This window comes from Styela clava, chromosome 7 (assembly GCF_964204865.1).
Source record: "Styela clava chromosome 7, kaStyClav1.hap1.2, whole genome shotgun sequence".
NCBI lineage: Eukaryota > Metazoa > Chordata > Ascidiacea > Stolidobranchia > Styelidae > Styela > Styela clava.
In genome coordinates, this window is record NC_135256.1 from 10,800,746 (window position 1) to 10,944,924 (window position 144,179).

At 34.5% G+C, this 144,179-nt stretch overlaps 5 protein-coding genes and 2 long non-coding RNA genes across 15 annotated transcripts in view; 3 read left to right on the forward strand and 4 right to left on the reverse strand.

Annotated features, from left to right (window-relative positions):
* Positions 1 to 9,706: 9,706 nt before the first annotated feature.
* On the reverse strand, positions 9,707 to 43,163 carry LOC120328340 (uncharacterized). Its single transcript, XM_078114554.1, has 54 exons — positions 42,313 to 43,163; positions 41,717 to 41,874; positions 41,139 to 41,248; positions 40,546 to 40,697; positions 40,309 to 40,387; positions 39,957 to 40,098; positions 39,491 to 39,629; positions 39,083 to 39,148; positions 38,307 to 38,442; positions 37,941 to 38,127; positions 36,919 to 37,054; positions 36,281 to 36,445; positions 35,699 to 35,781; positions 35,581 to 35,622; positions 35,127 to 35,223; positions 33,436 to 33,588; positions 33,179 to 33,360; positions 32,335 to 32,512; positions 30,377 to 30,508; positions 30,128 to 30,281; positions 29,776 to 29,918; positions 28,957 to 29,103; positions 28,605 to 28,713; positions 27,674 to 27,855; positions 27,428 to 27,568; positions 27,184 to 27,347; positions 26,655 to 26,805; positions 25,412 to 25,560; positions 25,195 to 25,337; positions 24,720 to 24,811; positions 23,721 to 23,911; positions 23,449 to 23,641; positions 23,180 to 23,294; positions 21,983 to 22,137; positions 21,770 to 21,904; positions 21,362 to 21,498; positions 20,736 to 20,860; positions 20,018 to 20,192; positions 19,081 to 19,260; positions 18,924 to 19,001; positions 18,709 to 18,820; positions 17,890 to 18,051; positions 17,466 to 17,654; positions 17,273 to 17,398; positions 17,001 to 17,191; positions 16,708 to 16,902; positions 15,882 to 16,074; positions 15,456 to 15,567; positions 15,191 to 15,339; positions 14,686 to 14,856; positions 11,616 to 11,675; positions 11,095 to 11,217; positions 10,344 to 10,399; positions 9,707 to 9,758 (listed from the first exon to the last, which is right to left on the reverse strand). Exons 1-54 carry the CDS (start codon positions 42,359 to 42,361, stop codon positions 9,729 to 9,731), a joined length of 7,314 nt encoding a protein of 2,437 aa, XP_077970680.1. The 5' UTR covers positions 42,362 to 43,163; the 3' UTR covers positions 9,707 to 9,728.
* Positions 43,164 to 44,127: 964 nt separating this feature from the next.
* LOC144425162 (uncharacterized) lies at positions 44,128 to 77,444 on the reverse strand. Its single transcript, XM_078114553.1, has 54 exons — positions 77,317 to 77,444; positions 76,879 to 77,036; positions 71,297 to 71,406; positions 71,032 to 71,183; positions 70,495 to 70,573; positions 69,771 to 69,912; positions 67,778 to 67,919; positions 67,307 to 67,372; positions 66,803 to 66,938; positions 66,447 to 66,633; positions 66,129 to 66,264; positions 65,357 to 65,521; positions 64,920 to 65,002; positions 64,804 to 64,845; positions 63,596 to 63,692; positions 63,121 to 63,270; positions 62,597 to 62,787; positions 61,411 to 61,588; positions 61,194 to 61,325; positions 60,683 to 60,836; positions 59,856 to 59,998; positions 59,309 to 59,452; positions 58,979 to 59,087; positions 58,134 to 58,315; positions 57,254 to 57,394; positions 56,571 to 56,734; positions 56,022 to 56,172; positions 55,435 to 55,583; positions 55,183 to 55,325; positions 54,753 to 54,844; positions 54,414 to 54,604; positions 54,117 to 54,309; positions 53,453 to 53,567; positions 52,752 to 52,906; positions 51,942 to 52,076; positions 51,601 to 51,737; positions 51,125 to 51,249; positions 50,307 to 50,481; positions 49,960 to 50,139; positions 49,655 to 49,732; positions 49,299 to 49,410; positions 48,992 to 49,153; positions 48,468 to 48,656; positions 47,936 to 48,061; positions 47,647 to 47,837; positions 47,077 to 47,271; positions 46,213 to 46,405; positions 45,988 to 46,099; positions 45,719 to 45,867; positions 45,477 to 45,647; positions 45,335 to 45,397; positions 45,050 to 45,166; positions 44,768 to 44,826; positions 44,128 to 44,685 (listed from the first exon to the last, which is right to left on the reverse strand). The coding sequence occupies exons 1-54, from the start codon at positions 77,375 to 77,377 to the stop codon at positions 44,656 to 44,658; spliced, it is 7,332 nt and encodes a 2,443-aa protein (XP_077970679.1). The 5' UTR covers positions 77,378 to 77,444; the 3' UTR covers positions 44,128 to 44,655.
* Positions 77,445 to 83,268: 5,824 nt separating this feature from the next.
* Positions 83,269 to 87,411, reverse strand: LOC120328901 (beta-2 adrenergic receptor-like). 2 transcript variants are annotated; one of them, XM_039395466.2, is made up of 3 exons: positions 87,283 to 87,411; positions 86,291 to 86,717; positions 83,269 to 85,940 (listed from the first exon to the last, which is right to left on the reverse strand). In XM_039395466.2, exons 2-3 carry the CDS (start codon positions 86,602 to 86,604, stop codon positions 84,443 to 84,445), a joined length of 1,812 nt encoding a protein of 603 aa, XP_039251400.2. In that variant the 5' UTR covers positions 86,605 to 86,717; positions 87,283 to 87,411; the 3' UTR covers positions 83,269 to 84,442. The 2 variants fall into 2 exon arrangements, with proteins under 2 accessions (XP_039251400.2, XP_039251399.2); XM_039395465.2 differs by lacking the exon at positions 87,283 to 87,411 and having other exon boundaries at positions 86,291 to 87,148.
* Positions 87,412 to 98,785: 11,374 nt separating this feature from the next.
* Positions 98,786 to 115,035, forward strand: LOC120327652 (plastin-2-like). Its single transcript, XM_039393983.2, has 16 exons — positions 98,786 to 98,938; positions 100,496 to 100,578; positions 100,848 to 100,916; positions 101,485 to 101,646; positions 103,692 to 103,789; positions 104,568 to 104,661; positions 106,367 to 106,532; positions 106,808 to 106,883; positions 107,465 to 107,648; positions 108,441 to 108,639; positions 109,410 to 109,488; positions 109,722 to 109,819; positions 110,323 to 110,470; positions 111,435 to 111,561; positions 112,392 to 112,513; positions 113,439 to 115,035. The coding sequence occupies exons 1-16, from the start codon at positions 98,836 to 98,838 to the stop codon at positions 113,587 to 113,589; spliced, it is 1,959 nt and encodes a 652-aa protein (XP_039249917.2). The 5' UTR covers positions 98,786 to 98,835; the 3' UTR covers positions 113,590 to 115,035.
* Positions 115,036 to 116,435: 1,400 nt separating this feature from the next.
* LOC120327787 (tyrosine-protein phosphatase non-receptor type 11-like) lies at positions 116,436 to 133,483 on the forward strand. Its single transcript, XM_039394146.2, has 15 exons — positions 116,436 to 116,662; positions 119,574 to 119,682; positions 121,034 to 121,156; positions 122,217 to 122,411; positions 123,021 to 123,183; positions 123,666 to 123,896; positions 124,395 to 124,491; positions 124,681 to 124,760; positions 124,918 to 125,073; positions 125,485 to 125,616; positions 127,282 to 127,395; positions 128,303 to 128,411; positions 129,160 to 129,311; positions 130,047 to 130,195; positions 130,515 to 133,483. The coding sequence occupies exons 2-15, from the start codon at positions 119,663 to 119,665 to the stop codon at positions 130,624 to 130,626; spliced, it is 1,833 nt and encodes a 610-aa protein (XP_039250080.2). The 5' UTR covers positions 116,436 to 116,662; positions 119,574 to 119,662; the 3' UTR covers positions 130,627 to 133,483.
* Positions 133,484 to 135,498: 2,015 nt separating this feature from the next.
* LOC120328143 (uncharacterized) lies at positions 135,499 to 141,082 on the forward strand. 7 transcript variants are annotated; one of them, XR_013477286.1, is made up of 8 exons: positions 135,499 to 135,692; positions 135,757 to 135,860; positions 135,971 to 136,608; positions 137,329 to 137,392; positions 137,734 to 137,809; positions 138,113 to 138,155; positions 138,998 to 139,051; positions 140,838 to 141,082. It is a non-coding gene; the product is annotated as an uncharacterized LOC120328143 (long non-coding RNA). The 7 variants fall into 7 exon arrangements; XR_013477287.1 differs by having other exon boundaries at positions 135,499 to 135,882; XR_005567614.2 differs by lacking the exon at positions 138,998 to 139,051 and having other exon boundaries at positions 135,499 to 135,860.
* A 1,695-nt stretch (positions 141,083 to 142,777) lies between these two features.
* The window catches only part of LOC120328311 (uncharacterized), a 3,040-nt gene continuing 1,638 nt past the window's right edge, over positions 142,778 to 144,179 (reverse strand). For both annotated transcript variants that reach the window (XR_013477339.1, XR_013477340.1), the window contains exon 3: positions 142,778 to 143,343. This is a non-coding gene — a long non-coding RNA (uncharacterized LOC120328311). The remainder of the gene's footprint in view (positions 143,344 to 144,179) is intronic.

The following is a 144,179-nucleotide window of genomic DNA, read 5'->3' on the forward strand; positions in this document are numbered from 1 at the left end:
TCACGGTTCATAAGGGTGATAGGGTACCGTACCATACCGGTAAAAGTTACATATTTATCCCTGGACACCGTAGGTACCGGTAACGACAGAACGAGATGAGGTCCGGTACCGTACTTGGTCTTTTGGCATTTTTTTGTTAAACTTTCTTAGGTTGCCATCTCTCATTTACCAGTATTCGTTATCGAGTACCGGTACCTATGGTACATACGGTACCGGTAAAAGTTACATATTCATCCCTGGACACCGTAGGTACCGGTAACGACAGAACGAGATGAGGTACCGTACGTTACCGTACTTGGTCTTTTGGCATTTTTTTGTTAAACTCTCTGAGGTTGCCATCTCTTATTTACCAGTATTCGTAATCGAGTACCGGTACCGATACCGGTATTGTTCCTTCATCCCTGGATATGATTTTTTATATTTACTTTATTTGTCTAAGTGCAAACATTTCCGCAGCCCAAATCCAACCCATTGAACGACTTAATCCAGTAATCTGAATAGTTGTACATTTGTGAACCTTCTGTCTGATGAATTTCAACAAATCTAAATACAGATCTCAATTGGCTGAAATCTAAAATATGTTTTAACAATTGCCACAATCAAACTGAAACTAAAATTTGATGTTTTTGGGTAAAAAATAGCTCAAGGATTATTGTTTTCCCTTTTTGTTTTTGTAACACTTTAAATAAAATTTTGTTTCTAAAGTATAACTTTTTACGCCACACATGCGAAATGCGACATGGCCCGCCAGTCTAGGTGCGCAAAATTTTTGCACGTGGTCTGAGAACTTTGCCCAACCCTGCTCTAGTTCATATTTTCAGCTTTGTTGAGAAAAAATTACTGATTTTTGAATAATATCTATTTTGTTTTAAAATTCAATAGAATTATATTGGGTAATCATATATATTAATATGATTTATTTTCAGTATGTATGCTATGTAAGCTTACCCAACCAACCTTAATTAAGTGTTATTATATTTTGAAGTGAATTGGAAAGTAGACCGCTAGCAAATAAGATTGGGGGGAAGCCCATCTCTGTACAATAACTGCCAAATGTGCATGCAACTGTGCAATGCCCAGCGACTCTAAAAACATGAAGTATTGTACGACACATCCTTTACAAATATTTGGACATATTCTGTGTAATATCCATTTTTTTCCGGTTATTCTAAATAATTATTACCGATTAGATATTCTGTCAAGTGTCAATATTACCATTGTAAGTTTAATGATATATACCATTTTTATAATAGGCCCTATGACAATGGACTGGAAAATTCACCTGCTTCAATTCCCTCTTTCACGCAATCATATACTGTGTCATTTCAAGCATCTCAATGTTTCAATGCGGACAATGCCCAAAACAGGTGTTTTTGTTTTATAGTTTGATAGTAGCTCCTTGCATATCTGTGCCATAAAATATTGCACAATAGCTAGCTATATCGGTTGAATAATTGCCTAGTACAACATCATGTGGTTAATACCGTATTTTCCGGCGAATAAGTCGCTTTTCTAGACCCGAATTTTTGGCCTGATTTTTTGGGGGGGGGGTCGTGGGTCGTCTTATTAGGCGAGTATGATCATTTTCATTTTTTTGTCGCCTTATTATTGAATCCGGACAATAAAATACGTTCGCCGATAGCATCCCCCACGTCCTCATGAGGTTAGTTTAAATATATCGACATTCTTGTGCTGTGAATCTGAAATTTCAATGCTGTGATTATTATATTTGCATTATCATATATGGACTGAATATTACGCTACAAAAAAAAGTCATAGGCTATTTTAACCAATGCGCAAACGCGGCGACCGCTCGAAAGGCATTGCATGGTAATTTGAGATTCCCGACGTTGATGCGATTTTACTACCCCGACTTATCGGCCGGTTATATGCAAAAACCCATTTTTTCAGGCTTAAAAACAGGCCTCGTCTTATTCGCCGGGTAGACTTATTCACCAGAAAATACGGTAATTAATATTAATGAAAAATTTATATTCTGGTAATTAGTATAGGCCATTCGTTCACGTTTATCATCTGAAAGACAATCATGTACTATATATTTCGTAACACTAACTTGATTTTCAGAGAACAAGCCATGCTCCAATCCAGTCCATGGAAAATTTGTTGGGACAGGCGGTAGAAACTCTTATGCTACAAGCTACGGCATCTGCAACTTTCCACTGATTATAGTGTGGACTCGGACATACAGGAATTGATGAAATTCATTGTCTGATTACATTTTGATCCAGAATACATTCAAGGATGAAAATATGGCTCGTAAGTTGAATACTTTTATAGGCTGATTAAATACACTTTACGGCGGTGGTTCCCAAACATTTTTTTCCGCGACCCCAATTTTTGTAAAATCACAGACTGCAGATACTTGCGACCCCACAACGAGAAAACATTAAAAATCAATTTATTCTATTTAATCATTTTAATGAAAATCGACTGTAAGTTTGCGGGGCGTTGGTGTAACGTGGTTGTACTTAACTGTTTAATTCAGTAGTTCCCAACCTTTTTATCCCTGCGGCCAGCGGGTAAGCAAAATTAATTTAAAAGAGTTCGCTGACCGGTAACACATGCCATCGTATGAAGACCACGATGTAAAAATCTCTGAGATTCAGAATATTTGTTTAGTTTTAGTACAATGTTAAAATATTGCAGATTACTCCATAATTAATTGGAAAGCTAAACAGAATATGAAAGTAAAATAGGTGAAAATACCTTTGCTGGGTCTCATCTTATTGAGTGCCTTTTATTTTTTGTCGTTTTGTTTTTGACTGCATGAAGCGCTTCGAATTTATGTATGAAATACATTATGCCCCATATTTTCACATCGTGTTCAAGGAAGATTATTATAAAGGTCTAAATACGATCCGATTGCAATATTAAAATTGTTCACTTTTATACGAATGGGATGTGGACAAAACGCATATGTGTATATTTTAGAGTAGATACTCGCGATAATTATTAACATAGAGCTTTTGCAACGGATGGAAACCTTATTAGATGTATTCTTATAATTGTGCTTATTTACTCATTCCAGATAAGATATTTGTCAAGTCTCGGAGGTTGCTCCAAGAAAGATTGGATTGGGCAATCATGAGCTCAGTTATAACAAATTTACTCGCCTGGTCTTTCAACTGTGCAGGACGCGGTGGATAAGAAGGAGTGAGTGGGACGCCCTTAGTTTCTGCTATTAAAGGTACCGGTATGTAATATGTTTATCATATTGTACCACCATCTTTCTCTGCTCTACCCTCTTCTATTTTATAAGTATAAGATTAGTTTGACTCCAAATCAGCTTAAGATAATTCATAAGGGAAATGAACAAAAATTGATTAAATAGAATCTGACAATCTGGAGTGAAAACAAAACCTTAATTAAGATTGAAGCGTAAAGAATATAAGGTTTTGCCAAAAAGATGCCTATCGTGTTCATGAATTAAATTAAGTTACACACACAAAACAACAACAGAGATATAATAAAATAAAAACAGGCGAGAAAATTTAGATAAGTTTGGTAGTAAACAAAATGTACTTGCCAGTTGCCACACCATTCATTTTTATCATTATGATTGTCAAATTGAATAATGATTTTGTAAACAACTGTGAACAGTAAAGAAATTGAATGTAGATTTTGTATACAAAAGTGAACAGTATAGAAAAATATTTATTAAGGAGATATCGCCAAGCTGATTATGGTTAGAGTCAAGTGCCAAATTGCCAATCCAATGTTGCCAGAGTTTGGTGCATAATGGCGAACAGTGGTTTTCGAACTTATTTGTATCATCGCTCCCTTACAGTACCCCCCCTAGCACAACAGCAAATGATGAAGTTACAAATAAATTTATTGTAAATCAATTAAACAAATAGACTAATCATGGTGCATGATGTTTCTAATAAGATAAATGAATTTCAACAAGGAATATTTGAAGACATTTTAGTCAGATAAAATCTCAAATCATCATTATTCCCTCCTACAAATATTCCCCTCAAAACACTGTCTACGCCCCCCCTTGTGGAATCAAGAATTTCTGTATTTCTCGATTATTATTGTCTTGTCAATGTAAGCTTCACTCACACATTTGCGACTGCAGAAACTTGGCTTAAGATTCCTACTCTGAAAATTTGTTGGGATGCAGTCACTCAGACTAGGCTTTGAACTCTGGTGCTGTAATTTGCTAATACTGCAATTTAACACAGAATTTTTATATTTTTCAGCTCTGGATGATCTGGCAACGAACTCCGATTAATTTTATTACATGTATACATATTTGTAAAATAAAGACATTTTGTTATCTTTTGTTTTTTATTATATAAATAATGTTAGATTAGTGGGAAATTTCTATGTAGTATAGATCCATACCCTGTCTGTACAACACATCGCCTAACTTGGCCCGACCATGTGCCACGATTGTATTACAACGTGTCACCTACGTAGGCCCGGCCATATGTCACGATTGTGTTACAACGTATCGCCCACGTTGGACCGCCATATTTCACGATTGTGTTACAACGTATCGCCTACGTTGGCCCGACCGTTTGCCACGGTTGCATTACAGCGAAAGGACCGACGTTGGCTCAGCGGCCAAATCTTCGCTGGAACATGGTTGTTCGCCATTATTAGGCCGGTGGTTCGAACAACGTTCGGCCATGGTTGTTCCCACGTAGTTGTGCTATCACTCTGTACCAATTGGCAATTGACAAAAAGAAATTAATTATATTAGGTGATATTAATATTAACTTGTTAAGCTCCTCAACATTTACAAGAAGTTTTCTTGAAATGTTGATGTCTCACGCCACAATTCCAGTAATAACCCAACCGACTCGAGTAACCAGTTCAACCGCTACTTTAATAGATCATATTTATTGCAATATATCTGAAAAATGTGTTTCCTCTATTGTTTGGCAAAATTGCATGACAGACCATTACCCTATTTTTTGTCAGATTCAACTTAGTCATGCATCTTCCCACTCCCACCAAAAAATGAAACGTGACATGAGAAACTTTGTTGATGTTAACTTTATTCAAGACGCCCAAAATCTTTTTAACTCCAATCCATTTTCTAATGTTAATGCTGATAATTTCAATTCATGTTTTAACGATTTTATTTCTAAAGTCCTAAACGTGTGTGATAAGCATGCACCATTAAGAAAACTTACTAGAAAAGAACGTAATCTAGAGAAAAAACCTTGGATAACAAGTGGCATTATGCGTTCGACTAAAGTTAGAGACAAATTGCATAAGACTCATTTTATTAACGGATCATCTGAACAAAAACTGCACTATAAGAAATACGCCAACAAATTGTGCCACTTGAAAAAGAAAGCTAGGGAGATATATTTTGCAAAGCGCTTTGAAAATGATATAAATGATCCAAAAAAGACTTGGAGCACAATAAATTCTAAATCAAGCAATAACGTTCCTCAAAAACTAATTGATCAGCATTCAGGGGAGGTAGTTCATGAAAGTGGCATAATATCAAGAATGTTCAATAGGTATTTTTCACAGATTGGGCAAACGTTGTCTTTGGCTTTTCACGATGTGAGCGATAATGAGCATCTAAAATTCATGAGCGCTCCAAACAAATTGTCTATGTTTATGGAAGATGCTTCATTGAATGAAGTAGTGAATATAATTAATTCTTTAAGAACTAACAAAGCAACCGGGTATGACCATATTCCAGCTTATCTCCTGAAACTTCTGTGCAGTACAATTAGTCCAGTTCTCTGCAAACTCTTCAATTACTCTGTTTCTTTTGGTATATTTCCAGATCATCTTAAGGTTGCCAGAGTTGTTCCCGTTTATAAATCTGGAAAAAAAAATAATGTATCCAATTATCGACCCATCTCTATACTTTCATGCCTCTCTATTGTTTTTGAAAAGTTGATGCTTAGTCGCCTCCAAAATTTCCTTAATAAACACTCTATTATTAATAGCGATCAATTTGGCTTTCGAAATCATCACTCGACTACATATGCAATTTTAGATATAATTAGTAAATATTATGAAATCGTTGATAAGGGTTTGGTTGGCTGTAGTATATTTTTGGATTTAAAAAAGGCGTTCGACACAGTTGATCACAAAATACTTATAAGCAAATTGAAACATTATGGGATCCGCGGTACTGTGAGTAAACTATTTTTCTAGTTACCTGCACGGTCGAAATCAATTTGTCACTGTTTCTGCCAATGAATCACCTCATGAACTTGTTTCTGTTGGCGTGCCCCAGGGCTCAGTTCCCGGCCCAACCCTTTTTCTTGTTTATATAAATGATGTAGTTAACTGTAGTTCAGAAATATTCAAACTTTTCGCTGATGAAACAAGCATAACGTCAATATCTTCCAGTATCTTTGATTTGTCCAATCTAGTCAAAATAAACTTACAAAATATTTCTAATTGGATGAAATCTAATAAGTTAACTATAAATCCTGAGAAAACACAGGTACTACTAATAAATCAGTCCTATAATAAAAATATCAAGTATCCACATTGTCCTGATTTTACTCTAAGTGGTGTTAGACTAAAAGTGCATGACGCAGTTAAATACCTTGGAATATTCATAGATAACAAGCTTAAATGGGACCAACACATCAACTCCCTTAAATTGAAACTATCTAGGTCTGTAGGAATAATGAGGATAAAAAATTTGATTCCTAAAAAAATCATGCGAACTGTTTACTTTTCTCTCTTTTATTCGCACTTACAGTATGGAATTGTTGCATGGGGTTCCGTTGATAAAACTAGACTTAATGCTATAACTGTATTACAAAATAGAGCTCTTCGGGTTATGACCAATACTCCTTTGCATCATAGTATGAGCCCCATTTACAAGCGTATGAACCTCCTAAAATTAAATGTTTATATCTATGAAATTGCTAAATTAATGTTTCAAGTCAGGCATAGTATGTTGCCAGAGGCCTTTGACTTGTATTTTAATGAATGTAGTTCTGTGCATTCTTATGGCACTCGATCCGCTTCTAAGGGAGCATTTTTTATTTCACGAACAAATTCAAAATTTGCTCAAAATTCTATCAAATTCATAGGCCCTAAAATTTGGAATGATATCCCAGACATTCTCAAAACATTCTCGTACAAAAAATTTAAATTTGAGTTCATGAAATACATCATATCCAAATATTAACTGCAAAGCTTAAGTTCTCCAATATCAATGGGATACTGATGTGGACATGTGTCTAATATGTTCTCCATGTATTGGTTTAGTGGATTTACACATATGACTAGTGCCTGATAGTTCATAGTTATTAATTTAATAACCGTATACCTACTTTTGGGCCACCCTGTATGTGTCATGGTATAGTCCAACTACTAACAAATTGCAAGTCAATATGTTTTGAAACCTAGCTAGATCTTGGAATTATGTGAGATACATTTTTGTAGCATTTTGTGATATTTATTCACTCTATTCTTCTTTCCAAACCAAGGTTCAAGATTTATCAATACTTGCTACATGCTCTTCATGTATGGCATCATATATATTTACATAGTGTCTTAGACATTCCTTAGATGTACACATACATGTGCAAATTTCAAATATGTGGTTATTATGCTTTTCTGTAGTTAATGACCTGGACTAACTGGGTAAATCTGAAGGTGAGAACCTAAATGAATTTCAATATACAATCCAGTATTCTTAATTCATTTTAATAATTAGATGTGTAGTGTAATCAGAATTTCATATTGTGAATTTCATATTAAATCTCATATGTTATAGTTAACAAAGCATGCACTGTTGAATGTGAATCACAATACCATTTCATTATAACAACCAGTTAACTTTTGAGGATTCAAGAATTTATGGTTTGTCTCCTATAAAATTGATATACATAACTTGTTTAATTGTATTAATATAATTGTTATATAAATTTTTTATTCTTTAATCATAAAACTCACTTGCTACATTCTAATATATTCCTCCACTCCTTAATTGCGGTTCATGCTACAATGGCTGGAAACTGGCCTCTTTTGGCCCTACAATTAGATTATAGTGTACTTGTGTATATTATTCTTGGTCTATCCTGCCAAATTAATCCGCCGTTTTATGTATATTTCATGTCCTGTCATTTATTATTCTGCAAACAATTCTAATCATTTTCTGATATCCCACCTATGCACAACATTAGGTTGATATTATATAATTACTGTTTCAATTACCATTATGTGGTTGTTATGGTTCATTTAATCAACTGTGAGTGTGATTAACATTTATCGATATTGCAATAAATTAATAAATTTGGCAATTTTTGATACTCCTACCACCAAAGTTTACGTTTGGGGGATACCAAATTAATCCACTGTTTTATATATATCTCATGTATTATCATTTATCATTCTGCAAACATTTCCATTCATTTTCTGCTATCCTATCTATGCACAACATTAGGTCTGGTGTTATACCACCCTAGTAACCCAAAACTGCTCCGCTAAGTGACTTCTGAAATTCATATGATGCTCCTTAATATAATTACATTTTCAATTACTGTTAAGCGGTTGTTATGGATTATTGAATTAGCTGTGAGTGTGATTAAAATTTATCGATATGCGATATCTTGATAGATTTGACAATTTTTTTATCCTACTACTACTACCAAAGTTTACGTTTGGGGTAGACTATGAATTATTGCAAGAATTGAAATGGTTTCTGGACTATTGTAACTGTCTCATCTTTGTCTTTAATAAATCATATCTGCTTAAATTTGCATATGTCTATTTATGTACTATTGTAGTATTATTTTTTTATTTTATTCTTTCATAGTGTTAAAATGATGTACTAATTGATTCTCATATATAGGCTCATTTAGAATTAAGTATCTATTTCGGAAACGCACTCCTCTCTTTCTACCATTAAATTAATTTGAAACGGAAACCACATTATGTGTTATGAATGTGTCATTTTTCACAATAAATTCCCAACCCTGATTAGATGAATCCAAAATTTATCCTCGTTTTAATCAGATTTATCCTCGTTTTGTAAATAGTTCTCTATAAATTGAGAGTTAAATAAAAAAGAACCTGTGTCAATTTATGTATTTATTCATGTGTTGTATTGGGTGGTAACTGACTCAGATGACCGTTACTGGTCGTATCGTTACCTCCCAGTCATACCGAAAACTTTTGTTTCACTTATTTTGTTATTATTATATTTTATATTATGTGTTTTCTGGTTGACGAAATAATAAATTCTCTCTCTCTAGTCATTAGAACAGCAAATAGCGCATCGCGATTGTATACCTATAACCGCCATATCTTGATCAGGAAAATAATTGCATGGGAATCTCGTTTTGTCAGACGCACCAAAATTAGACTCATGTATTGTCTGCCATTGTACATCTCAAGTTGTTTATTTGCAATCAATCACATATTTATTTACAATTTAGAATCAAAACAAAGCACGTTGAAATGGAATTTTAAAATACAGTACTTATAAATACCAATTGGTGCATAGACGAAGACAAATGCATAGTTCAAGTAGAATATTATATCACTTGGTCGTAAATACGTAATGATAATTATAATAGCATCAAGTAGCGTTTTTACCATTGCATAGTTCAAAATAAATAATCATAAAAATATTTAACATGAAAGAAATATTTACAAGTTGATTTCAATTTAATGCACAATATAACAACGAAATACGTGATAATATTCAGAACAGGAATAGATGCGTTTTTACAATTCATTCAGACACTGACTTGTCCAAATCAGGCATCAGTTGCACCGGATACTTCCAGCTGTAAAATGAAATAATAATATGATATGATTTACATATTTATCCCGGGGGAGAGGAAAGCCGATAAGACGACTTATCCATATAGCGAACCACGGCCTCTCGTCCGGTTACCATTCCAAGTCGGGTATGGGATTAGTTATATTGTTTGTTTTCGGAAGCATGGACTTGGTGGTGGAGGAAGCCGTAACCGACCAGCGGTTACGTGAACCACCCATCATAATAAAGTTAGTAGTGTCTCATAAGAGTCATTCGGATGAAGTATCCAACATTTGTAAGAGGACAATGCCATATTTTTAGAAAATAAAGATAGCTAAGGTCAAAGATATAATACATCATAGTTGGTTTTTCCTGCATCTCTACAAACTCCCCTACTACATTATCTTACGACTTACACAATCAACTGGTCGATCCATATCAAGTCGGTGTGTATTACTAACCTTGAAATTTACATAAAGTTTCCCATATCTGTTGATAATTAAGGTACTAAATATATAACAGTACTCATTGTCAGACCCAACACCACTGTTGTAATTTTAGAATTGGATAAGCAATCACAGGCAAGATGATAAAAAAGTACTTTACATACCGTTTTGTCATTTCCATGAACACTGTATTGAGGATTATCGAAACTTGTTGCCAATTCTAAAGCGATAAAGCATGACATTATAAAAATGATTATCCAGTATCTCAGTAGTTGAATTCTCTATAAAAATTTTATAATTCTGAATTTGTTCAAATATGAAACTAATGCCAAATAAAATACTCTTGACACAATGCTTATGGATGGGGTTCTGCGGAACTAACTACTTTATCACTCCTTCTCATATTTTTCAGCTTATGCAACATATATAATATATTACAAGGCTGTTGCAACAGCAAAATTAGCCATTGTGAGTGATTCAAAAGTATTGATGGAGGCTATAGCAAAAGTAATTCCGTTTAGACAAAACGTTACCGAAATACATCAGTGTTAGTGTGCATAAAGACTCCAAAATCATATAGAATAATTTCAGAAAATTCATTTATTACATAGAAATAGAATGTTTTTTTATTTTTTATTTTTTTTATTTTTTGTAAATGCCACATATCCTATTTTACTAAAACATAATTAACAAGAATATAGTTTACAACATGTAAGCAAATATTTACATTGCAGGCAAATTTAATCAACAGCAAATAATGTTAATAAAATGGTTTCAAACCTAATAAATGGCAGACAGTTATTCCTAAACTAGATCCTATTATTATTATCTGTTTCGATTTGCTAATGATCGCTATTTTGCAGTAGAAAAACATTTATTCTCTGTCTTTTTTATTGAAGGGCACTTTTGACATACCTTCTTTCAATTTCGTTGATCTGAATCCATCGTTTCTGTAATAATAATATCCAATGCCAGTAACTAGGAGAATTGCAACAATCACTGCTATTGTTACACCGACAATAAGACCAGCATTTGGCCCTGTTAAAAATAAAAAAAAATTGTCACAGTTAATAGTATTGTTATACCACAAACAAAATATGCGATGATTACTTGAAATAATGTAATGCAACCTGTTTTAAAACTAAACTAAAGCTTTTAAACAAAGTCACCCATATTTAGTGCACCATAGGTTAAAATGGCAATATCGATATATATCCAGTAGTGTACGCAGAATTCCCTGTCTGGGGGGTCGAAGGGAATTTAAAAACTAAAACTGAAGATGAGTAATGTCGTAATACGTATTTTACGCAATGGAGAAAGCTCAATATGACATCATACTGGATTTGGATTTTCATTTTAAATGCATTGCGAAGTCATAATGAATATTTTTCCTTACTTCTGTGAAATGTAGTTACGATACAACATATATTAGATACCTGATAATGGTTCTGGTGTTTGGAAATGAATTATGTTCCCATCACTGTCTGTTCCAATGACTGAAAATATTTTATGTAATGAATTATTAAAATATACTATAAAAAAATCTAGGCAATTGCAGTTGGATCAAAATTCACTTTGGAGTGGCGATGCATACATGTTTTAAGTTATCTTAAGGTCTGGAAATAATGATATACCATATGTAAATAATTTTTTATTGCAGAATATATTCTCAGAAATATGATTTAAACTGTTATAATGCTGAATTGTGGGTAATGAAATTTGGTAAATGGAACCTATCATATTGGAGAAAAGTTGACGAATGTTATAATTTTAATGCGATTACAAGAAATTTCACTAAATGAGAGTTTTCAAAAAAATCTGAATTTGCAACCTCTAGTTCAGGGGTCACCAACCTTTTCGAGGCCGAGGCTACTTTCTGGGTACAGATTAAGCTGCGGGCTACCAGTTCAATGTACCATTCTAAAAAAGCCAGTTTGCTGGATTAAACTTCAATTAATTACTGGTATTTAGTCAAGTAGAGACACTGATAGGATTAGTTCAGAGGTCTCAAACTCAATTTACTTGGGGCCGCTAGGGCAGAGTCTGGATGAGTCCGGGCCGCATCAGGTTTTCCACAATAAAAGCTTAGCAATTCGTTTAAATTGTATTCCTTGTGCACTGCATCTTTAACTGTGCAGATAAAACATGTCGGGATGCTTCTATGCTCAACAAAGAAATATTGCATTTCCCAGTTTTTTGAAATTGTCTGTGCTCATCACCAACCTTTCTGTTTACTGAAACTTCACTTCCAACGACACGTTTAGGGATGTGCGAAATTATAAAATTCCACTTTGTAATAACTGTTGCGCTGATGTTTCAATCAAGCATTTAGCCGATGGACAGTGATGTTTCGCCACATGGGAAACATGGTTACAATGTATCAAGATAAATCTAAGCGTTAGTGATTGTGACGTCAAAAATCATGGAACATTGTTTTTAAATTATTTCAGGCGGTCCCGCGATCAAATATCAGGCCTACAGGTATGGTACTGGTAGGTTACCGCACCGCGTATTCCTTTCAGGGAACAGATGATAAAATATTTTGTTTTGCACTACGTGAGAGTTTCCCTTTTTCGGCCACGCAACACTTACACTTTTTATATCTCCTCGCGGAACATCAAAAAATGAAAGGGTGAAGTTGATAAAGAAAAACGGTGCAATGTAGCGGTTCCCAATGGTTTCGCCGTGGCGAGTTGCAAATGCGCGAAAAACTTTCAGCATTTCAAAGTAAAACCAGGAAGAGATGGAGGAAGAACGTTGACCTTTTGCCTTTGTTTGTCTTTAACAAAGTCAATAGTTAACAGTCAAAAAGCTAACCGACGGTTAACGAAAATGTCACTACCCTAACTTAGTTAGTCCACTTTAGGCCGACGGTGACTCAGTTGGGCAACAACTTCATGATTCTCAGATCGTCATGGCGACCAATTTAGATGTATTTTTGATTTCTTTTCCACGCAACACTCGGGAGATGCTCGCGGAACATTAGTTTTCCGCGGAACTCAGTTTGGGAAACGCTGTTATATTAAAAGCATTAATCATGCTAACTGAGCTAAGTGACTTGGGGGCCACAAACTATCATCCCGCGGGCCGCAATTGGCCCGCGGGCCGCGAGTTTGAGACCCCTGCGATTAGTGGATCCTTCAGAAAGTCAAACGATTCTCACAACGTAGCAAATTAATTCCTATCAATGACACTTGCATTCAAAACTTCGACGTGTAACTTGACACTGTAACTCTGAGCAAGTCTTGTACATTTTCATTAGTGAGGCGTGTTCAGTGTTTGTTCTTGGTGGAGTGAGTCGCGGCGGTGTGGCCCATCGTGCTAAGCGCTAGGTTCGCAGGTTAGAATCACATGCGGGGATAGTTAAGTGCGAGAGGATTGCTGGACGCCTCGCCGCCATTGGGTGCTTCACGTAACCGCCGGTCACGGCTTCCTTCGCCATCAAGTCCATGCTTCCGAAAGCAATAACTAACTAATCCCATACCCGACATGGAATGGTAACCGGACGAGAGGCCGTGGTTCGCCATATGGTTAAGTCGTCATATCGGCTATCTTCTCCCCTGGGATAAATATGTAAATCCCATCCTATCCTGAGTTTATGTCAAAAATGTTGATTCGCAAAGATAGGTTGAACCAAACAATGGTCTCGTAAAATAGAATTGCTGTATGATTTGAATCGCGAGCTTTTATGGTGGTAAAAATTTATCCACCTCCCATTCATCGTGAAAATGGTGGGTTTTTCATCGTTTCCTGCCATTTTTCTTTGGAATCTATAATTGTATTACTGCTACTCCACAAACTAGCGGACAAGAAAAAGCGCGGGTTCGTGGAAAGTGATATCAGTGTGATGTCATAATTGGATGGGTGTTAACTGACCTGTCGGGTGTTAACTGACCCGTCACATTACTGAGGTCAAATAAAAATCAGATTGATGGTTACTTACAATAAATAATATAGTGTCATTCTCAGTTCCATATAAGTGTGATTTATACAAGAATAGCAGGACAAAATTTACTTGATGTAGCTTACTTATAAGCGCCGTTATTAAGCTTAGTTTGGAACATGCCTGCGGGCGACTTGTATGATCTTCGCGGGCGACTTGGTGCCCGCGGGCAACGCGTTGGTGACCCCTGCTCTAGTTAAATCTTCTCAACACTCTTGAATGGCAGATGATTCAGATTAGTCAAATGATTAATATACAAAAAATGTGATAGACTGAAAGTGAGTAAGCCAACAAACTCTAACCAAATTATATTAGAGACATGCAGTTACATTCCAAGTATTCTAGAAAAAAAAACAGACATTTCTGAAATTAGAATAATAAATGCCTGTAGCAAAAACAGCATTGTCATTCATTACTACTACTGTCAATTTAACCTAATTCATCAACTCTAGCAATTTTTAATAGGTTTGTGACCCATCTGATATATTTTTTCATGGTGAATAAATGTTTGAGAAAAGTTTGCAATAAACTAATTATATTAACAGGATATTCTGGTCACATACTTTTAGGCACTTTGCACATGAATCCTTGTTCTTTTGTACACTCGTTATCATTCCATTTTCCATCTGGATAAATTTCTACACAATCTTCACCATATTCACCAACATTGTTTGGTTCGCCAGAATTCCAGTTTGTATATGAAACAGGTCTGTTATCTGTCCATGACCAACCACCTACGTGAAAAGAATAAGTATTTAATATCTAAAAACATACCTTTATCACATTATCCAATTCACCAGTAACTCCAATTATAAAAAAAAAACGATCATCTACTGATTTATCACCTACCTATAATAGGTACGACTTTCAGTTAAATTAAAATAAAAAAATCAGCATAAAAATAACATTTACGTGCATGGTATTGACATATACTACCAGAGAACTATCAATTGCAAATAAATTCTCGGAAAATTGTGTTTTAATGAAGTGTAAACTATAAGAATAACACATCACATTTAATGAACTATATTTCATTATTAAGCATTACATTCACTTATTTTCATTTACCTTGACCATTATCTCTCAATCCAATCCATAATGATTCTGATGTATTTGACCAAGAATTTAACCATTCTGTTTGTGTTCTTGATCCAATACTGACAAGATGCCCAGACATTTCATTACATTTTGCTTCTGCATCAGCCCAATTGGACATTCTAAAAAAAGTTTTAGTGATCATATTTTAGTTTCTTGTAAATTGTTCATAAAAAGAAATCGTTGTAAAAAATACTCAATATATAAAAATTCTCAATATTGAAATTAATACTGATACCTCATAGGATCGCCCATTGATGGAAAAGCTTTGTAACAAAAACCACCATATTGTTGCCACGAGTCATCTATGCATGTTCCTTCTACTTCGCCAGGTGTGGGCGGGATATTTTCTATAAATATGATTGTAATGAGCATCCAAAAAAATTGTTTAGTGTATAGTAACATCGGTACTGATTGAAAGACGAAATATGAAAAATTTTTGCAATATATTTATTGTTGCATTCAAGTAGACACAGGTAGCTGATGTGATTTCAGAAGTTATCAATATAAGAGGAACTCTACCGGAAATGAGTAAATTGTCATAATGAGCAAATTTATAGTAATATTTTTATGAAAAATCATTTCCATTTTAATCCTAGTGTGGCATAAAGGGACGACGAATGTGGTAAGGGAAAACATTTTTGAGCTACCAGGATTTATTTACCTGTGGTCCATCTACATACAGAAGGATACAAAGCATCACAACTTTCTGTGATCCATTCTGATCCCAAAATAGAATCCTTGTTCAACACACAAAGTTTGTTAAGATCAGATCCTGGTTCATATTCACCCCAATTTGAAATCCATACTGGCCAATCGTCAACCCATTTCCATTGATTTGAATCTTCATCACCATCCTATATAAAAACGAACATCCCTTTTGCATTTCATTTTATTTTTATTTTCTTTTTTGATCACAACACATTAACAAAAAGGGCAAGTTTCTGATAATGAAGACCCTTATACCTAACTCCATAAATAGTTTGGGGAATAAACAAATTATAGATGTTGTTATACATGAGAATGAATAAATTAAAGGCAAGTAAAGGAATATGTTTGTATCAAAGCGCTAAATCAATCAATGAGCATATTGGCAGAACAGATCAGTCAACCATTGCTGACTCACCATCACCACAATCAGTCCCACAAGAACACATAATGTAAGCTGTTACTGAAATAAAAGCACATTAAAAAAACACTTGAATAACGCAAACTCTACAGCTTGGATCTGTAGCACCCCTACAACGTGTTGCTTGCCCCTATGGCCCTCTCCTAGGCTCTACCCGGCATACATTGCAAGGCCAGGTTTACCGGTATGTATATAAATATGTTGTGGAAATATTTAGGCGTGATATGATCTGTCAATGCTCATAATGTGTTACCTAATATTAGAATTTGCTTTTTGCTTGTAAAAAACAACTCACAAACGAATGAAATCTACGTAATTTTTACTAATAATGGAAGTGTTCTAATATAATGATCAAACATACCATATCATATCTCATCCCAATCCACGCTGTTGTATCTCGAATATAACTTGTAACAAAATGTTGTTCATACATCGTCTGATAACTGGCCAAGTTTGCACCAGATTTCATTTTTCGGCAGTTTGCTATTGCGTCATCAAATGAACGTTCCATCATTTCCAGATAATAGCAAATATAGTTACCATTGATGGTATCATACTGTACATTGTAATTGAAATAAATTAGTGAGATTACGTTTTGGTATTATAAAATAAATTCCCTGATTCTGTAATCGTAATATATCTATCGATACTTACTTGCAACCATCCCTTGGGACATTTATTATTATTATTAATCTGTAATCCTTCTGATATGGTTGGATCCTTCTTCATTTGGCAAACATATGAAACAGCGTTGTCACATCGGATGTCATTCCATCTTCCAACAACATCTTCTCTATGATGCATTTCAACACAGCGTTCTTCATTATTCCAATGATTTGGTTCACCTTCAGAATACAAATAGTAAATATACAAGCTTGTGGATGTCAGTTTTATGAAAGACAACAAACTATATTTCTAGCATTTACCTGTGTACCAATTAGTATATGTGACTTGTTCTCCAGTTGACCATGTATATTGATCATACCAATGCTCATCGTTCATTCCTATCCAAACATTTGTTGGAACCCTCATTATTTGAGCAGAAACAAAAGCTGAAAAAAAGTACAAAATTTAGTTATGCCATGGCATAATGTTTAGTCTGCTCAATATCGATCTTACCATTTTCATATTTGTTATGAATTGTGACCAAATCACCACCAATATCTCGGCATTTATCACGAGCTTCGTACCATCCCGCACGACATTCTCCATCACTCCAATCTGTCGAGTCTGTTGCACAAACTGTGTATTCTCCATGAACTTGGTAACAGTAATTATCATACATCAACCATTCAGATGGACATCCACCTGAAACCAGAAAACCATAATTCCAATTGAAATACTGTATATGCCAAATGTTTCAAAACAAGCAATCATTGCACCCTGTATTGCATTGGATCATTAGTTTTGATTATATATCCTTATTCCATTAGGTTCATTATTTAAAATTTCCAATATGAAGGAAACAACCACAACATATATTAATCTCACAATAAATGAGAAGTCATTCTGTTAACATGGATATCCATATTTGCATCTGTACCTGGCCATTGTTCTGTTGGTTGGGGTGGATTTGGAGGATCTCCGAGTCTTTTTTTACATATGTAACCGGCGATTTCAAGTGCACAATTTCCATCATTCCATTTACCATTCCTTTGCAATATTTCAACACACTGTTCACTACCTTTGTAATCATTTGGTTCACCTGAAATTACAAAATATGAGAACAATTTGCCAGGCAACCTCATAGGAGTTGAGCAAGTGGAAAAGGATTATATTTGAAGCATGGCTCTTCAAACTGGGGGTCCTGAGGTGGGTCACAAAAGTGCTTAAGGGGCCGCAGTAAAATCTTCTTTGACACTAACTTACGTTAAAACAAAATATTGATCAAATTTGAAGGATTGAAACCAGTACTTAGACCCACCCAACATCAACAAAATTGAGCCAAGATTCGATATTTTGTGCGAGAATATGAAAGCACATTTGTTTCATTGATGGTATTGACAATTTTATTATTTTTTAAATATCTTCGAAAACATTGAATTTTATTTTAGTTCCTGTGGGTTGCAAAAAAATTTGGCTGTACCAAGTTTGTTGTGATGAAAAAAGTTTGAAGAAAACTGTTTTAGAAGATTACTGGTCTCTTCGCAGTCAACAGGCTATTCATAAAACATAACTCAGCTATGTTACTTGCATGCTATGAACTCTTATGTCCATTTGAAACTGATTATCTAATCAAATTCAGGAAAAGCCTCGATTTTTTTATATCATCGAGTTGTCCTTTCAGCTTTCATCTTTCACTTTATAAATATGAATTTTTTATACCGTATATGGCTTCACTTCTTGAAGTAAAAAAACATACCAGGATTCCAGTTGACAAAATCAATTGGAGTTCCATCCAGCCATACAAATTCGCCATCAACCCCACCAAATTCTTGCATTCCAATCCAAAATCTTATTGTACGATTGAATGTCTATTGTAGGAATGAAAAAAAATAAACTTTATGTGAATTATTGTACTACCGGTATTTGTTGTTTTCCCATGTATTATTGGTCTCAAAACAAAATTAACTATACCTTTAATTGTCCTGTCACAAACGATTGTTCATTATGACTATGTAGTGATATTAGATGTCCACCATTTGTCATACATGTCTGCAAACATCAAATCAATAATTCAAAAAAAAGGTGCCACACCAACATTTATGTGTTTTATAATACCACAAATTCTTACGTCTTCAGCAGCATGGAAATTTGTCATTTCAAAATCATTAAATAGATAACACCATCCATCATATTCAATCCAAGTTCCATCATCAGCAGATCCACATTGTGGATTTGGATTTCCTGCTGGTGGTTCCGTTGGAGAAACAACGTCTATTCCTTTCTTCAACTTACAGATCCAATCACGTTGCTAAATAGATTAAAGATATTAATATGCTGCTGAAATATTCCTGTTGTCTGCTTCATATAAAAGATAAATATTTTACATAATATGACTCTCTTGCTTCATGTGCATGTTAATTGTAACTTTGATCTTTTCCATATCACATTACGTCATATTTCAGTCCTACTTGTTGGCAAATTTGTGTCCAAATTGAAACTCTACATCAAATATATTTGGTATAGTTGCTTCAAACAAATCAATTAATCTTCCCAACACTTGGGATAAAAACATTCCATAAACTGACTATTTTACATATTACTGATATACTAAATTTTTCTATCTATCAGTTTCTACTTGTGCAATTTATTGTTTTACATAGAAGTATACAGTACAGTACAATACTACTATAATATTCAGGATAATATTACTATATTTATCCCGTCAGAGAGGAAAGTGAATGAGACGGCTAAATCATATGGCGAACCACGCCATCTTGTCCAGTTACCAATCCATGACAAGTATGGAGTTAGTTAGCAAATTATATGGCCAAGCATGACAGGTACATTTCGCACTACTGTTGTCTTAGGCTAACAATGTGTTCTCTACTATTACCGTATTTTACGGACCGCAAAGCGCACCTCAGATCTGATATATGCTCTGAATCAGAATGCTTCCAATTAACATGTTGAGATCATTAAACTATGAAATCTCTCTCAAAAAATGAATAAGAAGAAGTTTTCAATATTGGGATATGTATTTTGATATCTATAATCCTCAAACATACTTGATTGCAATCAATATTTCTCCAGGCACCAAGTCCAAGATCTCCTTCATATCTCAATTCAACACAACTTCTTTCACGAAGATTATCAGGATATCCAGGTGACCAGCTTAAATAATTTACAGCAGATCCATCTGTCCATTCCCAGCCACTTTCAATAATTTCTGATGTAGTTGCCCTGTAAACGAGAATTGTAACATCAATGATATGTTGTAATCTGTGTTATTGTTTGCAAATGCTGTATCATACGTCTAGTGTTTGGCCCAAAAAAAAGCTTTCAAATCATATAGGTTGCAAGACGTTAAGTAAATTATAGATTCTAGTTTTTCAAATCGAATATTTCTCTATATCAATAAAATGGAAAAACGTGTAATATTACATTAATTTAATTTGTTGTAATTTCATAACTTCCATTAGATTTAGATTACCATTAAATAGGAATATAATTTATATTTTTGCCTCAACCCATTATAAAATGTTTCATTGGTACCGGTATGTATTCTTTGACCATCCAGTACATCAGCTTAATCATATAAAGACCCACAGACACTCATGTATCAAAATAAGTGAGTTAATTGTTCCAAATGAATGGGATTGGGTAGTGGAGGAGCCAACTGACAATTAGACAAACTATCTCGCAATTGCCAAAAGTCCAGCAATCCATTCCACATTAAAATCCTGTGAAAACTAAAATGTACCATAAAATTTTTGTAAAATTTACTTGCTGTTTAAACCAATCCAAAATCCATAGGATTCTCCACCCAAGGTGTTTTTCAACAAAGTTAAAAGGAATGTGTCTTCCTCCACAGAGTGTATTGAAACCAGATCACCTCCTGTTGCCAGACACTTGAAATCACCAGTATAAATATTGTTAACCGTAAGGCTATTCAGCTATGTATAATGTACATTCTATCTTATATGATATATACTGACTAAACAGCAAGTTTTTACAGCAAATCCACAAAAGGACAATGATATGCTAATTAATATCGGACTATGGATAGTATTTACAAATTTATCCCGAAGGAGAGCAAAAACATTGAGACGGCTTAATCATATGATGAACCATGGACTTTCGTCAGGTTATCAGTCCATGTCATTATGGGAATAGTTAATCAAATATTTGTTTCAGTTGCGTGGATTTGGTAGTAGATGAAGTCGTAAGTCGTAACCAACCAGCGTTGACGCAAACTACCCTACAGCTTCGAGGAGTCTGGCAATACTCTCACACATAATTACACATTCTCTCTTTTTTAAGATACTAAATAAAGGTTATTCCAGGTTTAAGTTACCATCATTTCTGTACATATAATTTTTGTTTCATTTAATCAGGAAATATTCACAAACCTGATGATAAGCGTTATTCCAAGACACTGGAACATCCCAGGCATTTCCTTCAGGCATGTAGGCTCTATAACAAAACCCACTGTTTTCATCAGGAGTCCACCAATCACCAGGACAGCCACCAGAGGGTGGAGGCGTTGCTGTTAGAATAAATGTGGTCTTAGTAAGCTATAAGTTAATCAATCAGCAAAACTTTTAAGAAAGACAGCCAGAAAGGTGCAAAGGAAGAGTTGTGATGACATAGCAGTCTTCAGCAGTTGACATAAGCTATTATTATTCTGGGATTGTTCACAACCTATCATTTACCAGATGATTTGATAAAGGAATTAGTTGCTGAAAAAAATTTGAGACACTCGGAAACGCAGAAAATACTTCCACCAAATTAACATAAAATGCTCATATTTCACTTACTTTTAGGCGGTGGAGTGTAACCTACACGTTGGCTTTGACAAATAGAAAAAGCATGATTTTCACATCTGTAGCTGTACCACATACCAGAACCAATTTGTCCTCCATAAAATACTGCACATTCTCCGTTAGTTATATCTGAACAACAAATTTAAAACTATTCCAAATATCTTAATTAGTTTGTGGGTTTCTCTATTATACTAAATGAATATTTACCTGGGTTTCCAAAACCCCAATTGTCATACGCATTAAGTGGATACCCATTCTCCCAAGTCCATGATGATCCACCAATTATGGGAGTTCCTGTCAATCCTAACCACCATCTGAAATCTTCAGCACCAATTATGGTGTGAAGGAAACTCTGTGTATATCTGGTAATGAATTAAAATACTAGTTTAGGATGGGATTTAAATATTAATCCGAGAGAAGAGGAAAGTCGATAAGATGGATTAGTCATATGGCAAACCACTGCCTCTTGTCCAGTCAACAGTCCATGTTGCGTATGGGATTAGTTAGCCAGCTTTTTGTTCCAGATGCATAGACACGATGCGCTACACTGCCTAGCCAGTATAGTATACGATTTTGGCAATGGTAAAAATATAATGTGTGTCTACCACTCTCTCAAGTTACAGGAACTTAGCATTTTATTATTTTTTTTCTTCAAATTTCAATTATACATTGGAGCAAAGCTAATAATATATTTTGCTAGGGTACCGTAAATCTCATCAAATGATAAAGATGCTCAATCAATTTATTAAACAAAAAATATTTAAGCTTCTCTGAGAAATATGTAAACAGTGTTTGGTACATAAATTCAGCTTTTGCAATATACAGAGCTTAAACGTGCATATACATTGTTTGTGAGATGAGGATATATCATTTCACGATAGAATTTACATATTTATCCTGGAGGAGAGGAAAGCGGACCGAGAAGAAAGATGGCTTAATCATGTGGAGAACCACGACCTCTCGCCTGCTTACCAAACCATGTCCAGTTAGTTGTTTCATGCATGGACGTGATGGTGGAGGAAGCCGTAACTGACCAGCGATGAACCACCCTATGGTGGTAAAGAGTCCAGACACCTTCTCACACATAATTAGCTTCATAGGATTCGAACCTGAGAACCCATGCAGAGTTATCAGAGGTGGTGCGGTGGTGAGCATATTCCCTATTGTTTAGCACGATTTGCCACATTGCTAAGCAAGGCAATAAAATTTTAGTCGAGCTGCTTCTCCACATGATTAACCATATATTATAATTTTTACAGTAAAAACTTCAAGAGCATTGGAAATTTGAAATATTGTAGAAATATATACCGGTATTCTATAATGTGATACAGAAATGAGATGTCATAAATAAGAGATAAAAAATCGTTATCACATCTGGATTAAATTTCTATTTGCAGAACATACTTATCGAGAATGGCAACAGGTTCCCCACCATTGTCAGTACAAAATTGCTTTGAATCTTGATAAGTGAACGGTTGTCTATCAAATAAGTAACAGAGCCCATGATATGGAACCCAACCTGAAAGAGAGAGTTCAAGACAAACAATATTATACTGATACCACAGTAAACCTTCTCCGCTAGATACCATAACATTAATAAATATTTATGTAACAGAGTCTATCATTCATTTTCAAAACGTTTTCGAAATTTTCACTGAGAATGTGGTCTCTACCTTCATCACAGCCTGGTGGCACAGTAGGTTCTGATCCAGGATCATGTGTATAATATCCTTTCGACATTTTGCACATAAAGGGTCGAAGGAGTTCACAAATATCATCATCCCATTTTCCAGTTTCAACAGACAAATGGGCACAACTTTGAACACTTCTGTCTGGTTGTCGGACGTCCCATTCAGTATATATAACCTAGAAAAGCATAAAACAGCATCCAGTTACTATAAACAGATGTAATAAAATGTCATTGATATTCATTCTTATTTCTTACCAAGGTTCCATCTGTCCATTGATATTCATTGGCTGAAATAACACTGCTAAGACCGATCCACAAATCTGTTTGTCCACTCAGTGTCATTACTTGCCAAACAAAATCTTGCTCAGCAGGATTTTTAATCGAAACAAGATTTGCATTCATCAGTTGACAAGCAACCTCACCACTTTGCCACGGCACTTCATCAGCTGAAAAACATTTATGAATACAGATAAATATGTTATCATTAGGGTAGTTCACATACCCGCTGGTCAGTTACGGCTTCCTCCTCTATAAAGTCCATGCATCCGAAACAAATAAATAGCTAACTAATCCCATACCCAATACGGATTGGAAACCTGACAAGAGGCCGTAGTTTGCAATATGATTACGACATCTTATCGGCTTCTATCTCTCCTGGGATAAATATGTAAATTTCGAATCCTATAATAATAGCACAGTAATAATTTGAAGGAATTTGGGCAACTATGTGTATAATTATTTTTTCGGTACCGTAATTCAAGCTCAAAAAATTCATTTTAAATTTATATTCAGGATAAAATTTTTTATTTCTTTTTCAAAAAGTAGGCTAACCAAAGTATTTCATTATCATGGCAATCAACAGTTTCTCGACAGGTTACTAGCCCAGGTCAGACGTGTGATTAGTTGTTTATATTCAAGTCCGTGCATCTGAAACAAATAACTCACTACCTAACCCCATACACGATTGGTGGACTGGAAATCAGATGCGTTACCATGGTTCGCCAAATGATTAAGCCATTTTATCGGCTTACCTTCCCCCCCTGAACTAAATCTTATCTTATGATATGAACACTTTGCTCTGTGCATTTCCAATACTCATAACAATGTGGCAATTGTGGTGCCGAGTTCAGAATTTGCTATCAGATCAGAAACAGATATCTTAATCTTCTTACTTATTTATATTTGAAGCCAATTAAAACCTCAATATTAGGCTATTATGCTATTATCGGTATACAATAATTCAAAATTACTTACAAATGATCATATAACAAAATTGATCATAAGGTAACCATCCTGTTGGGCAATTCATTTCTGCATTTGTAAAAGAAAAGGCGAGTGGTGTATATCTGGAAATTAAAAAAATGGTAACCAGTTATTATACTACGGAGAGAATGGCAAAGCAAAAAGTATAAAACAGGATTTCCCAAACTGGAGGTCGCGACCCCACAGGGGGGCATGCGACAAATTTTAGTGGCCACAAAGAGTACACCAATTTCACAGAAAGTTCGGGAAGGACTGGTTTAAAGGATACACAGGATTAGATAGCATTGAACATATATCTCGAAAAAGATATACCGATATGCCAACAAACAACCAAATCTTGTGATAAGCGATAGTTTCATGTCCAGTTTTACACTGGGTTGGGCATAAGTATTGATTACCATACCAATACTACTGATCCTTATATGTGTTTGGTTTGTCGACTCAGTCTGAAACCTGAAAATTTCACCTGTCCAAATCTTGTGAATGTACTCCATGCCTTTCTGTTCCTTTGTATGAACTGAGACCCAGTTCTGCTTTCAAAGTAACAGCACCACCAAGTCGATCTAATAATACTCCAGCATGAATTGCAGCACTACAAACTTGTGAATTCTGTCAAATTATTGAGAGAAACAATAAAAAATTGCAATGCATTTTCAATATAAGCTATACTATTAATTCCTTACCCCAGAATATACTAGATCACCATAAATGTCATATTGATATGCAAGAATTTCAGTACAATAAGATGGACAATCTACTTCTCTTGTTGTTTCTGTATCTGCATCTCCAGATACAAATATTTCATCACCAATTGTATTGCATGTTATTTCCTCTGCAACATATGAGTTTGCATATAAATGTGTGTGAAATAAAATTGCCTACTTTAATAGGCTGAAGTTTGTTAAATCTGTGGAGATTTACATGAGTATTTATTTAAATGATTATATGACTAAAAAACTAAAAATAATTAATGAATTTTCAAATTATTCAGACCAGGGTTGTGCGACCAATTTTGAATGCTGTGCACTGTGTGACCCGGCTCACGGAGAGTTTTTACATTTGTTTAATCAGGTATTGCGAGTAATTCCAATCCCTTTGTGTTGCGAAACCTATACCTGAGTCTAATTTAGTATCTATGCTCATGACGATACAATGCCGAACATCAAGATTGTGCGAAGCAAACAGCGCATGTCATCAATAACTAAATTTTTTTTGCTTGCAACTACTAGAATGTTAAATAAGGTGTGGCCCACTGTTTCACACAGTTATTGTATTTGTCCCTCCTGTATTAAAGGTTGCACACCTCTGATTTAGACAATTTACTATTCACTCACTAAAGCAGTACATTGGTCTTGCAGTTGTTAAAATAGAGACTACAATCAGGTAAATAAATGTCTTATAACGGACCTCATGTACTTGGTTGGGCGGTTATTAACATAATCACTTAGGATAGGATAGGATAGGATTTACATATTTCTCCCGGGGGAGAGGAAAGCCGATAAGACGGCTTATCCATATGGCGAACCACGGCCTCTCGTCCGGTTACCATTCCAAGTCGGGTATGGGATTAGATTTTACTGTATTGTTTGTTTTCGGAAGCATGGACTTGGTGGTGGAGGAAGCCGTAACCGACCAGCGGTTACGTGAACCACCCAACGACGGCGAGGAGTCCAGCAATCCTCTCGCACATAACCATCCCTGCATGGGATTCGAACCTGCGAACCCACGCAGAGTAGTTAGAGGTGCGGTGGCGAGCGTATTCCTAACGCTTAGCCCGTTGAGCCACACCGCCGCACTTGCCTTTGATTATCATGAATTGAGAAAATGAATAAAAATGACTAGGTAGGTAGTATACTTAAATACAAACAACCTAATATACTAAACATTGTCCCAAATTCAGAAAGAAGAAATTGATAATAAACTCACGGAACGGATTACATCCCATTATATCCATTCTCATTCCAATTGTATTACCATTCCATGTTACAGGATATAAACGTATGCCAGTTGTATAAACTCTTTCAGCCAGTAATACAGTATTTACTGTGTTTTTATCACTGCTGCCAGTAAATACTTCCTGTTGAAATTAATTAGATATTTTAGTTCTGTGAATAAAATATTTTAAGTTATAATTTCGGGCAAAGAAATTAATTGAAACACAAATAAAATACAATATGGATTTCTGAGTAGTAAGAGTTTTCAAACTCCAACTACCATATAGGACAAAACTTTATATTTTTCTACATGAAGAAGAAAGACAAATAGTTACCACTCGGGTATGGGAGTAGTTCCCACCAGATATACATACTAAATAATTGAACTTGGGATGTTGACGAAATTATACCAAACCAGCTGCTAACATGAAAGCCATTCTGAAGAGCTGAAAAGTTCTGAAATTACTGCTTTTAACCCTCGACCTTAAAATTATTATGAAATACTGAAACCAAATACACACCACAATATTGTCATAATTTTCATATTCTATCCATTCCATGTTAGATGCATCTTTAGCATATGAAATCTTGAATGTTGTAACCCATCTATCAGCGTCGTTTGCACCTTGTATCTTTATTCCAGAAACTTTTTGATGCTTAGGTAATAAAACTTGTATCCAAGCACCTAATAAAAATATAATTTGATATTAATAAAGGGAATATTAGAAAATTATTTCAATCAGCATTGCAATATAACATACGCACCTTCTCCTTCATTAGTTGCCCAAGATCTTGCGCTATTCAATCTTCCATTTTTTCCAGAGTGACTGCTATCGATAGATGATGATTCCGATATCATACTATCAGAAATTGTTCCATTTTCCATACCTAGTTGTTCCAAGCATGCTATAAAATAAATATAATATTTTTAATAAATGTTGTTAAAATCTACAAAAAGCAATTTTCACAAATTTAAATCATATCGATCTGAAGATTTTAAGCTGTTCTTACTATTTGTTTCACAGCTGTAAATAACGTTCAGATATTTGTACGTTCCAGCACATGGGTCTCCAAAGTTTTCATTTGTTGCAGATAGCTGACAACTGGATCTACCATTACATTGTTGTGATACCAGCTCAAATGAGCTTGATGTATGACATCCGCCTGATGGAACAGCATCACCTCCACCACACCTGAATCAATAGTTTGTAAATATTTTTTTTCTCGGTCAGATAAAAGTGACACCTGTTGATAAACTAAATAGTTATATCGGAATCTTCATCTTATAATGAGTATGATCTATTGTGACAGTAATCCAAATATTGATACAGTAAACAATGCAATTCACATATTTAATCCATTCTGGTCACATCAATGTTTCCAGTAAAATAAACCAATTGATAATAAATAAGAGAACAAGGTTTAGATATTGCATAAAGAGCAAATTTAACACTACTTAAAGAGCCAATATGAAATTAAAAATAAACAAATATTAGAAAAAGCCTTTTAATAGACAATTATCAATAATATAACTACTGGCACTAACATTTGAAAGGTATTGATTGGTTCAGCAGTTGGAAAGAAACAATTTTCTAAAACAACCCATGATGTCCATAATATTAAAAATTTTCAAACAACCTATGACATATTTTAAGATTGCCAAAAATAACCAAGTGGGCAACATGGATACATTGGTATGGTATAGGTAGGTATATTATAAAAGATTTTGGAAAAATATTGCAGTACATCCTATGTGACTAGATTTCTCAGCTTAGTCTGATAACAATATGTTGATGCATAAGAATTCATAGCAATCAGAATACCACTGTGATTTCAAGAGGATATTGATATTTTCCAATGAATGGCAAATCAATTAAAATATTTATATTTTTACATCATTTCACACTACCAGAAACATTTCATAGGCTTATAGAATTTTTACGTTAATGGATTATTCCTTCCATATGAAGCATGATGAACAAGAATAACCAAATTTCCACCACAAAACAGAGTTCCAGTTTCTCCTTCACAAATGTTTTCAACATAGTTACCTGAATATTGTCAGAAAAGTGCTGTATAATACATTAATTATATTGATGTATTGACAACGGATTACATTAATTACAAAATCTCATGAAAATACATTTATAAGTGTTAAAAATATGTCAGAAAGAGCAACACTTGTATATGTGAAAGATAAAAAACAAACATTATTCCATGAAAAGTAAAATATAAACCATTTAGTTTTTGTTCCATCAGTTGACCAGGCCAACGAAAAAGACCACTTTACTCACCATCATCATCTTGTGAAATTGGAAAATTATTGCTTTGTTTTTTGCAAGCAATGCCACGTTGATAAAAACAAGGATTATCATTCCATGTTCCATCATATGTATACATCTCAACACAATCTTCTTCACCTGTCCAGTTGTTTGGCTCTCCTATAAAAATAAAGTCACTGGTATTGAAGGAATAAATGAGACCATGACAATAATGGAAACTCCAAGTAATAATATAATGCAAACACATCAATAACATTTTATAATCACGTTTATATGCCCGGTGGTAGGAATAAAGCGCACCGTCAATAAATTGACTAGTTTTTTTTTCCATACATAAGGCGACACGGACTACAAGATGCAATGGTTTTTAAGGAGTATCGGGTTACCGTACAAAGCTCATTAACCAAAAACACTCAATTTTTTTTTATGGTTAATGTATTTTAATCAAAGATATTATAAATTAATTATAAAATAATATAAAGCACTAGCTGACTCATACATTAGACGCGCCAGCTTATATAGGGCACAATCGGTTTTTGAAAGAAAAAAAGATTTGAAGTGCGCCTAAATACGATAAATACCTGTGAATATTGTAAAATAAGGTTTGAAAAGCAATTTATTGATGATTGCAATAAGCTAGTAATGATAAATTGGAAATTCTCTTTTTTTTATTGGGTTTGTGAGTCATACATTTTGGATACAAAATATTGATACCTGCTGATCTAGAAATTGGTTTTTCGTTGCGTGTGTATTTTTTATTTATCCTAGAAGTGGTACATATACATACAAACAATAATATAATGTAGAAAATATAAGCCCATAAAAATATACCGCTACGCCAATATTTGTAATTGAATGGTCCACCATCTGTCCATTTCCACCCTGCACTTTTGTCCAGCTGGTTTGCACCAATCCAGAGAGCAGATGCTGACACAAGTCCAGTTACATGAGCAGTAACATAATATTGCTCATGCCTGAATTAGAGAAACAATGAAAAAATATTCAAATATTTTCAGTCTCTAAACACCCATTCTTATCACTACCTACTGAATATTTTTTTTATGCACATATTTGAGAAATTGAGTATTTCTTGAGTACAAAGGCCAATATTTCAAAAGATTGATACTTGTATTGAATAAATCATGTATTAATATAAGAGAAAATACATAAGCGGCGTACTAACATTGAATTAATGCTGAGTAAATCTCCTCCAAGATTGTAGCAATGAAGTTGAGCATCTTGCCAGTCTCTTATTTTATAAGGATTAAAATGATAACAAAAGAATTGACCACCAGGATCGTAAATCCAATCTTTGCCACATCGGGGATCATAATCATCTGAAATACCGAATACAAAAATCAAAATTTTTTCCAGAAAATTATAAAAATTTTGAATGAGAAATAAAAAATACTTTCATCATATGTGACATTACCTTGTTTGTAAAAACACCAAATAGTATCAGGAACACCATTATCCCAACAGCATCCTCTATTTCTACATTCCGTTGCTGTGACTCCAGGATATCCACAATCTAATCGGTCCTGATAACTGACGCTGGTGCATTCTAATAAATGTAGATGCCAAATTTCAGATAAAATCAACATAAATAAAAGTTTATGGTATTAGTATGACACGAGAATCAAGATCAAAAACTTGATATGTTCACAATCAAAATGTTTTGTATTTATTTAGTTTAAATTTGCTCTTCAGTTCTTTGTACAGTGTTTAAAATAATATACAGTATTTCCCGGCGAATAAGTCGCTTTTCTAGACCCAAATTTTTGGCCTGATTGGGCGACGAGGATAATTTTCATTTTTTCGGGGGGGGGGGAGCTTATTATTCAATTTGGACCATAAAATATCTTCTGCGATAGCATCCCTATAATGTCCCCATCAGGCCAGTGTAAAGGGATTGGCCTTCTCGCGCTGTAAATTTGGAATTTCAACGCTGTGAATATCATATTTAAAGTTGTTGTTGTTGTTGTTAACACTCTTCGTCCATCTGTGCTTGAAGACCTAGGAACACAGCGGCTTGATCGGCTTCTCCCATAGATCTCTTGTTGTTAAGTGTGTTGGTTTGGCTGGACAGATGAATAAATGTGGGACATCATGTGGGCGGATTTCACATTTGGGGCAGATATCTCTTATCCCTGGATCATTGCGTATTATTTGATTATTTGAAGTTGCCGCATTTGTGTGTGCATCACGAGTGAACAGCTATTACTGATACACGTGGGATTGCAATTTGTGAAAGTTGTCAATTGTTTTTGTCAGCATGATCTCTTATTAGAGCCGTAAATATCTTTTATGTCAGCATTTATTCTCGCTAAATCACAAATTTTCCTGAACATATGTTTGTGCAACAAGGACACGATAATTACTTGTGAGAAACAAGTTATTACATGATCATGTGTGATAAGATGCCAAGATAAATAAAGAAGTGAATACGTGACTCAGATTTTCTTGATTGAAAAGCGGCATTATAAAATACTAAAAAAAGAAAAACACCATTTAAGTTTCATTTTGGGATGGCCCGTGACAAATTATAATATGTATAATAATTAATGTAAAGTGTATTTAATTTATTTTTTGAAATAAATTTACTCTGTGGGATATTATCGCTGACTTAAGGTTTTTCTTACCATGGTATCCTTAAAATAATGAGTGACAGCATTGTGATGGAGCAGAATAAGTGTTGCTGCAACAGCTCAGATATGTTTTTTAATTTGCAAAAATACGAATCATATAATCGTAAATGTTTATGTCCACGGATTGCGTTGGTATTTTGCAGCAGAGATAATATTTATACTGTCGCAATCACAGATTAAATTTATCACTATTAAATTAATGAAGCAACCCATTTCATTTCTGGAGATCTGGGAAATATGGTAGGTAATCTGTAAGTCTATATGAATAAATCATTTTTATATAGTGGTAAAAGCTGATGCAATATCTTTTTAGGATTTGCCCTGAGAAACACAACTAAGTGCATGAGAATTGAAATTTCATATTTATCTTGAAGAGAGGGAAGGAGATGAGACACCCAATCATCTTGAGAACCACGGACACTTGTCCGATTACTAGACTGTTTGGGTATGGGATTAGCCAGTTAATAGTTTCTGATGATGGATGAAGCCATAACACTCTAGCGGTTACGTGATCGAACCTATAGCGGAGAGGATTCCAGCAATTCTCCTATTTTTCTAAAGTTCCCCAACTAGACTTAAACCTGCGAAACACTCAGGGTAACCACATTCATGCTGATGGCAAGTGTAAAATGAACAATTAGCACAATGCGCTCTCGGCTGTGTCAGTATAACATTGTTGATGTTATTAAATGATTATATATTTGCTACCTACTATTTCTAATCAGTTGCAAAAAAATGTTACCTGTTTGTGGTGATATAGTTGGTAAATCATCACCATCGTCTTGACATCCAAGTAATTCAACTCTCATTGACATATGTCCAAAGTAGGTCATTGGCCATATTCTAATATATTTTGTTACAATCGGATCTGGCAATTTATTAGTGACTTTTGAATTCATGTCAGTATTACCAACATAGATCTAAAATAATAGTAATGTATGTATAACAAGTGCTATAAACAAAACATTATTTTAAGATATTAAAATAACACAATTCTTCGAAAAGTAAAATTTACATGAATATCATTTTTTTCTCACATGAAAAACATGTCAAACAGATTAGAATATATTTTAGCTAAATCTTTGATACGATAGCATATATCGTTCGTATAACCTCAACTCAGTGTGGCGCATTGTGCTAAGTGTTGGAAATACGCTCGCCACTGCACCTCTGATTACCCTGTGTAGGTTCGCAGGTTCAAATCCCATTTGAGGATAGTTATGTGTGAGAGAATTGCTGGACTCCTTGCCGCTGTAGAGCAGTTCACAAAACCGCTGGACAATTAAGTTCGTTCACCATCGATTCCATGCTCCCGAAAACAAATAACTGGCTAACTAGATCGATACCCCACATTGACTGGTGACCAGACCAGAGGCCATGGTTTGCCAATACGATTAAGCCATGGTATTGGCTTTCCTCTCCCCGGGTTTAATTATGTAAATCCCATTCTATATTTTTTGCATTATTGCTTGCACCAAAATTGATTCCAATTTCTTAGTTATTCTCAGTCTAAAAACTGGCACTGGTAATATTAATTTACACTTATTTGTTGTTTTCTCTAGCATGACACATCTCGCATCATTTACCTTGTCAGTGCCAGTTTTATCTTTTATAAAAGTCCAACTATTTCCATCATCTGAATAAGAAACTTTGTATGACTTGACATACTGATCATGATCTCTAGGACGACCTTGAGTTGTGATACCAAACACGGTTCGTTGAGGAACAAGTTGTACTTGAAACCATGCAACATCAGGCTGTTGTGTGTCTGTGTGCAAAAATACAATGGAGATTTTATATTTGCCATGCACTTTGACTTACTACAACAAGATCAATGGCTTACCGCCACCACAAGCCCAGGCACCAGTATTGCCTCCATCTGGATAATTATTGAGTCTTCCAAGATGAGCTGCGTGATTTGCGTTCCAGTCTGAAGATGATGTTATTTGAGCATCTAAAATTCTTCTGTCTTCCATTCCGAGAGGTTCCCAACAGTCTGGAAATGAAAAATTCATATAATGAAAGACTTACCATATATCTCTGCACATACGCCATGTTTGTAACTTAAACAAAGTTCCCAAACTAATGGGCAGCTTATGTGTGCAAACTCTGAATGCACTAAAAATTTGGCTTATACACGCATAACTCTGATCAAACTAAAGGGTCGCTTATCGCATTCAAACAAAATATTATTATTCCTAATTATTTCCAACAGCTACAACTCAAACCATGCTTAGTTCTCATGATAAGAGCAAGCACTCACACACGCAAAGCAGCTTTTGGTACACTATGACAGAGATAACAGCCTGGGATTGATCGTCATACATGTGATCGTTCGCATGTTTACGCTATGACAGCAATAACAGGCATGTTACCATATATACTCACATATAAGCCGAGTAGAAAACTAAAAAAAAGTGCCAAACTAAGGGGTTGGCTTATACGCAGATAACTCTGATTGCAATAAAAATTCGGCCTTTTATGCACATACCTCTGATCGCGCATAAACTAAATATGATTTCATAAATTGATACCACAAACTAAAACTGAATGATATTATCATCAACGACGCCAAGCTAACAAATAACATTCGCGATAGGTACCAAATAATACCTAAGAGCTATTTTATAGGCTGGAAATGCAAAAATATTTTGTTAAGCTAGGACACTATCGATTAAAACAATTAATTACGACACAACTTGCTTTTAGATTTATTGCCGTGGTTGCTCAGGATATCTTGACTGTGTTAAAATAAAATATTAATTGTAAAATATTTTCAATCAAAAACATCCTCGATGTGTTACATGTACTTCAAGTCGGTGCTGATTCAAATCCTTTCATGTCGGCAGTAATTTAGTTGAGGGGAAATGGGCTGTCGTCGATTACGATAAAACATAAAAAATGATAACCGAAAAATCTTTCCAATCAAAACGTGGACAGAGGCGCTGGAATGTGTGTGTGATATTCCATATCAATATAAACATTAAAAAGGATACTAGAAGGTAGCAAATAGCGATATTTGAATATTAAATCTGAATTGAATATCATTGACTGTAATAGGTGCATACGACGTTTTATGATTTGTAGGGTCGGCTTATATGCAAATTTTTATAAATTCATTATTTCGAAGCCGTTTTCAGGGGGACCGCTTATATGCAAGGTTGGCTGATATGCGATATGTAGTTACTACAAGAATGTAAATGTATCAGTATTTTTCGAACAGAAGCTGAACTTTGAATGATGTAACAATTAACCAATTCTTGATGAGCACTGGCTCACAGACATGACAATTCCATATCTGATCCCATTTGCAACAAAGAAACCTTCAATTCCCATTAGAGTTATTAGTCTTTTTCATGAGTAGTATTATTTAATTGCATATGGAGTAACACCATCTCCTTACCCACAATCACATTGTAGAATGGCAAATATATCCTTAAATGATGATAACCAAGCATCAAAGGTTAATACATCATCATATTGAAAACATTTTAACCAATTCATACTAGATGCAAAAAAATACATATGTATTACCTTGTTCAGCTTTCTTACAGGCATAATTTTTTAATACAGTGCAAGCGGCATCATCCCACATATACCCTGCAGCATCCCATAACTGTGCACATCCTTGCTATAATAAAGAGTGTGAAATTTTAGTAAATGTAAATAATACATGAAATATATAATATTTTATCAATACCCATCATCAGTTTCAGAGTAATAAAAAGTACCGTATATCACGATACATTAACAAATATAATTTTCAGTAAAATCCATATAGATGCTATGATAAAATTGAAATAAATTCTTAAGACTTTAATATTCAAAAAATCAATAATACTCAACTAAAAAATTTCTCATAACATTCAAGATACAAAACTAAGCACATTCATAAAGCATATTTTTTTAAAACTCAAACTACATTCATCGAATTAATAAAATAATATTAACTGTTTTCAACTCATAAAAAAAAGGTCAAAATACTCACATCAAGATTATTAGGTTCTCCAGCTGCCCAGTTGGTAAAATCCTGAAATAAAAAATTGATAATAAAGATTAAAAAAATGTAAAATTGCAAAGATTTATTGACACAACAATTTACTTACCCATGGTGAATTGTCAGACCACTGAAAAGCATAGAGATTCAAAACAGCATGTCCTCCAATCCAGGTACTAGCACTGGTGTGATCTAAATATACACTCCATAATTAACAAGAAATTGAAAAGAATGTTTAATGCAATGATGTATGATAACAAGTATGAACGTGATTTCAAGCAAATAAGATGGATACGGTACTTATTATTATTGAATTAAAAGGTAAGTTTTACATCCTCAGGGAGAGGAAAACCAATAAGATGGCCAAAAAGATATGGCAAACCATGGCCTCTCGTCTGGTTACCAGTACAAGTCGGGTATGGGATTGGTTAGCCAGTTAATTGTTTTCAGATGCATGGACTTGATGGTAGAGGAGGCCGTAACTGGCCAGCGATTATATGACCCACCCTGTGGTGGTCGATGAGTCCAGCAATCCTCTCACACATGATTAAAACCTGTATGGGATTCAAACGGCAAACCTACGTGAAGTAAGCATATCACTAACGCTTAGTATGATGCTCACACCGCCGCCACAATAAATGATTACAACATAATAAGATATTCACTGCATCCGAAAAAACAACTCCCATACCTATAATGAATGAATTTTCTTCTCCAGAGAGCACACTTGTCAAGTGGGAATTCATTTCAATACATTTTAGTTCTGCTTCACTCCATTGAATCATTTTATCATAATTAAAGTAATAACAATTTCCATCAAACCATAACCATCCTGGATCACATCCTTCGTGTGTGTCTGTACAAATGATAAAGTTTATACAAAGGCAGTAAAAAAAAAATTCCAGATTGAAATGTTAGTCAACCCTGACCAAGAAACTGACAGTTTAGGTTTATTTTTCTATTTCGGTCTAATGCAAAAAGTGTATTATACCAATTGTTTAATAGTTGTGTATTACATAGGGAAATCTGGGGACTCCAAGAGTTATTCGTTTACTCATTAAAATACTGACTTGGGTAATTTTGTAACTGTTCAATAATTGCATTAATAAAACATTTGTTCAAATACAAAACAGCAAATACATCCGAGTCATTGAATAAGGTAATTCTAATTTACTCAAGAACATTAATCGATGAGTAACAGTGTGTTTTTTTGTTTTAAATTAATTGTGGGGCTCTGTATATAATAGTCAACCTCTTCATGGGATCCATAACACCAAAGGTTTGAGAACCCCCGGTCTAATACACCGATTTAAATATACAACAGCATACTTGCGATGGGTACAATTGGTTTTGGTTCCACTCCTGGATCCATTTCACAAATATAAGGCTGCTGTTGAAAGCAATCTGCTGTTTCCCATCTTCCGAGATAAAATCCTGTGTAAACTTGAACACAATCCCATGTATCCTGAATCACAAAATTGACTTAAAAAATTAGCTTAGGAAGCTTCAATACAAAATAACACATCAAAAGTAATAATGAAACATAATTGAAAAGCAATTTCAATATATAACATAATGGGATAGGATTTTCATATTTATCCCGGGGAAAGTGAAGCTGATAAGACAGCTTAATCATATGTCAAACCACAGCCACTCATCTCCGCTTACGAGTTCACTCCGGGCACAGGAGGGGTGCCCGTTATTTGTTTCAGATGCATGGATTTGATGGCGGACGAAGCCGCAACCAACCAGCAGTTATCTGAACAACCCTATGCCGACAAGTCCAGCAATTCTCTCACACATAATCATCCCCTACAGCAGCTTTTCTCAAACTTTTTCAACCTGAAACACCTACTCTTTTTATCTCGCCTCATGAAACGCCGAGAAATTGGAAGGTAAAATTGATTGGTGCTTTCTAAAAAAATTAGCTTATTGTCAAATTAAAAAGTCTGCTGTAGATTCAACAATTAAAAAGATTGAGCTGACGGTAATGAAATAGACTGGTTAATGAAAACGCCATGCTATTCAGACCAGCACGAGGCCTGTTTTGATAGCTAGGCCTGTCCGCCTGTTTGTCGCCAGTTGGGATCATATTTACGACCCAGAATTGTCGAAGTACGACCGAGATTGCTATGGCGAATAAATTAGGCACAACTTCGATCCCTGTTGCGCGGAACACTCACTGGGGACACTTCACGTAATAAACGGGGTGTTCCACGGAACACAGTTTGATAAACGCTCCCCTTCAGGATTCAAACCTACAAGCAGGGTAATCAGATATGCGCTGGCTAGCGTATTCCCAACACCTAGCACAATGCACCATAACCACACTCTTTTCTATTCATGCCTACCTCTCTATTCAATGGCTGATTCTTATTCCAGTTTATGTATGAACCAGAAGACACAGGTGTATTAACTTCATCCTCCCACATAAAATTCCCATCCTCTATTGAATCAGATATACCGAGCCAAAATTCCTGAGCTCCAGCATCTACAAAGTCTGGTAATGCTTGGCTGATATATTGCTGTTCTTCTTCACTGAAAAGCAAAATAAAATTGTCAAATTCGAAAGATATTTGACTTATAAACTTTGTGATAAAGCAATTGAGAATAAGGCACAAATAGACTACTACGCAGATATATTATACTTTTCTGACACAGTCTGTAGGAAGGTACTTGAAACAAATGTAATCTGTCAGAACCTATGAACAACTCACGTTTCAATTACTAGAATATTAGCTCCCATGGCTTTACAGTAATCTCTTGCATCAACCCATGTTCCCCATGCATTCTGAGCAAGCACAAACAAATAACATCTTCCGACTGATAATCTCCAACCATCAGCACATGATCCTATAATTTTGTGATAAAATTTATAAATAATAACAATATGTTATGCGTTGTTAACTCCAAAACGCAGAAATATACACAACTATGTATTGTAATGCTACTGTTATATACAAATATATTCATATATGAACTGGTGCATAGATAAGTCGCAGACATTCAATTAAAAAGGTGACTACTGATATACCAAATATATATGTATATATAATTGAATAGAATTTACATATTTATCCAGAGAAGGAAAAACCAATAAGGCGGCCTAATCACATGGCGAATCATGGTCTCTTGTCGGTTACTAGTCCGAGTGGGGATGGGATTAGTTATCCAGTTATTTGTTTTCTGATGCATGACCTTGGTGGAGGAAGCTGGAACTGCACTTGGTTAATGGAACCAACCTACGAAGGCAAGAAATCCAGCAATCCTCTCGCACATAACCTTTGAACCCACTAAGAATATTCAGATGTGCGGTAGCAAGCGTGTTCTCAACGCAAGATATATCTTTATGCTTACAGTAAAAAGTATATATATAATGTTCGACACAATTTATGGCTTAAAAATTTTGTTGACAAGTTTGAAGCTCTGCAATGTGTGAATGAGAACTCTATAAAAGAAAGATGAATAGTTATAAGATAGTGAACAATAATACCTGTGGGTGCACTTTCACACATGTAGGAATGCTCTTCTCCACAGCGTTGTGTTTTCCATGGAGAATCTATCAAGTATAAGTAAGACACTAGAGGGTATACATTACATGTATATACAGCAGGAACAAATACAAAACTATGGCAATAAAATAAAAATAACCATAGAAACAAAGATAGAAAAAGCACTCTGTAACAGAAATTCATAGATGAGAACTGAATGCACAAATCATACATGGTATTTTTCAGTTAATAGAACCATTGAAACAGAATTGTTTTAAAAATTTGTTTAACCCATCCAAATTACACAGTTTTAAATTAAATTAAAAAATCATATATAATAATTGCACAAATTTTATTTAAATCCTATTCCATTTTGCTGAGTCATTGTTATACAAATAATCAAAGCTCACAATTTGCAGCATCAGGAGTCAACTCCACACAAGTAGAATAAGAACTGACAACAGGTTCACTATCTGCCCAATTATTATATGATAAGTCTGAATATGAATCAACTTCATTACTCCAGTAAAAGTCTTGAGAAACATGATTCTTGAATAAAAAATAAAAAAAGCTTACTGTACTTACTACTATGATAACTTTGCAATCATAAGCATTAGGAAAGCATCACTGCAACTTTAATTACCCTGCATGGGTTCCCCAGTTTAAATTCTGTGAGGTAAAATCAAAAAATCCTATTCTTTATGCCAAAAAATCAGAAGATTTTTCAATTTTTCTACAATATGATTGCTATTTAATGAGAAATTCAAGAAAATGAAATATTATATGATCTTTTAAAAAATGAGCAAACTAAGGTACTAAAGGTACTAAACATGAATTTTTTTTCATTTTAAATGTAAAATATTCCAAATTGCATACAACTGTTGATAAACCCATCCATGTGTTTTTGTTTTTTGAAACTATTTCAACAGAAATTGCTCTCTGTTCAGCATCTGATGTGATAGCAACTAAATCTGCTCCCATTGATTTGCATTGTTCATTTGCAGTCGTCCATGACACTCTACAAAAAACATCAAATTTGCTTTTGCTAGTGCTAAGTTTTAGACTGGTCACCATATGTCGGAGTCACCTAATTTCACCACATTGTCAAACCTAATCCTCCATGCCCTAAAATAATCTATTTATATATGGTTTCTACTAAAAAAACGATTTTGTATATATGCAAAATTGTATTTTATCAATTTCATGTCTTAATTATGAGTCAACTTACGCATCTGAGACAAATAAGTAGCATCGATTAGGCATTAGTTCTTGCCATCCATCCTGAACATTACATTTGGGTATGGTGTCTGAAATCAGAATTGGATAGGATTTACATATTTATCTTGGGGGAGAGAAAATATGATACAATGGCTTGCTTACTCATATGGCAAAGGATTAATAATGCATGTCACAAAAGAATCTATCATTACAAGTACAATATTACAAAAGTGAATAAAATTTTTACCTAAATCATTTGTTCGCTCACAAATATACGAGGAAGCAATTGAACAACTCTGATCATTCCACAATCCATTATTAGCTCTAGGTAATGCCACACAATTTTCAGTTCCACCTGGTGCACTGTCCCAGTGATCTGGTTGACCAGGAATCCAATTACTGTAAATGAAAAAGAACAAGCGCTTGAAAAATTCATACATTCCCTATTTAAAAGGATAAAGTAGGATAGGATGGGATCTACACATTTATCCCAGGGATATGGGATTAGTTAGCCAATTACTTGTTTTCAGATGCATGGACTTGATGGTGGAGGAAGTCTTTACCGACCGGCAGTTGCAGGAACCACCCTACGGCGACGAGGAGTTCAGCTCATCTTCTTGCACATTATTAACCTCGCATGGGATTCGAACTTGCGAATCCATACAGGGTAATCAGAGATGCGGTGGCGAGCGTATTCTTACACTTAGACCGATGTGCCAATCCAACGATTCGCCGAGTAGGAAATTACTATGCTACAATATATGATAATAGTATGAAAGCTCAAAAACAATATATTCAAAACATGAGAACACATGCACTCTGACATGTAAATATGCCCACGTGAATGTCAATGGTGATCCATCTACCCACTGCCAATCGTCATATTGATTCAAGTCATGAAGTCCAATAAATGTATCGAAAGCATTTCCCATTCGATTTGCAATGAAATCCTGAAAGTAATTGAAGAATGACAAATGTAGCATACATCAGGGCTCTTCAAACTGGGGGTCTCAGGCACCGAAAAACTTCAAACTGGGGGTTGCGAAAAACCTCAATAGGGGTCGTAGTAATATCTTTTTCGACACTCACTTACGTTAAAACAAAATATCAATCAAACTTGAAAGATTTGGGAACAGTACTGAGACCCACCAACACCGAAATAGAGCCAAGATTCAATCTTTTTTGCCAAAATATTCAAGCACATTGGTCCATTAAATGTATTGTCAGTTTTTTTATTTTTTTTTTTACAATATTTTTGTTACTTTTAAATTCTACCTCATTTATATTTTAGCTTTTGGGGGTCGCAAAAAAATTTGGCCACGGCACATGGGGCGTGATGAAAAAGTTTAATAGCACCGGCATAGATGATATTAGGAAAAATGACGATATACTATACATATGTTGGTTTGGGTACATACATTTTCCAATGCATCATCAATTACAACAAGGTTTCCAAGCAATGATTCACACTGTGATTGGGCTTGATGCCATGGAAGAACCGCTACTTTTCCAAATGAAAAGAAATAACATTTTCCATTGTTTTCTTCCCAATCACTTGGACAAACACTCACACATCCTGGAACATACAAAATAAAACCGATCAAACCTAGCAACAACAATCTGACATAGAATATTTTTCCATTTCTTCTAGAAAATTATGCAGCCAGTTTATCCATCTCATTAGATGGTTATTCAAATTCTTGTCTGAAGTGAGGTTTTGAATTCACAGGTAATAAAAATATAAGCGAAATATTGCATCCAAAAATATATTGCTAAGCAAAATTTGAAATACTTTAGCACTAAAATGGCTGGCAACATTAGTATTCCAATTTGAGAAGTTTTATTACAAATCACATAAAGAGGGATAATGATTCATTCCCTAAAACAATTGAAAACTACACAATAATGCAGTGAAAAATGACAAAAAATAATTAAAACGACCAGGCAACATTGAGAAATCAACAAGGTCGACCAAGCCTCATAACTTGAAAATATTCATTTAAAATAATATTACCTGATATTAAAAGTGCAAAGACTGTGTTATGCAATATTTCTTTCCACATCTTATTACTTATTTCAATAGTGATATATAAAAATGTTGGTATAAAAACAAAACTCTTAAATAAATCATCTTAAACAAAAAAATATGCATGTCATGTAGATAAAAACAAAATTCCAATCTTCAACATTCACCAAACAACTGGCGTAAAGGATTATTATGACATGACAGATCATTGAATAATAAACTTGAGTAATATGACAAAGTTAGTTTCATGACCAGAGATTTTCTATAGGAAAGTGGAAAATATATAAAAGTTATACAGGTTATAGAATTCTTTATTTTTATGCGACAACAATTTCAGAAAGAAATAAAGATTGATTTCAGTTAACAGTGAAGTAATATTTGCATGTATCAAATAATTTGTTGTCTTCAATTGTCATGTAATGATTATATCTTCATTTTACTTTGCAAACAAGTCCATTCTGTAATGTAGATTGTGTTACTTATAAGTACCGGTACTACAAATACATATGGTTAAGGAATTGGCTGTAGCTACATAAGCGCATATTTGGCCTCAATTATTGCTCTAAAAGAAAGAAAAGTATAATCACTGTGTTAACTCTAATCAATATTAAACAAATGAGTGAGTTTTATGCAATTATTCAAATTCGTGCATCTGAAAAAATAACTGGCTAACTGATCCTATTACCTGACATAGACTGGTAACCAGTTGAGAGGCTGTGGTTCGCAATATGATTAAGCAGTCTAATCTGCTTTTTATCTCCCAAGTGATAAATGTTTATAATTGAATTATAACCTACTAAACTGAAATTATATATATATACAAATACATTGTATATTAGGATTGGAATCGAACATCACAAAAGTTCAATTGTGAACAGATAAATGACTTGATTAAACATGTAAATGATAATTAAAATGGCTGACCGCTTTTCGATCTTATTCAAAAGTACAGTAAATTGTATTATTAATACTGAATAAAGGAGTTTTGAAGATGTCTAGGACTCCTGATATTTCCATATTGATGTTGAATAATGATTTCTGTAGAAATAAAAAATTATTAAAATCTAATCTAAACATGGTTATAAGAATATTGTCTGGATTCAAGTGATATCATTGAACTCATGTTCACTGCTTATTTTTATATTTAACGTCATAGATGCGGTTGTGTTTGTATATTATATACTGAAATTCACAGAAATTATACACTGAAATAGTTACACCAAAACACAGAACTGATAGCCATAGTTAAATTCTAGTAAGAGCATTTTTAAGCTTTCTAGATAATCAAATTTAACATATGGGATTTATTGTGGACCATTCAGTCTACTGACTAGTTACACTACAGATTTTGACATAAAAATAATCACATTTGGTTTTTAACAATCTGTTTATCAACAAAAGTTTATGTTTTTCTACAATGATCTAAACATTTTTTCATTGTTTTGTGTTGCTGTAAAAAATAAAATTGAATAAAAGTATGGTTGGTCTATATTGTGGTATATTTTTAGTTCTCACTACAAAAAAGTCTGATTCCAAAAAAAATATTCAATTACTGTATATTGGTATACTTTTATATTAAAAATTACTATAATACAAAATAAATCTATGTTACCTGATATCAAAGTTATTTCAACAGCTCAGTAGAATATACTATTCCATAATTTCAAGATATATTACAACATAATGTACAGAAGAAGCAAGCTTGAATAATATCAATTTACATTTAGCAATATATGTAGTATATATATTTATATAATCTAAAAAAAAACAGAAAATCAAGAAAAGGTTATAATAAATCAAACTTTAAGAAACAAAACGTTTTTGAAGTGATGATTTAATAAAGTCATAAATATCTTTTATTAGCAATCAGAAAAGAAACACATATACTCTTTAAATATGTTGAAAATATTGGGCAGTCATGCTTAAATATTGACGTCTTTGCTATTTGTTTTAAAACAAATGTTTGTTAGAACTCAAGGTCACAAAAAACTAATACAACCTCTTTTCTTGAATTAACATGATTTTATGCAGTTCTAGTGTGAAAACATTCAAAAAACAAACTGAAAACAGAAATAATTGTCAATGAGGTTCCATTCTTTAAAACATGGTAATGAGGCAGTTGAAATAAAATTAATACTTCACACAAAAAACGACACACACACTGAAATAATACAAAATTTGTGACGTTAGTTGAATAGTGACCATTGTTGGTTCAATAAAAGAAATTAAAGAGTAAATGTATTTATTGCATGGAAGTAACAGTTAGAGGTAACAAAAAATAGAATTAAATCAATAAATTAAATTTTGACAAATTAGTAATAATTTCAAATATCAGGCATTGCTGGTTCCAGAAACTTCAATCTGAACAACAGAATAAAAAATTAAGTTTAGTATTTTTTTTTTCACTGAAATACACATCAACATTTAACTGTAAAAGTCTTACCCCATCATTTGGTGAGATTTTATATTGTGGATTTTCAAAGCTCATTGGATCCTGTGCTCCTGATAGTGAAAAATAGAATAGTATATTTTTCAGGCATTTGTTATCAGAAATGATAATAATTTTCATTCAATTATTTTCTTGAAACATGAAAAATATTACACATTTTGTTGTTATGAAATATCAAAGCATAGAATTTTTTTAAAGCAAGCATTCTAACATTATTTTACTCTTTCCAACAATTGTCGTTCTGCTTGTATTTTTTGAATAAAAAAAAGGACATACCTGATGATTTTGAACCAAAACCTCCATTCCTTTTATAGTAAAAAGCAACACCAGCAATTAAAAGCAATGCTACAATACTTCCCAATACAGCACCAACTATAACTCCAACATTAGCACCTGAAACGATTAAAGATGCAGAATATTGTTCAATTCATTTTAAATTTTTAATCAAATTATATATCTTTATAACCAAGATGGAACAATATATAATTTGCTTAACAGATGGTAATTTGAAACCATTAAATGACTAAATAACAATCTCTGAATGAAAAACACAAAACTAACCTCCCGAATATGGTGCAGGTGTTTGATAATGTATGACATTCCCATCGCTGTCGGTTCCAATCACTATAGACAATAGGTTTAGTAAATATTATAATAATAATAACAAATAAGTATACAAGATAATCAGTGACATTTTCCATACTTTTAGGTACTTTGCACATATATCCTTGTTCCTTCACACACTCGTTATCATTCCATTTTCCATCTGGATAAATTTCCACACAATCCTCTCCGTTTTCGCCAACATTGTTTGGTTCACCAGAATTCCAGTTTGTATACGAAACAGGTCTGTTATCTGTCCATGACCAACCACCTTATAAATTGAAATTTTCCATATTAGTGTCAAAAAGTAGAACAGATAGTCATTCATTTTCTCTACTTTACCTTGGCCGTTATCTCTCAAACCAATCCATAATGATTCTGATGTATTTGACCAGGAATTTAACCATTCTGTTTGTGTCCTTGATCCGATACTGACAAGATGACCTGATATTTCATTGCATTTTATTTCTGCATCAGCCCAAGTATAAGCACTAAAATAATATAAAAATAAAATAATCTTTTACTGGCCTGAGTTTCAATTTCATCAAATTCCGCAATTCTATTGTTGCAAACGTATGACACAAACAATGTATGGATCAAATAATACTTACTTCATAGGATCCCCCATTGATGGGAAAGTTTTATAACAAAAACCACCATATTGTTGCCATGTTTTATCTATACATGTGCCATCCACTTCACCAGGAGTGGGTGGAATTGATTCTAAAGTAACAAAATAAATCATTACAGAAATGAACAATAATTACACTAATAACAAACATCACTAAGTATAAAAAGTTATGCAAACATGTAAAGTCTATAAATAAATAACGAACCTGTGGTCCATCTACATACAGAAGGATACATAGCATCACAACTTTCTGTGATCCATTCTGATCCCAAAATAGAATCCTTGTTTAACACACAAAGTTTGTTAAGATCAGATCCTGGTTCATATTCACCCCAATTTGAAATCCATACTGGCCAATTGTCAACCCATTTCCATTGATTTGCATCTTCATCGTCATCCTAAAAAATATGTATATTCCTCTGTGGTAAAAAATATTATTACACCTAATGAAGATTTTCTTGTCAGAAATGGTCAATACACTAAGTACAAAAAAATTGAATTTCCTCAAAACTTAATTAAGAGTGATGCATCTTATTTCTAATCTTATTTTGTAAAGCGTTTTTTTCATGTATACAATATTGACATACTTTCTTTATGTATAAATGAGCACTGCTATGTAAAAAGTAACAACAAAGAACAAGCTTGAAGAAGATTTATAAAGACATTTTAAAATGTACAAAATAAATGAATGAATAAATGATATTTATATTCAAATTAAGAATTCAGATTCTCTATTCAATATGGATATTGCAATACTAAAAAATTACAATTAATATTAATGATTTTTTCCTTCAGTGTTCCAACTGTATTGTATACAGAATATGACATAGCACCCGCTTCTGGTATTGTTTGACAACTGACTTAAAACTGATGCTTTTTAAAACTCAACAAATTTTATAACACAAATAACACAACAAATGTTTGTATTGAGAACATAGTTGAATGTAGTTTTCCAAACAGAAATCCCTAAAACCTCAAATTTGATATCTGATACATAGGTTTAATACAAAAATGGCCAAAACTGATATTTGTATTGATTTCAAGTTTTTGAATTGACTGTTAGTCATACCATATCATATGTCATTCCAATCCAGGCTGTTGTATCTCGAATATAACTTGTAACAAAATGTTGTTCATACATCGTCTGATAACTGGCTAAGTTTGCACCAGATTTCATTTTTTGGCAGTTTGCCATTGCTTCGTCAAAAGTACGTTCTGTCGTGTCCAGATAATAGCAAATGTAATTTCCATTTATTGTGTCATACTAAAAAAATAGTATCATGAGGAAAAGTGAATTTAGTGTTGAAAAGCGCATCTGAATTGTGATTAAAAATATTAGTAAATAATGCGCTTGCCACCGCACACACATCTCCTGAAAGATAATTGTGTGGGAATAGATGGCTGGATTGCTTGCTGTTGTAGTAGGTGGTTCATGTAACCAGTGGTTGGTTACGACTGACTCCACTATCAAGTCCATGCATTTGAAAACAAAATAACTGGCTGGCTAAACCCATACTCGATATGAACTGGTAATCGTTTGGGAAACCGTGGTTTGCCATATGATTAAGGCGGTTTTTCGGCTCTTGTCTCCCACAAGATAAATATGTGAATCTTATCCAAAATATATTGAAACTCTTGCCTGCATCCATCCTTGTGGGCATTTTTTATTATTGTTTATTTGTAATCCATCTGATATAGTCGGATCTTTTTTTGCCTGACACACATACGAAATAGAATTTTCACATCTATTATCGTTCCACCTTCCAACAACATCTTCTCTGTGATGCATTTCAACACAGTTTTCTTCCCCATTCCAATGATTTGGTTCACCTAATAAAAAGCGCCGATACAATTTGTTACATTATTTTATGGAGATAACACAATACATTTCTAACAAAAATGTCGTCTTCAATAGAAAACAACTTTACCTGAGTACCAGTTTGTGTATGTGACTTGTTCCCCTGTTGACCATGTATATTTGTTGTACCAATGTAGATCACTCATGCCAATCCAGACATTTATTGGCACCCTCATTATTTGTGCAGCAACAAAAGCTTGGAAATTGGAAATTAATATTAAAAATGGGCTAAAGAATTTATATTCTGAAATGGGGGTCTTCAAACTGGAATTACTGATCCGCTGGTGGATCGCAAAAGGGCTTAATGGGGTTGCGTAAATATATATCGATACTAACTTATGTTGAACAAATTTGAAGATTTGAAACCAGTACTGAGACCCACCATCACCAAAAAGAGCCAAGATTGGACCTTTTGTGCAAAAATATGAAAACTGTCTCATAGAAAGTATTGTGAATTTTATTATTATTTTTTAATATTTTCCGTATTATTAAATTTTAGTTTATTATTATTTCAGTTCCTGGGGATTGCAAAAAAATTTGGCTGTGCCAAGTGTTTCATGATAAGAAAGTTTAAATAGTACTGATTTAAAAATATTTCGTACCATTTTCATATTTGTTATGAATCGTCACCAAATCACCACCAATATCACGACATTTATCACGAGCATCGTACCATCCCGCACGACATTCTCCATCACTCCAATCATCTGCATCTGTTGCACAAACTGTGTATTCTCCGTGAACTTGGTAACAGTAATTGTCAAACATCAACCATTCAGATGGACATCCACCTATATAATAATAACATTTTATATGTTATATTGTTATGTGACAGATGTAATTGTCTTGACGATATGGATATATCTTATACATTAATTTGATACAATCTACACAATTTCTTTCTTTCAAGTGTTTCTCCATTAAAATGTCCCAAATGTTGAGGCTAAGCAATTGAATAGGTAAAATTCCAGACAACAAAAAAGCAAAAACAATGATTACATAAGAAATACCTGTAGGCTACAATATTTTTCTGACCCTACCAGAATCAGAAATTGACATGACAGTGCATTTCTAATTCAACTGATATAAAACAATGGAATAGAAAAATAAAATTCCTATGTAATACCTGGCCATTGCTCTGTTGGCTGTGGCGGATTTGGAGGATTACCTATTCTTTTTTTGCAAACATAACCGGCAAAATCCATTCCACAATTTGCATCATTCCATCTGCCATTTGACTGAAGCATGTCAACACATTGTTCAGAACCTTGATGATTATTTGGTTCTCCTGAATTAAAAACAATTCGGTTTTATCAATACAGTCATTGCTAAACACTGATCTTGATATCTTCTACATTGTAACAAAGTAATTCTCATGGATTATCGTGTTGAGTATTCAAACTAATAAAAATGAAAATTTAAGTGGTACCTACCGCTATTCCAGTTGACAAAATCAATTGCAGTTCCGTCGGACCAGATAAATTCACCATCAATACCTCCGATTTCACTCATTCCAATCCAATATCTAACAGTTCCATTCATGCTCTGATAAAATTAAAAGATCACACATAAAATAATTGTTAAGTGCTTTGTTTCGATAAATCATTTTAACAAACTGACAAAAAGATGAAAATATTTTTATATTATTTTAAAGTATGTATTTGCATTCAAGTAAAAACAAATATATTCATAAAATAGTTACATTTGGATAATTGTTGAGAACTGACACAAACTAGCATGTTAGAAAAACTTTCATCATTACTTTTTATCTTGTGGCCAAAATATATACCTGTAGTTGTGCTGTCATAAATGATTGTTCATTGTGACTATGAAGAGAAGTTAAATGTCCCCCTTTTGTCATACATGTCTGCACAAAAAATGAAAGCATAAAAACAGAATAAAACAAATCGTGTGTTATAAGCACCACTCATTCTAACTCATCTACCAATACAAATATACAACACATATATACACAGGTAGAAAATAGACATAAAAAGTGTAAAAAGATTATAAAACTTGATAAGTAAAGCAATAAAATAGATGTTAATATTATATGAAGACATTTATATTTCTCAAATAAATAATAGCACTCACATCTTCAGCAGCATGGAAATTGGTTATATCAAAATCATTAAATAGATAACACCATCCTTCATATTCAAGCCATATACCATCCTCAGCAGATCCGCATTGTGCATTGGGTTTTCCAGTTGGTGGTTCGGTCGGAAGAATAATTTCTATTCCTTTCTTTAACTTGCAAATCAAGTCACGTTTCTGAACAAAATATAGTAGTAAGTATTGGTCTAAACATTAAATACTGTGCTAAAAATCGCTTCTATCAAATCTAATATTCTTCATAATTACATGATAAACTATACAGCAATATAATTAATCAACAGAAACTCAATTTAAAAAGAACAACAGGCCACTAAAAGCCTTACATTATCACAATCTATATTTTTCCATGCTCCCACTCCAACATTCCCTTCAAATCTCAATTCAACACAATTTTTCTCGCGAGGATTATCAGGATATCCAACACCCCAACTGACATAATTTACAGCAGAACCATCAGTCCATTCCCACCCTCCTTCGAGTAATTCAGAAGCTGTAGCTCTGCAAAATTTTGCACAATATTAAGAAGATCAAATCGCTTAAGTCAAATCAGACTTAACTTGTGCAAATTTTAAAAAGGTCTAGAATTTTCACTGCATTTCACTCGTCAAGGAAGTAAAATTGATTGGGCAGTATACTGTAAATTGAGTCATTTAGTAGAAGACTTGCAATAAACTAAACTTGGACAAAAATCACAAATGGTGTATGTATTACTGCAAGCCATGACAAAAAATGAAATATAGAGATCTTATCGGCGGTGTGGCATACCCTATGATTAGGCCGACCATTGGTGTTAGTTCGCAGGTATGAATCCTGTGGGTGGTTATTGTGTTTGAGAAGTTTGTTGAACTTCTCGCCGGCATAGGCTAGTACCTGACATGGACTAGTAACCATATGAAAGGTCTCGATTAACCATATTATTAAGCTGTCTTATCGACTTTCCTTTCCTTCGGGATGAATATGTAAATCCTATGTCATCCTCATTACATACTGATTAGTCCTCTGTTGGGGTAAGAAGACTTCACTCCAGCGATGAAATTCAAACTGACCTTAGACTCAATAACATTTCTATTTTATGATATTGGGCTGTTACAGTATCCATTAAGAGCAGACATAGTAAATAATAAATATAAACTTTATTTACTTGTTGTTGAGTCCTATCCAAAATCCGTAGGATTCTCCTTTTAATGTATTTTTGAGAAGAGTTAAAAGGAAGGTTTCTTCGTCCACACTGTGCAATGAGATCAAATCTCCACCATATGCAAGACACTTAAATAACACATATTTTTTGTCACAAAAAGCAAGAGGTAATCGTATTAAACATTTTGATACATTATTTGTGATCAAAGTTGTGAGCATACAATATGTTCAAGCGTACATTATTGATCTGTGCTACTTCAGTAGTATAAATGCAGGTGTTTGATTTTATATACCATCTATCTATATTTTATACATGGGACGGACTAAATATGCAAGTATGCAAGTCAAAGTATGTATGTGCATCTGAAAACAAAATAAATGGCTTACTAATTCTATATCCGACATGGATTGGTAACCAGACGAGATGCCGGGGTTCGCTATATGATTAAGCCGTCTTATCGGTTGATTGATTCTACTAACCTGATGATATGCATTATTCCAGCTGACTCGACCACCATACTCAACTTCATCAAGTACATAAGCCCTATAACAATATCCACTGTTTTCATCAGGAGTTTCCCAACCACCAGGACATCCTCCTGATGGAGGTGGTGTGGCTAAAAATAAATACACAAAACAAAAAATGTAAATTCCGATAATGAAGTTTAGAATTGTATTAGTTGTTATGACTTATTTCTTTATACATTTAATATCATAAGTAAGACATTGTAAATTTTCAATTTACTAATTTAATGCATGCGCAGCAATACTTGATCTAAATTATCATCTATAAAATGAAATGAAAATACATATTCACTTACTTTTAGGTGGGGGAGTATATCCTTCACGTTGACTTTGGCAAATAGAGAACGCATGTGTTTGACATAGGTAGCTATACCACATTCCAGAACCAAATTGGCCACCATAAAAAACCGCACATCCTCCATTGGTAATGTCTGTTGAAAAACATCATTTGGAAAGAATTGTTTGTGATAAAGTACGACAAGATGTCAGGAATGTGGTTAGTAGGCCAGTTATTTGTTTCAGATGGATCGACTTAATAGTGGAGGAAGCCGTAACCAACCAGCGGTTATATAAACCACCCTACGGTGGCGAGGAGTCTAGCAATCTTTTTGCATATAATACTGTATTTCTCGGCAAATAAGTCTATCCCGTAAATAGAACGAGGCCCGTTTTTAAGCCTGAAAAAAATGGGTTTTTGCATATAACCTGCCAATAAGTGGGGGTAGTAAAATCGCGTCAACATCGGAATCTCAAATTACCATGCAATGCCTTTTGAGTGGTCGCCGGCGATTGTACATTGGTTAATAATGGTATAAAATACCATACTCGCCTAAAAAGACGACCCCCCTCAAAATCAGGCCAAAAATTTGGTTCTAGAAAAGAGACTTATTCGCCGGGAAATACGGTAATTCCCCACAGGATTCGTAGGGTAATCAGAGCTGCGCTGGCGAATGCATTCCTAATGCTTAACGATGCTAGACATCGCCGAGCTTAATGATATTAGATATAGATATTATATATCGAATTGAATTCTACAAAGTCAGTTACTTGATATAAACTACTTGACTACTCCAGGACTACTTGACTACTTGACTCCTCCTACCTACCAGGATTTCCACGAGCCCAATTATCATAAGCACTGAGGGGATATCCACTTTCCCAAGTCCACGATGATCCACCAATTATGGCAGTTCCTGTCAATCCAATCCACCATCTGTAATCTTCAGCTCCTATCACAGTGTGCAAGAAACTTTGTGTGTATCTGTAGGGGGAAAGGTAGTATATTTGTGAGGAAGTCTTGCAAATAGAAGTTAGTATACTTAGTAGAAACGTTTGGAATGGCACCCTGAACATAATGTAATGCACACATAAAATAATTTATAACTACGTAACTACAGCTACAAGCATATGCAACAAAATGTGCCATTTTTTTTATTTTGCCCTAATTAAATCAAAATGAAGAAAAATGGGTTTTCAAGGGGATTTCAATTGGATTGTTAAGATCATCTGTAGAAATGATCTAAAAATGACCCTAATAAGTGAACTGTGTAAATTGTGTGCTAAGACTTGGATACGAAGGAACGAAGAAAATACTAAACGGACTTTATAGATCTTTCTCAAAATTAGACTTGCAGCCTGTGTGTTCTCACTAACTTTGAGATTTTTTCAAACTTACGTAATATAATGATCATCAGCTACAAAACGTTTGGTACCTTAATTCATTAGACATAATACATTCTGAAAGTATTTAACTAAAATTTATTTAGTATTTTATCTAGTGCGTCTACTTTCCAATAAGACATATTACTTGTCAAGAATGTCGATGGGAACTCCACCATTATCAGCACAAAATTGTTTTGATTCATCATAAGTGTAGGCTTCTCTTGTAAATAAATAGCAGAGTCCGTGATATGGAACCCAACCTAAAGGTAGATAAATCATAGTTAAGTTTGTTAGGATAAGATATGATTCACATATTTATCTTGGGGGAGAGGAAATCCGATAAGACGCCTTAATCATATGACGAAACACGGCCTCTCGTCCAGTTACTAGTCCATGTTGGGTATGGGTTTAGTTAGCCAATTATTTGTCTCAGATGCATGGACTTGATGCTGGAGGAAGTCGTACCCACCAGCGGTTACATGAACCACCCTACGGCGATGAGTAGTCCAGCAATCCTATCGCACATATGTGTCCCTCCCTGGATTCGAACGTGTAAATCCACAATGTGAAATCAGAGGTGCGGTGGCAAGTGTATTCCCAACATTTAGCGCGATGTGCCACACTGCCGAGCAGTTAAATGATATAGGTATGGAGGAACATATTTCAGTCAGATAGAACTAAAAAAGAAACTACATAATCTGAATTGCATTGAAATTACACTTTTTTAAAATTTATGAGTTCGAAGATGACACAATAGTTGGTTGTCACCGCAGATTAAAATCCCCTTAAAAATGCATATTTCATTTCACCTTCATCACAACCAGGTGGAGCAGTAGGTTCAGATCCAGGTTCATGTGTGTAATATCCTTTAGGTTTTTTGCACATGAATGGACGAGGAATTTCACAAACATCATCGTCCCACTTTCCCGTATCAACTGATAAATGAATACAACTTTGAACGCTTCGGTCAGGTTGTCTAGCATCCCAAGCAGTGTATTGTACCTAATAATAAAAAAGATAATTAAATTATCTGGTGTACTGTTTTGTGTTGTTGCATCAAACACCAGAATCAAACTAAATACATATATGACTGGTAGTTGACTTACAAAGGTACCATCGGTCCACTGATATTCATTCGGGGATGCAATACTATTGAGACCAATCCAAAGATCTGATTGTCCACTCAATGTCATAGTCTGCCAAACAAAATCTTGATCAACGTCATTTTTGATTGAAACAAGATTAGAATCAAAAACTTCACATGCTGCCTCTGCTGCTTCCCAAATGGCCTCATCCGCTGCAGAATGAAAATGTGAGGTCAACAAACATTACGTATTTACCCGCATCAAACCGCATCATAATTTACTCCCAGAAATTAGGACCACAGGTCAAGTTTTTTTTATTATCAGCTGATCAACATTGATACATATGTAGTAAGTACTCACAAACAGACAAATAGCAAGATTCTCCGTATGGAATCCAACCAGTTGGGCAATTCATTTCAGGATTGGTGAACGAAAACGCTATTGGAGTATACCTGTGATGGAACAAGTTATAAAAGATCAGATTAAATAATCGGTGTCTCAAACATGTCTTGTCCCACCTGTCCCGCTTGCCCTACGTGTCTCACTTCTCCCACGTGTCTCACTTGTCCCATGCGTCCCACGTGTCTCTCTTGACCCAGGGCAAAGTCTGACACGTGGGACAAGTGATACTCGTGGGGCAAGCGGGAGGTGTCACCGGTTTAGATTCACTAACTTATATATAAAATGTGCAATTTCAACAGCATAATCAATTTTTTTCTCTCTCAATAAATCTACGTTTGAATTTTGGAAAATTGATAAATAGTAATAAGATATTCGTATTTGACTCTACCTATCTAAATCTTGTGAATGGACTCCATGCCTCTCTGTTCCTTCATAAACACTCTGGCCGGGCTCTGCTTTTATAGTAACAGTTCCACCAAGTTGATCAAGCAAAACACCAGCATGAATTGCAGCACTGCATATTTGCGAATTCTAAAAAAAATTCAATCTTTTTTCATGGTTCATCATATATCGACCAAGCCGTCATTTTCTATTTATAATGAAACATAATTAGTTGAGTAAAACACAAAAATAGACCTACACCAGAATATATTGTATCCCCGTATATATCATAGTTGTATCCTAATATTTCAGTGCAGTAAGCAGGACAATCAACATTTTTTGTCGTACTTAGGTCAGCATCATCCGTTGTTAACAATGCATCACCAAGTGTGTTACAGGTAATTTCCTCTGCAAATGAAATGAATTGAAAAGTATGAATGTGTTCAGTATAACAGATAAGATAATTTTCATCATACATTTATATTGAAGTGTCAGAGATACAAAGAGCAAATGCTGTTCAATACATAACATTAAATGACTCATTAGGTATGGATAGGGCAAAAAATGTATGCATAATATTAGATAGTCCAGGGTATAGAACTATGTTCGCCATCGCCCCGCCCGCCATGTCGAGTAGTTGACAAGTTCCAAAGTAACGAAGAAGAATCATGTGCGAAGAGATTGGCCGAGCATTTCTTTGTGTTTCTCATGAAATCTAGCAGTAATGGCTTCCGTCCTAAACAAACTTGGGCTGATAACTAAATGGCCTAGATTCTCTCCAATAATAAATATTAAAATCCTATTCAAATTCTACGTCGATATATTGAAATAACCATAGTTTCACACCTAATGGGCTACATCCAGTAATTTCCATTCTCATTCCAATTGTATTTCCGTTCCAGGATAATGGATATAATCGTATACCGGTAGTGAAAACTCTTTCTGTCAGCAATATTGTAGAAATTGTTCTTTGGTCGTTGCTACCGGTAAAAATTTGCTGCAATCATAAACAATGTGTTATCAGTCAGTCCGACTAACCACGAATGTAGCCATCAGGAATTATCAAAAAAATCCAAGAAAATGTATTTCAGATTTTGTACTTCTCAAGCCTAAGCCAGATGGAAAGGTGGAAATTATAGATCAGAACAAGGCCCCACACCTGGTAATAGCATTCATTTCATCACCATGTAAAAACATATAGACATTGATTTTAACAAATTCCCACAAATAATATCAATGACTCAATGATTTATCAATTATTGTTCAACTCCATTCCCGAATCAAGTCTGAAATTTTGACAAATTATATTATATTATTATTATTTCATCCCTGCTTTTTGGTGTTGAAATTTTGCGTTTTAAGATTATGCAACTGAAAAAAAAAAGTAATACTTACGACTTCATCATCGAAACTTTTATATTCAGCCCATGCTGAATTGGTCTCATCTTTAGCATATGAAATTTTAAATGTCTTCACCCATCTCTGAGCGTCGTTAGCTCCTTGTAGCAAGATTCCAGATACTTTCATGTGTTTTGACAGTAGAACTTGAATCCATGCTCCTAAGAATATTTTGAATTTGAAAAAAGTAATATTACATATGTATAGATCGGAAAGGAGCTACGCTTTTGAAAAGACCAGACTTAATGGTGTATGACATATATAGTAACTCGACAGAACTAAGCTAAATCCTTTGGAATATGTTTACGACTGTTGTCTCAAACTGTCGTGTTCCACCTGCCCCGTGTGTGCCACACATAACCCAATTCCACGAACCTCACTTTGTGTGAATAATGAATACTCTAACCTTCTGCCAAGGTATTATGTCTATCCTAACTCAAAGCATAGCATAAATTCCATTTCGAACGCTAACTTCAACCATTCAGCACAACCATGCAGCAACGTATTTTAAAAGGGGGTGAGTGTGAAACAAGTGTAGGGAAAGAAGGACGTAACATTTTTAAAACAAGAAATAATTGAACATCCGGGTTGGTTAGTTAATTGAAAAAGCTAAAAAAAAGTCCTGCTTCAGCTATTTAGCTGATCTAAAACTACGTTTTTATATATCGAAAAATACTAACCCTCCCCCTCATTTGTTGCCCACGAAGCTGGTCCGTTTAGTCTCCCCAACGCTCCCGCATGAGCTCCGTCTGTAGATGAAGATTCTGATATCATGTTATCGGTAATTGTCCCATCTTCCATTCCAAGCGGTTCAATGCAAGCTAAAGTAAAGAAATTACGAATATCATGTCAGAAAACATATGAAACCGGAAGCCTTAATCATTGTAAATTGTATTTATGTAACGATAATCAAAATGTTGCAATATTAGTTAACACGATATAAGAAGTTTCAAAGATATATTTGGGTTTAAGCAGTACGATCGTCACCATTATACAAATAAGCATTCTGGGTATGTAAACACAATCGAGATGTAGCACCGAGAGTTCGGACACAGCAGCTCGTGGTGGTATACAACTGGTTTACAGTGGTTTCAATGTTTAGAGTAGTGGTTTTCAAACGAGGTTCTGTGGCATACCATGGTTCTGCCAGTACCGTGGCGCACCGTGCTAAGCGTCAGGAATAATCTCACCACCTACCCTTTGATTGATTACTCTGCGTGGGTTTACAGGTTCAAGACCTGTGGCGGTATTTATATGCGAGAGGAGAGGTTGGACCCCAGCACAGACTGGTAACTGAACGAGAGGCATTGGTTTGCCATATGGTTTTCTCTCGGACAATTCAGACATTAAAATAATTAGGGGTTTCCTGGGGAATGTTTCATTGGTGCTCACCCCAGCAAAATGGTGGAAACCAGTGATCTAGTGTTTTATATAGTGACTAGGTCGTGACCATGAAGTACGAATTCTTGCGTATAAAATTGTTCATGATAAAAAAAATTATATCGTTTCGTATTAAATGTGAATATAAAATGTTCAAAACTATTTGGTATATTGGCTCACTATTTGTCTCACAGCTATAGATGACATTCAGATATTTGTAAACATTGGGACATGGATCTCCAAATTGAGCATTTGTTGCTTGAATCTGACAGGTGGCTTTACCGTTGCACATATTTGAAATAATTTCGAATGAATCCTCGGAGTGACAACCGCCTGGTACCGGTGCTCCACCATCGTTGCAGCTAAAAAATTACGACAGTAAAAATCTTTGACAAAAATTACGTTTTAGTATTTCCTTACAAGACGTACGATCACTGTCACGGATGCAGAAGAAGATGCTATAATTTATAAATAAATATAATTTGAATTACTCTAGTAAATACAGTGAAAATCTTTACAATATATATATCATCCGTATTTATCAGAATGGTGTACTACAAGATTTTGAAACGTCATGGCAACTTATTCTGACATCTTATTACTTTTTACCAATCTGCGAATACATTCTTCATTATTTTTCATCAGCACGATGATCTGCTTTGAAGGGATCGTTGATTAGCTGTTTAGCGGCCAAGTATTGTAGGTAAATATAAATGTTCCTACAAATGTATATTATTTGAGCATGTAAATAATCGAGGGTCAATGAACAATAATTGTTTAAATTCATATTGTACAATTTCGGCTAACATCGCAAATGAAAATTTTAAAAACGCAGTATCCTATGGTATATCAAAGGTTGCAAAGCATTATTTCATGTTCAGCTCAAACTCGTCAGAGCGGGCATGGGTTTAGTTTTAAAACCATGAGTTACCGGAAATGTTAACAACAATTTAGGGTAACTTGGTGCAGAAAATACTAATAAAGAATAAAAATAATCAATTTGTCAAAGCTAAATTCATACTAACGTTAAAACATTTGTCCGTCCATACGACGCATGGTGAACAAGAATAATTTGATTTCCTCCACAAATCAGAGTTCCAGTTTCTCCCTCGCATATGTTCGTAATTAAGTTGGCTGTGATCAATAGAATTTTAGTAAATATATACAGAAAAAAGGGTCGACGTGTAAAAAATCAACTTTTCAAAGTTATTTAAAAGTATAGAAGAAAATATTAGTAATATCTTATTACCATAATATCGTAATACCATACATTTTGGAATGGAAAGTAACAACATAATTGCCACTAAACACAATATATTAGAAATATTCAGAAATATAAAAACAAAACTACTTACTGCCAACTGGCGTGATGGGAAAATCATTACTATTCTTTTTACAAGCTACTCCTCGTTGGTAATTGCAAGGATTATCATTCCATGTTCCATCATATGTATACATCTCAACACATTCTTCATCTCCTGTCCAATTATTTGGCTCACCTGTCATAATAAATATAACAGAGTTAAACCAGGGTTGTGCAACAGGGGCCCGCGGTCCACAACTCGGCCCGCTGATCCATTTAGTGTGGCACTAGTCAGCAACTATAGATTTTCCCCCAGCAAGCATAAAACTCGAATTCGACAGTTTATGTTTAAAAAGTCGCTCACGTGGGTAAAAATACCTGTTTTTGTGTTCTTGTCGCAGCCTTGAATCTTCGACCGTTTTGGCCGGTTGCTTTATTACTGCAAGGCTAAGCAATAGCCGCATTCTCTTTTCTTGCCTTTCCCGCGAAATTTTCGTGTGGACCGGCTAGATGTCTTAATTGCTTATATGGCCCGCCAGCAAAAATGTGGCACACAAAAATCTATTTTTTTGACCATTCTCATAATGTGTGTTACTTACCGCTGTGCCAGTATTTATAATTAAATGGTCTTCCATCAGTCCACTTCCATCCTGCACTTTTGTCCATTGCATTTGCTCCAATCCACAGGGCTGATGCTGACACAAGTCCGGTCACATGAGCGGTAACATAATATTGTTCGTGCCTATATAGAAATTTAACATAGGATATGATTTACATTTATCCCAGAGGAGATGAAAGCCGATAAAGCGGCATAATCACATGGGGAAAACCACGGAATCTTGTCCTATTACCAGTCCAAGTCGGATATGGGATTAGTTACATAGTTATTTGTTTTGTGATGCATGGACCTGATGCTGGAAGAAGCCGTAACCGACCAGCGATTATGGGAAACCACCCTTGGGCGGTGAAGAGTCCACCAATTCTCTCGCACATAATTGCCTCGCATGGGATTCGAATCTGCAAACCCATGAAAGGTAAGCAGAAGTGCTCAGAGATGCGTATTTCAAACGCTTAGCACAGTGCGCTATACAAAATAGTTCTGCTTAAGTTTGGAACCGATTAGGAATCTGGAAGTCAAAAACTGAGCGATTTGTATATTTAAAAAACAAGAATAGTAAGGATAATATGGTTAAAAACGATTTCAAAATACATCAAATAAACTTTAATTACAAAATAGCATTAGAAGAAAAATATAGAATCTCAAAATATCGGCATGCATATATGATATATATTTGTCAAATAAAAATAACACATGAGAATTTTGAATGTGCTAATAAATTGTATGTAAATATGTTACTGCGATAATCACTACGTATATTGTCATGCCAAGAAGTAATCATACGATGCAAAATTTCATTGTACTAACATTGAATTAATGCTGAGTAGATCTCCTCCAAGATTGTAACAATAAAGTTGAGCATCTTGCCAGTCTCTTATTTTATATGGATTAAAATGATAACAAAGGAATTGGCCACCTGGATCATAAATCCAATCTTTGCCACATCTTGAATCGAATTCACCTGAAAAAAAAAATTCTTTGTAAAAATGTATCTGATTATGCGGAACGTTAGAAAGATGATAGATTCAATTCAATGAACTTAAATAAAACAAGACGGGATTACACAAAAATATGAAAAAACCTGGCAAGACAAGAGAAAATCTACAATTGTTATAGTCTCGCAAGAGAAGACAATTTTATCCTCCGTCCATAAAAGTAATTTTCGTTGCAAGATAATCAAAAAGGTGCGTCATTCGAATAATAAGAACAACTTTCTGGTGATTTGAATTACTAGCGCATTTAATTTGCGGTTATGTCTAATACAGTTATATCATTCTCTATTTTAATTCAATTTAAACCAAGTCAGAATAGATATTACCGTCTTTGAAGAAGCAAAATATAGTATCCGGAACACTGTTATCCCAGCAACATCCTCGACTTCGGCATTCCGAATCTGTTATACCAGCAAAGCCACAATCCATTCGGTTTTGATAGCTTACACTTGTGCATTCTTTGAAATTGTAAAAATAAATAAGTGTTCATAAAACACTGATAAATTACTAATCATAGCCAAACAATAAAACAATTGTAAACACCTGTTTGTGGTGCCGGAGTTGCCAAATCACCACCATCGGCCGCGCATCCAAGTATTTCAGCACGCATGGTGACGCCGCCGTTGTAACTCCAAGGATAAATTCGGATATACTTCGTCTTAATAGGAGTTGGCAGTCTGTTTGTTACTTTTGTGTTCATATCAACATTTCCTTTGAATATCTAAAAACAAAACATTTTTCATTGAAAGCATTTTTCATCTTCTGCCCAATTCTTTGGTTCTTCCAAGATAATTAATACGAGGAATGCGATCCAAATAGTACATGAATTTTTCAGTCATTTTTTTTTTCCTTGCAACGCAAGTTTTATATCAAACATTTTGCGTAGTCTGCATTGAATGTTTTTCAATACTTCTATACAGGATTGAAGTATGAGCTGTTATAATAAGTAGGCTATGTTAATTCGAGATATGCCCTCATAAGGGGTGTCTGACCATTCATATAGGCCGTAATCATTTAGTATTATTATGTATTATTATCTAATATGTACGATTGTTATCGCATTTTGCTGTTTCTAATGTGTTAGCCCAGGGTGGTCCAAGGTTGTGGGCTCCGCGGGCCACAAAATTATTTTGGCATTGGTCGCGGGCCACAATAGTATCAAGAATAGGTAAACAGTGCAATACAAAACAAGCACTTCTATTGTGTAAACACATAGTTATCAGGCATTGCCAATCTAGGCTAATGGAATCCGTATCCGACGTTTAGTTTTCTATCATGCCCATACTGTTAGCATATATTCCCGATCAAAACGATAGAAATCCAGGTAACAATTCAGACTGCCCATCACATCTTCAACTTCGCTAGTTGCTTCAGCTAGCCATCATACTAGTCAATTCAGTCACAGTAGTGATATAACAACAATATGTCAAACGATTTTTCTGATTTATTTTATGAGGAGCAATTTAAAATATCATATTTTGATTACTCACCGAATGCGCCGCGGGCGACAGATAATGGAGCAGCGGGCCACATGTGGCCCGAGGGCCTGGGTTTGGACCACCCTGTGTTAGCCACAATACTCTTAAGTAAATATTCCAAAAGTAGCTTAAATTAGTATTTTCACCACATTTATCAAATATAGGATATAATGGTTCACCCCGAACGCGGTTTCGGTGAACGCAGGATTTGTATTAAAATATCGTTAGATATTACGAATTATTATCCATACCAGGTCATTTGCATTTCCTGATTCCTTTACGAAACTCCAATTATCTCCATCATCAGAATATGCCACTTTGTATGTCTTGACCCACTGTGCATAGTCTCTCGGCCGACCTTGAGTAGTTATACCATGTACTGTTCTTTGAGGTGTGAGGTGTACTTGAAACCAACACGTTCCCGGAGTGGCAATATCAGCATCTATAAATCATACTTTATTCTCTGATCTGAATCTTTGTATTAATGAAGTATAGGTGTGATCATAAGCATTTCTTACGATTTGAAATTGGTTTATACGCTATAAAAATAAAAATCTACTTTCTATTTTACATGTATCAAAGTTAGACTTTTATCACGGGTGTCGCTGCTCGATAACCAACATTGTTTTTTTTTGCGTCACTTTTCACCATGAAATGGAATTTTTAAGTTTTTTTATCCTAGTTTTTGTTTGCATCAATTGTATGTTCATTTTGGTGAAAAATGAACTACTGACTACTACTGAAAATTCGTAATATATATTGCTTCAGCTCTTACTTGCAGCTGCCCATGCTCCTATATGTGGACCATCAGGATAATTATTCAGTCTTCCATAATAAGGTGCATGATTTTGGTTCCACTCAGAAGATGCTGTAATTTGCTGATCAAGAATTCTCCCATCTTCCATACCCAGCTGCTCCCAACAATCTGTTATATAAATAGTATATTGTAATATATTTTCGTGTTTACTAAATCAGATTCTTTCATGTTATATTTTGAATATACTGTATAAGGATTCAACCAATAGTCTGGTATTATATTTATTCACGATGAACTAAATATTGCTTGATTGTGACGTAATTTGATTGCTCAAATAATGGTTAGCGCACCAAGACTAAGACATGACATTATTATTAAAACAAAAATGTATATTTCATCATAATATTAGTTAAATGTTCTCAATAATGTCAAAAACTATGAAAATTGGTCACTCCAGAGTGATTTGATGAGATACATAAAACACTAGAGATACCTTCTATTGGTTTCTTGCATGCATAATTCCGGAGTTCTGTGCAGCCTAAGTCATCCCATTCGTAGTTCTTTTCTTTCCACATCAGGGCACATCCTTGCTGCAAAGATATATAAAATAAGTTTTATATATCTAAATTCGAATATCTTACTGCAAATTCAACTTCAAAGTTGTTCTATTTCCTAACTTAACAACAATAATTTGCGTCAATAACATATTTTCTCGTAGACAGGTTGTCAATTCATGTTTTATTGTGGATTATTCAAAGTAAAGTTAATAATTCTCGTTTGAAAGCGGAACATTATTATTTATGGGAGATCACCACTGTTAAACTACCACAACACAATTCTATTCACACCTATTCACCTATGAATCGTTTGTCATTTTTTTTTGTTGTACTTATTGTTGTGAAAAAAATCGCTTTTCATTAACTACTCTTGTTTACTTCGTGAGATTGGCCAATCAGCAATATGCCAAAAGTGACGTAACAATGCTCCCTTTTCGTATCCGCTCAGACACTTTTCTCACTGAGACAGACTTTCAAGCGTGGTCGTAAACATTACCTCGTTTTCGCGTTTTTGAACTCTATTCGTTTAGTTTTCAGTTGTGTTTCGGAAACTTAAATATAAATCAGATAATTCAATGATCACTCTGTCTTCATATGGGTTTTGATTTAATTGCAGTAATTAAAAATTAGTGTAAAAATGGCTGTAAAAAACTAGGCTAAAACCGGTACTTTTAAAAACGGATTGTTGTATGTGATAAATCATAATGATGGTTTGAAACACATACCCCATTTTACAGGCGCCAACTCGCAAAAGCACTCTTAAAATAGCCCCGAAAATTTTGCAATGGTAAAGTATAGAAAGAATTTTCCGGGGGTCAAAGGTCGGGGAAAGGTCCATTGCTTTGAAATTGTCGGTGGTTTAAGATTGTTGTTGTCGCTAGAAGGCTTAGCGAAAGTCAAAAGTTCATTGAGGAGTTTGGTAGACTACGATACGGGTACTGTAAAATATTGATAATACGTTGATATAATATAATAACTCTTCTGCTGTTGTTTCAATTACGTTGAGACTGGAAGCATAAATTATCATCGTCACAGAACCTAGAAAATCCAGGACAGTCGCGCGCACAAGTACCCTGAAATAGGCACTGGTAAGTTACCCTACAATGCGCTTACAAAAACACATTTACAAAATAAATCTACTCACCGCAACATTGTTAGGTTCCCCTTCAAACCAGTTTGTAAAATCCTATAAATGAAAATACATTGATGATAATAATGATTCTACATTAAACCAGTGTTACTATGTTTATGTATAATTACCCAGGCCGAATTATCTGACCATTGGAATTGATATATATTTTGTGTTGCATGTCCACCAATCCACGTACTACCAGCAAGGTGATCTGAGTTATAAAAAATAACATTAAACAAATTTAGGTATGTGAATTGCTCAATGCGAAAACGCGAAAGTCTCTAGCTTAGCTAGAAGCTTCCTAGCCAATTTCACACATTGTCATGGCCGGCATTAGACAGTGTTGGAGTCATATGCAAAGTGGATGCGGTGCCCAATTTAGGTAGATATAAACAAAATATCAAAAATTGAAATTTTGTAATAGAAAATGAAATCGTCTGTATGACCTGCTGAGTTCAAAATAACAATTTAATTAACTTTAATTAACGAGCCTTGCGTATACAGCGTGGTGGCTAAGGAGGTGAAGAACCCACTACGCTGCTGATAACAGAATCTCCGTACTCACCTATTAAAAACGAGTTTTCCTCCCCAGAAAGTACGCTTGATAAATGACCACCCATTTCAATACATTTATCCTCTGCAGCATCCCATTGAATCATTACATCAGAATTGAAATAATAGCAATGATCATCAAACCACAGCCACCCAGGGTCACACCCTTTGTGAATATCTGGGGTACGCAATAAATTGAATGATATTAATGTCATGGAACTAGAAAGGTGACGGACTTCCTTGGCAACGCACCCATGTTACCAACTACAAAAATGAGTGCATTTGGGTTTTAGTCTACCTATTTTATAACATACAATGCCTAGTTATTCCCACGAATAAAAATATATTCAAATTTAAATAAATGAATTGGCTTGTATAAAGATATTTTTGTTTTAATATTCAGAATAACTGCAGCCAAATGGACCAAATTACATCAGGCAGTAGGCAATATAGAACATTTAGTCAACATTTACGCTGGGACAATGATGTAATATTTTTACATGACAAATCAAAACCGTTCGGAGTAGGTCGGTCCCAATCTATGTTAGAATGGTCTCCTCCGTAAATAGCTCACTGAGACATATATACAAGGAATTGATTCTTAAGTCACTAAATCAAGTGTGCTAAGCCTTGTAAGTTCTTTTAATGTTTTCAAATGTCTCCTATCCATATAAAAAAAATAGTAGCGCGACCATATCTTGAAAAGCAATTATACTTTTCTAGTTGAAAGTCAAAGATATATTACAATATTCCAGAACAGTTTTTTGTTCCTCCATTAAACTCACTTGCAACAGGTACAATAGGTTTTGGTTCCACTCCTGGCTGTATTTCACAAATATAAGGTTGTTGCAGAAAACAATCCCCAGTTTCCCACCTTCCCAGGTAAAATCCTGTGTATATTTGAGCACAATCCCATGTATCCTGAATATATTAATGAGAGTTGTAATGTGCAATTGATACAAAACCATTGAAGTTATGTTCATACTAGCTTTGGGTCAATTATGATATTACAAAATCAAATTATGCCTGGCCTGTACATTCCAATATATGCAGTATTTTGCTTTTTTTTCCTGCAGATCTTGAACATAGAGTCAGTATTTTACCTTTCGATCTTGTGGTTGGTTTTTGTTCCACATAATATAGTCATTATCAGAAACAGGAGTGTTCTCTGAGTCTTCCCATCTAAACACTCCATCTTCAAGGGAATCAGAAATACCGAGCCAAAATTCATTAGCCCCCACATCAAGAAATTCTGGCAATTTCTCGGCAATGTATTGCTGTTCTTCATCGCTGTCAACATATGGATTTAAAAAATACATTTTGATCATCTGTATCAATATATATTTTTAGGAAAGTATCATTGTTTCGCAAAAATCGTTTTCTTCGATGACAAAATCGGGTAAAAGATGTGACTCGAAAATTAAAATTTCACAAAATTAACAAAAAAGTAAGTATTTACCTTTCTATGACAAGAATATTTCCTCCCATAGCTGAACAACGATCTCTGGCGTCCACCCATGTTCCCCATGCATTTTGCGACAGCACAAATAAGTAACATTTTCCAAGGGCCAGTCGCCAACCGTCAGCACAGGATCCTGCAAAATTTTGTAAATTAAAAATCACGGTCATAACATCTTGAAAGAAAAATACTAAAACGGCCAGCCCAACTATGTTATATAATATAGTACGTTGAACTCCATATCACCCAGGTAATACTGGGCCAAACTAATCACATGCTTGGGTCGCAAGAAATTCGAAAAAAAATTTGGGGTCTCGCCAAAAAGTAGTTGCCGACCCCTGGTCCAAGGTGTTGGAATGTCCTCAATTTATAGAATCCCCAGTTATTGACCAGCTTTGAAAGCTGTTCAGTCCTTTAGAACGTGTAATATCGATGCTACGACGTTAATCAAGTATCCTATTCCACTTACTCAAACGTAATGGATAAAAAATATGATATTCTTACCTGTTATACCAGTCTCGCACATGTAGCCACGTTCTTCACCGCATCTCTGTACTTGCCATGGTGAATCTGGTAAGATAATAACGGATTATATTAGAGATCATTTTAAGTAGATTCAATCTGAAAATTCCATTATTCTAACGCATATTACTGTCATGGATTAGAACGAAGATGTTAATAAACTCAATTTTCCTATACTTTTATCATAAAAAAATATATCATACACTGTATACATTACAGTTAATTAAATTGAGCATCGCGAGCATACCTGCCTTTTGTCAGCGTGGGGTGAGTATCGGAAGGCCAACTAATTCGCAGCCAAAAACTTCAACCCTAATGGTATTTTATTATATATTATATAGAACAGATTTAAAACTACAAGCAGATAGTCAGTATAGGCATATGGTGTGACAAAACCATTTGTGCAAAATTTTTTCTTACCGAAGGCGGTCATTTGTATCATACAGTACTCACAATTTACAGCATCTGGTGTCAGCTGCACACATTTTGAATATCTACTTGCGGAAGGTTCTCCATCCGCCCAATTATTATAAGACGAAGATTCTGTGTATGTATCAACCTCGTTGCTCCAGTACAGTTGCTGCGATTGGTGATTCTAACAAAAATAATTAGGGTGGATGAAAGAAAGAAAATTTGGCGTTTATTTTTATTGAATATTGGAATAATTTTATACGTATAGTACAGAAATATTGAAATTTTATTGTTAACAACACGCGGCACGGAATGAATTAATTCTAATTTTTATGACTTAATACTGGCGAATGTTTACATTTGTTGTAGTATAGTTTTATGGATTGTACACCACATATACGTAAGCTTGACGTTCGAGTCTGTGTTCAGACTGCAACCATGATGTCTTTGCCCTCATCGCGTTGTTCGTTTCTGTTTATGAGAGAGAGAGAGCCTGCCCGCGAATTCGTCGTCTTTGGGTTGCACGACGCCCTCGGTGCCTTTTCTTCTTTTCAACGGGGCAGTTCTCTCCGATTGCAATGATCAATACATAGTATCATAACATAATATATAGCACAGTGGATCTCAAACTTTTTAAGCCGCGCCACCTAATTAAAATTTGTCAAGTCTCGCGCCCCATCTCATAGGCAAATAACTAGATAACAATAAGCTACACATAATAGACAGTAAGACGAAAGTATTCGAAACACACGTTGGAAATACGTGAATAGAATTGCAATCGTTAAACAATAAAGAAATGCAAATATCCAAAATAAGGCGGGCAAAATCAAATCTAACAATTTGTTTTTATATATAATTAGCTTCACGCCCCCTCAAAAAATTGTCTACGCCCCCCTTGTGGGGCGCGCCCCATCGTTTGAGAACCACTATAGCAGTGGTTCCCAACCTTTAATGATTCGTGGCCCCCTTCCGGCACCTTTTTTTTCTCGTGGCCCCTCTGTACGTCATTTCAAAGTACTAAACGTGTTGGATTGGATTATGTTTTTACGACCTATTATGGAATGCAAAAACGAGCCATAGACAAGAAAGCCCAAGCTTTTTAGTATACAACTAATGGGAATCTTGCGCTTGGGACTGTCTGACGAGGTTGCGTTTCGGACTGTCTGACGAAGTTCCTTATATTAGGCACCGTCTTTGATATAGCCAGACGAATGTCACTGTCGATATTAAGACGGTTTTGATGCTAACAAGATCAGAAAATCCAGATTCGCACAAATAGGTTGTGACAAATTGTACTATCAGAAACCGATCTCAAAGTCATTAACCTGCGTACGATTTTTGTCACTTTACTTTTGGAGTTTAAGTCGACGTAATGATTCGCTGCTAATTACAAACGAGTAATGCAGACATTGAACAAATTCTCTGTCATCTCGAGTTACTTTGGTAAAGCCAAAGTAACTGTCGTTCCAGTTTCGTAATTTGGGCATTATGAATTTACAAATAGGTTTTGCGTCTATAATGCGATAATGGAGGTTATTTCGCAGTCTTATGAAACCGCCCGTCTGCATGTTAAACGGCCTACCAGGGATCTATTTTGATTGGTAGATTCTGAATCCCATTATGATCAAACAATTCAGGTACAAGAAGGTGCATACACCCAGTGATCGCAAATAACCTAGTTAGGTAATGAAACTGCGGTGATCGCCGAAACGGGGAATTTTATTTTAGAAGGAAATTATTCAAACGAAGTCACCTTATGATCAATTATTAGCCTTGTGGCATGCCCGCGACCCCCCTCCCCCCGCCCTTGAACTGCTTCGTATCCCCCTTTTGGGGGCCACCAGCCCGCGGTTCAGAACCACTGCACCATAGCAAATATGTCAACGATTAACGTAAATAGGTATTTAATCTGTTGCCTTTTAAAGCCTTTTACTTAATCGATCAATGTACACAAATGCACCTATTCTCTCCTGCGCGAAGCTAAATATTGGAAAACAATACGTATTTGTCATCGACTTGTAAAAAGTCCACATACCACGTTAGATAATCCGATCCATGTGTTTTTGTTTTTCGAGTTTACTTCAACAGAAACGGCTTTTTGTTCACTTTCAGAAGTGATCGCTGCAAGTTCTGCTCCTCTGGCTTTACAAGCTTCATTGGCATCGTTCCATGTTGCACTTGGTGAAAATGATAAGAACAGATTGACTTTGGGACAAAGGTGCTTTATTTTCAGTTACTATCTAAGCGCGGTATTTCATTATATCCGTGCTATTATGCGTTGAAGTCACATTTGTTGAAGTCACGTTGCGCTAAGAAGTTCAAGAATCTTTTAGTTTCTATACATTTAATTTAGCGATTTATGGCATAGATTTAACCCTTACCTTAACGCGATAGATTTCAGACTACACTTGGGTGGATGCAGTATGTTCTTCAGCTTTTTATTTTAGGGGGTTGTTTCCAAATTTAGTGGGTGGTAGATATTTTGTTATTACTATTTTTTTATTTTGTTACTATTTGTAACTTCTGAAAATGTTTGAAATTTTAGGGGGTTGCTTGAAATCTTACGGGGAGTAATGCCCCCCTTAGGGGAGAGGGGGTGTAGGGAAATCACTGGGTTGTCCCCGACTACACTTGGTGGAGTGGGCGACAAATTGCGATATACCTCGGTTATATTAACACACTTTAGTTTACTATTATAAACCACCGGAGCAATACGGAAGTGAGTAAAAAAAACATTTTATGAATATTCGATCACTTACGTTTCAGTGACAAATAAATAACATCTTCCATTGTAAAGTTCTTGCCAGCCCTCCGCAACATTGCATCGAGGTATAGTATCTGGAAATATTGACTAAGTTTATGTCACTGCGAATTCAATGATTATCGTTAAAATATCGCTGCAGTTTTTGAATTAACTTGGACTAATATTTTGACTTTTTAGATTAGCCTACAAAAAGTCCAAGCCTCGAAACCATTTTGAAGGAAACCGTTTATTGTGAATTTCGAAAAAAAGTACGTAGTTTTTGTATTTAAATTAGTGTTTATTCGCTTCCCGCTTTTGCTTCTCTATCTGTTCAAATGTGTATGTATCAAACTCATATACTGAAAACTAATATTTTTTCCACTCATATATATATAAAAAGTAAAAAAATACCAACATAGTAAGTAATGTAATCCTGAATTATGAATTTGGTAGCATCAATGAAAATTAGTATCATGAGAAGAATGGATGATAAATAAAATGGTTGAATTACTATCTAAGAGCCAAAAAAAATTGTATTCAAACTTTCACTAACCCAAATCATTTCCTCGCTCACAAAGATACGCCGTTGGGATTGAGCAACTCTGGTCGTTCCATTGTCCATTGTTAGGTCCTAACATGGTTGCACAACTTTCAGTTCCTCCTGGTGCATTCTCCCAGTGATCCGGCTGACCAGGAACCCAGTTACTTGAAAAAAAATTGTGTTTAATAATTATTATTGATTTTATTTTATTTTAGATACGATAGTCAGCGTTTTACCAAGTTTTGTTTTTTATACCCTCGCTGTGTATCTTACTTACGTGTATGTGTATGGCGTACCATCCACCCACTGCCAATCGTCCGATTCTTTTAAGTCGTGGAGGCCGATCCAAGTGCCTCCGACACTTGGTATCAATGTGGCCAGGAACGCCTGTAAACACGAAGCAAGTTAAAATTTTATGAAATTGATTCAACGGCTTTTTAAGGTTATAGCAACAAGTTAACTGACACCCCTTTCGACATATTGTGAAGAGACTTGCTTAAGAATTCCTTTTTTTTTATTGTTTTGTTGGACACGAATTAGACCTATGAATCGTTTTTTTATTAGCCTATGTTGTTGTACGTAAATCCTGTTGTTGTTGTAAAAATCGATTCTCTCCAACTAATGGAATCAATTGCTTTGAAATTTTAGTTAAAGATTGTTGTTGATGCTAGGAGGCTATTACTTTTATATATTCCAATAATTTCTGTGGGCTCTATGGGATTCGTTTTTCAATTTACAGTTTTGTGTGATAACGTCATTAAAATTAAAAACTGTGCATCGTGCGATGGTTTCGCGATCGCATTTCAGCTATCTGGTGGACTACCGATACTGTAAAATAGTTGATACTACGTCGTTTTGAATTTATTGTATATTTGAGGATTGCTCTTCTTTCATATTATCGCAAGAGTATGCGAAGTACGAATCATTGTTTCGGCTTTTGTATTCTCCGATAGGGTTGACGTCACTATTCTTGCCTGCCCCTTCGCCCCATTTTGGTATTGCCTTACCCCTTCTTAATCTGACTGATGTGTTGGGTTGGTCGTTTTTTCGTTGATTTCGTAGATATTAAAGCTCTTTACTTGCATATCTAACCTATTGTGTAGATTTGCAGCAAACGAAATCTTCTGAGCTAAAGGTTTTACAGACTTGGCGAGCATACCTAATCATGATGCCGTACCACTACGATACGATGTACAGAGTCAATGTTTACAAGTCCTTTGGCTGTGTGAGAAAGGAGGCAAACTAAATGAAAGGTTGCGACGCATCAAAACATCTATTTGTGGTATCCAGACCGCACCGACAAATGTCACACTGGGCCATGATTGCTGATTTTGAATTTACTCGAAATTTAGTGTGCGGGAAAACCACTAATCCATTTTTTTTAAGTAAAAATGCCGAATACTAAAATAATTCAATTTGTTTACTTCTTTTGACGGTAAGATTTCTGTGAAAAACATGCACACACATATATATCTGTAAGATGAATAGTTGGACACAAAGTGTACATATGGATCGTTTTGCTATTATTATTATGTTGCTGTTCTTCTTTTTCATCTTGTTGGTATTTTTATTATTGCTTTTCTCTTCAATTACTGGACCAATTGCTTAAAATTTTTAGTGGTTTAAGATCGTTGTTATCGCTAGAATGCTCTTATATACTTTAATTTGTTGCTAAATTTTCTATGAATCGTATAAGATCTGATATATAACATTCCGCTGATTTATTTTTTATTCATGGGAACAAATTTTCTTCCGATTCGATTTTGCGAACTCGTGCTTTGCGAAAGTCGGAGGGTATTTTATACCAGTAGCGCACAGTGGGCAGTGGGTTATACGGTAAGTTGATGTGAAAAGTAAAGTACTCAAAGTCGGGAGTTTTTTTCGTTAAGCGAAAGGTAGGCTACTGGTAATTTAAAAGATTTGTTTTGGCCCCGTTCAGCTGAAGGTAGGCCACAGGTGATTTAAAAGATTTGTTTTGACTTTTGTTTCCATATATTTAAGCATCATTCTCTTGTTGTAATGATACTGCTAGAAATAACAATTTTACATTACATATGGAACACGCTTTTCAATACAGTATTTCCCATACATAAGTGTTTTTCGTTATTAAATGCCAGATGCAAATTTACTGCCATAAGGAAATCTGAATCCCCCCGAAAAGTACTATATCTATTGTACTTTTCCAGACTCTTGATTCGAAATACAATTATTAAAAATATTGTGAAACAAAAATTTCACGATTCCTAATGAACATCACCTCATCATACTGTGTAAATAAGACTATGTCCTCAATTTTATTTCGAAAATAACACTAGGACTTATTTTGGGGGGATCAGGGGTTCTCAAACTCTTGGTGTTGCGGAGCCCTTGAAAAGTTGAATATTATTTGCGGAGCCCCAAAATAAATGTTAAAATTGTTACTTTTAGATTAATATTCCTGAGCAAAGTAAAAGTACTTATTTCTTTTTTACTTATTTTAAATGCTGAACCTTTTTTAATAGGGTTAACACAAGTCATAAATAAATCTAAAGTTTATACTAAAGCTGTAAATTTGACATTTGACAAACATATATATTAATAAATTAGGGGTCGAATCTTTTCCCTTTTGACATTTTTGGAAAATTTAAAAGGCCGCTAATAACGTGCGCGATTTCATTTTGTTACAATCGCCGATTTTTTCGTCAGCATGGCGTGTTTTAAACATCTTTACGCCGGTGTTTATTCTCCCTAAATCAAAAATTTCCCTCTGCATATACATGTATTGTTACACAATGACGACGTTAATTGCGTTTTTGTTCTCGTGGGGAATTATGAGTTCAATGTGAAAAACATGTTACCATATTATAGTCATCGGCGACGGAATGCTAAAAATAATAATTAATAAAGAGGTAAATCCACAACTCAAATTTCTTGATTGAAAAACGGCATTCTAAAATATTAAAACTAAAACTTTAAAAGGAAGATCACACGTTTTGTTTCAGCAGACTCACCTCAGATTCAAAACGCTTTTATAGACATTGTAAATCTCACAATTTGGTTTTATGTTAGGTTTTCATCGTAGTAACTGCGAAATCGAAACACAGTCAATTGTGCGCGCGATGTAACTTTTTTTCTCATTCTGAAACTACCGACGCAGCCGCACGCAATCAATTGTGCGCGCGATCCTCGATGTACCTTTTTTTCATTCTGAAACTACCGACGGAGCCGAATGCAATAAAATAAATTTCAATTGTCCGTATTTTGCCCAGTCATTGTGATTTTTTGAACGGCGATATCTTGCTTAAAAATAATCTCAAGGGCAAAGGAACAAATCAAGTTTGACAAATCCCGAAATCGCCAAAATACGACTCCAATTTATTTATAGTTGGCAGTTTATCACATATTTTATGTTATTTTAGAATAGTATACTTTCATTTTAGTAATCCTAATAGTAATCTCGAATCAAACGTGAGTAACGATGAGCACAATTACATTATAACGACGAGACACGTTAAATGCTCGCATCGGAAATTGGATTGAATATTTTACGCAACAGAAATCTCGTTATCCGTTTTTTTAATTGCTAAGAATGTTGCGCGGAAATTTCCGATTCCGATTTTGAACCACCTCCCTCTTAAGAATCCTGGCTACGCTCCTGCTTATAAATAATGTCATTTTTTAATTCCGCCTCTTTACCATATTTGTCAGATTTTATCAAAGCTGTTATTGCTTCTTTGAACGGTTACAAAATTTTGAGTCAGTATTTTGAAGAGTAATCGAATAGCTCGCGGAGCCCTTGGGTTTCTCTCGCGGAGCCCTGGGGCTCCGTACGGAGCACTTTGAGAACCTATTGTAGAGAATAACGAGATTTTTTATTATGCCAAATATGAATACCGATTTCCATTACTTATAAATAGCACGTCTTCATTTAAAATAACTGCTACATATAGATTATTAACCATTTAAAAAGTAGAAAGAGTAGAAATTTTCTGAGTAGAAATTTCTTGCCATCGACTAGAACCCAGTGGTTCTCGACCCTCATGGACCCTTCCCCGAGCATCGACTTCCGTGTTTACATCGCGACATTGGCCAATCAGCAACAATGTCCCCTTTTCGCATCCGCTCAGACACTGTTCTCACTCAGACAGATTTTCAGGCGTGGTCGTAAACATTACCTCGTTTTCGCGTTTTTTAACTCTATTCGTTAGTTTTCAGTTGTGTTTTGGAAATTTAAAAATAAATCAGATATTTCAATGATCACTCTGTTTTCCTAGGAGTTTTAATTTAATTGCAGTAATAAAAAATTAGTGTAAAAATAGCTGTGATAGACTGGGCTAAAGTTGTTTACCGGTACTTTTAAAAACAGATTGTTGTATGCGATGAATCATAATGATGATTTGAAACAAATACCCCATTTTACAGGCGCCAACTCGCAAAACCAGTCCCAAAATACGGCCCGAAAATTTTGCAATGGTAAAGTATAGGAAGAATTTTTCGGGGGTTAAAGGTCGGGGAAAGGTCAATTGTATTGTGACGCCCTCCAAAATTATGCTCAAGTTACGACTACCCGTGAAAATACGTATTGATACCTTTCAATAAAACACTTTTTTGCAATGAGTTCCATATAAAGAAACAATTAAAAAAAACATAACGACAGTCAGTGAAATCATATTTAATGGGCCCTGGTGGAAAAGTCTGCTTTATATAAAAACGAAATCGCAAAAGGGGTAGGAGCCCGCAACGCTTTTTGAACCAAGAAAAATAATCTTTATCATAAGAAAACCGAATTTTCAGAATTAAACTTTTTTATTGTAACATCATCACATAAGGGATCGATATAATTGAAAGGTAAATGAATCACGAAATTTTGCGACGTCCTAGCAAAATTAAAACGACGCACTTCCACGGGATTAGGTCAAAAAAAAAATTGCGCTATCGACTAAATCATTTTTAAAGGGGAGCGCTTATATTAAAACAATTTCTAAAATTCATGCTTGGTTTTATTTTCGGGGAAACACAGTAGAATCACCGCGCTTGCATAACAAAGCATATTCTGATCGTAAGACCCGATTTGCGATTTGCTAAGTGCGCCTCGAAATATATATGTTACATATTTTTTTTATTCTAAATGTTTTATTGTTTCTCATTGTTGCAAATGATGTGTATACGAATCAATTTTCATTTCACTGTTCTATGTTGTGTACGCTCTGTTACGTCGGGTATCCTATATGCTGCAATTTCGAAGGCCGCAGTTTATTCATTTGCTGAACATGAGTGATTTTTTAGCATTTTGAAGAAAAACCAGGCAGAGATAAGATAAGTACATATTAACGATGACAAAATTGTGTTTTATTATCAGGCAGCATATTTTTCGTGTAGGTGCGGCATGAGTTTTTTCCATGATAATTTGGCGCCACACAAACTGCTGTCTTATGCTAAGTTTGATCAATAACAGTGAACAATTCCGGAAAAAGACCATGCCGTCGGTGGCCAGACATCGTAATTTATCATTTAGGCCTGCATAAACAAACGTTGAGCCAAGGCTGGACTTGCTATGCAGCAAAAAGTATTCGCACCCATTACACTGAATAATTGAGTAACGTTAATTTGAATAAATATGTGCTTGTTTTTGTAATTGAGTAGTTGAGAATTAGCTGTGTCAATAAAACAACAAAAATGCATATTTCGAGCTGTTTAGCATTATTAGCGCGAACAAGGGCCGCGGAAAATTTTAATATATTAAAAGGGGCCGCGAGCTTAAAAGTTTGGGAAGCCCTGGTGTAGACTACTACCTAGTATTGAATATAGCAAACGATTTATCTTTGTGTAACGAGACTAAATGAAATGCATAAACTTTTAATTCATAGCAGATATACATACATCTTCAGCATTATCGTTTATCACAACTAAGTTAGCTTGCATCCGTTCGCATTGGGACTGAGCTTCGTGCCAGGGAAGAATTGTAGATATACCGTCGGATAGGTAATAACACCTCCCATTGTTTTCTACCCAGTCGTCTGGACATACACCAAAACAACCTGTGAGAATATTGAATATTTAAAACAACCAAAATTAAATAATCGATATCGAATTGGAGTTCCTAAAAATATCTACTAAAAAGAAAAAATAATTTTCTCCGATTCCTAAGCATAAGCCAACCATATTTCTCTTTGTACAACTATGATTATATGTGGACCAGTTCTCTTCTAATCGACTGCATATTATTGTTGGAATATATATTGTTCGTTCTTTCATTTCAAGTGATAAACTAGATCATGCAAAATATAGATTAATTACTTGAATCATTATAAATCTTACCCGATATAAATGAAATATACACTAAGACGAAAAGTACTCCTTTCCACATTTTTTCTTCCATTCTATTAATACGTCAGAACAAATTTGTCATGACCTCAAAAATCAAAGCTTGGTTTTTTTTATAGCTTGTTTGATAAGAATAAATTTTGGTTTAAATGTGGTCGTGTGTCCGATTGTATATGGTTTATACTTTATCTACCACGAGACTGCTGTGTGTCGCAGAACTTTCAATCCAATTCTGAAAGGCTACAATTTTTTAAATTACTGTCGATTCGCATATTTTTCAAATTTCCATTTTTGAAACAACTGTTCAGTGTTCTTTAGCCCAGTGGTTTACAAACATTTTAACAACAAAACAGGGCACCGCTGAAAATCACCAGATAAAAATAAAGCACACAATCTTCAGAATATTTCAAGCGACTCAACACTATTTCGATAAGCCCGTATGGCTTCAAACAAACTATATATACTCGGGCGACTCTCTTTAGTCCCGATAACCCATTTCAAGGGTAGAATTGTGTAATTGAAATATGACATATAGAATTGGACAATTGTTACAGTTTCTGTGTAAAAAAATATCCCAGACAAGTTTTCTAAAAGAAATTTGTTGACCTAAAAGAAATTTGTTGACCTGCAGATAATACCATATTGAGATTTTAATCACAAGCTTCTGTAAAATTGAAATTGAAAAAAATTCAAACAAGGATAATTTCGTTAATAAAAAACTTTCCCATGACAATACCATCCCTCTCATCTGAGGACGGACAGAAATGATGAAAACATGAACATGTCTCTGATGCAAAAAGGTTTACATATCATATATATATAACAAACATAAACATATCTATGGATGAACAGTTGAATAAGTTTTGTCTTCACATCTACAAAACATATCGGACCTTGATAATATTCAGATTTATATCGTTCATAAGAAATTCTAAAAAATTACACAGAAGAAAAATATACTCAATTATTCAAGTTGTCCAACAATAGAGCTAGATAGCAGAGCACCTCAAGATAGTTTTCTAATAAAGAGAACGTTGTTAAAGCTCAACAAAACATCTGATGTCAAATACTTTTCTAATCAGCATATTGACGATGACTCGACAGCACAAGCTGGTTTATGACCTAGATATTTATTTGATGTATGACCACTTTACGGAATTCAGAATTTAATCGAGGAGTATAAATTATTCGTAATAATCAAAAATTGTATCGTCAATCGGGCATGTACCTTATAAAAATAAGCATTTGTTGTAAACGGTTCACACAGAACATGCTTACTCAAATATGACTTAATATTCGACATATACTCCGACATAACAAACATTCATTGTTTCAACTATTTTTAAATACCGTGTTATGCAATGCTCATTTTAATTAATTAATCATTTACCCTTACTGCGTTTATCCGCCTCATTACAAGAGTTATTTTTCCTGCTTGCAATTAGACGGTGTCGTTTTGTACCATTTACACAGACAATGAATGATTAATCAGAGCAAATCGTAATATCGGCGCTTTGTGTCACAAATAATTTCTCTGTGCTCCAAAGGTCATTGACAACAATCACGATGTAGTAAACTCCTAATTTTTCATTGACACGAAATGAACCTATAGATCGTTTTGTCATTTCGTATTTGTCTTGTTGTTGTTGTGAAAAAAATCGCTTTACTCTTTACCTACTGGGCCATTTGCTTCAATTTTCCATGGTTAAAGATTGTTGTTGTCTCTAGACGGCTATTATTTTTATTCCTAAATTCCCTATGGGATTTGATCCTTATCTAAAATTCCATTGTTTTAGTTTTGTTCGTGGGAACACGTTTTTATGACAGCGTGACGGTTGTCTTCCGTTTTGATTTTGCGTGCCTATTGGTCAGGCGAAGTCGTGAAGACTCCAGTACCGGAAGTCTTCTGTGACATATTTCATGCCCGTACTACTTCCGTTTGGTCTTCGTGTCCATACATTTGAGCATCGCTCTCTTCTTTAGTTTCGAATAGAATGCAATGAGTTATGAAACACGTCTGATCGAATTCTAGTTCGATATATAACCCAACCTTTTGCGGGTATGGTCGATATTGGCTATCAGTCTAGGTGTGATACACTGTAAATGTATGCTTAGAGTCATATGACTGTACCTGCTTACTATTGGTAATTTCGTTGATTCTACAGTGACTAATGATGTCGTCAATGGTAGAATATTAGCTAATATTTGTGCGAGAACACGCACGTCTGGTAAAACTTTGCCAACGTAAGACCTTCTAAATTCTAAATAAAAACTATTTTCATGAGGGCTATCGTCAACAGACGATAAACATGCTAATCGGTTTGCCATTTAGCAATAAAATATCCTTAGTGGGAAATTCAAAACTCTCTGGTTTTGTTCGGATCTTGCAAACCACTCAGCCGATATTCTGGGATATTGTGAAACACAAACAATGAGTCATTTTATTCGATGAACAACAATATATATATATATATAATTTTCAATTAATCGCGTGCTGCAAATATAATATATATAATATTTAGTGTACACAAGCTGCCAAATTGAGCAAGCTGAAAAAATACGAGCCTGTCATGATCCAATATAGAATATACATTGGGGAACATTTGTAAAAGAGGAAGCGTCGTTTTAAAACCAATTGGATACTGGATGCATTTTTCATCGAATCTCGTAATATTAGTTTCCTCGTTAACAATGCTACCTTATCTGCTTAATTCAAATAAACGCAAGCGTAGAAACATGACATATAACTCACTAATATATTTGCAATAATGAAACATCCAAGTACATCTATATAAAATACATTATTTGAAATACATTATTTTGATCAAATGATTCAAACAATATTTGGGATAAATTCCAAGATGTCACGCTATTGATTGTTGCGGGGAAATAAAAACGTTTGGTTAATATCGAATACTATTATATTTATATCAAGCGTGCTGAATTGTTTGAGACTTGCTGGTTCATTTTTGGTGATAATACATTTAAAATTGGTATTCCAGCGAAATGTTCTATATTTCAACTATACAATGTAAGGTGGAGAATGTGAACGGCAAACTTGCTTAATCGTAGGCCTACACTTCTTAAAGGCGCGCGGAACCAACACTCGAGTGTGCTTTTAGCAAAGAAAGAAATCTCGCGCCAGCAAACGACCCTCACTCGTGCCGAGAAAAACACACGAAAGCGATCGTACTGGCATCTCAAATCAATGTACGTGAGCTTGCAAATAAGAAACAGCTGCCAATATATTGGCTACTCAGATATCCAATATACTTTTACTTCTTCTGCTTATAATATTTGAACAATGGTAAAGTAATTCGAAAGTAAAATCTCAAACACCAAATATACACTGCATAAGATCATAATATGTAAACTTTTCACTCTTTTATTTTGCACCATGGCAATCTTGATAGAACATCTTGACATTTTGCCAATCGTGGCCGATCTGCACTAGTTTGTTGTGAACATCGAGCATAATCTCTGCAGTAAGGTTTGTGGCCCGAGTTGCAACCGATACCGTTTTATTTCCAGATAAATCACACTGAAGTCTAACAAGATAATTCCTATAATCGGTAATGAAGAGCATCGGCGAGTGTCTGAAAGATGCCGCCTCAAATGAAATATCACGAGCAGCGGCTTCATTCTCCTGTATCAGCGATTTCTTTTCAGCTTGTTCGCCATATACATTTCTTGCTAGGAAAACTGAAGGCCCAAGACGACTAAAATCTAGTATCAAAGTTTTACCAGATGTACCATCAGCATGGGTAAAATGTCCTACAACAACTAATCCGTCACTTGTTTGTACGTGTGTAGCACTTTGACACATTGTAACTTCAAAAAATCCCCCGAATGGATGGGCAGTCTCAAACCATTTACCAGGAATTCTATCAAAATCAATATTTTCGTTGATATCCGGTAATTCACACGTATTTGACAAAACCATTTCCCAAATTGAATTGAATTGAATTATAAGTAAAAGTTTCTTCATTGTAATGAAATAAATTATCGAGTGTTATCAAATGCTTGCTCTATAAAAATGAGGAAAACAATTTTATATATATCACTATCACGCCGATTATGGAAAAGCGCAAGATAGAACTGCATATATACTGCGAGCATATTATATACTTTGACTTAACGTAGTGATCTGCTTGTAGCATGGTATAGTAGTTATAATACAACACAGAATAAAGTGCAACGTCTCTAAAAACACTTGCTATATGAGATCATGTCCTCTACGTTTATAGTCGCGAAGCAAGTCCTGAGGACCACATGTAATGTTAAGTCTATATAATGTATCATTGATCTTGTATTCTTTATTTCTTTAGAATCTGCCAGATCAATGTGAACAATAACTGTACGCATGTACGTTTGATGCAGACACACAGTAGCAGCCTACCAGGTAGTCGGTACATGCTCTATTCCACGAAATGTCAAGTTCTGTACTTTGAACTTTTTGTCATAAAGTACAGGACAATCGCCTGTTCTAAACGACATTACGCTGTTCGGTAAGCATGGGGTTTGATAGCAAAAAAAATCAGGAAAAACATGGCAAATATATGGGCACGAAAATCAGATGACTAATTCATTTGTTCACATTGCGGTGGAACGATTGGTTCCTTTCCGCATTTTATCTTTCTTTTCGCAAAATATGCCAAAAAGAATTTGTCATGGCCTTAACAATCAAGGCATTTTAAAGATTGCAATTTAGTTTCTTGCTTGATAAGATAAAAATTAATTTTTGTTTCCATTTAATGAATAAATATAGTGCCAGGTTCTACGTTGTTCTACATTTGAGTTATCAGGACCCCGCATGTGTCGCCATATATTTTATACGGTTTAAGAAATCTATAATATTTTTATTACTTTCGTTCCGCATATTTGACAAATTTCCATTTTTGCATGACTGTGTTTAATGCTCTTGTCCGGGGTTACCCACTTCCCCACAAGACAATAACTCTTCAAATTAAAGAGACTACACATTTAATATGAGTGATAGTATTTTGCGTAATAATATGATTGGTGATATCTTCAATAAAACCAATGCTTATATCTGCAAGGGTACATATATTTTACTCTCAATGAGTTACATTCAGGAGAGCAATCCTCAAATACATTGGAAACTAAGGCCAAAATGAAGTAGTATTTAATCTTTTACAGTGCCGATACAGGTATTTTTCTTTTTAATTAAAAAACTCCTGACTTCGCTGATCATTAAATTGCTGAAATGCGATCCGATATTTTTATTTTGATGGTGCCATCAAACAAAATTTAAAGTGAAAAACCAATCCCATAGAGCCCACAGTAACTTTTGTGAAATAAATGAAAGCCTTCTAGAGACAACAATCTTTCCCACTGAAAGTTTCAAAGCAATTGGTACAGTAGTCGAAGAGGAAAGCACAACAACGAGAATACTAACAGTAACAACACCAACAATTTAGCGAAACGAACTATAGGTTCACTTTGTGTACAACAAGTTGATGAGTCTAACGTTATTTGAAACAGTCTAAGACTATTTACAAGATTTGCAAACCCCAAACTGCGTGAAAATCAAATGCCCGACGGGCAGACTTATTGGACTTCTTCTTATACAGTGTTTCCCAAACTATGGGTCGCGACCCAAAACTGGGACGCCTTAAAATCTTTTTGGGTCGCTTTTGTTTTCAACAAAAAAACTAAAGGTTGCCGATTTGATTTTCTAGTAGATTTTATTTTTTTTATTTCAAATTAGGTATTAAAGTGTTGCGGTAAATATTACAAAAACTTGGCAGCGTCTATTTTGCTCAAGTGAACCCACGATTTCAAAAACTCGCTGATGGCTCCAGTGATGAAATAACGTGTATCATACCAAACAAGCGACGCTTTCCCACTTTGTGGTAGGTTCTGGAAAATAAATGACATTTTCGTTGCTGTTTAAACGTGTCGAGTTCACAATTTCAATGAATAACCAATATGCTCTTATGATCTTACAACCAACAGTACAACAATCCAAACTTTGACACAGGCACACAGAAGTAGCATGTGCGCCATTTCATGAAGATTTGAGTCCAATAATTGTACATTTTGTCATACTATACAGAACGACAATATGCTTCAAAAAAACATCACTCTGTCCGGTATTATGTAAATTGCAATGGGCGAAAGGTCTTCAAATTATTTTAAGCTTATATGTGACTTGTGTGATCGCTCATTGACGTGATAAACACGATTTTACTTGTAATAAGTATTACAGGAAAAGCACTTTCATCACAATCATGGAAGAAATATTTAAATACAGTCGATAGTCATCTCACGACCTAGTATAGGAAACAGTAAACAGTAGTTGGACAAGAGGTCATCATAGTTTCTAATCTCTGTATGAATTGCCTCTTCTCAATAGGGTCATTGCATGCTATTGGTCTTTGAAGTATAATATCTCAATGAAATTAATCTCTTTGTTGACAATTATTTCGAGACTATGAACATGTTTAAAAAGAATTATGTCGGATTCGATTTTAGAAATATGATGTTAACTCAATGTTTCATGTTATTTCAAAAAAATTGTAAAATTGCAAAGAAATCATACTATATACACATTTATTTAATTAACAATGATAAAAATGAATCGTAAAAACTCATCTTTGGTCTGCCTTGGCTTCAAGTCATTTTGAGAACCAAGTTTACGATTTCCTAAAACTTGAATTTGCTATTTATTTTCTATAATTGTAATTGTATTTATAATGGATAAAGTATTACAACATCCATATAATGAAAATAGATCCATCAATACGAGGTCAATTATGTACGATCAAAAATTTGATATATCAAAACTCCTGAGTAGTCGCAGCTTCATTTGCTGCATGGGCTGAACGAAGGAAAATATCGAAAGATGAGACTGATTGTGATTTTGGATAAACTGTAACGAAACTGTTTTATAAGAATATCCATAAATACATATCACATTATTCAAAAAAACATTATTCTATATTTCCTGATTTTAGTCGTTTTTGCATGTTTGCTGCAACATTTAAACAACCTTGAGCTGTTCAATTCAATATGAAATAAACTTCGAAACGGCGAATTGTAGTTAGAAAATATGAAATAACATTTCAGAGTCAGACTTATTCGAATAGTTTTTGTATTACAGTTTTTTAATTTGAATACTATCCTCTTCCACATCTTCATTTATGTTTTCCATGACTGAATGCAAAAATCTGTCTGTCCCAAAGTCCACCGTGAATGAGTCGAAAGTAGAATCTCCATTAACAAATCCTTTGTTATCTTGTCCAGATATTTTCTTTAATTCATCAACTTTTAGTTCTGTTACTATTGATTGTTTATTTGGTTCCGTTCCGTTTTTTAGGTAGGAATCTGGATAATCAACTGTCGCACATGTAAAATTCTTTGTTTCTGTAATTTTATTTGTAAAATCTTCTGTTTTGTCGTCCAGTTTTGTTTTGTTGGTTGGTGCCGATGGTTTTCGTAAATCTGTTTCGCTTGCTCCACTCAAGGTTTTTAGGGTATACATTGACGAAATGGTTATACCACTGGCACCGCGAAAAAATATCATGGTTTTTCGGCCAACATAACTCAGTCGACTCTTTTGTAGTGCATCAGTATATAATTTTCTGGTAGCTTCTTTAAACCCCGAAGTTCTCATATTGTATATAAAGAAATTCCATAAACTATTTGAAGTTAGAAGTATTACAGCAACGTACTCGGACGAAACGTAAACATTTGATGTGTAGACATCAATGTTATTTGGATCACCCCATACAGTCTGAGGAAGAAAAAACCCAGCAACTATTGTTGTCACAGAGGGGAGAATGCAGACTGTAAACACGCCGACCATTATACCCAAAGTTCTGGCAACACGTTGTTCAATAGCATATATACTGCTGCTTCCACTTGAAAACATTTTTTGGCGATTTCTTGCATGTTTTTTTGACATTTCAAATGTTGCATACGAGACCACCCATGTGATGATTAAGGGCAAAAATAGTGCAACGAACAGCAATCCAAGAGCGGTTATTCCATTTGGAAAAATAAATGTAGATGATATCAAATCATATTGAATTATTCTCACAAAAGTAGGCAGCAAAGCAAAGAAAATTGACAAGCACCACAGAGCAACGCAGGTATATGTTGCATATCTTTGAGCAGAATGTTTGTTGTATTTCAAAGGTTTGAATATAGCATAAAATCGATCGAAGCTTGCTATCATCAGTGTGTAAATTGAAACAGTTAGCGACAGCGACATACAAACACCAACAAAAGTAATATAAGGCCGAGGAATAATTTTTGCTTTGACTCCTCCTGGGTATCGGTGAACCAAACTCTCGTTTCCAAATGGGAAATGAGCCAGCCACGTGTTGTTGCTCACTGTAGAAGGATGTGTGACTTCATCTCCCATTGTTCTTGGTTGAATAAACGTCAAGTACTGCAATACAAGCATATTTGGCCAAACTAATAACCCTACAGAAAGGTCAGCAATAGCCAAAGATATCTTGTAAACTGTTTGACTGTTACGCAATGACGGAGTTAGTCCAAATACAGATAGAATAGTGATATTTGCTATTATTGTAGCGACTCCCAGAACACAAATTACGGCCATCACAACAATCACACTTCCCCTGCACCTGTAAAATAATTTTGATACTTATTTTATTACATTTTGGGGGGGATTTCTAATGTTTCAATTCAAATGATGTTGCGGCTCGATACCCAATAAAAACAACACTTAAGCACGGGAGCTTGTCGGATTGAGTCGACCATTTGTATGACTCTCCATACCGGGATTTCAGCATATAGAAATACACTTTAATTCCTAATTCATCGTGTCCGCAAAATTGTACAAACCACGACAGTAAAAACTCTGAAAGTCCGTGAATTATAAAATAGAGTTAACTTAGAATGCGAACATAAGTAATATTTTTACAGAGGAGTGAATCTAAACTCGAAAAACTATATCATATCAAAGTCGTCTCACCACGATGACATGCTTGTCCAAGGTGAAACATTTCGATTCATTGCAGTATGATAGTCGTATCCATCCCAATGAAGACCACAAAATGGGACGTATACTTCAACTACTTCATGAAATCGTCCAACACCACCATCTTTTCTATCGAATAATGCTATTTGAATACATGGCTTTGCCAAGTCGTCCAATTTCATCTTCTTAGATACAAGCGACTCCACCAATGTTGCCCATTCGTTTTCTGTGATATTTTTCTTATGCGATTTTATGAAACCATAATCTTGAACCATCTTCTTCACTTTGGATAGACATCGAGCTTCCATATTTTTGCGATTGCAAAATCGATCGTACACAAGCCACGTGAAGTCGGTGAACGGCCAAGTAGGCTCAGTGCACTCCTCTCGAAATTCAGAGCAATTCCACCTCTGCAATCGATCTAGGATAGTAGTTAAGTAATATCCACCAGCAAACCAATTATCTTTGTAACGGTATAATTCATTTTCGCAACATTTTCGCAAATATTTATCACTAGGTACTGGCGAATTGTAACAAAACCAGCGCCTGAACTTTGACTCCGCTTGAGGGAAATTATTGGAAACTTGCGTTGAAATTGTTTCGACTGAACTAGCATTTGTTGCCACAGTTTTTCCGATAACAATTGCCAAAATGAACAGTATTATTTCGGCCAAATTCATGCCCCTTCTCTGTGGTACCGTTACTACTAGGATTCTCTAGTTCAGCCCGATCGTCGATAAGAATCAAAGAAAAACTAAAACAAACAAATTTGCCAAAATAAAGATAATTAGGCTATGAGGAAAAACAATTTTGAAATGAAATTTTATTAAAATATATTAGCTGCATTGTCTATACAAGTACAAGTGAATATCAGGCCACCGAAAACTCTTTGTCGCGAAGCAAGTTTACAGCAAGAACGAAGTAGGCACAAGATTTACATAATAAGACTCTCTAGTCACATGCCGTATGGATAAAGTTATACTTACATGCGTGTTTCCGCCTGATGACGATAACTACTTCTTGACGTCTTGCATGATTCCGTGCCCTGTGCCATAAATTATGCCTTTCTAGGTTGGACGTACTTTCTTGTGCCTTTCTAAGTTATAATATTCGTATGTATTTGAACGTGACTGGATTTTCCTATTTTTACTGTTTTGATTTGTTTATGTTATTATAATTAGGTCATAAACAAGAGTACGCGAGCAATGGTTGCTACTTTTGTATTTCCCACAGGAGTATGTTTCGCTATTCTTCGGTGACTACGAACACCTCCGTCCACGTGATCCCTTTTCAGGATTGCACCACCTCTTTTTTACTGGACTTCTGTCAATATTATATTGGGCTTATTTTGGCTGCTTTTTATTATATCTGTTTGATCGATAATTTCCCGTTGGAAAGTAAAGTTTGCGTTCTGGTTGTACATCCGCTTGCACTTTAGCAGTTCTAGAAAGATTCGAAATCACTTGTTCAAAAGTTCTGTTGCTTGGAGTTGGCAAATACCTTTTCTCCGAGCAAAATTCTGCAGCTTTTAGCAAAATTGTTCTTGATTTCTTTTAGGAAGAACATTTAACGTGATTTGGAAAGTTATTGATGAAATTTTTCAACTCTTGGGTTGATCCGCCTTATATTTCGTGTTATAATAATTAGATAGGAGACGTTTCCATCGGGCATAAGCGGATATTTCTTCGAAGTGGAGCATATTTCATTTCTACACGAACCGAAATCTGAATTACATTGCACCAACACATATTTTTTGTTCATATATATACCAGAATGGTATATGTTTTATTATCACATCGTGGATGTAGCCTACCCATAATTGAATATAGGTATCAGATTTCGGGTGTCGGAAACATTGTTATAAGTGATCAATAACTTTTAACGTATTTGGATGTCTGCCATCGCTTTTATTAGAAGATTTTATAACATATACAAGTGATACGTAATCTACGTATGTTTTTTAAGGATGTAATCTCGAAATATGGCAGGTTTGCGAATAGAGACGTAGTTTCTAACAACTTCCAAATAAACAACCATCAAAAAAGTTTATGGCACTCAAGATCCGGGAACAACGTCTTTCGTTTGCAGTTGCTTTTTACTACGGAACATATGTAGCCATTGGCAGGCCTAAATAAAAAATGTCATTCTTGACATCCAAACGGTTTCGATTTTGATAGTAAGCAAGGGTGAAAATGCTGACTCACATAGGTGCGAATTCGCAAGAGGTACCATAACAGTCATGACTCTGTTTACCAAAAGAGGATATGCTTACGCCCACGAAATCCAAAACTCGCCAGCACTTTTCGAAATGGAGAACACTTACCTTATGATATCCATGTGGTTGCGTGCGTGAATTAATTTAATTCTTTTAGGTGAGTGTACACGTACCACAATAATATATATACCACGTATAATTTTGCATGATTTTGTGGGTAAACAGTTCCTTGCTGCCACAGTCAGCCTCGCTGATTTCTATTTCCAAGTGTCATTGTTATGACGTTGGCTTTAATCTTTATTTTTCTAAACTGCTTGCGGGCTGATTGTTCTAAACCTCGCTGGTTTCCTGTTTCCACTACTAACTTTTGTGGCTGCAGCCAGCCTGGTTGGTTTTGCTATTTTATTTCATTCCATCTTAATTTTCCTTTGGGCCTCCTCGCTGACCTTTATTATCTATTTAGTTCCCCTGACTGACATGGGCTTCGCTGTTTTTTTCTCATTTCAATTTTTCTCGTCTCGCTGCTGATTTCACTTCGCAACTTGCTCGAATGTCTTTTATTTTTTCCTTGACCGCATTTGGCTTCGCTCATTTATATTTAATTTCCGTTTTCTCGCTGCTTCAAACCTCCTACTACTAAATTCCATTAGGCCTGGCTGATTTCTATTTTCACGCACTGACTTTATTTATTTGACTGCTTGCGGATTGGTCGCTTCTTTTTTTATTTCTCACTGGACCGCTTGCAGTTTGATATATATATTACTCGCCGCTTCACTTCACAAATTGCTTGCTGATACATTTTTTTTCCGTGACTGCTTTTGCTGATTCCAATTAATATTTTTAACTTCCCTCGCTACTTTTAAAACTTACCATTTCTTAGCTGCTCCAGCCAGCCTCGATCATTTTTTTTTTTTACATTTTCCATCTTAATTTTCCTGGGCCTCGCCAATTTCCATCCCAATTTCTTTCTTGGGGCCCTGATTTCTATTTTCACTACATTATTTATTTATTTCATTGTGACACTGCTTGCGGATTGCTGTTTTTTTATTCATTTCCCCTGGACTTGTTGGTAACTTTTCTCATCTTTATTCAACTGCTTTTTTCATATATTTCTTTCCCCACTGAGCTCCCACTACCATCCACTTTCACTCCCAGCCTTTTCACATTTTCCATCCTAATTTATTCTTTTTATCATCCCTAATTAGATGTTTTTTATCTGACTATTTTCTCCCTACTGGACTGCTAGCAGTTTGGTATATTACTCGCTGCTTCATTTCACAACTTGCTTGCTTGAATATTTTTTTTTCAAGACTGCTTTTGCTGATTTATATTTTTAATTTAACTTGTCTCGCTGCTTTAAACCCCGCTACCTACCAAAACGATAACTTTCTTCCCATTTTCCATTTTAATTTTCCTTGGGCCTCGCTGATTTCCATTCCAGCCTTTTATTTTTTTCCAGCTTGTAATTTTATTGTGACACTGCTTGTGGATTGCTGCTTTTTTATTTATTTCCCCCTAGACTGCTCGGTAACTTTTCTCATCTTTATTTAGCTGCTTATTTTCATTTATTCCATTCCCCGTTGTTACTACTAAAGCTTGGTATATTTACTCACAACTTGCTTCCTTGAAATTTTTTATTTTTTCCGTGACTGCTTTCAATTAACATTTTAAACTTCCCACATACACTCTTCAGCCAGACTCGATCTATAACTTTTCTCACATTTTCCGTTCAATTTTTTTGGGGGGCCTCAACAATTTCCATTTCACTTGGGGTCTCGCTGATTTCCATTTTCACTCCATCCCCTTTATTTATTTATTTTGTACTGACTATAATTATATCAATCTCTTTTTTAAATTGCGTTTTTTTTGTGTTCCTTCCCCACTGAGGCCTACTAGCCTTTTCCCTAGCGTATTTATTTTTTTCACGTTTTCACTTCAGCTTTTTTTCGCTTGCTTTTTCTATTTATTTCTATATCAATCTCCTTTTTAAATTGCGTTTTTTTTATTGTGGTCGCTTGATTCTTCTATTTATTTTTTTGACTGATTGAACTTACTTATTTTCTGATCGTGCCCATTCGACGTTTTGTGTGGCTGGCCTGACTGGATTGATGATCGTGCTCATTTACTCATTTATTCGTCACTCCCACACACTTCTTACGGTGGTTTGCTGCCTCTTTTATTAAATTTTCACATTTTCTTCTCTCATCAATCTCCATTTTAGATTGCTTTTTTCATTTATTTCCTTCCCCACTGAGGGGGGCCTAGGCGGTTTTATTTTTATTCTCACTCCCAGCTTTTTGGCTCATCAGAATGATGAAGCGCCTACAGCTGGTCTCCTCATTTTCTGCGACTCGTTTGGCTTCCTGACCCCTCTGGGCTCCTTTATTAACCTCGACCGTTCATTCTACTGTGGGGTTCGAACCCACTCTCTTGAGGTGAGTGAGGTCTTGGAGTGTGACTTTTGTCTTGAGGCTGTCCGTCCTGCTCGGTGGCTCTATTCATTTTTGACGGGTTTGTGGCCAACTATCCCCTCCTCCTAGCCCCTTTTCTTGTCCGGCGGCTTTTTCTCTTACCTGGACCGTCTTCGATGGTTATCTTATTTTCCTCGGACTTTGGGCATCGTTTTTGGACTGACGCCTTCCGATGGTTTTCTTATTTTCCTCGACGCCTTCCGATGATGGTTTTTTCCTCGGACTTTGGCATTGCTTTTGGACTGACGGCCTTCCGATGGTTTTCTTATTTTCCTCGACTACTTCGGACTTTGGCATTGCTTTTGGACTGACGCGCCTTCCGATGGTTTTCTTATTTTCCTCGACTATATATTTTCCTTGACGTTGTCTGCCGCTGTCCCCTCTGGTCTTTTTCAATTTCGCTCTCCTTGGTTCCGTTTTTGGACTGACGCCTTCCGATGTTTTTCTTATTTTCCTCGACGCCTTCCGATGATGGTTTTTTTCCTCGGACTTTGGCATCCGCTTTTGGACTGACGGCCTTCTTATTTTCCTCGACTACTTCGGACTTTGGCATCGCTTTTGGACTGACGGCCTTCCGATGGTTTTCTTATCTTCCTAGACTATATATTTTCCTCTTGACGTAGTCTGCCGCTGTCCCCTCTGGTCTTTTTCAATTTCGCTCTCCTTGGTTCATTTCCCTTGACCGTTCATTTCCATTGACTGGCCTGCTTGCTGGCATCGCTGATCTCCTTGGACTGATGGAGCGCCTACAGATGGTCCCCTCATTTTCTGTGACTCGTCTGGCTGCCTGACCCCTCTGGTTCCTATTTCCTTTCCACCTTTGCACTCCTTGGCTTCGCCGCTGAGCCTTCTGGTTTCCATTTTCTTTCTACCTTTGCTCTCCTTGGCTCCTGCTCTCGCTTGCTCGACGGCTTCCTTTACTACCTCGACCGCTCATTCTACTCTGTGGGGTTCGAACCTACTCTCATAACAGGCCTGCTGTTTAACTATGTCTCTACGCTTCCCCTGCGCCACCGATACCGACGAGGATTGAGTGAATCAACATTTTACTTAATTAACGACGTCACGCTTGGTAGCCTACGACGATGCTAATTACCCCTGAAAAATTACTTTAAATAACACTGCGTTTATTCGAAGCAGAATATCCCGTTTTAAATCGTGGTTCATTATTATGCAATGGTGACCGTACATTTGAACCCACGTACCTTTGAAACCATGTGTATATCCGCCGGTTCAATCTATATGCGGGTGCTAAAACCCATGGGTTAGTATGGGTTCAAATATCTGTGAAACAAAAATATTTCCATAGGTGCAATAGTATGCAGGTGCAATTGTCGTGGGTTCAAATGTACGTGGGTTCAAATATAATGGAACCTTATGCAATCATCGCGACAAGACGCATAAGATAATTCAAAGGAGTGAATTTGCAAACCAAATTTCTGACTGTCATGGGAAGAATACTAAAACTGGAAGACAGTCCATCAATTTGATTCTTTTTATCTCTTGTGCTAACTGACTGTTTCTAAATTTATCAAACATCTCAGGTTAAAATTGGCGCGGCGTTATGCTCTTTCACATTTTGAAACGATATGTGGTGCCAGGTGCCCCCTTTTCCTTGATGCATTGAGCACGTTCTTATTTTGCTTCAATCCAGAACTCAGTGGAAATGACAATATATCAATTATCGTAACGATCTATGTATGACCTCAGTAATGTCACAAGTCATTTTATACTGTTCCAAATATGACATCGCGCACACTCGGTCATCTTGGGCCATGCGTTTCATTCACTTCTAATCCTTTCATGAACATTTCAAGAACTGCTGAGCAGCGTTCAACGCCTTGGGGCTTGACAGATGGAGCTTGTTTTCCTTAACTTGGCTATTCAAGGTAAAGATCACGTTAGTTATATCTTCAATGTGTACCTATGGCATGAAATAAAACGTTCCTGCTAATTAGTCACATATGCGGTATTAATTATTTGCATTTGTTCACTATCTGTGATTGTTAAATCCCTGTTTGAATGTGGAAACCCGTTGAAATCTCTTTAAATTTTGAAACCCCACTCCACACACACAAATAAAAATGATTCGCTCTAGCATTCCCTCCCCAATTTTATTCTTTCATTTTGTGAATATAATTTTAAACTATAGGATGTTATACTTCAATATTTAGTCATCTGAAATTGTAAATCTTTAACATAATAGCGTGTAGGGAGGGGTTGACTTAGATGACCGTCTGGTCGTAAATCTCCCTTCTGTCTATACCAAACTAATGTATTACTTGTTATTATTTTTATTATCACGATTACTGTTATTTTATTTTGGTTGACGGAAAAATAAATCTCTCTCTCTCTCTTGAAATTGTAACACTGCAAAATCACCTCCACCTCAAGCCCTATCAGGGTGTGTAAACTTTTGGGGCCTAGTTGAGACGGTATGTTAGTCGTTGGTTGAGACAGAACAAGAGAGCAATGCTCAAATATATGGACAAGTTAAACAGAGCGAAGCAAATCTCACCTTTGACGCTACCGGTATCCTCAAAATATTTCCGAGTTTCGCGTAGCAAGAATTTACAATATCAAACCGTACAGCATGTATTTCCACGGATAAAATAATACAGCGAAATTTTGGATGAAATATCAGATTTCATACGAAATTTAAAAATAAATAAAAGTAATAGCCTTCTGGCAAAAAAAAATCGATCTTTAACGCTTCAACCACTGACAATTTCAAAGCAATTGGTCCAGTATTCGAAAAAAAGCGATTTTTTAATGATAGACGAATAGCAAGAACAACAACATAATAAGGAAACAATCGTTATGTCCACTAACGTGTCCATAAATACAGTGGTGTTTATATGTCATTTTTTGGGAGCTCAAACATAATGTGACAAAGTGCCTTGTTTGCGTCACAACACGTAAATATGCGGATGGCGTCCAAATCGCGGAGACGATCACTCGAAATCAACGACGAACGAGCTATTTCTCTCGTTTTTTTGTCGCACATTCCCGATATGAGAGATATTGCTGGCGTTTGTGAGTTCGTTATTGTCGGCGCGGATGGCTCCCATTTGTACTTTGGCAAGGTACATGACGTGATTGTGACATCGTAGTGACGTAAGTTTTGGATGACGTAATCAGGTGGGGGTTGGAATAACATATGGAACAATGGTTGTGCCACGCGAGTACTCGTGGTACTAAACTAGACTACACTAGACCCCCTACCCAGTTGCAGGTATTTATTTATAACCGTATTAAATATCGAAGAAAATAGTATGAAGTCTTAGTGCCCGTACAGTCTGAGTGTCGTGGCTACTTGTCATATCAGTACCGGTACTGTTTTATAGTAACAGAGATAAGTCTGTATATATATTTAACCTAAACCTGATTCAAACATTTATATAATTTCACTACAACTTGTAGTACAAGTTAGTCAGTTAGTTGAGGGTCTTTCATCCTAAACTTTCAATGAGATGACCCTGTAAACGACCATACCATCAAATGTAAAACTTCAGTTAATTTTACAAATTATAATTCTACACTCTAGTGGTGCGTGCTATTTGTAGTAAATGCGTTTCTTTTTTGTTGTCTTTTACAAAGATACAAATTTGTCATGTGTTTGTTGACAATATGATGTCTAAGGTTTTTGGATCTTTCACTCTAGTTGCAATATAGTGATTATCATATCAATAAAACTAGTTTGGAATTGCTTATTCCAGCTATCTAGCGCTCATCCTAAAAGCATGAAATAATGCAAGGCTGTAATGAGAGCCGAACTGGTAAGACATACTGTGCATGTATAAGTTTCTGCTTATTCAGACTATGAAATACCTGAAATTATGAAATTGTCAATTGTCATCAACAATAGGGCACAGTTCTCCCGATTGATTCCAGATGCCGACATTTGGTTCAATAAAACAATCACTCTATTTGTCTCTGAAATGAGAGCATCTGGTTTGATGTAGGTCAGTAGGTAGATGTGTCAAATCCCTCTATGCTTGTCTGCTTGTCCCGTTAACGTGCAGTGTCTGTCACATGATCAAAATTGCCTTTTCTGCTAAAAACTCTTGTATTCTAGGATAAAAAATTTTTGAATTAAAGATATGTATATATTTTGAATGTTCTATCTGAATACTCTATTTGAAGAATTGATAGTGATTTGATCAAACTTCATAAAATTTAACATAAATTATGATTTTTTTGCAACATTGGCAAGCTTTATAAAAAAACGCTATTTTTGAAGACTTAATGTATTGGTAAATTTATTTTCAAAGTTGACTGGTTTCTAGTTTTGATTACAGCTATCTTCTAAAATATTATTCACTGTTAAATTCATATTTAATTAATTTCTTGCAGATCATTTTTATAATTGTATAACAACCAATTCATTGGTGAAAATTGAATATATTTGATTTACCTTGAATTTTGTTTAACAACTGTATAAGTTGCCAAATACTAAATAAATTCCAAAATTTATTTTTTATATAGGCCTACATGTTCAAGAGATCAAAGATTTTTTTATGACATATTTATTAGTACTTTTACCTTCATATAGCAATGTTTTATGATAAGAGATAGATGCTTTGTTCTTTTTTCTATACCACATTGTTGATTAGGGAGTGGTCAAATCCAATTGTTAGCCATTAGATTATATGAACATTATGACAAAGCTGTTTATCAATATAATGTTTCTCCAATACTGTCAGAGCATTAGGTCAAGAGTACTCAACCTTTGAATAGGGAAATAACACTTTATTATTCTGCACTGCTTTTGAATGAATCGGAAAACATAGGTATACATGGATTATGTATGGCCATGTTAATTTATTCATTTATCTCGTGTGGCCAAATGAAACCGATTTGTGATTATTATCAGTTATTAAGAGGTTCATTGCTTTTGATCTTCAATAACAAGTGCCCTCAATACTTGTGTACTTGTAATCATTTGAATCAACAATTGAAATAGTTCAGTGTGTCAATGATAGGAATGCTCCAGTTTTCCAACAACAAGTTGGTAATCATTGTTTTTTCATTGTTGCCAGCACTTATCAGTATAGTTCAATAATATGAAATTTCAGTTTTTAAAATATTGAAAATGGCATTCAATGTTTTGTTAATGTTTGAATAATTTGGTTAAAATAGTGTTTAAAATTGATCTTATGTGAAAATGATATTCAAAAATTATAATTATCTAGACTTCCTTTTTAGTGGATCATGGATTTTTCAAATACTGTTATAATTTGATATAAATCCTTATTTAAAAAAAAAAGATGTTTACCACATTCACTCTGAAAATAGCCAACTATTTAATTATAGAGATATGTATATTATTATATAGACATTCTTAAACGCCTTTTTATATTTTCTTGAATATGATTCACATAACACAAGATAGCAACAGGCCAAATCATTTCCTTTTGAGAGATGTCTGTTGTGTTATTGAACTTTATAGGCAATATGTATATAGCTCCAAAAATTCCAAAATTTGCTAGCTTATTTTTTGTTTAATATTTAGTTGTTCATAGCCTCCCACGAGGCCATGACAGGATTTTTCAATTGATGCACTGTCAGTCTTCATATCCTTATATGGTAGAGGAAGGAAGTTTACTATTAGTCACTGATAGAGAGAAGACACAGCCAAGCTGTGGATGGAATAGTCATACCATACTCAAATGTCTTGCTTCGCTATTATATAAACGTTTATAAAGGAATCCTATATAGACTAAGGAAATTGTGCAAATATTGATTCAACTTTCCCAGTGAAAGGATATTGTCAATGTTTTGCTCAGATCTAAATGTATGCTCAAACTGAAAGCTGATACGACTGGTATTTGATTTTATTGATAGGATTTCTATGTTACCAAATGATTAACTTCGAATTTATTAGAGTTTTTAGGCCATGCTAGCTAGAATTTAGCTCTTGTGCTGTTTTTATTTATGCTTTATACCTCGGTTCCATGTTGTCGAAGATTAAGTCATATTATTCAAAATATTAACATTTGTAAATGATGTAGCTTACACTTGTGGCTTGTACCTCACTTGTGTAAGACATCATTGGCAAAATGGCTACTTAGTTTTGGTATTTACTTTTCGAAATGAGACTATGACATAATATTAGAGCATTTCTCATGTGGACTTCACACGTTATACCGGCCGGTCGGTCGGTAACTCTGCTCTATTTATCAATAATATTATGTCTATCATGTGACAAACAGACAATACTTTATATGGCAATTACAATACAAGCAATTCACATATAGGGACATTCTCAATACCTGTAAATAGTGGAAGGGTGTTGACTTAGTATATCCTCAGGGCATTTAAAAGACATACAAATATAAATAATTAAAATTTTCTATTAGTTTGTGTGTTCGTGCATGAACTATAGATAATATATTTTACCGGTATTTGTATTTAATAAGATGTTCTTGCACTTTATTATTTTTAAGAGAATAATTAGAGGCATGATTCTGTTTTTGAGGGTGTGCCCATTTTTAACTTATTATTCGATTTCATGGTTTTGCGACTGTTTATTATTTGTTATACAAGTAATGGTTATTATTTTACTATCTTACTTCCTTAATATAGTATCAGCCTGGTATGCAGCAGGTTAGTTACTGATTAGTGTCTTATTTACCAGACTGTGGTAGGCTCATTTGTTTGACAAAACAGATTTTGATTCACCGTGTGTTAATTATGATGTATACCCTGGGCTTGGGTTTATCTGTTTGTTTCATATAAGCATATTAATTTATAACTTGTGATCAAGTTTTTTTGATGATGGTCATGATACTATTAGCTAAGTGATAATGTTTCAGTGATGAGCTTTTCAATTTGATTTTCAATGTCAGCAAGAATATTTCAGCAGGTTTTACTTCTTCTTTGTTGTGACATACAAAAGCAATGACTAAGATTTTAAAGAATGGTTTTGTTTGGCATTACGTTGAGCTAACTAGAGTGTGTTGATGTTGTCGTTTAGATTAGAACTGTTGGCTTTGAATCCTTTTTATGAACTTCTCAGATTCTTATGAAATAGCTAACTGGAGTCTGACTGGGTATTACAGTCTGACCGGGTCTAAATTTTAAACATATATTAAAACAATCATCAAGATAATCTAGAATTAATTTCAAGTATAATTGAAAAAGGGTTGCATACTTTTTAGTCCTCATAGTCAAAATTGGTTTTTACGGAATCAGGCTGTAGTTGGAACTATATTTTTTCAAACCTATATAGGATAACCATTAACCGGTGTTTGAAAATTGGGTAAATTAGGGTCCGCTTTACCCCAAAAGTCCCGCCATCCCTTCCTTCAACTGTAATGAGATGTAATAAACATTACAAGTTTGTAAATCCAAATTGGGCAACAGTGGATCAATGTAGAAATGTTGTTTTAATCTTTGATATAAAATACATGTTGATACATTCAAAATGTCAAATAATCCAATTTCTTGTCTCAGTGGTGTGGCACATTGTGCTGGGCATCGAGGAATACGCTTGTCACCTCTGATTACTCTGCATGGATTCACAGGTTCAAATCCTGTGGGGATAATTATGTGCTAGAAATTTACGGGACTCCATGCTGCCGTGGGGTGGTTCACGTAATCGCAGGTGGGTTACGGCTCTTTTCATCATTAAGTCCATGTATCTCAAATAAATAACTGGCTGACAAATCCAATACTCAACATGGGCTGGTAGTTAGACGAGCGTCTGTGATTTGCCATATTATTAAGCTGGCTTATCAACTTTCCTCTCCCCCAGGATAAATATGTAAATCATGTTGTTTCTCCTTTTTACTTCATTTAGTTCATAAATCATTCTGTAAGCTTAGATATATTCGAATAAAATAAAGATCATGGGTGATAGCGCTTATGTTTCATCATTGGAATCTCAACTTCAATCTGTTAATATAAGCAAAGAAGACAGAGAGAAAGTTATTGAAAGCTTTCTTGCAGTTGGTAAGTTCATTCATTTGCACTTATGATACATAATGTAGAAGCTTTGTTTCTCTCTCTTGAGATGAGAGGATTGATAAAATAGAATTCAGTTGTACATGTTCAGCATGTACATATCCATGTTTCTATTGGTATATTTAAGTAGAGTATAAAATGTTTTTTAAGAGTTTTTTTGGACGTTGTATGCATCACTTTCTGCAAACAGGTAGCATGAAATAAACATCTATTTTTACAGAATCCATGCTTATTAAATGTTGATTTGCTTATGCTCCTGTCAAGTTTGGCCATATCACATACCAGTTAGCCTGCGTTTGATGTTTTATTCGTCAATATTTGATAATTTATTATTTCATGTAAGCTATCGATGATTTGTCAACATGCTTCGGTGTGCAGGGTTTTTTATAACTTACAAATCATGCTTACCTAATACAGGAAATGTAAAGCGTGGGCACGCACACTTAAACAGCAATGCAGTCGTGTGTATTGCACAAACATAAATTGCGAAAGATGATTTCACCCACTATGTGGATTTTTGCTACTCGGTAAACAGGAAACTGACCAAATATTTACTCATCTTATGGGAGGTTTAACGAATTTCTAAAATAAAGAAATCGATTGCGTATCGGAATGCTATCATGGAAAGGCCTGTCATATGTCCAATTTATGACCTTTGTATAGCCCAGCCCTTTTTACCAAAGAACCGTAACATTTTACCATCCCTAAACTGGGTGATCAATTTTATCTATCAAATCTCACATTTACCATAAATAAGTACATTAGTATTGCTTTAGAACAGGGGTCGGTAATCTTTTATGGCTCGCGGGCCAAAATTAAAGGTTTCAAGTCATTGGTGGGCCACATATTTTTAAACAGTTAAAAACCGAATGGAAGGCCATTGAATCACATTTTTTCACACAGATCCGCTGTTAAATTTCAAGCAGCGTGCGAACCTGATCATTTGTATATTTTCTGCGCCATTAAACTATTTCAGCATCAACTTTTCCACGTTTTGTTGTCATTTGTCTAATTATAATAAAATTATAGGCCCATTAAGCGAGAATCATATACTTGTTAGAATATAATATAATTTAGTCTACACTGTCTCAAAATAAATTCTGTTACGTAAAGAATATAATCGTCAAAACAGTTGTTTTGTTACTATAATTCAGTGAAGCGTTGCGGGCTGGATTATATTGCTTTGGGCTGTAGGTTGCCGACCCCTGCTTTAGAATATGGGAGATTAGTTCAATGGAGCTAGTATTGGTTTGTAAAATGTAATCTTCATTATCGCCGCCAAACCCCCAATAGAGAAAAGTTGGTAATTTGATATTGTTTTTAGAGTTCAGTTTTCATTGGTTTAAAATGTCATGGCTACGAGTTATTATGTGTCTGGAACTCCTTATCAAACCTGGTATCTAGTTTCAAGTTGTGTTTTCAATGGTTGAAACCAGCGATTGGCACCATCGACCTTAAAGTTTGTCTTTCAATTTCAAATGGTTAATATTTAACATTGAATAATGAGTTATTTTTAAATACACGCTTTTTATGTTTATTTTCCAGATGAGAACAAAAATGGTTTCCTTGATATTGATGAAGTAAAGGCTGCATTTGAAGCTATTGGGAAAGCCCCCGCGCAATATAAGGTATTTCGGAATTTAGAAGCTGTTTAACGCCTATTATTCAAGAGAGTAAATTGTAAATTGTGATTGGATAATATTAATAAAATGACTTTTTTACCATTTTGTGTGAACATGTCATCATGAAGTTTAATAATTCTACCGTGATATAATAATATTAAATATATTTCGTGGTTTAATGTACATTTAAATTGCACAGACTTATTATAACAATATTAAAATAGGTTCATGGTTTTATTATTTACATCTGATTATAATATGCTGTATTTTTTAAGATTCGTGATGCTATTCGTAAATTGGACACCAATAATGACAATCGACTTAGTCCTGCTGAATTTGCTCAAGTAAGTATATTTATCTGATGAAACATGTAATATTATTTTGAAAAGATTTTTCGCTCATTTGTCCATTTCTGTAATAATATACATGTTTGTTTCCGCGAAAATTGTTTAATTTTTCGTTAAATGCTATAGATATCAGGGTGATTGTTAATTTTCAGTATTAGTTAAATATTAATATTGTTATCAGAGAGTGAAAATGTACAAATTTTCGTTTCCCTATTAAACAAAGCTTTACGAGAAAAGATGCAATACCATGAATTATCAGAAATGTTTAAATAATAATTGAAACTCTCTTTAACTTTTCAAATCTTGTGAACATATTGTGAAAACTGCAAAATTTTAGTGATTTTGGCCTATATTATGTCCTATTCTCACATAAGAAAATTCTTTTTATCCTAAATCATCATAAATTGTAAGCTTAGTACAACCTTTTTTTTATTTATTATTACTTTACAATTCTTTATTTATTTATAATACCTTTTTATATATTTTTAGTTTGCTGTGTCTGTAAATTGTATACCATATTAATCTAACATCTTTTAGATAATGATGTTTGTATTTTTTAATTTAGATTTATGGAGAATTATGCAGTGATTCGGTTGCCGAAGGCTTTAAGGTTGCTGTAAAAGCTAAGAAAGATATTGTTACTAGAGGAGGACATTCCACTGTTGAAGGAACACAACACAGTTATGATCCCAGAGAAATGCATGCTTTTGGGAATTGGATTAATCAGGTATACCATGTTATTGAAGGCTGCGATTTTAAAGGGCAGCCTAGCGTTTACAGCATTATACATGTTGGGCCGTGGATGTCCAGTATGAATCGAATATTCGAATTCCTTTTAAAGTTCGTTATATTTTTATTCAAAATTAGTGATAGCGAGAGACGCCAGACAGGCTGATCAAATGTACGATATCAATTGATAACAAACAACACAGAAAAAACAATGACTTTTATATTTATGACATTTTAGATGTGATCAATGTTAAATATAGCGATTTCTGTAGTTTTGCACATGAACTCACCCAAAATTAAGAATGTATTCTAATTTTCTAAATTTCTAAAATCTAAATTCCAAATTTGAAAATATTTTTTCAGAATGTATTAAAAATAGCGAAATATTCGGTTTTGACCATTCCTGTACCGTTTGCATTGCAGATTACACATCTCGGGGGTCAAATCCTACCCCCACCCCTATATAGGTTAGAATATAATAGGTAGACGAGGCTGAACCGCCTTTATATCAATTCACAGTTCAATAAATCGAATATCGAATCGAAAAAAAAGATCTAATCGAAAAGGAATATTAAATTTTGGTTATGCAGAGTTCACTCCTATTCATTCATGTGCAATGTAATTGTCAAAATTATAAAATGTGTCAGACTGAGCACTTCCTCATACCAAATAATTACATACAGAGAAAAGGCTTCAATAGATGGTGGTTGGTGGGAGATGATATTATTTGTGTACAGTCATTTTTACAATGATGCACACATTTGATCATATAAAAAATACAAATATTTTTGTGTAGTGTTTTGATGATATGTGATTAGCTATTAGTAATATGCATCATGGTTCAATTTAGTACAAAGCAGTAATATTTTACCATTGAATCTATTGGAGTGTTGGTATATATATGTTAGCATTGAAAATCCAAACGTTTTACTCGAGTAATGAACCCAACCTAACCTAGCGCTATTGATCAACTCAATCTCAGTTCTGAGTGTAAAATTATAAAATTTATTATAAAAAAACTTTAATCTGTGATAGAAATTGGATTTCAGAAAATATCCAATACAATTTACCATCTTTTTTGAATATTATCCAAATTATTCAATAAGATAAGACTTGTTTAAAAATTAGTTAATCATTATTTTATGATATTAAATCGAGGTTTAGTTTTTATAGAGAGTTGTTGTTTGTTTTTAATAAACAAACTCACTAACGAATGAATTATTCATTATGAAATTTGAATAGTGGGTGTGTTTTACCTATGGAGTATTTCTGAAACTGATTATGAATATGATTTATTGTCCTATTTCTGTATAACTGTCTGATTGAATTTACATTTTTTACTCGATGATCAATGAAAAATTTATTTTGTCTGTTTCTATAAAATATACCTGGGTTCATGTCAATTGGTTCTTACACGTTGAAGCTTTGCAGTTCGAAAAATTCGCACATTTCTACTTCTATTGTTAGCACAACAAAAATCGTTCCGTGTATGGCTCCGTGATCCATTTATGGAATTATAAACATTATTCTCTTTTTTATTTTTTAGTCTTTTTCCGTTCCATCGCTTTTTAATGTATGGGAAATACATAAACCTTTTTTTATTTTTGATATTACTATTATTTTATATTTTCAAATATGGATTTTGTTCTCTCTGTTTTACCCTGTCTAATATAACATACACATACACACACAACACATTACAAATTTGTTTTTGAGAATGCGTATTTCTCTCATTTTTATGATACTGACTGACCTGTTGTCATCAAGGATATAATACCACCCTTTCACCCTGATTGTAATCTTGCCAAAATCGAAGCACTATTGAGAATTTAAAAACCTTTTGGTAGTTGAAAGAAGAAAAAAAATTTTGTCAGAGCAACAACAACGACACGAACAACACCCACATTAGTAATTTGATAAAGCAATCCGTTCACGTCATGTACAAATAGAAATCAGATGTTACCCAATTTGTGAGCTTTTTGAATGGAATGGTATGGTATTCGAATCTAGTAATAAACTAAATAATTTTCATTTTATTCACAGAATCTAAAAAAAGATCCTGATCTGAAAGATATTCTTCCAATAGATACCTCTGATTTTGACAAATTTTGCGCTGCATTTTCTGATGGTATCATTCTTTGGTAAGTGTTAGCTGCCAAAAATATTTTTTGTTTTGAGATTTTGTAGGAATTATTTGTTTGTTAATAATAATTTGTAACGAAATATGAATTAATTTTGTGTCATTTTGTTTTACATTATTTTTTCTCCCACAAGAGGTCCTATTTGTTATCTCCATTGTGTTAGGCCGAGAAGGAATAATTTATTATTTTGAAGTAATTTTTTCAACATTGTGTAGGTTATCCATAATTTTCGATAAAGAAATTAGTAGAGTCATTGTAAGTTAGCAGAAATTATTAGCACTTATTAACACAGAATATATATTCTGTATCTGTTTGCCTACTCAAGCAATTTCAAGCAAATTTTTCATTTCATAATTCCAATTGTGAAATGCAGTATTATTTTTGTCTGACCATCAGACTCGATTGGCATTAATATCTCATCCATTTACTGTCAATGTACTCACCAGACAAAAGTTATTTTATACCAAAAGTGTATTCCAAGAACATTAGTTTTGTGGAATTCATTGCATCATAGTTGTGGAGTCTTCATTAACTTCCCGCCAGTAATTTCTCGCTACACTTCCCAACGATGGGCGTAACTTTGCCCAGAGTTCAACTCTTTCACCTCTGAGTGAGGGCAGGGCGGTGACCTTACTGTGAAAAAATGCTCGAAATATCGAAATGTCAAATGGAAAATTTCAAATTATCCCTATAATCAAGAATTTTAAGATGAAATTGATTGAATAATCTATTATGGCCTTAGTAGAAACTATTTATTCATAAAGTTTTTCTATTTTAGTAAAATGATCAACTTGTCTCAGAAAGGCACGATTGATGAACGTGCAATCAATAAAGGGAAGAAACAAAAAGCGGTTCAAATGCACAAAGATCAGGTGGGAATTTTTTCCATGCACAGGTAGATGTACACTATGCCAAAATTATCTAGAATATCCTGATCGAAATTTTATGTCGGGAACACAAAAGTAGATGCACATTGATTATCATGTTATGCTGAACGGGGGAAATTCCATATAGACTATTAAATTGTATGCCATTGTTCTTGACTGTAACAAATTGATTTGTATACGTAAGGTGATGCATTCTAAAGTATTTTAAAAAATTTACTGCTTTCAGGAAGAACGACTAAAATATGATATTTGAAGCAAAAAATAAATTTAAATTATCTGTAAATGTGTTTCAAATATATTTTAAATACCAATTAAAAATCAATAATTATGGAACTCATCCAGAATTGCTGTCATAAAGTGTCCTATCAATAATTCCCAATACGAGAATGGTGATCAATTTGATTACAGCCATCTTATATCAAATCATGATTCCGTTATTGGTTTCAAAAAGTGGTAAATGTAATAAAGATATCAACGAAAAAACCTTGGTGAGAATCAAGCCAAGTGCAGTAAATAAAAAAATTTTCAAAAACGGGGATGACAATTTTTGATAAATATTTTTTCAATTCATGTGTTCCCCTATATTCTGTAAAATATCTCACCAGACAAAACACGTCAGCTTTATTTGGGAATCTATTCAAAGTTGGAACTATCATTCAAATACATCATTCTACATGGGCCTTTTTTCCTTATTTCAGTTTCGGTTGTCATATATTTTATTGAGTCTATATTTATATAACGTCACACAAGGAATTAGAATTATAAGGACGTGTCCTTTTATTCTTTTCTTTATTTAACATGAACAATAGAACATTTTTTATTTACTCAGAAATACAGTACTTTCAAATTCACACTTGTTTTGTTATATATCATTTTTTATCAAAGATATTATTGGTAGCGTTAGACTTAATGACATACTGGCAACACTAAACTTTCCAGTCGGCTCATTTCCTTTTTCGGCAATCTTGGTCATGCTTCCTCGAGTAAGCATCATTTTGCATGTGATGATTAATTGCCTGTGACTCATTACGTCATGTCACGTACTGGCGCAGCCCACATGCAAAAATTTTTCATATTTTTATGAAGTCAAGAACAGTTGTGCATACTCTTTGTTATTTTATATATAGGCTACTATTTATATACTTATACTTGAAATATTCAATCCATGATCAGAAATACACGGAAATTAGACCAATGGTAATGTATGTTTCACATTAATATCACCGTGAAGCCTTGCATTGCATATTGATTTTTTCAACAACAAAAAAATTGCGCATTCAAAATTATTTTTTTCCTTCCAATTCAATTTTAATCAGCTATATATATATGCTTGAATGCCAGATTGTAAAGAGAAACACTTTTGTCCAGTTGCAGGGATTTCGAATTATGTATAACCTACTTTTTCGGATATGTTGACCACACCAATTTCCATTCGCCATTCCATCTTAATATTCAAGTTTTTTCACAACCAACAGTACCCACAAGATCTGATTTAGATGGCCTTACAGTCAGCACTCAGCAGTATAGCAAGCAAATCAGCATAAGTTATTTTTCCAATTTTTTCTTACACTATCCATATATAATTACTTCAATGCATTTAAGTGTTAACATTTATCTTCTCAGCCAACCTAATATTTTATAAGTTCAAATGATGTTCCAACTTTATCCCGTTATTTGATTTATTTTTCAGGAAAATTTGAATTTGGCTTTGAATTCTGCTTCTGCAATCGGTTGTAGCATCGTCAATATTGGTGCAAGTGACATCAAAGATGGAAAAGCTCATCTTATTCTTGGTCTGCTGTGGCAAGTCATCAGAATTGGCCTTTTTGCTGCTTTTGATCTTACAAGAAGCCCAGGTATGCTAACAAGAAAAAATAGAACAGAACATAAGATAAAAATTGAAATTGTGTAATTTCATATACTTGAAAAATGGATAAAACATAATATTATTCAACTGCTTGTTTCATGAATTTTAACAAAAAAAATTTCTGAGTAGGCTGAAACAATTTTATGTTCATTGCAATATCTTGTCTTCTAAAATCGGGAAATTTAACTTACATGATTTTTGCTTTATACCAAATATGCCCATTGTTGGTAGTTGTTAGTCAGTAATTTCCATCTTTCATTCCAGCACTGGCAGTTCTGTTGAAAGAAGGTGAAGAGCTGGAAGATTTGATGAATTTGGCTCCTGAATTGCTCTTGTTAAGGTGAGTGATAAATCTGGTGAATTTGAATTAAGTTCAAACGATTTCTATTTATGTCTTCTTTTAGCAAATCGAATCATCGATCTGAAATACGATATATCTATTTTATTTGACATTACAGCATTAAAAATATATTTATTTATAGATATAGATTTAATCTGACTAAGGCAAATACAAACAACAATTGCAACAACTATGTTTATCATGATAAAATTAATCGAAAACACCAAAAAAATTCTTATCAATAAAGATATTTACGATAAACGATAGCCCAAAAACTATAAAAAATGTCAATTTATGCTCTGGTGACGACAACCCCCATAAGATAATATTAGAATCGTTTTGTGGAATGGGTTTTGAATAGCCAATTTCTACTAATATATATAAATTAAAACTAACTTCACATGCTATTGAGCTAAATTTTGTGGAATAGTTAAGTTATTCTGTAAAAACTCCAAACGGAAAGATTTTTTTTCTAGAACTTAATAAAATTTGCTTTCACATAACTGTTTTGCTGGAATTGTGTACTTCAACAAAACTCATACTTGAAAATTAACTAATCCTCCTATTAAATATTCCAACAGATGGATGAATTATCAGTTGGAAAAATCTTCCAAGTACAAGAATTCACCAAATGGTGGAAAAGAAATCAAAAATTTCAGCGGAGATATCAAAGACTCATATGCTTACCTCTGTCTGCTTGAACAAATTCAACCTGGCCCAGAAGACGAAGAATATGCTGATAATGTGATCGTTGCTAATCTTAATGTGAGTTGAACTTGGTTTCCAGTGGTGTGTTGGCCTAGTACAGCGATTGCCGACCTGTGGCTCTTTGTCCCCGGAGCCCTGGATTCAGTGAATCAAAGTGGTTATAGCAGTGTTTTTAAAATCCTTGAGGATTCATCATAGCGCTTTCCAAATTATAGGGCGTTAGCGGTGAAATTTTTCGCATTAGATGATTCAAGTCTGTCGAAAACAGGGCATGGTCTCTTGTTCACAATCGCGATGGATCCAGCGTCACGGTATATTCAAACTGTATTTTATTTTGTTTGTTCTTTTAAGCACTTGATTATTGCATCATAAGTAGTTTTCTAGAAGTTTTAATAGCCAGTGACATTAGAGGAGATGTTGCGGCTCCGAGTAGGGTTGATTTTGATGGAAAAGTTGCCTACCGGCTCTTTCAATGCTTAAGGTGGCCGACCTGTGGCCTAGTGGGTAAAGCGTTAGACGTAACTGTGAAAGCATCGCTGGTTGAAATATTGTGTTCAAATCCTATGCAAACCACTTCCCAGGTCAGACAAGGACTTTCCTAAATTTAGTAGATCATTACACATCATATACCATATAAAACAGTTGAAATCAATATGGATGTTCCCTTTGGTTCGTTTTCTTACTTTCTACACTTTACCATTGCAAAACTTTTGAGGGTTATATTTAAAATATTTTACCTACTTTAAAAGCACTGATGGCTAGTCTATTACAGCTTTTTTGGCCAAACTAAATCTCCTAAGAAGACAAAATGACTATTGATTTGAATGATCCTCTTTTGTTTTACATCAGAACCATCCTGGATCTGACAAAGAAAGTATGATGAAACGTGCGAAATACATGTTGAACGAAGCAGATAAGATTGGATGTAGGGCGTTTGTAACTGAGGGTGATGTAGCAGAGGGAATTTCGAGACTTAATATGGCTTTTGTCGCAAATCTATTCAATACCTTCCCTGCTTTGGAAGAAACTGAGGAAAGAGAATTAATAGGTAAGAACCTTTGGTCCTGGCATCTATCAATGTTTTGACTTTTTATTTGTTTTATCATATATTAAATACAACACTCATTCACTTGAAACAATTATCACATGCAATGTCAAGACAGTCTAACGCTTTAACAGTTAGGCAGGCCACTGTACCCACAGAAATACCTAAATGATAAAATTATTCATAGCATTGATTTGCTTCTTTGGATCTCTCTAGGATTCTCAGTCATTCTGTCTGTCTGTGTGTTTAGCTGTAGTGTCTGAACGGCTGGACCGATATGGATGAAGTTTCTACTGTGGGTCATGCTGTCACCCTAGTTACACAATTTTCACAATTTGTTGCCATTTTCTCGTAGACTACCTCGACAATCAAAATGCCGAGATCACTCGGGCCCCAATCAGAAGTAAATACTTTTTTTGAACAAGCCATTTTTTATCTTATTAATCCATAAACTAGGGAAGCCTTAGGAAATTTAGTGAACATGATTAATTATTAGCGGCAGTATACCGCTCACAAAAAAATCAGAGACGGCCAACGCTCAAAATGAACTGGCACTTTGCAGTTTCGTAATTCCGGTTCCTGCAGTATGCTGTCGTTATAGATGCAATTTTGCGCGAATGACAACGGTTTACAGAAGTGCAGGTCGCCTCATGTATCAGCGGAAATTCTGGGTGCCTACCGGGTTGTCTTTAAAATCTGTATAGTTTATTACTCTCAATAAAAGTATGTTGGTAATCGTTTTAAAATTTGAAAAAAAAAATTTCATTTCACAGAGGAGACTAGAGAAGAGAAGACCTATCGTAACTGGATGAACAGTTTGGGTGTTTCACCCAGAGTTTACAGATTGTACAAGTAAGCTATCTTTTTAAAATATTCAGCTTATTTCCACAAAAATCACAGCAAATACTGAAGTAAACGCTTTTCTCTTTTCTCAAATCTATATTTGAGATATATTACGTTTGGCTCATTTGTCACCTGTCTTCAATCAAAAATGGATAAACTTTACAGCAATAAATTTTCTTCAGTAATCTGAACATACTTTAACATAAACACCTTTTTATGAAAAATATTTTAAAATTTTCCAGCGATTTGAAAGACGGAGTTGTGTTTGCTCAGCTGTTCGAAAAAGTCAAACCCGGCGTCGTTCCGTCTAAATTCCGTTATCCTCCGTTCCCATCTCTTGGTAAGTTATTGGTTTGAAATTTGAATAGTTAGATATTTCAGAATTTTTTATTCATTCCATGTGTTCTCAAATTAAATCACTGCAGCTATTCACTTTGAAAATGGACAATCTCAATTTCATTGGAAATATTGAAGTATATTGTCTGTTATCCAGTCCAGCAGTCTCAGCCACTTTTGTAGGACGCCTCATGTACGCACCTTTTGCTCTGAACATGGCCCCATACGAGCAGCCACTGATATCTAGTGATATGTAAAGAGGTATTTTTGCACTCCTCTAATTCATTGCACCCTGGGTGAGGTGGGAGGCATTGGATTTGAACCCCGGGATGCATACTCTACGATGCCAACACAGTTAGGTCTAACGCTTTAACCGCAAAGCCATTACTCTGCCTAAAACTCTAGGTCTTCTGAACCTGATATATATGAGTATATATGATCAGTATAATATATATGCACTTAACTTCACTTTATTGCATTTGAAGATATTATCATGCTGTCTTACAGGTGGAAAAATGAAGAAAATCGAGAATTGTAACTGCATCGTACAGGTTGGCAAAGACTTAAAATACAGCTTGGTTGGAATTGATGGCAGTGACCTCAATACAGGCGAAAGAACAGGAACGCTTTCTTTAACTTGGCAAATTATGAGAGGGTAAGATGCTTTTTGATTATAAGTAATGGTGATACATTCTTTTGTAGAAATACTAACATTGTAAATATAAATACAAAAAGTCTTGAGTGACTTTTACTCGGATCAAGCTGCCACAGCGTCTGTCTATACTGCTTTTTAATTTATGAACAAGGGAGCAATGCTCAGATTTTTGAAACACAGGCCTGATAAAGTAATCACAGAACTGGCATCCCATACGACGTATAGAAATGTGGCTGAGCACCGAGTTCGCAAAATCGAAACGATGAATAATCGTGGCATGGGCAGTCACATTGTCAAAATAAAAAAAATCAGAGAATAAAACAGCGAAATTTTGGGTTGAATATTGAATCTCATAGGACTTGGGAGTAATTGATTGAATTCAAGTTCTAGGTCAAAGGCTCATTGTGACTAAAGATCACCCTAAATAAAATAGCTCGGGTTCGATGTCATAAATCAGGGTTGTGCAATATTTTTTGTCGGTGGGCCATATAACCAACTTAGACATCTAACTGGGCTACACAAAAAATTCAGCAGGCAAGAGAAGAGAATGAGGCTATCATCACTTAGCATTACACCAATAAAGAAACTAGGCAAAAAAACGTAAAATTTGACCCAGCGACAAGAGTGAATAAAGAAAATGTATTTTTACCCATGTGAGCCTTTTTAAACATGAACTGTCGGATCGGGATTTTGCGCTTGATGAGGAAAAATCTGAGTGTTGAAAAGGGCCCTACTGAAAAGCTTGGCGGGCAGGGTTATGGCCCGCGGGCTGCTTGATGAACATCCATGTCATAAACTATCAGTAATTGACGACTTGACAGTAATTGACTCAACCCGTGACTGTGATACCAATGGCTCAATTTGACTCAGATTTTTCTTCGCTGCTCCTCTCATCTCAGTGCTTTGATGTATTGTAGCTTTACGATGAAATTTTGTGTTTTCTAATCCCTAATACCCATTACAGATACACTTTATCGATTCTGGAAAGTTTAACTGAAAAAGGAGGTGTAGCTGGAGATAAAGCAATCATTGAATGGACCAATCAAACATTAGTAGAGAAAGGAAAATCGTCTAGAATTTCCTCTTTTAAGGTACCAGAATGATTCATATTGCACATCCGAATGCATATTTTTTGAGTGTCCACAACTTTCAATGTCGATATCTAAATACATATATATATATATATATATGCACATTTAAGAATCTCTCTTCTGTGTTGTTTCATATGTCCTAAATTGATCTGTTAAACAACAATATCATGAATTTACAGCAGTTTTGAGGAAATTTGCTTGATTGAACTATTTCAAATTCAATCAGCACTGTTTTTTCATTGGTTTGATATTTTTCAATTTTCTATTGACTTATAATACGTGTTCTGGACATCTAGGGATTGCGCTCGATAATTATGCTATTATGCTCAGTGTTTGGAACACGCACACCAATGTATTTTCGGTTACCACTAGGGCTGGGAATTTCAAATCAAATAGTGAATTATTCGATTTGGTTTAGACAAGAATTTTCGAATCACCGCCGTCGCAGTTTGTTTTTGTCCGCCTAAGGACGACGGTAGATTCCTCAATTTTTTTTTATTGAAGCCATATTTCACAATGTAATTTAACATATGACTCTTTTATTCCAATTTGGTTATTGATAAAACCTGTTTCTTATGTCGTGTGAACACTCAGCGAACTACCTGGATTCTATAATTTCAGTAATTTACAACATTACAATAAAAAATGACACATACTATTACAAGTCTTTCAAGTATTCAAAATGCGATTAAAAAAAATATTCTGAAATCATTAGATATTCGAGAATGCCCAGCGACCTTATTGAGGAGAAACGCGGATTCAAAATATTTCACTGGTTACGAACTGCCATATTTGCATATTTCTCCATCAAACCATTTTTTACCCTGCAGGATTCATCTATAAGAACATCGATTGTTGTTCTCGATCTCATCGATGCTATTGCAGAAGGATCTATTGATTACAGCAATGTTTCACCTGGTGATAATGAGGAAGAGCAGCAGAGCAATGCGAGGTACTTTACTGCGTTATGCTTTTTGGAAAGTTATTCAAAGCACACTCACAAAATTATGCTAGGGAAATTTCATCTAGAAAATTCCGCCATTTGAAATTTCATTCCACTCTACTAAATTAAACTCGAACCTCCAAGGTGCTTTTAGTTTCGTAGCAGGAATTTTCAAGGAAAAAATTTAATATAGCATATAGCCATATACTGTACTGTACTATATACTTTTTTTCCGGCATTTTTACTTCTTATAATGGCCTTGACCCTATCAGTAAGATTTGAAATAGATTTGTTGTTGATTAATTGTGTGTAATGATGTTACAAGTTTTAGATCACCAGTTTTGAAACACATTTTAACTGTAATTGGGTACTAAAGTTTTAGTTTGAATATGGTAATTTCCCCTTTCAACTCCTAGTTTTAGTTGGTTATAAACAAGATTGCTAATTGGATTGTCGGACATGAAGTGGACCAATGGACCGTTTTGTCATATTGTATTTTTCTTGTTGTTGTTGTGGAAAAATCACTTTTCTCAATAACTGATGGACCAATTGCTTTGAAATTTCCAGTGGTTAAGATTAAGGATAATGTTGTCGCTAGAATATTACTTTTATTTATTTCCCAAATTACTGTGGGCTCTATGGATTTGTGTTTGTGCGGAGACGTCATTAAAATTGAAACAAAACGCACCATGTCAAGGTTCCATGATCGCATTTTAGCATCTCGTGGTCAAACTGTCTGTGCTGTAAAATATTTTATGCTTCTTCGTTTTGGCCTTCGTACCTTACAGATAGAGTCACTTAAGGTTTTTTCATATTTTTTTGGGCTGTAAAAATTGCATTAAACTATGAAAGCCACTGATCCTAGTTGAAAATCTAATCTCTGATGTTTTGTACTTACAAACAACCTTAATTGCATTTTCCATTTTGTTTTTAGATACGCTATTTCCATGGGCCGTAAAATTGGAGCTAAAATTTATGCTTTGCCTGATGATTTGTGGGAAGTAAACCAGAAGATGGTAATGACAATATTTGCTTGCCTTATGGTCCGAGCTTTGCAGCTGAAAAGTGAGGAGGGGGAAAATTGAGGACTCGAAATTTAAGACTTTCTTATTGAAGTTTTGAAGATGTGCATTCCAACAATTGTGTCAATAATTCTGTCCTTATGCAAATTTCAAGAATGTAACATCAAGTCATCAAACATTACTTTAATGTAGAGCAGCAGGTCCAGAATTCAAATTATTTTCAGTATGTTTGCTCGCATTTTTTTTTCAATAATGATTAACAGTAACATTTTCACATATTATGACAATTTTATTAAATACGTCATTGCACATTCATTTGGTTTATATCTTTCACTTTCATTTCATGCACTTGGTATTTTAGTTAATCTGGCTCTTGCTTTCACACACACACTATACTATCATATTAAAATTACACCAGAATTTAGTCCTATAACAGTAATTATCTGGCATTTTTTGGCATTAAAATCTGTTGGTAAAACTTGGCACTTATTCAAACTGTACATAAAGTAGTATCATTATACCTTGGATATATTTTAATATTAAACATAATGTTATACCGTATATAATGTACTCAGAAAATTTTTCAAAGATGAGGATTTAACCCTGTTATAACATGTATCTTAATGAAGCATTATCTTTTTTTTTTTGTAAAAATCGTTTCTGGCCACCAGGTTTATGTTGTATCCATGACTAATCCAAGTCCCGAGTATTACACATCATTTTCTGTTTGTCGCATTCACTCACTACATTCCAATCTCAGCACGGTAGGATAGGCTTTTGTTACTGCTAATATTATATGTTTTGTGTGACCAAAAAATACAATATCATACCGTTACTTTTTTCAAATATTTTATTCAAATTTTTTATCAGGATTTTTTTAGTGCAATGGTGAAATTTGAAATTAAAATCACATATTAAACTTTTTTTGGCCACTGGATTCTTTTAGAGCAATGGTAAATTTGAAATTAAAAGCACGCATTGAAATTATTTTGGCCACTCTTATTTCTATGTAGCGTACTATGCTGTAACTATCTGTCCAAATAGCAATTAAAACTTATTTTGTGAATTTATGAATAATGGTTTGTGGGATTCAGTATTAGACAATTATGCTACTACACCGAATTATGCCTTTATTACCGATTCACAATCCACAATATTAGCAATAACAATAATGCATTTTTCATATTATTCTGTTGCATCATTCCAAGTCGCTTGTAAGTTTGTTTTCACTAAAAATGCAATTTCGGTTGAGTTCAATTATTTTTGGTAAATAATTTTCGTTGAATGTTTTGATTCACGAAGTCTAATTTTGTCACTTTCAAATGAGTTTCTTGTTTAAATCGGCAAAAAGTTTTGTTAAAGTGCATTTCCTATGCAGTAAAGCTCGCTATTTAGTTTTTCACCAAATCTAATGCTCGTTAAACCACATTTTCAAATTTTAATACAAGGAGTGTGTGTGATATTGATATCAGCTATTATATACTATAACACTAATCATCCAGTTATAAATGTGTGTCATGATTCTTTATGAATTTATAGGATTACTGGGTATGGTTGAGGATATTAAATTCTCTGGTGGGTTGATGAAGCGCTGATCGAGTAAATTTTGTTTATGTAAAGATGTTCTGGTTCATAACCGTTGCAAATTGGATTTTCTTTTATGGTTTAAAAATTTGCCAATGATTAAAAAGGGGGTATTTGCACCTTTCCAGGCCATTTAGAACTAATATCTGATAAAATATTGCCATACCTTATTTAGAATGGAGAACGAACAAAAACTGTGATCTGTCGAATGGTAAACCCATGTTACCAGTCAAGATAAATGTGAAAATTTAGCTAGGCACAACCAATGTTAGGGAGGCTAAAGTCCTTGATTGGACCAGAATCGTCATTTGTCAAAGACTCGTCATCTAAATGGGAAAATTCAGATTCGTCATCTACCAACTACTAGACTCTGATTGCCCGTGAGTCGACTCTGGATTTATGGACTTGTACACAGCCAATTTATATACACTAGGACCTAGGTTACAATAAAAATCAAGTCAAGCTCTTTTCTCATAATCTGTTAATGAATGATCAAGAGCAGGAAACGAAACAATGTAACTAGAATGATCAGTTGTTCCTGTGTACACTGAAAAGGGAGTAGCAATTATATTTCTCTGCTATACGAATACGTAGTATTTTCGAACGAATTAATTATGAAATAACCATGAGAGCCATTCCATCTTTAGTACTGAATACCTGAAATCGGTTGGTTGGTCCATTAGTTGTGGAGGAATGCGATTTTTCCCAACAGCAAGGTTTAGCAACACAATATCAACGATCATCCGATGGAAACTGACTTCAAAATCAGCATTGCTGAGAGCGAATTTTAAGGAAACCGGTGTTACCAACAGGAGTGGCGGGTGTTCATTAACTCACCCTTGTCTACCACATAAATATATTGACCCGACGTCCTAACAACGATATAGCTACACGCGCACATTAGATAAAACTCTACCATTGAAAAAGAGCAAATATATTTGAAAGTAAGAGTTAAATAATGTTAGGATAGGATAGGATTTACATATTTATCCCGGGGGAGAGGAAAGCCGATAAGACGGCTTATCCATATGGCGAACCACGGCCTCTCGTCCGGTTACCATTCCTAGTCGGGTATGGGATTAGTTTTTTACTGTATTGTATATTTTCGGAAGCATGAACTTGGTGGTGGAGGAAGCCGTAACCGACCAGCGGTTACGTGAACCACCCAACGACGGCGAGGAGTCCAGCAATCCTCTCGCACATAACCATCCCTGCATGGGATTCGAACCTGCGAACCCACGCAGAGTAATTAGAGGTGCGGTGGCGAGCGTATTCCTAACGCTTAGCCCGTTGAGCCACACCGCCGCCGCGCCATGTTCGACTCCGACTCCCGGTTGACGGAGGTTTCGACTCCCGAGTAAATTAAATTTTGATGAAAACTTTTTCAGGAGACTGTTTGGAACGTTTAATAAACTTTTTTATGGTTGAAATTTACTTCTGAATGTCTGAAACTTCGATTTCAAGGCCGACTGCTGACAACATAATTTAAAATAAATGCTCCGGAGTCCCCGACTTGAATCCGGAGTCCCTCACTCACGTAAGATTGGCTGTTTACAGTACTAAACACCACTGTCATGCTAGCCAAATACCAGCCAAATATCAAACTCATATTCCCGAATTTCATATTAAAGTGTTTCCTGGTCTAACAAAATGTACTTTCTGACTTTCTACGAAAACTAATACTTTGGGACATCACGCTATCGGAGGATTTATATTCAGATGATGATTTGGGAATATTACTGTCTCTTATTATAATGATATGATATGGAAATATTGAATATTTGAAAAAAAAGTTCAATTATGTGAAAATTGAATTTTTTCATTAAAAATAGAATTATTTCAAATCTTTCCGGTCTCGAGGGCAAAGATTTGAATATACCATTGGATAGGGGACTAACATAAGAACATATTCCAACAAAAAAATTGTGGTGACACCCGACGAGTTTTCGAACTTTTTGAGGTTCGAAAATGTTCAAGTATGAAAAAATTTTACTTTTTCACAAAATATCGAATTATTTCGAATCTTTCCGGTCTCGGGGGCAAAGATTTGAATATACCATTAGATAGAAGACTAACATAGGAACATATTCCAACAAAAAAATTGTGGTCACACCCGACGAGTTTTCGAACTTTTTGAGGTTCGAAACTGTTCAAATACACAAAAATTGAACTTTTTCATAAAAAATCGAATTATTTCGAATCTTTCCGGTCTCGGGGGCAAAGATTTGAATATACCATTAGATAGAAGACTATCATAGGAACATATTCCAACAAAAAAATTGTGGTGACACCCGACGAGTTTTCGAACTTTTTGAGGTTCGAAACTGTTCAAATACACAAAAATTGAACTTTTTCATAAAAAATCGATTTATTTCGAATCTTTCCGGTCTCGGGGGCAAAGATTTGAATATACCATTGGATAGAAGACTAATATAGAAACATATTCCAACAAAAAAATTGTGGTGACATCCGACGAGTTTTCGAACTTTTTGATATTTTTTTGTTGGAATATGTTCCTATATTAGTCTTCTATTCAATGGTATATTCAAATCTTTGCCCCCAAGACCGGAAAGATTCGGAATAATTCGATATTTCATGAAAAAGTTCAATTTTTGTGTAATTGAACATTTTCGAACCTCAAAAAGTTCGAAAACTCGTCAGATGTCACCACAATTTTTTTGTTGGAATATGTTCCTATATTAGTCTTCTATCCAATGGTATATTCAAATCTTTGCCCCCAAGACCGGAAAGATTCGAAATAATTTGATTTTTTGTGGAAAAGTTCAATTTTCGCATACTTGAACATTTTCGAACCTCAAAAAGTTCGGAAACTCGTCGGATGTCACCACATTTTTTTTGTTGGAATGTGTTCCTATGTTAGTCATCTACCCAATGGTATATTCAAATCTTTGCCCCCAGGACCGGAAAAATTTGGAATAATTCGATTTTTCATGAAAAAGTTCAATTTTTGTGTATTTGAACATTTTCGAACCTCAAAAAGTTCGAAAACTCTTCGGATGACACTACAATTTTTTTGTTGAAATATATTTTTATGTTAGTCCCCTATCCAATGGTATATTCAAATCTTTGCCCCCAAGACCGGAAAGATTTGAAATAATTCGATTTTTCCTGAAAAAGTTCAATTTTTGTGTATTTGAATATTTTCGAACCTCAAAAAGTTCGAAAACTCGTAGGATGTCACCCTTTTTATTTGTTGGAATATGTTCCTATGTTAGTCCTCTATCCAATGGTATATTCAAATCTTTGCCCCCGAAACCGGAAAGATTCGAAATATTTCGATATTTTGTGAAAAAGTTCAATTTTTTCATACTTGTACATTTTCGAACCTCAAAAAGTTCGAAAACTCGTCGGATGTCACCACAATTTTTTTGTTGCAATATGTTCCTATGTTAGTCTTCTATCCAATGGTATATTCAAATCTTTGCCCCCGAGACCGGAAAGATTCGAAATAATTCGATTTTTTTATGAAAAAGTTCAATTTTTGTGTATTTGAACAGTTTCGAACCTCAAAAAGTTCGAAAACTCTTTGGATGTCACTACAATTTTTTTGTTGGAATATGTTTCTATATTAGTCTTCTTTTCAATGGTATATTCAAATCTTTGCCCCCAAGACCGGAAAGATTCGAAATAATTCGATATTTTATTAAAAAGTTCAATTTTTGTGTAATTGAACATTTTCGAACCTCAAAAAGTTCGAAAACTCGTCAGATGTCACCACAATTTTTTTGTTGGAATATGTTCCTATATTAGTCTTCTATCCAATGGTATATTCAAATCTTTGCCCCCAAGACCGGAAAGATTCGAAATGATTTGATTTTTTGTGGAAAAGTTCAATTTTCGCATACTTGAACATTTTCGAACCTCAGAAAGTTCGGAAACTCGTCGGATGTCACCACATTTTTTTTGTTGGAATGTGTTCCTATATTAGTCATCTACCCAATGGTATATTCAAATCTTTGCCCCCAGGACCGGAAAATTTTGGAATAATTCGATTTTTCATGAAAAAGTTCAATTTTTGTGTATTTGAACATTTTCGAACCTCAAAAAGTTCGAAAACTCTTCGGATGACACTACAATTTTTTTGTTGAAATATATTTTTATGTTAGTCCTCTATCCAATGGTATATTCAAATCTTTGCCCCCAAGACCGGAAAGATTCGAAATAATTCGATTTTTCCTGAAAAAGTTCAATTTTTGTGTATTTGAATATTTTCGAACCTCAAAAAGTTCGAAAACTCGTGGGATGTCACTTCAATTTTTTCGTTGGAATAAGTTCTATTAGTAGTCTTTTATCCAGTGGTGTTTTCGAATCTTTCCCCTGTGACCGAAAATATTCGAAATAGTCAAATATTTCGTATAAAATCACGGCCACACTTCGATATGACATTCGGTACAACTTTTTCAAGATTTGGCTGGAATTTTGCTGGCATTGCGGTGGCGTACTACAGTACTAAACCTAGTTGTTTGTAGTCAGAGGCTAATGTATTCACTTTTGTGGGAACTAATTCAGAATTAACGGTCGTTCGTGTAAAATGACATCGATATCCCGAAGGTGAGTGCAATATTTGGTATCTTAGAGACTGGTAAAAATATGATGTGTCATAAAATTAGTAGGTGTACACAGTGGTGGGATTCAAATTTTTTGTCATCAGGTTCCATCACAAAAGTCATATTTTTCACCCAGTTCTGTTACAAAACGTCATATTTTTTTAGCGAATAAACCAGTAATGTTGGCCGGTTCGCTGATCTCATAAAATTCCTGTGAGACTGTTCTATAGAACCGGCTGAATACCACCACTGGCAGACTGGGTGTTACGTACTTGGGAACAAGAATTTGGGAATTGTCATCGGGTGCACATGCAATTGTCAGATCAGATTGTTATGGTGGGGTCATCGCATCTCTGGTTACTAACAGACTAAAGACTGAAATTCAAATCGTGCCGGAGACCAGCAGACAGTGATTTTTGGAAAAAAACCTAATAAACTGCCCAAACCTTATTGAACCTGTTCTCATTGAACTATTGGGTCTAGTATAGTTCTGTAGTTTAGTACCACAAGTATTTTCGGTGGATGTAGCATAACGAATTTTGCATATGTTATTCCTAACCCTCACCTGACTATGTCATCCAAAAATGACGTCACTACGATGTCACAATCACGATGTCATAGAGCTTGACATATGACATATGCAAAAATTGTTGAGCCAGGCCAACTAGAAGCGCATGTGGTACTAAACTATACCAGACCCGAACTATCAAATATACAGTGACATACTCATAACTGGAATGTTTTGCTTTTACAAACCACTCATGAAACATATTTGGTAATATTTTGCTTTCCAAAAATGCTTTTTTTTTAAATATATTTTGAAGTGTTTTGGTGTTTCATTAACTTTTTGTGCTCACTAACCTGAATCAGCGAGCTTTTTATATGTCGCTGCCTGAAGACCTTATGAGATTCTTCGCAACTTCTGTCACACAACTTAATTTACTTTCCTATGGTGTTTGAAATGCGTTTTCTTATGGTACGTTAATTTTATGCTGACAAATGAATGATGATTAACTGGTTGATCAAAGGGGGCTAATGTGGTTTCGTATCACAAGTACGGTACTTCGAGTGGGCTTGGCATAATCATTTTTTGTTCTCGTGTAGTTTTGTACCACAATACCTTCTAGTAACAATTTTTCACAATCACCCGAAATCGAGCAAACTATGTTGTATACAATGTTGTACCTTTTCTCGTTTTCTCGTCGTTGGATCATTTTCTTGAGCTCAAAACGATATGTGAACAAATGATACACTATATACAAACGAACGAGTATAACTTTGAATACAACATACCTCGCTTGATAGTGACCTAATTTTTGGATGACACTTTCATAAACTATTGCTCATAAATTTAGATGGTTTCACCCAAACATAAATGGAGTTGATGCTGAACAGCTTCTTCTAGAACGAGGTGTTGATGGAAGTTTTCTTGCCAGACCAAGTAAAAGCAATCCTGGGGATTTCACATTGTCTGTCAGGTAATGTACTGTATTTAGCCTTATTAAAAAATGTCTGTGAAGCACTATATTATTTTCATATCACACACAAGGATGGCCAAAACCCCACTATTCGAATACATTCTGAGAAAATATTTTTCACTATGGTGTATTGAATGGGTCCATTGCATTTGAACCCACGACAATTGAACCTGCATACTATTGCACCTATGGAAATTTTTTTTGTTTCACGGATATTTGAACCCATACTAACCCTAACCCATGGGTTTAAGCACCCATATAAATTGAACCCGCGGATATACACATGGGTTCAAATGTATGTGGGTTCAAATGTACGATCACCGTATTGAATACATTCTAATTTGGGGGCAAGTTCATTCAGGAAAATTACATAAAACACTATATCTTTATGTTGATCACTTCTAAAATAAACATGAATAAAAAGGTCATTGTTTTCTTTGTGCTTTTTGTTATCAGTTGAGATATTTACGTTTGGATACGCTTGTCTGACGACTCAAAATCGTTAATTTTTAATAAGAATATTCTGAATTATTCCAAATTTCGAAGATTTATATATCAAATGTAATAAATTTGAATATTCTATTTGTTTTGTACATTCCTGATCACGCAACGGAAAGAATAATTTTGTACTAACCTCATCACTTTTAATGCTCAAATACTTTATCAAATCATGACATACCAAGAAAAAAATAATTGGATTTTTTGAGAGAACGTGAAGTGAATTGTAGATAAAAATATTCGCTAGATTTTATCTTGCCTGCCTTGATTTGGATATTTACACTTCATTTATTTTCTTATTTACGGTCCAATTCTAAACATACTTTTGTCTTACTATCTGTTATTCGTAACTCATTGTTAGCTAGTTATTTTTGAGGTGGGGCGCGAGACTTAACAAATTCCGAAAAGGGGACACTGCTTAACAAGTTTAAGACCAATGATTTAGATTGAATTGGAAACGAATCAAGTTGCATTTAAGATTGATTACACTAGTTTATTTAGATGCAAACATTTCTAGATTAGTTCACTAGTAAATTATAAGATGATGAATTTTTTTTTACAGAAGAGCCAATGAAGTGACACATATCAAAATACAAAATACTGGCGATTTCTACGATTTATATGGAGGAGAAAAATTTGCTACTTTGACAGAATTGGTCCAGTTTTACACAGAGAAACATGGTCAACTCAGAGAGAGAAATGGAGAAATAATTGAATTGAAATATCCACTCAATTGTGCCGATCCAACATCAGAAAGGTTTGTGCAGGATTTGACATTTTGCTGATTGAGTTATGTTTATAATGAATATTAATCATCACTTGCCAGTCAAATTTAGTTGATTGGCAACAACTTCACAATATGTTTTAAAATTGTAAAAACTGAAAAAATTATTATTCTTCAACTTATAATCGAAAATATCTGAAACTCTTAATTTTAACAATTTGCAATATTTAAATAACTGTTTAGTTTGTAAATTATCTATTTTTGCAGCAAAATTAGGATTTTTGCATATAAAATGTTATGAAGTAAATTTTTGCATATATGATAATCTTGTTGCCTGGTTGTTCAATATGGAACAGCACTTCCCGCCCTATGGGTCGCGACCCAAAGCTAGGTCGCCGGAAAATTTACTTGGATTACATATTGTTCAACAAAATTTTATTTATTCATCTCATTTTCTAATAAATCTTTCTTATTTATTTTTTTTTTGGCATTGGAGTGTTGCTCAATTGTATATGTGGGAAGTATCACAGTGTAAAATCTTAGTATAGTTATTGAAACATTGAGTTATCATTAGGTACAGTCAACAGTAGAGTTTTCATAAAATTGTGAAGTAATTTTTCAGATGTTGTACATTATATTTAGATGGTTCCATGGTCATATGTCTGGGAAACAGGCAGAAACTTTGTTGACAGATAAAGGCAAGAATGGAAGTTTTCTTGTCCGAGAAAGTCGAAGTAAACCTGGAGATTTTGTTCTTTCTGTTCGGTGTGAAGACAAAATTATTCATATTATGATACGTCATGGTGTAAGCTGGCAATATGTTGTTTTTTCTATACTTATTCTCAATTAATATACTTTTGTTTAAGCAAGGAATACAATTTATGCATCTGTGGAAAGAATCTGCAGTGGCTTTTACCAGGGATGTCCAAGAATATCAAATATTCAAATTTATTTGAAATTCAAATGTTTTGAATTTAGAAATAATTTAGAACATCCTTATTAAAAACCGAGAAAACAATGACCTTTATATTTATGTCGTTTTAGATATGATCAACATGGAGATAAGATAGTGATTTATGTGATTTTCCATATAAACTTGCCCCGAATTTAGAATGTATAATATATTGGAAAAGATTTACTCAGAACTTATTCGGAATAGTGAAGAATTTTTTTTTTTATGTATCACTGTACTATCTACTCTAGCTTGAATAAACAAAATAAAAGTGTTGTTTAAGATAAGTATTGCAATTTGCAAATATAATATCTACTATGAATTTACGATTACAGGCTGATCGGAAATATGACATTGGTGGTGGACAATGGTTTGAATCACTCACGGATTTAGTGGAGCATTATAAACACAACGCTATGGTGGAGAGGTCTGGTAATGTTGTCTATCTCAAGCAGCCGTACAATGCTACAAGAATCAGTGCTGCACACATCGACAGAAGAGTTAGTCAACTTGTAAAATCGAATGAAGAACCTACTTCTAAAGCTGGATTTTGGGAAGAATTTGAGGTTTGATTTTTAATCAATGACGTGTATATGAATTGAATTGCAAAAAGTGGTTTTAAAGTTCTGAAAATATTTTGCTTAGTTGCTTTTATGCCTTCTTACTACAATTTTTTGTCAAAACTATGTATATAAATAGAGAAAACTTTAAATGAAATTTCAATTATGCAAATGAGTTTATTAATCTTTTAATAACCAAGTTCATTCATTATGGAGGATCATGTGTATATGAATAGATAAATTCAAAATGTACGTCGTATTTCTTTATATGAGGTAACTTTGCTCAGAGATCAGTTTCTTTTATTTCCGAATAAGTGCGCGTTACCTTGCTTTGAGTAAATCTCCTAATAGTTTACAAAATCTCGTTTATTTCACTATTTACTGAGAGAAGACCAAAATAATGAACAAAGTTTTACAAAGTTGATATCCTGTCATCTTATATGTGTCAGGTTTTTAAATCTTTTTTTATAAATATCAAAACTTTACATGTTCTTTGTATTGTAGGCTTTACAACAAACAGAATGCAAACATTTATACAGCAGAAAGGAAGGTGCTAAACCAGAAAATAAAGCAAAGAACAGATATAAGAATATTTTGCCATGTAAGTTTGGTGTTTAGTCCTGTTTTACATTAAATTTGAATATTTTTTTTATTAGCATCACTTTTATTAATATTTGTATCTAGTAAATGATTGACTGACCATTTCAATTGAATTATCTGTGTTAAGGTGAATCTGGAGACCACCTTAATTCGAGGGAATTTATTGTTTATTTATTATTTTGTTTGACAGTTGATCACACAAGAGTTATTTTGAAAGATGGAGATCCAAATGTACCAGGATCTGATTATATTAATGCTAATTATATAAAGGTAAGTGTATTTGATGATATTCTAGTATCACATTTTGCAGTATTTCTCACTTTTTTGCTTTGAGAACGAACGGTCGTTCATAAGTTGAATTTTTTCAAATGCCATTCAAACACTGAAAATAAAATATTTGATTGTATGAATCATTTTCTTGATTCAGCCCGTTTTTGAAGATGCGGCATCAATCTGCAGATGCAAAACATATATTTCAACACAAGGATGTCTCGTTAATACTGTAAATGATTTCTGGAGAATGATTGTACAGGAAAAAGCACAAGTAATTGTAATGACAACAAAGGAAGTTGAAAGAGGAAGAGTAAGTTTGTTTTATGGGTTCTACAACTTTCAGGTTGTATTCATAGCTTATCTTTAAGATTACTGTTTAGACTTTTTTATATAAATGTTTTATCGTGGTCCATATAAAATTAGTGATCAGCCTGATAAACTTTGATAAGATTTGAACTGTTTAATGTGGATGATGTTAGTTTTGATATTAAAAAAAATATTGCACGAGCATTGGGGCATATTTTGTGATTTTGACAAAATCATTCTACAGATTATCAACAAGGAAATTTTATTAGTCAAATTATGAGAATATTTTGGAGTCTGCTAACCTTTTCCTTAGACATTTTAGCTCGGACATTTTTTAGTGTATTTTTGTTTTCATTTTGTTGGCCTTTTTTCTCCATTAATCAATTTTAATTTAATTTTAATGTTGTATTAACAGAATAAATGCGTTCGATATTGGCCACCAGAAGGAGAAAGTAAGGAATATGGAGAATATACATTATTAAACGCAAAAGAAAATGCTTTTCGTGATTATACTTGGAGACAGTTTGTCATCACTAAAGAATCTGATGTAAGTTTCAATATCACAAACACAGATTATGGGATATTGTGATTTTTTGAAAGCGTGTCAAGATTTTAGTTTATCATTGTCTCAACTGACTGTGACATGAATATATAATGTAATATAATGAAGAAGGATGTTCAATATTAGCTTTGTTGGTACATTATTGTCTGTTTTAGGGATTTCAAAATATTTCTCTATTTATTTTTAATGCATAGGCTTTATTGCATGGGTCTGCACCACCCGGCCTGCCAAGCTAGTTAGTACGACCCTCTGCAATACTCAGATTTTTCCCCATCAAGCATAAATCCTAATCCAACAGTTTGACAGAGCGCTCACATGGGTAAAAATCCATAATCTTTTTTTGCTTTTGTCTTTGTGTTAAATCTTTCGTCGTTTGCCCAGTGCATTTATAACTATAAATATAAGCAATAGCCGCATACTCTTCTCTTGCCTTTCTTGCTAAATTTTTTTGTGTGGCCCTGCTAGATGTCTGAAGTTGGTTATATGGCCCACTGACAAAAAATCCTGCTTAGTAATGAATTAGAAAGCACTCATTGTGTATACGTGACATAACCACTAAAACAAACTGGAAATCAGTCACTTCCTTTTTTTTCATAATTCGATGAAATCTCCTATGATGCAAATAGTAATGACCGTGTTAGTGAGCATAATTACTGAGGTAGTCATTCCTGTTATAAAATTTTACATTCATTCAGTAAGTTATATACCTGTGGGCTGTGGTTCCCGAAGCGCAGTCCGCGGGCCTTGATAATTTAATATGGCCCACCAAACTTAAGTGAAATATTTTGACACTTTGTGTCTACCTTTTAGCGTTCTAGATTGTATCTTAATTATATGTACCGGTACCAGTATCGGCCTCTCCATTCTCTTGCCCAGGAATATCTTTCCACTTCTAATTTGGCCCCCGGTCAATCAACTTTGGAAACCATTGTTCTATTCACTTTTGTTTTACTACCTTACTGTCCTTGTTGTAAGTCCACATCAATGGCAATATGCATATAGGAGCCAGGGTTATGATTTGACAAACTTAGTTTATAAATTATAGTATCTATCATTTTATTATAATTCAAAATGAAATGATATGGTACTTGCTTGCTACATCTAATGTTTCATGGATCTTGATATTTTAATATTGTGGGGTAGGCCTATTAAAATTAAAATTTTCAAACTATTTTCATGCATTATATTTTTTATAGTATTATTATTCAATATAAAAAAACGCTTATAAAATTTGCCAACTTAAATTTAGTTTACCAAATACTATTATGTCGTAATTTGTTTTCTCCAAAACAACTGATCACAGATTTTATTATAATTTATCGTTCTATCATGGAAAATTTTTTATTCCTAACATTTGACTGTTGACTTTTATTAATAGGACAGAAAAGTAGATAATTTAACAGCTGACAACTTTACAGCATAATAAACAAAACAATGTTTATCTGAACTTTTTTGCGTCATAAAATTCTATTTATACAAATATGCAATGATGTGTGCTCTTCCTATTATGACCTTCAAAATTTGAATAATGTTTGTTAGGGTGTATTCAAAATATTTGGTTTTAGCTATGTTGATGGCAAAGTGTAAAGTGGTGCAAACTAGTCATGAATTCAGCTTAAAGCTTATGTCGTAAAATGTATCTTTTTACAGCCACAGTACAAGCAAATTGTTTATCATCATCACTTTAAAGTATGGCCTGATCATGGTGTACCTTCTGATCCGGGTGGCGTCCTGAATTATTTGCATGAAATTAATGAATGCCAGGTAAGGGTTTAGTCTTAATTGATTTTATTATATACTAACTAGCATTGTTACATATTGTTGCCCCTGACCTTCAAACTTTCTGTTAAAATTCTGGATCATTTGCCCCGAGAAACTCACACAGAGTTTAGATCAGGGGTCGGGAACCCATGGCTCGCGAGCCATATATGGCTCTTTTGGTGATGGCAAAAAATTTACGTTTGACAACGCGGGCCCAGCGCGTGTCTATGTTATGTAAGAGAATTACCAGACAGGCATTGTGACAAAACATGGGGATTCTGGAACATATATTGTGACATCACAAAGCGATAGAGTTTTAAAATACTACGGAGATGCCTAAACGAAAAAGGGTGATGAGTATCGTAGATTTCAACTTGGTCTGCATGTGAGCAACCGTTCAAGGCCCGCAGCGACAACATGCAGCATCAGAAGTCACATTAAATGTATATTGACATGGAATGTGTTGACTTTTGAGTAAACGTTTCAGGCCTGATTAAGTGAAGAAATGTTAGATGGCTCGCACGAAAATGCAATTGGAAATATGTATATTTTAGAGCTCTCTTGACCAAAAAGGTTCCCGACCCCTGGTATAGATGAACAAAATTGGTAATGTTATCAATAACTATGTATATAGGAAGTGAATTTATTCTAGGTATTCTTGTTTTCTGAAAGTCGTTTTTTGTTGAACTGTTCGCATATCTTCATCTAAACAAAATGCTGATACTTAAAGAGTTACTCTTAGAACGGCGTGAATTTTGACAGTTTGACATTGTCTATCTAGTTTATTACAACCCAGAAAAAATGGTAAATTTTGAAAATGTCTCTGGCAACTTGTTTCAGTTGTCTTGCATTTACAAGAGCGTTTAACAATATCAATATTTACCGTCAATAAAATTCCATTATCTCACAGCGTTCACTGAAAACTCCTGGGCCGGTCATTGTTCACTGTAGTGCAGGAATTGGACGGTCTGGAACTTTTATTGTTATTGATATTATACTTGATATAATAAGACAGCAAGGTATGATTGGTTTTATCATAACTCTATCTATATCTATAGCCTACATAACAAAAAATCATGCAACCCAAATGTTGAAGCTGTAAAAGTTGCGAAAGATTGATGGATATGATGTGTTGTCTTCGCATGACATCAAATGGATTTTGTAATGATTGATTCCCAAGCCCTTGCCTCTGAAAAAAAGTCTTTCTATAGTTTACCATTGAAAAGAAATATTTTCCCTGATTTTTATTTGTTTTTGAATGCTCAAAAGCGGGTTTCCATGTCAATAACCATAATTCTGATTCAAAATATTTACCCCAACTGACTTTTACAACTACCGATAGCTTGTTTTCGCCCAGTCTATCGTAAGTTTTTTTAAGGCTAAATTTTATTTGTTGCATCTATGCTAAATGTTCTTGTAAGACAAAAAACATTTGACTTATTTGATTTTTACTTAAATTTCGGAATCACAACTAAAACCTGACAAATAGCTGGCAAAACCATGAAAATGAGCTTATGTTTACCGCCTAACCTGAAACTCCACCTGAGTGAAAAAAGTCTCTGTGCGCCTGCTGGGCTGATTTTTAAATAAGTTAATGCTCTGGAAAACATCCAGTGTGTCATATTCTGACAATAATTTTTTGGTTATTGGTTTGAGTTGGTATCTGTATGTGTATTTTCGCAATTAGTTAAAACCAAATCAAATTCAGTATCAATTTTATTAGTGTATTTTAATTTAGTTTTAATAAATGTTATATTTTACCACCAGGTTTGGATTGTGAAATAGATATTCAACGAACGATACAAATAGTTCGAGGTCAAAGATCTGGCATGGTTCAAACAGAAGCTCAATATCAATTTGTTTATCTTGCTGTTAAACAACATATCGAAACATTAACAAAAAGAATGGAAGAAGAGCAAGTAAGATGGTGGTTCCTAACCTTTTATGGCTTGTGGCCCTTTCAGGGGCCCCCATGTTTCCAGAAAGACGAGCAACTGCTCAGTAACCCCATTATGGACTAAGAGAGAATCGTTACAAAACTATTTTACTCTGGTTGAGAAGTGCTGGCATAAGGTGTTAATGTTTATGACTAACAGAGAAACATCACTGAACTATTTTTAATTTTACCATTATATTATTTCAAGTTTATTTTGAATTAAAGATCGAATGTGTAATTTTTGTTTATTAATTCTGTTATTTCTTTATGGTGTAAATTTTCATAATAGAAAACTTTGAATTAGGGATGCCTTACACAAATCAAATATTTGAACTTTTTTCAAAATATCGATAGTGGGGCATTTGAATTCAACACGTCGCTAGAAAATTGCTTTCTCACATTACTTGAAATTGTGGGAAATGCACAAGGTTTATTTTTATTCATATAAATTACGATATTCAATTGGTTAGAACATCCAAAAAACTTTTCAAAACCTGCTCTCATTTGACAATATTTTGAAATTACTTATTCAAACCATTTTGTAATAAAATTGTAGATTACTTGTTTGCTATGCACCCAATCATTTGGTTTATAAAATAAGAGCATTTGTTTTACTTCAAAATGAAACAAACACCCACGAACCTTATCCAAGCTTCATTTATACAGTTTTCATTTTTCTTGTTTCTATGTAAAACTCAAGTGTTGATTTACTTTACAGAAAAGCAAAGGTAAAGGTAGAGAGTACATTAATACTCGTCAAACTGCAGAAACTGCCGGCATGGAATTACCAGTTCATACACCACAACCAGCATTACATTCACCTATTCCTCCTGTCGGAAATTTAAGCGATTCAAGAACAACATCAATGTAAGTACAGTGGTACCCCGGTAGTCGAATTCTAACAGACCGTTAGTCTATTGTCACAGATTGCATACTCGACTTTATTTCACTCGGTGGCATGCTCGACTGCCGAATTGTTTTGAGTATCAGTCGTTCAACTACTAAGGTATCACTCTATAAGCAAATGTAATTGTTACATTTGCCATATAAAATCAGCATTGAACCATTCTTCATCATTTTCAATCAATCCATGTACTCAAACAATGCAAAGAACTTGACTCCATGTATTGTGTTTGTGTATATTTAAACTTTCACAATTTTACATATTTTCGCAATTTATCAACAGGCAAAGTCTATCTTCACCTTCAGCAGGAATTTACGAGAACACAAACGATGTTTACAACAATGCTCGTGCACAACAAGTATCACAACAGGAATATGATAAACTACAAAGATGATTCATCTCATTCGTATTCAGTTCGAAGCTAATATACACTGTTGTTGTGAAGTACAATGCAAAGCACTTCAATATATTTGCATGATTATGTTTAGCAGCTTTTCAACAATACTTTCCTAGATATGGAATAGTGATAAATTCATTATTGAAACTTTTCATACAGAATGAGCATGAAATATTACTCCAAACTGTCATTCGTAACAATCGTAAGCTTTATCTGTCTGTAAGACAATGCATAAAGCGCACGTGTTTTGGCACCTTAAATAATCGTATATGTGGTAACTTCATATTTCTCCTTATCTTATTAATTCTATATATATATTATCTGTGTGGGAAACTTTGTGGTATTATATAATATTTTTATTACACTGTTACTAATGATACCAAAATACTGTCATATTCATCTATTCTAATTTGATATTGATGGACAATATTATTATCATATCATTGTTGTTCATGTATTTAGGGGAATTATTTATTATATTCCAACCAAGTCCCTGCCAGGGATGGCCAAAACTGAATAATTCAGTATTTCGAATACATTGTAAAATAGTCTTTTCAAATATGAAATATTGAATATATTCTTTGAGACAATTGTAAATTCGTAAAAATCAGATTCAGTTATACTCCATAATTTAGATAAACCTCGTTCTAATTAGTATTTCCTATTTTATTCTGTCAGAAGTTAACTAATTTTTTGTCTATCATAAAATAATAAATGCTCAAAAAGACAATTTTGAATGAAAATATGAATTTACTAAATCGAATAGTCGATTCGTTTTGGACATCATGGCATTTGGGGGAAAAATGTTAATCTATTTTCATACACCAGATGAGAACCTCGGACCTCGGACGTTATATGGTTAAGCCATCTTATCAGTTTTTCTCTTCTTCAGTTTAAAAATTCAATAATAGAAAAATTAATAGGCTCCTTCCCTAATCAATTTGTTGTTATGCTCTAGTTTGTAACATAATTATCTGCTGACTAGCGGTTTAAAGTAAGTTTTCCACAAAGCGATGTCGGAAATGATGGAATGTCTTTATGTATCATGCTTTCTTGTATGAATCATCAAACTTACGTACATTTATCAAATATATTCTTGCTTTGAAATTATGTTAGTAGTTTGTGCGCTTATAAATATTTCAATAATTACAAGTACGCCATTCTTTTTGTTTATCTTATCTTACCTGAAATCTAAAATCATGCATTTAATGGCTTTTTCTCAATAAGGGAACTTTAAATGAAATTTGAATTGGCCATTTTCATGAATTATTCGGAAAAATACAAATACTATTACATTGATTTTTTTGCAGGAAACGCCAAGACTTTGCATTACTGCCTTTAAAAAATCACAATATTTAATGTGAGCAGTACATAATAACCGCCATACGTAGAATTAATTTTGCTTTACCATTTTGAATATATTATAATGCTTTTCATGAATATGTCTCTAGGCAAGAGATATTTAGATAGTAAGGACTAGGTATATTGAATAAGGAAATAATTTATTATGCGTGCACACTGATTTCATGATCACCAAATTTACCATAAATCTTGCGGGTCTAAGTTGGAAAAATTTTTGACTACAGCTTTATGGGGATTTTGATACCAGCTTCAAACTCTCGAGGAAAATTGATTCTGATAATAAAAACTTTGGCACATGCAATCGTTCTTCAATAAACCTTTAAGAAAATGTAGGCAATTTAATTTTTTTTGTGTTGCTGTAAAATTTGAAATTCTGACTTTGAGGAAGTCAAAATTTCTACATTTTATTTGTTACAATATTCAGCTTTTGCTCGAGTAACCGACACTTATGGACAAAAAAAATTGGCAATCAATTTTCCAAGGAAAGAATTATTCAAAACTATCACTCATGCCGATATCGAATCTGTAATAAATAAATAAATACCCAGTTCAACATAATAAAAAACACGGCTGCAGAACTGTAGTATGAGACAGATTAGTCGTATGTAAAATCGGTAACAATTTTTCAAACTAATTTTATATCTAGACATGCTTGGAATGCCTGAGAATGTCCAATGGCATCTACTCACAAAATATCAAACTCTTGTTGAGTATGATTTGTACCAAATATACAATGCTATGCAAAGTTGTTATTGCTTGCATTAAGGATTAAATGATAATATTGATAACTCAGAATATTGTGCTATATTTTTTTTATTGTTGCATATTATTTGAATTTCACATTTTTGTATTCCTGACATTTGAACCATGTTAATATTAATCGTTTCAAGTATCTATCTATCATAGTTTCACTTAGCTGATCATTTTCTAGTATTTTTTGAATTCTTTTTATATATTATGCTCATTTACAGCAAGCAAGGGCCCTTCTGCATAAATAAAATATACTGGCAGTTGTTGTGTACGATATTCTATAATCTTCACTATCGGACCTATCATAAAATCCTCTCAAGTCTGGGACTTTGATAATCATCCATGTAATTTAATTTTCTATTTTCGTTCTTCAAGTGTCTGTTCCACGTTTCCTTACAATAAGAAACTGTTACAACTATAGTTATAACATGATTTAGACATTAAACATTGTGGGTTGCTCGAATTAATTGTCACCGTTTATGTGATCAAACTTTACACAATTTGTACCGTGGTCATAAGATAACATCAACAATCTGTCCTTGTTGTCTTTAGAATGAAAAACGTGTTGTCCTTGAGATTGATGAGCTGTTTTTGCTTTGTTGAAGCTGGTATTTTTTATTTGTTTTTATTAACTTATGTATTGTATGTATTTATAAAAGTGTATCAAAAGTTTGAACAATAATGGACTGCCAAATATGTGGTTGCAAATCATGGTAATTAAATGTATGTTAATTCTTCTGAAGTTTTCTCCGATTGAATAAGGTTGAAAGAAGGACGAGAGTTACAATAGCTCAGGAAAAGTTGGGAGACAAATAGTCTGGTTGTCACATAGTGGTTTATAAGTTTGTATTGATATTGAGGCTTAAAAACAAATTGTGACTATGGTTAGGTTCAAAAGCAGACAATTCGTATTTATTGAGGGGCATAAAAGCGACTTACATTGAGTTCGTTTGGAGGCTGCATCGGACGTATAGTCTCATTTCTCTAATCGAGGTTTTGTCAAGCAATAAATAAGTTGTGTAGTTTCACAGAACTTGCGCGTGATGATCGGATTTGGGAAAATTTGACTGGGAAAGACTGATACTTGATTTTCAAAATATCTCAGAAGTGCGGAATCAATTATATTTCGCTGTTTTTATAAATCTATATTGGCCTGGTCGTAATTGTTTAATTCGATATTCATTCGCACCATTTAATTTCTGGGCAACACATGAACACTTGCCCAATGTGGTGCGATCAAAATTGATAAAAGATCTGGCTTCATTACCAGTCTTTTCGTTATCTTGCAATTTTATGATTTTACAGTTATGCTTAGTCATACAGTTAGACTAATATCAGGCCTAAAATTATTGATTCGAGGTGGAATTGGACCACAAAGTTTGGAATTGTCGGCATCTAGATCTGTTGGAGGAAATGCGGTTAGATGAAGATTCATTCAGTTAGGTATGAAGTATTAGATTAGATTGCTCGTTTCTTGTTAACTGTTAAAGGTGGGCTATCACGCAAACATTTTTGTATTATTAAACCAATACTCTTGTAAGATTTCCATCAACCATTGCGATTACTTTCGTTGATGAAGTCTTAACGTAAGATAGAAAAATAAACCGTAACGCGATGAATAATTTGCCCTTTGCAAGAAGTAGGCCTTACAGCAAATAAAATTGCATTTTCCGCAACTAAATTATCCTTCCAATTTTCTGTTACACGATCAGACAAAATTGGATTGGAGGCGAATTTTCCACATCACTGGACATGGTATCTGAAAGTGAGTTTGTATCAACTCAGTTCATGTGACGACTGATGGAGATGAGTAACCATTGGTTATTTGTTTCAATATGATTGTACACGAAATTTACATATGGATCGCCATGTTATTATGTTGTTAGTTTTCTTGCTCATGTCCATTTCCATGGTAATATATTGTTATAAAAAAATCGCTCTTCTCATCAACTACTGGACCAATTGCTTCAAATTTCCGGTGTGTCCAGATTGCATTTTCCGCTTAACGACTATAAATTTTATTTATTTCTCAAATTTCTGTGGGCTTACAGGATTTGTATTTTTGCGATGACGTCATCAACGATAAAAATTACAAACCTTGTGGCGGTAGTCTGCTGTGACGTATTGCATACACGGGCTACTCGTTTTGGCTTTCGTGTCGCTATATATATATATATATATATATATAAAGCATCGCTCTCTCATAAGTAATATGCTGCACTGTTACTTGTTGGTTCATACTGCTGTCTCCCCCATAAAACTCTGTTTGCCGTTTTCCACCATGATATTATAACGAGCTTTTTGTTTATATTTCAGTAAGTAAGTCATTATATTTTCTCGTGTCAAATCATGATTTATTTTTAAAAATCGAAACTTTAAAATTCATTTTTTTTCGCTTATTATTTAACGGGCATAATCAGAATCCGATGTTTGTGTTACCGAAATCGCATTGTGCAATTGTCACCATATAAAGGCGTTCAGGCATGGCTTGTCAGAATAATCTCACCCTAAAGTAAAATTATCAGCATCGTTTCCTCTCGCACCTCGCTTTGTTTTTCTTATTACCTTATTTTTTGGTTGTTTTGCCTTTTTCTTACGTCAAGTAGTCATGTGATTCCTAATAACCAATGAAAAGGCATCTTCAGTTCGCGATCTCCTCCGCTCTTGGTTTCTTTATTATAATCACGCTTTTTTCTTGCCACGTCAATATTTGTCTGTGCCGAGGCGGTCTTTTCAAATTTGACGCCGTCGGGTAAGCGCTGATTTTATTTTCCAGATTTTTTTACGTTTAGTGGTTCATGTGCATCATTGTTTCGCTAGCCCAACGCCTGTATTACCTTACAGACATTTTAAGATTGTTAAAGCTATCCAAATAGACCAAACTTGGGCCTGTATATACTACTTATTCAAATGTCTACAAAGTGGAATTTTGATTACAAGTTATGAAATTGGTGAGATGAAATCCTAATCGGAAGATGCCATGATTATTAGAGATAAACTTTATTCTTCATTCAGGTCGTAGCGTACTACTGAATGATTCTGGTATGTAATTATTGAATTAAAGACGACGGCGTAAACAAATGGAGGCGATCGACAAGAGAACATTCAAGTTGGAATAAGTAAAACTTTATTTACGTTTTGGTTAAATTCCTACCCTATTTTTTCTTTTATCTCATGTTATTTTTTTTTCATTTTATATGTTGCATCTTATCTAAATAATATATTTCAGATCGTGTTATGCGAACTGACTGGATGTCTGGGATGTAAACAAGCTGCTAATGTTGACATCGGGAACTGCTAGAGCGGAACAGAAGCTACTATTAAATAAATATTCAGTAAATTAGGAATTTCAGTTAGACCATAATATAGCACTAATCTGATATTGAAGAGAGAATTTGTGCAAAAACCCGGGGAAGATATGGTTGCGCAAAGATGTTTGAACCATTTCATATGCAAGATCTACATCGTTGTTGAATTGAAAACCCGGCGAAGATGCGGTTGTGCAGAGATGTTCCGGATATAGTACGGGGGATTTTATTTGCTTTTTATTTTTGGCTTTTTATCTGTTTCTCATGTGTTATGTTCATTCTCTCATAATCTAGCGTTTTTCTTTACAACCGTATTTCTGAGTCTTTTACAGCCATACTAATGCAGTTAGTTAAGACTATGTTTATGCTTACAATTGTTGATTCAAATGTCAACGAAGTGGACATTTTGAAGTGGAACGAAAATAAAAGTTACAATGACTGGATGACTACTAACTATAAAATAAATAATATTAGTTAGGCCGTAACATGGTATTATGGCGATGATTGTTGTCAAATTCACGAATTGAAGGCTCACGGGAGACGATCAAGGATTGATAAGGTAACTGCTAATTCATTTAACGCCATAAGTGCACAAGCGCGGGCAATATAATACATATATACTGTAGTCCTGGAAGTTTTATGATTTCGTAAGTGTCATTGTATTGTCTTAATGTAATTCACTTTACATAAATCTGATTACATATGAAGGTTTTATACTAATGGGCTCTTGCGCTGAGAAACGTACATTTGTTGGGGACTGGTAAAGTTTAGTGCCACAATCCTAACCCCCATCGGAGAAATGATCTTGCTTTCTTTACAGCTCTCGTTTCTTTGCAGGCGATATATGTTTTTTTTTTATAGTTATACGCTTATTTAATGCAGTTAGAATAATATTAGGCATAAATTTATTTATTTGGGGTGGAATAAGATCAGAAATTCTGGAATTGTGGGCATCTGGGATCAGATGGAGGAAAGGCGGTTGAACGAATATATATTCAGTTAAGTATGAAGTATTAGATTGGTATTGATGGATGTGCATCTGCAGTCCTATTGAAGTCGTTCATTCTTCCAACTTTCTTATATTGTAAAACCAATACCCTTGTAATAGTTCCATCAACCATAGCGATTTTTTTCTTAATGAAAGCGATAAGTAAGAAAAAACCGTATTACGCAATAAGTAATTTGCCCTTCGTGAGAAGTACGCAAGGCCCTATTTCACGACTTATAGCAATTGCGAAGTTTTCCACTACTGAATTACCCTTTCAATTTTATGTTGCAGTAATATACACGTGCAGACGAAAGTGGATAAAAGACGATCGTTAGCATAACTGGACATGGTAGATGTAAGTAAGTTACCATCAACACAATCGTTAAACATGGACTCAGGCCATGCGACGCCTGATGGACATTGTATTTTCCGCTTAACGACAATTAATTTTATTTATTTTTATTATTTCTCTGGGCTTATGGGATTCGTGCGATGACGTCCTTGTGGCGATAGTCTGCTGTGGCAAATTGCATACACGGACTACTCATTTTGGCCTTTGTTTCTATAGATTTGAGCATCTCTGCCTCACAAGTAATTTGCTGCACTGTTGCTTGTTTCATGCTACTGTCTCCCCCATAAAACTTGTTTGCCGTTTATCACCATGATATAATAACGAGCTTTTTGTTTATATTTCAGAAACTTGGAATCTGTGATTGAATTTCTTCACGTTTTCATTTGGGAAGCAAGAGGAGTCTTAAATATAAGAAAATATGTAAGTAATTATATTTTGTTGCGTTTCGCATCATGATTCATTTTTAAAACAAACTTCAGAATTAATTTTTTTTCAAATAATATTTAACGTGCATATTCAGAATCCGATGTTTATGTTACCGAAATCGCAGTGGGCAATTAGTCCTTAATGTATTTAATGCAAGCTGAAAACTGTTTATGAAATCAATGTAGTATTTCGCTACGTCTGAAACAAAAACAAGTATGGATTAAACAATATAAATTAAAATTACCTTCAAAAGTTTTCAACGTACAATGTTAATGCAGTGGTTTTATTTTACTTCAGAAATTGTCAATCAGTGCTTGAAAGTATTCAATGCAAGCGAAAGGTATATGCAAGTTGTATATGTTTCTTCTCTGATCTGGCTGAAATCATTAAGTAGTTTTTTTTTTCAATTCTGCTGGGATATTTCTGACTCGACAATTTCTTCCGATAAGACGTCCCTCTCGTACGGCTACCAGTACATGTCGGGTATGGGAATAGTTAACCAGTTTTAGTTTTGGATGCATGAACTCGATAGCGGAGGTAACTATAACCGACCAGCTGTTACGTAAACCACCTCGAGTCCAGAAATCCTATCCAACATAACTTACCCCAACATGGTTGAAACATACCAGAGTATTTAACGATTCTCGTGACTTGTTGAGTTTTTGTTAGTTATCTAATGCGGAATTGTGCAATGTGACGAGTTTACACGCACCTTGCTTTGTTTTTCTTGTTAGTTTGAAATAAATTTTTGACTGTAGAATTTCTTGCTCGCAAATTCGTCCTCAAAAGTAAATCAAATTTTTGTTTTTCTTGTGAGGTTGAAGTAAATTTTCGACTATAATTTCTTGACCGCCATTTTATCCTCCAAGTAGGCCAAATTCAGTCCACAAGATAGATTTGAGTGCGATGTCGAGTTCAGTAATTACTCAAGCATATACGTATATATATAAAATTCTTCCAACAAGTATTAACTGCAAATAACAAATTATAAGGCGAAAGTATAAAAACACATTAAAATACGTAAAAGGAACGTGGATATCCAAAATAATGATTAAATCTAACAGTTATATTTTTAATTGGTTTAACGAATTCTTAAAAAGTTGTCTACACGCCGCACTGCTCTACGATCAGCAACTATTCCTATTAAAGACCGATATCTAACTTTCATTTTATCATATACAGATTCTGTCCTGATCTCACGCGACGACGGATCTCACGAATCGTCTCTTGATTTAGGTAATTTTATAACTGCGCGGAGAAGACGATTGTTTTTTATCTAGAATATTAAAATAGTCTCCCATAGCTGTGAATTCCGAATGTCGTGTCATTTAATAAGCAGTCTCGTGTACTCTAAGTGTTAAAGCACGTTTGCCATTGTTGAAAGAAGTTCTAAAATCCAGTTCACGGGTCATCAGATTCAGTTCACGGTGGCTAGATTATGACGAGTTTACAAGTTATTATTCCTTATTCCAGTTAAAACCCGTGTGATAAATAAGTAACTTAAATCGCATTTTTTTGCCTCGTTCATTGCTGCTTTTTCTCCGAATATTCTATTCTACACCTACGGAAATAAACTGTAGTTGCGATTTTCATATGCGGTTAAAGTCGTCCACGCATATGTGGACATACACATCGTCTTGTTGTTGTGAAAACAATCTCCTCTATTACCTACTAAACGAATTTAATTTTCAGAAATTCAAGTGAGCTCTTAATTCGTTTGTGCGATGCAGTTAACATATCAAAATTAAAATTTCGCACCTTGTGAGGTTGACGTCATCAAAGCAACTTAGTTTTGGTTTTCGTGTTCATATTAGAGATGTACCGATACCACTTTTGTCACCGATACCGATACCGATACGCCGATACTACAAAAATGCCGATATTCCGATACCTATACTATGTAATTATTACTTAATTAGGTGTGCTGTGTAGGGCAGACGGGTTAAAACAATGGTTTTTGAGCGTTATTCATAGTACACATTATTTCAGATCGATAAAAAAGATATATCACATAATATGAAATTAATGTTTAGTATCCATATGCTTTAACTGATTAAGATACATTGCACAGTAACGCTAGTAATCTCGGTGTTCAATTAGAAAACTCATAAGCCGGGATGTCCAATTTGAATTTAATGTTATTATCGCGACCTTCGAATATCGTTATTCGTGTTTAAAAAAATATCGAATATCACCCACACATTCTAGCGCCGCCGCCCTATCTTCAAATTAAAAGCATTTTACAAATATTTTATTTCGTGGCTAATCTAAATCGTCGACGCAATAAGTCAAAGCCAACATGAAAGAATATCAATCAGCACCGACCAAAAGAAGGCCTACCTATAACCGTCGAGGATGTTTTTTTACTTTACTATTTTATATTATTATACGATTGCTATCATATATTTTGAGACAGTCTAGGGCTAGGCGGTCATGTCAATATATCTATAAAGGTATTGTGTAGTTAAAAAATTAATACCTGCGTAGAGGGATAATTGTGTCGGAATTTAGTTTATCGATGTTGACGGACTAAATGACACTCGTACTTGACGACAAACAGTCTATATTTCTTCATAATTACTATGTAATATTATAAATGTCAATATAAAAATTTGACAGCGAAAATAGCCAAATTAGATGAGCTAGTTTGGCTGATAAATAGCTAAAAACACGTGCATCCTATTCTCTCGCAAGGGTGGGGACATGTATGGCTCATAGCTCACGATCTCTCGAGACAAAAAATAAATTAAAAAGTAGTATTCCAACTTATCTTTTAAAACATTCTGGCCATATCAAAAAGGTAAATATATCGGAAATATCGGCCTTAATCTAACCGATACCGATACTTGGCCGATACCGGAAAAATGACCGATATTGCCGATACCGATACCCGATACCGATACATCGGTACATCTCTAGTCCATATATTCAAGCATCGCTCTCAAACGAATTATATATGTATTTTATAGTTTAATCGTATTACCTTAAACGAACAATGTCCAATCTCTTTTTTGTATTTTAGTTGCGTTGTGGATTGCAAGGTCAAAGAAGAGATCAACAACACCAAGAAATGGCCATCTTAATAGTATTTTAAGATATGAATCATGTATTTCAATTTTTTTATAGCAATCCATGCACCCATGTTTGTCAAATATCAATGCATGCCCCAGCAGTGACGTATCTACGTGAAAAGAAGCCCATGGCAAAGTTTAAAAATGCGCCCCATTGATCGCTGACTTGACAATTTTTAACGACTGTTCGTTTATTTGAGATTAACATTTACATTTATTTGAGATTTACATTTAACGTTATAAGTGAATACGAGATTAATTTCTAGTTCGATCACATTTTTTAAGAAATTAATCAGTTCTTTATCAAATTTAACGTATTTAACAGTATTTAAAAAAAAACTAGTTTGATTAATTGTTTCCGATTTAAAAGTTAAATTTTATTAGGTTATGTCCATAGCCGCAGGTATGCCACTGGGACCCGGGTATCTACCCAGAATTTAATAATTCATTTCGCGTCTGGCCAGTGTCTGATCATGGCAGGAAATTTTGGAATCTTATTGCCGCTCTTTCTAATACTATCCGTACCTGCGTTCCAATTAGTAACTCGAAACCTATTCTACAATTTTCTAGGCACTGAATGTGTTGTTATTTTAAGTGTAAATTCTCCAGATTATATTTTTTATAGTCTTGCACTTGGTGAAAGTAAGTAAGCTGAATGTTTCGCAATATTTTTTCCTCTTTTATTCTCGCGCTAAAGGAATAATAAAATTATTCAAGCAATATCCTTTTCTAGATGCTTTTGGGTTGTCGGGATATGGGTTTTGTTGAGAAATATTAGGTCACTAGAGCTGTGGAGAAGTTGAAATGTCTCTACTCTAGTACAGGGCGCGCCGCGATTTTGTGATTGTGTAACGGTATGACGTCACCTGTTTATGACGTCACGGCCGAGCAGCGGTTATTTGGGGCCCGCTGGCAGCGGATCCGGGCCGAAACGACGCAATTTTTTTTATCTCTGGCCGACCATTGGCCATAAATAAATCGAGTATAATTGGTAAAAAGTATCCACGATCATGCTTGATCATACATGATCTGAATGAAAATGTCGAAATTCACTATTTTCCAAGGTCTGACCCTTCGATTTCCTTCATTTTGGGTTTTTTATCGTCTCACTACTAGAGTTTCATTCGCAATCTTGTTCTTTGAGTCAACCTCCCAGTGACGACATACACTTGAAAAGCTGATGTTACACACTCGCGGGACTCAAACTTTGGTCGCCGTGAACAAATTTATGATTTACACAGCGCCTTTACCAGCTAGGCCACTTCAGAACTCATGGACAAAGATCCAAGTTCTAATATTTATTTATCATCTCAAGCGACTTGTAAAAAAAATTAGTAAGTCATTTAAGATAATTGATGAATATTAATTAGAACTTAGATCATGTTCCTCCTTGGCCAAGTTGGTAAAGGCGGTTGAAATACCTTTCATTTGTTCCTGGTGGCGAAAGTTGGAATCCCGCTAACTAAATATATCCTATCAATTTCGTGTCATCACTAATTGGATGACGCAGATATCTAAAATACAAAGAAGGCTTTGATCTGAAAGACTCAAGAATACGCGAAAATGAAGAAAATCAAAGGGTTCAGAACTTGGAAAAAGTACATTTCTGAAATTTTCATCCGGGTCATGTATGAGCAAGCATGATTGTAGATAAATTTTTGTAATTATACTCGATTTATATATGGCCATTGGTCGGCCAGAGATTAAAATTTACGCACCGTTTCAGCGCCGGCCTGCCCCAAAATGCCGTTACTCGGTGTGACGTCATATTTTAATGACGTCATACATATCACCCGCCCTTTCTACACCAAGATGATCGCTATAGTTTATCAAAAGCAATACCTATTCAAAACCTGACAAACCAATCCCACACGCAGAGCCAGCATGGAAGTATTCACATTGGTTATATTTATTAAATATCCATTGAGAAAAAGGAATCAAACTTAAAATAACACAAACTGCAAAGATTCCGGCACAGAACGAAATTTGAGACAGAGCATAAGCTGCGTTTCTTTGAAGACTCACAACATACCTTATTCAAAAAAAAATCTCGTTTACAAAGAGAAAGAGAAATTAGGATATACTTATTATAAATCCACTTTTCAGTGCAATTAGTGGCCAATTAACACTAATATAAACTACACCAAATAAGACGTGCCGCATTGCAGTCACAACTTAAAGAGAGTTACTCGTTTTAGACGACAGTCAAAGAGGTGATAATCAATACTATCCCAAACCATTACCCACCATAGCCCACGTTGGTAATCTGTCGTGGGGTGAATATCAGGATCGGCTAAGCAAGCGCTGACCTAAAACCCGGGTAATGAGCTATAATTAAAAAAAAAATGAAAATACAGATTGTACAATTCTTAAACACTCGCGCTATCAAGATGAAACTGCCATCGTACGTCTGCTTCTTTTGAGATGAATATCTTTCCAGTTTGGTCCAGAAAGTACCTGAAATATATAAAACTGATTTAACATGGTGCTTTCACACGACCGCTCAGAATGATTTTAACATTTTAACTTCTGGACTAAAATTGCTACCCAAATTACACTTACAGATTCTATAATAAAAAAAATATTAGATTATAATATCCATTCTTGAGATTGAATAACACTTCGAAAAAGAATCACTTGGGATTCGACAGCAAAAATTTACCGCATTCGACTCCAAAGACAGTCGTGAGTAGGGATCTAAGTTCCGAAAATTCCCAGTGAGCAATTTATCAAATTTCACATAACGATAATATATGAATAAAAAATACCAAAAAACGTCTGATTTAATCTCGGTTGGAAAGGTGGCACTCTTTCTGCGATATTTAGTGGTTCACAGTAATACGTCGACACCCAACACGCAGTATAATAGATACATCGATTTAGAAGTCACCAACTGTAGCTATCGCGAGATTCGATAAGGATACGATTTTTGGAAAATATGCGAGTGGGACATTTCGTTCCGACTTCGTCTCCATATATTTGAGTATTGCTATCTTGTTTCTTCAGAAACTCATTTTGCATTCGTACGCCTGCTATATAAAAGATGCATTTGGTGTAAAAATATTTTGGTGAGACATAAGAAAGATAATACCAGTATAGTAATGTTTTTCAGCGCTTACAATTGTAACACGCAATAACACAGTTGTGTAAAAAGTTGGTAGAAAGAAATATTTGGTGCTGTATTTCTACACCAACTTTGTTTGTGTAGAACAAATTATGGTTACGATCGTTTACATTGAAAAACAAAAACTCATGGAAAAACGCAAAACCATATACGCCTGTGCTTCCAATAA

What these genes read in the sequence shown, in the direction of transcription:
- LOC120328340 (XM_078114554.1), bottom strand. Translation starts at nt 42,361, where the DNA reads ATGTGGAAAGAAATATTGCATAACACAGTCTTTGCACTTTTAATATCA. An exon ending in TTGGTGTTTTTACAAACAAG is followed by an intron (nt 30,282 to 30,376) that starts GTAATGTCACAT and finishes TCGGTATTTCAG; the next exon opens with ATGATTATGATCCCCGATGT. An exon ending in GGAAGGAATAATCCATTAAC is followed by an intron (nt 27,856 to 28,604) that starts GTAAAAATTCTA and finishes CTATTGATTCAG; the next exon opens with GTGTGGTGGAGGTGATGCTG.
- LOC144425162 (XM_078114553.1), bottom strand. Translation starts at nt 77,377, where the DNA reads ATGGAAGAAAAAATGTGGAAAGGAGTACTTTTCGTCTTAGTGTATATT. An exon ending in GGGATACAATATATTCTGGT is followed by an intron (nt 55,326 to 55,434) that starts GTAGGTCTATTT and finishes AATTTTTTTTAG; the next exon opens with AATTCGCAAATATGCAGTGC. An exon ending in ATATACTCCCCCACCTAAAA is followed by an intron (nt 51,738 to 51,941) that starts GTAAGTGAATAT and finishes ATTTATTTTTAG; the next exon opens with CCACACCACCTCCATCAGGA.
- LOC120328901 (XM_039395465.2), bottom strand. Translation starts at nt 86,976, where the DNA reads ATGAATTTGGCCGAAATAATACTGTTCATTTTGGCAATTGTTATCGGA. An exon ending in TGGACAAGCATGTCATCGTG is followed by an intron (nt 85,941 to 86,290) that starts GTGAGACGACTT and finishes ATTATTTTACAG; the next exon opens with GTGCAGGGGAAGTGTGATTG.
- LOC120327652 (XM_039393983.2), top strand. Translation starts at nt 98,836, where the DNA reads ATGGGTGATAGCGCTTATGTTTCATCATTGGAATCTCAACTTCAATCT. An exon ending in TCTGATGGTATCATTCTTTG is followed by an intron (nt 103,790 to 104,567) that starts GTAAGTGTTAGC and finishes TTTCTATTTTAG; the next exon opens with TAAAATGATCAACTTGTCTC. An exon ending in CTAGAATTTCCTCTTTTAAG is followed by an intron (nt 111,562 to 112,391) that starts GTACCAGAATGA and finishes TTTACCCTGCAG; the next exon opens with GATTCATCTATAAGAACATC.
- LOC120327787 (XM_039394146.2), top strand. Translation starts at nt 119,663, where the DNA reads ATGACATCGATATCCCGAAG. An exon ending in ATATAAGAATATTTTGCCAT is followed by an intron (nt 124,492 to 124,680) that starts GTAAGTTTGGTG and finishes TTTGTTTGACAG; the next exon opens with TTGATCACACAAGAGTTATT. An exon ending in AGGAAGTTGAAAGAGGAAGA is followed by an intron (nt 125,074 to 125,484) that starts GTAAGTTTGTTT and finishes TTGTATTAACAG; the next exon opens with AATAAATGCGTTCGATATTG.